The sequence below is a fragment of the Podarcis pityusensis genome (assembly GCF_964106645.2).
Source record: "Podarcis pityusensis genome assembly, chromosome: 3".
Classification (NCBI taxonomy): Eukaryota; Metazoa; Chordata; class Lepidosauria; order Squamata; family Lacertidae; genus Podarcis; species Podarcis pityusensis.
The window spans coordinates 104,242,861-104,352,526 of NC_138026.1; the positions used below are offsets into that span (position 1 = coordinate 104,242,861).

A 109,666-nucleotide genomic window follows, 5' to 3' on the forward strand; every position below is an offset into this window, starting at 1 on the left:
GCTGGAACCTCCCAGAGACCTACTCCTCAATGAGAAAGGAAAGAAATTAAGAAAGAGACCAACAAAAGACAAGGAAAAGTGCAGGTATAAACAAGAAGAAGAAGATCTGCAGAAGGGACATGGAAGAGACTTAAGAGCCTCGGACATAAGATTACCAGGTTGATGGACTAGATGGAATGGACAGTAAGGACTGACATGACCCGAGACCAGGAAGAAGAGACGTTGGATGAAGATTGGAAGAAAATTTATAAAGGAAAATTTTTATTTAGGGAATTAGCCTAAAATTAATGAATATTAGGGGAAATGTTGGAATGAAACTATATGGTTTTAGTAGAAATGATATAAGGAGTCATGTAAAATTGAGTATTAAGTTTTAAGCTCGAAGGTATTTTACGGTAAGATAAGGTTAAATAAATCAAGGCAATTTGAATAACAGAATATGGGGAAAGATGGAAAGGATTTGTTGAGTTAATTAATAGGTTAAATTGTTAAGATAAATTATTCAATAAAAATTGAGAAAGATGGAAAGAATTTGCTGAAATAACTAATTAAACTAGAATACAAAAAGGGAGGTGTGAGGAGGTCAATGAAACAAGCAAATGGAAGTTAAAGATACGTAATATGGGATTTGTGGTTGTTGTTTTTTTTGCTGTATTGTTGTATTGGTTTTTATGCTTTTTTCTTCTTCTTTTTTCTGTATTGTAGTGTTGTTTTCCATTTTTTCTTCTTTTCTGTAATTCTGAAACTTTTAATAAATATTAGTTAAAAAAAATAATAATATTATTTTATTTGCAAGCATAACATGCCACGTTTTGCTTATGCTGCCATGCTAAATTCACTTACAAGATAATATGTCCCTAATTCCCGACCAAACTATTGGCCATGCTGGCTGGGGCTGATGGGTGATTTGGAAGGCCCCCCATCCCAGATCTAAAGCCATGCAGGTCTTAAACTAGTCACTGCGTACTGAGAATCTCATATGAAGTCCTGTGAAAGCAGGACAAGTGTAATAAAAGCCTGCACTTTCGCCTTAATCCCTGTGTGTATAGTATGGCATTCTTTTCTTTTTTTAATTATAAGAATGCATTTTATAATTTAATTCTGTCTTGTTTTTAACGTATGTCATTATCATGCTTTTAAATGAATATTTTACACCATTTTAGGTAAACCCCTTAGATTTTTTTTAAAGTAAGTAATATATAAACATTGAAAAATAAAACAAGAAGCTCCATTAAACTCTGCAGGACTTCCCTTCTTCTGAATAAACTTAGGACTGCTTTGGAAGCCAGTCCTCCATTATAGCACACACACACCCTTTCCAATATTTTGTTGACAAAAATTGTATGATTACTGCAAGGCTTCCTCTGTTTGCAGAAAGGAATGAGATTCAGCAGTGGTTCCTGTTGGGGGAAAGGGGGGGTGTAGAATTTCCACCAATTCTTCCCTATTGCATCTCCTGATGTCCACACGGTTCCAGCAATCCCACCCTCTAGCCCCCCACCCATGGGACCTCAAGGACCTCAAGGATGAGTAGAAGAAATTGAAACCCTACTACGTGAGTGGAAGTTTGTTCTGCTAGCAGATGGATCCAATGGGGGGGGGGGGGCTACACCACCCTTTAAAAGCTTGCAAAGAGATCAGCACCAATTTCCGAAAGCCATTTATTCCAGAGTGGCTCCACTGAATTCAGTACCATTACTGGGGGTGGGGATGCTTCTGAGTGGTAGACAATGCTCTGACTGACTGGAAATACGTGGGGTGGGGTGGGGTGAGGACACAGAAATCTGTGGAATATAAAAAGATCAGCAACAGAGTCTTTTTTCCTTCTACCTCAGGGAAAGGCTGTGACAGCTGAGCCCCCTCAAATCGTTCAGCAATCTGTGTTCTTTTTTCTTCTTCTTTCCACTGCAGATCTTGCATTCAGCAGAGGCTGTCCTTGATCAAACGCTCTTTGTATCTAGTTCGGGTTAAGCTCTACCGAATCCAGAGAGGAGTGCAGGAGAATTGGTGCCCTCGAGCCAGCAGAGGAACCTGGCTTCAGCCCAACCAGCAGCTCACACGGACTCTGGGGTCAGGATTTATTCCCATCGCTCAGTTTCCTTGCTAACAGAAAGAAGCGTACTGAGTGGTGGAGGAACACGACTGAGCCACGTCAAACAGCAGGAACAATGAAGAATCTTAGGATGCGAGGAAAGGGCCAGGGAGGAAATGGAGGCAGGGGACCCAGTGCACAAAATCGCATCATGGTGTTGGCACTGTGGCCCACTGAAAGCCAAAGGAATAAAAGTGGGCCGATCGGTCCTGGTGAGGAATGGGATATGGATGAGGTAGAAGAAGGAGCGGTCTTTCAGAATCAGTGCCCCTGAATTTCGTGTACTGCACCACTCTTGTTTTCTAAAGCTCTGGAGTATTGCTGAAGAAGATAGTGTGCTCCCTTCCCAGACTCTCAATGGTTCTTGGTTGTTTTGGAGACTGGTTTGTAGGCCAGTAACTCCCTGGGCCAGGAACTTTCTGTATGGAAAGAGTAAGAAACAAGGCAATTATTAGATTAGACCAAGGTAAAAGGTAAAGGTAAAGGGAGCCCTGACCGTTAGGTCCAGTCGCAGACAACTCTGGGGTTGCGGCGCTCATCTCACTTTATTGTCTGAGGGAGCCGGCGTTTGTCCGCAGACAGCTTCCAGGTCGTGTGGCCAGCATGACTAAGCCAAAACAGCGCAGAGCAGCGCACAGAAACCCCATTTACCTTCCCACCGGAGTGGTACCTATTTATCTACTTGCACTTTGATGTGCTTTTGAACTGCTAGGTTTGCAGGACCAGGGACCGAACAACGGGATCTCACCCTGTCGCAGGGATTCGAACCGCCGACCTTCTGATCGGCAAGTCCTAGGCTCTCTGGTTTAGACCACAGCGCCACCCGCGTCCCTTAAACCGAGGTAGGCTTCTATAAAGTAAAACACTGGAGCCAGCATGCACAGCGTGTTAACTAAGCGATAACGTTTTTGGTTACCATTTTAAGCTTGTATTTTATTTTTAACCCATTCTCCGCTAACCTATTTTAAAATCCCATGTCTTCATAATATGTGTGCACTGTGTGTGTGTGTGTGTGTGTGTGTGTGTTTTTTCTCTCTCTCTCTCTCTCTCTCCCCCTCTCTGAGCTAGTGATAGATACCTCACATTAGGCTGAGAAGAGGACTGGGAGGAGGAACCATGCTGAAATATTCCCTCTCACGCTTTGAAAAATAGCTCAGTTTATTCTGAACCCAAGTAATCACCCAAGAGCGCAAAGGGGTCCTCTTAAGCCTTCACCCACCCTCCTCCTTAGGAGGAGCAAATTCCCTCCTTCGTCTTTATCATCTGCTCACCTGCTCACCCCCCCCCCGTCCCTCCAAAACTATCTCCTTTCCCTCCCACACAACTGCTTACAAATGTGAGGCACACTGAGGAAATTGCATTTCCCAGGGCTCCTGGCATCAGGCTAACGGTGGTAGCAACATGCCTGACGTTGGAGAGAAAGAAAGCAGAAGAAGAAGAGGAGGAGAGAAAGAGAAATACTTTCCACCCCTTCCTCCCAACACTGCTATCCCTGGAACAGCAAGAGAGGTAAGTGGACATATGGGGGGAGTGAAAATGGGTTCAGAAGCAAACGGGGTGAGAATTTGACATTCTTCTCTGGTTCAGGTGAAAATCTGAGGCAGAGAAAAACTTTTAGGGATGTAACACTTGCCTCATGGTTGAGCGAGAGCTTTATGAGTTCTCACATTTCAAATTTCTGAGCCAGGTAATACAAAATGTGGTACAACAGATCTCCCTGCCTAATAGGCACAAGCAATGGTAAACTGACTCAAAACAAGTGTTGGGGCAGCTGAGACACCTGAATCCCCACCTATCCAATCCAGATACAACTTTCATTTCTGCTCAGAGAATAGAGGTGGAATCTACACACATATAAAACCCGTTCTGAAAATGCTTTTTAAAAAATAAAATAAAAAAATGCATTGAATTTTCCATAAGGCTCACCATCGCCATCTAGTGTCACATTGTATATTGCACTTAAAACACACTTAAAACGTTTTATTTGCAGCTATATAGCTGAAAAGTCTCAAGCTGTTTCTTCTGAACTTGGCAAAGACAAATGGTTAATACAAGGCGCCAAGCTCTAACTCTTTAGATGAGCATATTTTCAACTCACAAGCCAGAACTCAAGGTTTCCTTAAGCAAAGAGAAATGTAACACCTCATTTTATTCCAAAGTTGCATAGAAGTATATACTAATTAGCGATTTAGGTTTTGACAACATGTCTATGTTCTATCCTGATATGCTTTTTAAAAGTGTAATTGTTTGTATATGACCTGTTCTGATTATTGGTTGGCAATATTATTTTTGATTTGATGATGGAGTGCAAGCATAAACACAATTGGCGCACTAATTGTAATCAAGCTGGAATATGAAAGAGGCGATAATGATTGGAAAATATAATGTACTCTGTTAAGGGAGGAGATAAAAAGGGCCAATTCATTATTTTAAGGTGGGGTTTTCTTCATGGCAAATCCTCTATTTATATCAAAACAGGTCTGGCAAGTCATTATCATTTTAGAATATATATTTTTTCTATTCACCGTAATTTCGACAAGGTAAACTATTAAAACAATCTGTGTTAAGGTGCTGTGAGATTACATGCTGAATCCATTTTGTATTCTGAAGTTTGCATTTTATAACTGAATTAATTCTTGGTCAGTAAAGAAAATCATACTCACAGAATGGGATGGCAGCAACCGTGGTACTTTGGACAGGAAGCATGACCGAATAGGCGTAGGCAAGACTTCTTTTATGTTATATGTACCCGGGCCTGGGCCTTCTTTCTACAACATAATAATGCTTATGGTTTATTTCAGAGATGTTCACATATGCATAGACGGGATCATTAATACCATTAATTGGACCACAATACCTCAAGGACCGCCTCTTCCCATATGAACTGACCTGGATCCTGAGATCAGCACCTGAGAACCTACTTCATGCGCTTTCTCTGCCAGAGGTCTGGAAAATGGCAACAGGAGAACGGGCCTTTTCTGCAGAGGCTCCCTGTTTGTGGAATGCTCTCCCCAGGGAGACTTGCCTGGTGCCTTCACTGCATATCTTTAGGTGCCAGGAGAAAATATTCACCATCTCCCAGGCTTTTGGCTAATTAAACATTATATGGCCTAAGTACAACCAAACTATCCTGTTTGAGCCCTGCTTGTGTAAATATTCATTTAAGCATTCCCATTGTTTCTGTGCTTAGACTAACCTTGTGAAGAATATAGAGAACACAAAGATTTGATGGACTATGAAAGAACTTAAGGAAAGGAAGTGACTGAAGAACAGATGTAAAGGTGAACTAGATAACTTAGAGACGTGTGGTGAATGTGGTGGAAGTCTTTTATAATATTTTAACTAGGATTTATATATTGTAATGTTTGAAGTATGAATTTGGTATTATTGATTATGAAAAGTATTTTTTCTCTTTTCTCTTTTCTCTTTTCTTTTATCTTTCGTCTTTCTTCTTTTCTAGTCTGCATTTTGGAAAATACATAGATAACTGTGTTTACAGTGTTATGTATTGATTTCTGTTTCTATTTCTTTTTTCTTTTTATTTTCTTGTAATACTTAATAAAAACTAATAAAAATTAATAAAATAAAAATAAACATTATATGACCTTTAAAACTGGCCATATTGTTTTTGTGCATTACAATGTTATGTATTTTTGTGCTTTTATATTGTAAACTGCTCTGTCATCCTCCATTTGTTTATTATTATTATTATTATTATTATTATTATTATTATTATTATTTCAACTTATATACTGCCCTTTATCAAAAGATCCCAGGGCAGTGTATAACATTAAAAACACATCACAGAACATCAGTGCTTAAACATAATAAAAAGCTTACTGACAGACAGCCTAATACTAAAATAGTCATCATAATAACTTCCACAGATTATTTAATAGCTATAGGCCTGGGTAAGGGGAATGTTTTTGCCTGGCACCTAAAGACATAATGATGGCACCAGTGAGCCTCTCTGGGGAGAGCATTTCACAATTGGGAAGCCAATACAGAAAAGGTCCTCTCTTAAGGAATAGTATAGAAATTTTGATGATGATGATGATGATGATGATGATGATGATATTGTCACATTTCAGTCTGGAAGCCAGGGGTCACCAACCTTCTTGGACTGGGGGCCCATTTTGAATTTTGAGAGTGCACAGAGGGAGCCAGTTACAAAATGGCTACCATTTGGGCAAGGCTTGGCACAAAATGGCTGCCATGGGGAGCATGACATAACATAAAATTAGAGAAAGTACTACCATTGCTTCCGGAGTAAGCCCAAAGGAGACCCCATATAGAGCATCTTTAAGCAATCCAATTTTGAGGTTAGCAACACCTGGTGAACATTTGCAATATTGGGCAAGCTGTCTTCCAAGGTCCGCCATTAGTAATTGTCTCATTGAGAATCCTTGCTAAGATCCTAGGAAAACCCCAGGGTTCACCTTCCGAACACAGTTTACGAGCCACTGGCACAGAACAAACTATTCCCGTCCTTTCATTGTGTTCTGAGAAAGCCAGAAATAACATTTCATTTTTTGCCACAGAAGATCTGAGCAACGCTGATGGTTTCTGACAGGTTCACATGCCCCTGAAGTAATTACGGGATATCAGCCTCATCTTAGAAAGAGAAACAAGCAAACCTTTTAATATATGAACAACTGACACAGATCACGGGGCTGTCTCATTGCTTCACAACAAAACCCTTTACGCCCGTCCATCTATTTTCGATCCCTCGCAGACACAAGTGGCACCAACGCGTCAAGCAACACTTTCATATTATTGTTATAAAGCCAAGAAAAATAAAATCTATTTATGTTCAGTAGATAAGTTAACGCCTGTCTATTCCCCGCCTCTCGTGTTCATGTGTTAGCATCTGTCATGTTCCTTAGAGCATAAAAATGATGCTTTTTTAACACATTTGAAATGGCAACCTCTCTTGTGTGTATTTGTTGTTTTGTTTTGTCCCCCCCCCCCAATCCTTTCTTCTGTAGCAATTTATTTTGTCCAGAGGAGAGAGAGGTTTCAGGGCTTTGTACAGATTTCTGAAAATTTCACCTGGACATAGGCATAGCTGGGGGGGGGCTGCCCCTCCCCCAACAAGTAAATCAATAAAAATACTTAACTAACTGAGGTTCTCCCCCACATTATTATTATTATTATTATTATTATTATTATTATTACCCCGCCCATCTGGCTGGGCTTCCCCGGCCACTCTGGGCGGCTTTCAACAAAATATTAAAATATTAAAATACAGTATAAAATACATGAAGCCTGCCCACCCAAAATAAATCCTGACTGCACCCATGCACCTGGACACAACATAGTAGGGACATTAAAAAAAAAAACACTTGAGAAGAACAGCCACTTTTAAGGAAATGCTTTGTGACAGCCTGTAGACCAGACTTCCCCATTCTGATGCCCTCCAACTTCATGGGAATACAATTCCCCTGAGGACAAGCTAGCATGCGTAACTTTAGAGTGTAGGATGAGAGTGTCCTACTTTACAGAGGAATTTTGCTATTTGAAGGGTTGTGTGGCTCAAGTCCACTTTAAAAGCAAGGAAGGGAGAAGAGCGGTGTTGAAGTCGCCCATAAACAGTTAGAACCTAGACAGCAAGACAGGGCAAGCCAACAGGTCACTGGCTCTTAGTCCGTCCCCCCCCCCCCCCCCCCCGTGCTGAGATGCCTTACCTCTCACCCCTGAACTTGGCAAAAAATCTGCTAGGTCTGGAGCCTAGCAAAATTTTTTGCTGCAGACACTAAAATTCCATTCCCTGGGTATTTTGCCAAGCAAAAATTTGCTTCGTGGTTTTAATGGAAAGAAATCTTAATAAACGGAAAGCGGATGACCGCTTGGAAAAAGTTAAGCATGATGATGATGAGAGATGAGTCATTCCATAGCAACTGAAACAGGTAGGTGGACAGGCCTCCTTCTGGGACTAGACGAAGGTTTCTTCTTTCCGGTTTTGATACATTTATGCTTTCCTATTCTTTATATTAAAAAACCATTAACAGTCTGGTCATAACCATGACTTGATCCTGGTTTCAGATCCTTGTTTGAGAACAATAAATCAAGGGTTGCTATATTCAGACTAAACAGTAAACAGTGGTTTGTGGCAAACCACAACTGGATTCCTTTAATGACCTCTCCACCTGAGTGGAGGAGGCAATGTGCAACCCTGATGGTTCATCATGCTCATAACAATTAAACCATAGATTGTTGTTACATCTGAACTGGCCCTTACATTGGGCAGTTTGGGCATAACATTACTGACTTAATAACAGAGATTTCCAAACTGTGGATCATGACACATTAGTGTGTTGGCTGCAGTGTGTAGGTGTGTCACACAAACGCTTCCTGCGCTCCTCCTGGGACCGGAAAGGGGTTAGTTCAACCTCTGGTTTGCTAGTAAAACTGAATTACTGTGCCGCAGAATGATGCATGTCTAAAAAGTGTGTCACCAATATGAAAAGTCTGGAAAGCTTGAACTAACAGCTAAATAAGTTGAGAGTGAGCACTGGGCTCCATACATTGACTTTCCCTCTGTGGGCAGCTTCAGCACTTAAATCCTCATCTCTTTAAACAAGGGGATGGGAAGCTGGGGTCTTCCAGACATAGTTGGCTTGTAGACAGTATGGCCAGTGGTCATTGATGATGGAAGCTGTGGTCCAGAAACATCTGAAGAGCCCCAGATCTCCATCCCTACTTTAAGCCATAGTTTCCTGTTACACCTGTAACAGGAAACTGTGGCTGTCTGTTTACTTACCAGGGTAATAAACCAGGGTGAATGTTGCACATATGGCAACAATGCACAATGAAGTGCATTGCACACATGTCCCTCAAAAGACCCTTCATGGAGGTCCTCTGCCCTGTCTTGTCCTGTCCTGTCCCAGCCCCCCAAATAATAGACAGTCCAGCCCATCACCTGCAAAGCACACATGGCGATTGCTGCTGCAAATGTTAAGATGTCGGTTACAGCTCATTTGTTGCAAAATATTGGACAGCAGCTGTATCAATAACTCATTTAAGGAGCTGTTGTTTATACAAAATGTCTCTTCTATCACGGAAGGCCACCTGGCATCAGGACATTAATGAGATCCTCAAGGATTTTCAAATAAAAGGTTAACATCTATTTAAAAGCCAAAGCACAACCTCAAGAGAATTCAAGTTGCACACAATCCTTTGCTCTGCTTTCACAAAAGAAATGCTGATCAACCCGCACAAGGATTTCCCCTTTCCCCAGGATCCTCCATTGTAGGACTTCAAAAGCGCTAATCTGATCAGGGGGACAGGAGAAGTGTGCTCTTTTAAGTCAAAATCCTGCTCTGTGTTTGATCAAGGATTTGGCATGGCTGGCATCTGAAAATTAGCCACGGTATTTGGAAGGAGCAGAGGTTCTTTAAGCCCAAAGAAAAACAGCAGAGCTGGGTCGCTTTATTTCTTCAAAAGAAAAAAAGACACGTAGGCGTAACTTTCCGAAAGACAAGAGGGCGAAAATAGACATTGAATCAGTTCTGCGGATGGCGCTGTAGAGCTGATGAAAAAAAATGCCAGGCTCATTTGGCAGGGAGAATCCTTGCCAACATCAAGACACACACACACAATGTCATGGGCTGGCTGGACGCAGAGGAATGGTGGGAGGTACCAGCTGGGGAACCCCCAAGAGATGAAGGCTCAGAGTCCAGGGATTGGTAGTGGGACAATGATGAGTGAGAAGAGGGAGAAGATTGGGAGGAGGAGGTGTCGGAAGCTGAAGAGACAACAGGGTTTAGTGAGCAGGAAGAGTCCGTGGCAGAGAGCAGTCCAGAATCAGAGGCAGAAGCGGAGGCTGGAGAGGAGGAGGGCCAAGAGGCAGAGGTGAGTCAGGCTAGTGAAGAAGCTGGGGTGTCTCCTCCTCCTGCAAAGGGCAGCTCCCCTCCCCCCATGATCTCCAAGGACCAGGAGAGCCCTTGAATTGTTATAATGCACACTGCTGGCCTGGAAGAGAGGGATGTGAGCATGTGTAGAAGCCAGCCTTCTGTATAAAGGTAAAAGTCACCTCTGTTGCTCCACCCACTTTTTCCTCTGGCCCCGCCCACCGCTGGCTCCTGTGAGGTCACCCAGAAGGAAACGCTTCCTTCGGGCTGAAAAAAATACCCCCCACAACTGCACTGTTGTCTCTGACTGAACAGGTTTTGCCATTTTTCGAAACTGTACGAACCCTTACCGATTACATTTCAACTTGGGTGAATGCCTATGCTGTGGTGTACCTGCAGCAGCACAACCAGATGCCTTCATCTGCCCCAGTTGCAACAAAACATGTCTCTCCCATGTCGGTCTCTACAGCCACAGCAGGCACTGCAAACTTCCAACACTTTGACTTCACCCCCAAGGGCTCATTCCTCCATTGCCTCCCAAGATAGACAGATGCCAACAACCTTTCTTTTTTTTAAAAAAAGCGTTTATTAATTTTCCAATAAAAACATCCAATTAACATATCAAATCAAATCCAATAAAAATAAAAAACTAAAATGAAAAAAGTCCAATTGTCTTCCAAATTGTAATAATTTTTGTTTTGGCTTCCCACGGTCTGAATTCCGAAGTGCTTTCAACATCATAGTCCTGCCTCTCATCATCATCAATGTTTTTTATAATTCCATGCCAACAACCTTTCTGACCAACATCTGCTCTCTGGATAGGGGGCGACAACCTATGGTCTGCCTCTGACCTCATTCCCAGGCAAACCTGTTGAAAGCATCAGGCTATAAAGCAATTTGGCATGAGTGGCTGTTTTGCTGGACATGGACTTCAACAGAAACTGAAGCAGGTTTGTGACTACACTGCACTTAGCACACCCGCATTCTGTGCCAACCAAAACTGAATTTTGCAACCCCTGAGCAACATGCTGGGTGGACCAGAATTGGGGAAACTTTGCTGCATCTCCTCCTGGACAACACTTCAAGGCCACATGCCAGCCACTGGGCAGCGCCCAAGGCAAAAGTGGGAGGAGAAATTCTGTACCATTGTGTGTTTGTACACTCACATACCTTCATCTCACATACCTTCCAGAGGAGGGCAACCAAAATGGTCAAAGGCCTGGAAACGATGCCTTATGAGGAACGGCTAAGGGAGCTGGGCATGTTTAGCCTGGAGAAGAGGAGGTTAAGGGGTGATATGATAGCCATGTTCAAATATATAAAAGGATGTCATATAGAGGAGGGAGAAAGGTTGTTTTCTGCTGCTCCAGAGAAGCAGACACGGAGCAATGGATCCAAACTACAAGAAAGAAGATTCCACCTAAACATTAGGAAGAACTTCCTGACAGTAAGAGCTGTTCGACAGTGGAATTTGCTGCCAAGGAGTGTGGTGGAGTCTCCTTCTTTGGAGGTCTTTAAGCAGAGGCTTGACAACCATATGTCAGGAGTGCTCTGATGGTGTTTCCTGCTTGGCAGGGGGTTGGACTCGATGGCCCTTGTGGTCTATTCCAACTCTATGATTCTATGATTCTATGATTCTATGATTCTATGATTCTATGATCTAGACAAGCAAGTGGCATTATCAGAGCTCATGGGCACATTCCAGCCAGGCAAAAACATTCATAGATAGCGTGCAGCAGAGCCAGTGGGAGGTGTTGCCAGGGAAGAGGCAGTGTGCCTAGGGAGAGTCCTGAGGATCACTAGAGAGAATTAGAGGGCCACATCTGGACCCCAGGGCTGAGGTTCCTCATTCCTGGTCAACACTAATATATCATATCAGCCTCCTTAAAAGTTTCACCTGTTACAACGGAGGAAGCCAGTAAATCTGGACCTTCTTCTGACTGCGGCCTATCTCCTTTCCGCAGCCTGTCTGGATTGCTCAACAACAGGTAGACTGTTCTCCTTTTACACTGTACAGATTTGGTGGTTAATTTGAGCACGGCACTTTTTCTCTATGTAAGTCAGGCATAAATCACAGCCACAAACTGTCACCTCTGTTCACTAAATGCGTTAGGTGTTAAGAAGCTGTAACGCTCCCCCTGCCCCCTGGCTTCATAGCACAGTGTGTTCCACCAGCTGAAACATTTCCAAAGAAAAATAGGGACTAGTGATGATCCGATGATTGTTTCTGTACCAGGAGAGGGAGTCCTCTTTGGAAGGCTGCGTAACCAGCCATTCTGCACATCAAGGGAGAAGAAACGGCTAAGGAGTAAACCCTACACAAATCCAGATGATCAGATGGCGCCTGGTGCCAAATGTATTGCTCTGCTTTCCTTTTCGACCACATCAGCAAGGCCGGGAGTGGGGCGGGTCTTGTCGTCTGGGCAGCCCAGGACCTCTATATACACTGCCCAGGCTTGCATCCAGGGGAGGTTATTTTGGTGCTGCTTGTTGCTGTTTAGTCGTTTAGTCGTGTCCGACTCTTCGTGACCCCATGGACCAGAGCACGCCAGGCATTCCTGTCTTCCACTGCCTTCCACAGTTTGGTCAAACTCATGCTGGTAGCTTCGAGAACTCTGTCCAACCATCTCAACCTCTGTTGTCCCCTTCTCCTTGTGCCCTCCATCTTTCCCAACATCAGGGTCTTTTCCAGGGAGTCTTCTCTTCTCATGAGGTGGCCAAAGTATTGGAGCCTCAGCTTCAGGATCTGTCCTTACAGTGAGCACTCAGGGCTGATTTCCTTAAGAATGGATAGGTTTGATCTACTTGCAGTCCATGGGACTCTCAAGAGTCTCCTCCAGCACCATAATTCAAAAGCATCAATTCTTCGGCAATCAGCCTGCTTTATGGTCCAGCTCTCACTTCCATACATCACCACTGGGAAAAGTGATTTGACTTCATCCCCAGACATGCACTCCATAGTGTCTTGAGACAGACCAATGCCAACAACAAAGCAGTAGATGGAGTGTGTGAAATGCCAATTTCATTGTGCCTTTCTGTTCCAATGTGTGCATTTTTATCAGGGCTGGGCAACCCATGGACCTCCTGATGTTGCTGAACTACAATTTCCGACATCCCTGACCATTGCACATGCTGGCTGGGGCAGATAGGACTGGGAGTCTAATGATCTCTGGAAGTCCACAGATTCCTCACCCCGATTTAAACAGATGTGCACAAGGAACATGATGTGTTCACCATCACTGGGGAATTATTAATAATAATAATAATAATAATAATAATAATAATAATAATAATACCCCGCGCATGTGGCTGGGTTTCCCCAGCCACTCTGGACGGCTTCCAACAGAATATTAAAATACAATAACCTATTAAACATTAAAAGCTTCCCTAAATAGGGCTGCCTTCAGATGTCTTCTAAAAGTCTGGTAGTTGTTGTTCTATTTGACATCTGGTGGGAGGGCGTTCCACAGGGCGGGTGCCACTACCGATAAGCCCTGAACCCTAAATAAACACCCCTAACATAGCATATGAGACCTTGAGAAAGCTGGAATACAGAAAGCTGCCTGTAGTAGCATGTCAAATTATTTTTCCATCTAGCCTGTGTGGTCTCCTTTGGCAGCAGCACTCTGTGGTCTTAGGCAGAGGTTTCCCATATCGTCTGGTATCTTTGGGGTGGAGGAAAGCAGAGATACCAGAGATTGTATCAAGCAACCTTCTGTGTGTAAGCTATATGCTCTGCTACTGAACTATGATTCCTATAGAACAGAGGTGTCAAGTTCCACCCAACATTGGGGGGGGGGGGAGCTCATCATGTGTGTGTGACATCACATGTGCAACACACACGTGTGACATCACGTGCATTGGGAGAAGGCCGCAAGGCCTGGCAGGGCCCTCCGGCACCCTGGCCCAGTTCCACAAGATTGGGGGTTGGGGCTCAGGCATGTCCCTACATACTTCAGGGGGACTGAGGCGTCCTCAGCCCCAAAGGGTTGGTGCCTATGTTTTAGAACATGGGTTCCCAAATTGTGCTCCATGAGCTAAGCACAATAACAAAATAACACATATCTCCTTTCATGTCTTCAATCATCCTTACAAAATAAAACAAAAAATACGTTGCAAATTCTTAAAAAAGCTAGCATTTTCCACAACCAGGCTTGTGTGAAGAAGGACAAGTGCCTAAAGATACAATTAATTTGAATGTTGAGTTTACTTTTGATTTAATATTTGCACTCCACTTTTCCAACGGTACTTTTCCAAAGCGGTTTATACAATAATATCTGCCTCACAGAACATGACATAGATGTCCCCTTGGTACAAATTCTACATTCGGGTGCAAGAATGTTTTGTGGGGGAGGCATGAAAAACACACATAGGCTCCGGCATCGGCGATGTTCAAGGTCTTCTGGATATTTCTGCCGGTGTTCAAGTGACAGCTTCGAGGACATGACTGATTCATCTTTTGGGGAGTTTCATACGGTCGACGCTACCTTTTCAACGCTTTCGGGATCAAGCCATTTATCAAGATTATGATGGGGTGACTCATACGCTCTCCAGCTGATACACTTGCTTAATATTGATGACAAGATTTTGATACTTCCTCGCAGCCTCAGCTCCTGAATTCTGGGTTTTTATTAACCGAAGGCACAGATGCATCAATAATGGACGTGCGCTTGTTCTTCCTGACTATATCTGGACAATCACAGTCAACACATCCATCAAATGGGAAAGGTGTGACCGTACAGACCTTGCAAGTGGAATGCACAAGTTCTTCTGAAGGCCAGAACTTCTAATAGGGATTCTCTTGTTGTTCCCTCTCCAGCATTCTTCCAGCATTATTTTGTGGGGATGTAACAAGTATTTGGTGTTTGCCAGCACAGGCTACCCAATATACGGACTCTGTGATGGTCTGGTTTTATTTATTTAAGCTATTTATGAACCTCTTAATTTCTGAAGCTTCTAAGCAGTGTACACACAAAAAAATTTAAACGCACACAATGGATAAGATCAATTAAAATGAATCGTAACAACAGAAAACTTCCTTAATATGCCGCCTGAAAGTTCTTTGAAAAGTTTTACATGGAGAGAGTCTGTCGAATATCAACTGGGAGCGAGTTCCACAACATTGGGCTCATGATACTGAATGCATAGCCTCTTGTGGAAACGAGCTGTGCATCTGAGCCCATAGGAAAGGAGATCTTTCCCTGAAGAAATACAGACCCTCCAAGTGTCCCTGTTTTCCAGGTACAGTCCCCAGATTTATAGAAGCTGTACAGGTTCCTGGAATGTCCCAGTTTTCTTTAGGAAGTCCCTGTTTTCATCAGAGAAATGTTGGAGGGTATGGCAATATAAGGGAACAGACAGCCCTTAGGAGAGCAGGTCCTTAAGAGAGCAATGCTTGAACTGGGATTGGGCCTGGTTTAGTAAATTAGCCTACATGAGGGACACCCTGTCCTCAAATTACTTTACAATGCAGAAGAGAATAGGAGCGTAGAACATCAGTGTTTGCTCTTGGCGGGCAGTATGAAGCCTCTGACTTCACGAGGCCTAGTATAAATACTAGGAGCCCAAACTTTTATTTCTGCATTGGCAGCAAAGCAGTAACAATATTCAGTCCAACAATGCCAGCCGTAACTCTATTTAAAGACATGCTGAGTTGTGGTCAAGCGACTGTGCGGAAAGTGTTTCTTGAACTCTAGTGCTATAAACTTTAGGTTCCTGTTAGGCATTCTTCACATGCTCATAGCTGCCCAGACATCTGGGTTAGGTTTTCAAAAGCTCGTTTCTGACCACACATCTCCCTTGAATGTTCAGGTTGTCCCATAACAGAGTCTAAAAATGAGTTGACTATAGACAACTCCTTGCCATGATTATCACAGCATGCATCTCAATGACTAGGTAAAGCTGGTCATCAGTAAAGGTAAGGTAAAGGACCCCTGGACAGTTAAGTCCAGTCAAAGGCGACTCTGGGGTTGCAGCACTCATCTCGCTTTCAGGCCGAAGGAGCCGGCATTTGTCTGCAGACAGCTTTCCGGGTCATGTGGCCAGCATGACTAAATCGCTTCTGCTGCAATGGAACACCGTGACAGAAACCAGAGTGCATGGAAATGCCATTTACCTTCCCGCCGCAGTGGTACTTATTTATCTACTTGCACTGGCGTGCTTTCAAACTGCTAGGTTGGCAGGAGCTGGGACAGAGGAACGGGAGCTCACCCGGTCATAATAATTTGAACCGCCAACCTTTTGATCAGCAAGCCCAAGAGGCTCAGTGGTTTAGACCACAGCGCCACCCACGTTATCAGTATGGTCTAGCCAAGCAGTGAGTAGAATCTCAATATTTCGCCTGGATTTTCAGACCAAGACAGGAAAGGGTAGTCCTCTTACCAAGTGGTTATGTGCTCAGCATGCGAAGTTACTACCACTTGGCAAACTTTGCTCAGGCTCAAAATTCCTAACGTGGCAGCAGCAGCAGCAGCAGCAGCAGCCTCTTTGCAACAGACCCATCCTCCATTGTGCAAGGAAGGCTGCCTGCAAGTCCCATGGGAACATCTCTTTATGGGTGCAGAGTGATAACATGGGAGCTGGCTCATTTGTGACTCAAAGGGCACCAGGAATGCATGCATGTGAATCATCATGACTCATGCTCCCAAGCTCACCACTCCCTTTCCCCCTTATGTCACACTTCATCCATGCAAGGCCCACGGTGAGATTCTGTACCCTGCTACCTTAGTGAAGAAAGCTGTTCCTGGAGCCATCAACAGATGTAAGCGGGCACCAAGTTGCCATGTTGGATAACACCCCCACCCCTTCGCACCTTATGCGATTGAAATACAATAATTAAACAACATGTGGGGTTTTTTTTCCAGTGCAGAAATTCTGCATTTCTAACCCTGTCTACTCAAAAGGAAGTTCTGTTAAATTTAATGGAACTTACTCCAAGGTAAGTGTGTACAGGATTTCAGCCTTAGGAATCATTTCAGAAAGTCTACAGTGTATGCCCTCCTCCCAAAAAGTATATTTTATAATAAAAATAATAATAAATTGGCCACACTCCCTTTTACATTTTAGCCCACTTTGGCACGAAGCCTCCAGAGGGTTGACCCTGGCTCAATAAGGCTCAAGCCCCCAAAAAGTTTAGGTAAAGGTAAAGGGACCCCTGACCATTAGGTCCAGTCGTGGATGACTCTGGGGTTGCGGCGCTCATCTCACTTTACTGGCTGAGGGAGCCGATGTACAGCTTCCGGTTCATGTGGCCAGCATGACTAAGGGGCTTCTGGTGAACCAGAGGAGCGCAAGGAAACACCATTTACCTTCCTGCTGGAGTGGTACCTATTTATCTACTTGCACTTTGATGTGCTTTCGAACTGCTAGGTTGGCAGGAGCAGGGATCGAAGAACGGGAGCTCACCACATTGCGGGGATTCGAACCGCCGACCTTCTGATTGGCAAGCCCTAGGCTCTGTGGTTTAACCCACAGCGCCATCCCAAATTTACACTATAAATTTAATCTAGTTTCAAGTCTGTTTAACCGTCACAGCTCCTAACCAAGGAAGGGTGAGAAGTGTAGCTTTCTGAGGGAGAGTTGGGATTACAACTAGAATTCCCAGCACTCACAGCCAATCACAATTTCCAGGGAATATTCAGGTCCATGATGAAATGCCTTGGCTTCCTTGCTTCATTAGCAGGTGTGAATCTTACATATTAGCATCTATTTGTAAGTGTGCATTTACTTTCTTCTTCTTTGCAAACCTAACAAGTCCTCAATCAGCAGAGTACTTACCGGACCAAAAGTGTTAAGCCGTTGAACTGCAGATCGAAACATATAATTCCTGCATTGGGGGGGGGGGGAGAGAGAATGTGTTTTAAGTTCTTTTGAGAAGTCCTCAACTTCAGAAACGGTCCCCAGTCCCATTTTCCTTTTAGCTTAGAAATGTATCTGATCAAAAGTCAGCATGCAACTTATCAGACATTATGCAAAGCTTAAAGAATGTGCAGGAAACACACCTATTTCAATTGTGTTGTTTTAATTGGACCGTGGGTTTAGGTGTTTTGCTTATTTAATTGTGCCTTTGCACCCTTCCCCAAACTACAGTTCCTAGGAATTGCAGGGGTAGGGGTTGCTTTGAATGCACGGCATGTACACAGCCTTGGTCATTTGGAGATTTTGTTTGTGTGTGTAGCAACTAACAAGCAAACTAATAAATTCAAATAAAAATAATGCACTAGTGTCTGATTCTTTGGACAAGAACTTAAGAAGATCCTAGCAGACCAGTCCAGAGGTCAATCTAGTTCATGGGTAGGCAAACTAAGGCCCGGGGGCCGGATGCAGCCCAATCGCCTTCTCAATCCGACCCGCGGATGGTCTGGGAATCAGCATGTTTTTACATGAGTAGAATGTGTCCTTTTATTTAAAATGCATCTCTGGGTTATTTGTGGGGCCTGCCTGGTGTTTTCACATGAGTAGAATGTGTCATTTTATTTAAAATGCATCTCTGGGTTATTTGTGGGGCATAGGAATTCGTTCATCCCCCCCCCCCAAAAAAATATATAATCCAGCCTCTCACAAGGTCTGAGGGACAGTGGACCGGCCCCCTGCTGAAAAGGTTTGCTGACCCCTGATGTAGTTCAGCATCCTGTTTTCACAGTGGCCAATCAGATGCCCAGAAGCAGGACCCAAGCCCTCTTCCCTCCTTTGGTTTTCAGCAACTGGTCTTCAGAAGCATACAGCCCGCCCGCCCCCACCATGCCCCATGCTCTTAGTGCAAATGGAGGTCAGCCCTCAAAGCGAGGTGCTTTCTTGAAAACAAACCATCTTTTTAATTGAAGCCTGCTTATTGAAATCAGCAGGAGTCTATCTGAGTTGGTGGCATGAATCGCCCTTTGTCCTCAGCCATGGGATTTGCCGCCGCTTGGAAATGAGGCAAAATGAAGGCTTTAAAATAAAGCAGGCAAAAATAATCTGTACAGGGTGGGGGAGGAGCGGGAGGGAGAAGCGAGATTAGCAAAGACTGTGTACTCACTTGGTTGGAAAAGTGGGCACAGGAGGAGGGAAAAGATCGTACTGCCCGGGGTCAGTGTTTATATCCTGTGGGGAATCAAGTGTACACAATACAAATGTCAGTAACCCAAGTTTTATTTTATTATATACTATTTAAAATAGTTGTTTCCCCAATTCCTCATCACAAAGATTCAGGAGGCAGCTAACAAATCTGACAGGGTAAAGCTTTCTCTACGGATTATAAAATAGTAGCAAATAAAGTTTCAGCAGCTCACAAGTCAACGTTCAAATTATAACATTATCTTTGTTCTGAAAGCTGAGAAGAGGGTTGCCTTCAGATGATTTCTGAGAGAAGGTGCCACAATCCAGAAGGCCCTGCTTCTTCTCTCCTCGCAGAGCTTGATTATTGGGCAGGTTCATGTGGTGGGGTCATGTGTTCTGCTTGCAGGGGTGCCGACTTTCTCCCCACATGACATCACACGCACGTGTGACATCACACACAATGACGTCATGCACCCTTCTGCGCACACAAATGCTCACCCGGCGGTGGCAGGCTGCGGGGGATGGCAGCCCTCTCAATATTGAGGGAGGGGACTTAGCCCCCTACACACAAATACTGAGGGGGCGGAAACTCCTTCTGGTTGGCGCCCCTGTCTGCTTGATAGGCCTTCACATAGAAGACTGTCCTCTATCAGAGAACAGTCCTCTCTTTGAGGAAGGCTTCTATCTGAAGCACTGTCCAGTCCCAGCCCAATTTACATACATACATACATACATACATACATTTTTATTTACACCCCACCCTTCCCGGTTCAGAAAACCAGGCTCAGGGTGGCTAACAACAAATTTAAAACACTTAATTGATGCAACAAAAAACAGCATAAAATACAGCATAAAACATGAATAACAATAAATTCAGAATTCAAAAATCAATTTAGGGGGGTGTGATGGGACGATGAGCTGCTTGTGTGTAAAATCCTAGTCCCTCAGAGTTTGGTCAAGTTTGCAAACCTCTGTCTGTAACGGAGCCCCTTAAACATGGCTCCGTCAGTCGCTGGCAGATTCCGACAGTGGTTGCTTTCGGAATCGCTTCCAACATAAAAGCTCCTTAACGGAAACACGTCTTCTGGACTCTCTGCGTGACAGTTTCCGGCGAGGAGTGGGTGTCCCTACAGGAGGTCCTGAAACCTCCCCACTGTTTTCGCTGGAAGTGTCTCTGAGCCATCCCTCCAGCTCCCTTTCCCTCAGCTCAGCTCCTCTCCCCCTACTGGTTCCCTCTTCAGCTGCTGAGTCTCTCCCAACCTGTGTGAGCCCTTTCACTTCCCTTCCTTCCGATGGCAGTTCCCTGACATCCACCTCCCCTCCAGGGCCCCCTTCATCCCCTCTCGCCCCCTCCTCTACGGGCGGTGAGGAGGCAAAACCCCGGAATGAACTTCCTTCATCTTCCGATGTCCCGAACACTTCTCTCCACCTGTTGCGGTTCCTGGTCTCGAAGTACTCCTCCTCCTCAGAGTCCATCTCCCCTTCCCCTTCCGATTCCGAGAATCCTTCCAACTCCTCCTCCTCATCGGTGGTCCCAAAGTATTCCCTCCGGAACCTCTCCACAGGCTGAGGTTTCCTTGGGAACCTTTGATGGAACGTTTCTATCAATACCTCGTCATTGATATCTTCTGCCATTACCCAAGTGTTTTCTGACTCCGGTTCTCCTTCCCACGCTACCAAATACTCCACCTGATCCCCCTTCCATCTGGCGTCGAGGATTTCTGCCACATGGCTGCTGCATTCCCTTTCTTCTATGACTGGTCCCCGAGTGGCCATCCCTTCTCGTCCCCCCTCATACGGTGACAGTAACGACCTGTGAAATACTGGGTGCAGTTTCATGTGGTTGGGTAACCGGAGCCTGAAAGCCACTGGGTTGACCTGTTGAATGACCTCAAAGGGACCCAATCTCCTGGGTCTTAATTTCTTACAACCTCCTTTGAACGGCAACCCTTGGGTTGACAGCCACACCCTATCTCCCACCCTTATGGTTTCACCTTCCCTTCGGTTCTTGTCTGCCTGCCTCTTGTATTCTTCCTTCGCCCTTTCTAAGTTGAGTTGGAGCTGACGATGGATTGCTTCCATTTCTTCTACAAAATGCTCGGCTGCCGGGACACCCCATCTCTCCCCTTCTCCCCCTGGGAAAGCCCTGGGATGACACCCATAATTAGCCAAGAAGGGGCTCATCCCTGTGGACACATTCTCGGCATTGTTGTAGGCAAATTCCGCCAGCGCCAACTTTTCTACCCAGTCATTCTCTCTGTCATTGACATAACACCTCAGGTATTGCTGGAGGACCCCGTTTGCTCTTTCCGCCTGCCCGTTGGTTTCAGGGTGCCGGGCAGTCGAAAAGTTGACCTCCACCTGCAGTAAGCTCATGAGCTTCCTCCAGAACCTGGAAGTAAATTGTTTTCCTCGGTCTGAGACCACCCTCAATGGCACCCCGTGCAACCTAAAAATGTGTTCTACAAATAACTTCGCTGTCTCTTCCGCCGTGACTGCATGCGAGCAGGCTACAAAGTGGCACATCTTTGTTAGTAGGTCTACCACCACCATGATGGCTGTTTTCCCCTTGGACTTCGGCAGATCAGTCATAAAATCTATCGACACTGCCTCCCAAGGTCGTTCTGGGGTTGGTAAGGGTTCTAATAGCCCCGCCGGTGCCCGCCTCTCCCCTTTGGCTCGCTGGCATTGCTCACACCCTCTTACATACTCCCGTACATCTTCCCTCACCTTAGGCCACCAAAATTCCCTGGTGACCAACCACATGGTTTTGTGTTGTCCAAAATGCCCCGCCGTGGGGCTGTCGTGCAACTGCTTGAGTACCCTCCCCCTTAAGTCTCCTTCAGGGATATACAGTGCCCCTTTGTAATACAAAGCTCCATTTCTTTCCTCGAAACCCCCTGGTTCCTCTCCCTCACCCCTAAGACCTCTGAGCTTATTCTGGGCGTATTCATCATTCTCTGTTTCCTCTACCAGTTCTCTTTGTCCCACCAATGCCCCCCCACACACCCAGCGGTCCTCTGGAATGACATGTCTCTCTTCGGGTGCTCCCTCCCCCTCCAAATATTCAGGTTTGCGTGAGAGAGCGTCCGCCCTAATGTTCTCTGGGCCTGGCACGTAACAAATCTCAAAGTTAAATTTGGAGAACTCCTGGGCCCATCTCACTTGCCGTTGGTTGAGCACTCGTGCCGTCCTCCAATACTCTAGGTTCTTGTGGTCAGTGCACACTTGCACCTTATGTTGTGCGCCAATTAGCAGGTGCCTCCATCTCCGGAACGCCTCATGAATGGCTAGTAGTTCTCGGTCATACACCGTGTAGTTCCTCTCGGATTTGTTCAGCTTTCGCGAAAAAAAGGCACACGGTCTCCACTCTGACTCCTCCTTCCCTGGCTGCAGAAGCACCGCCCCAATAGCTCTGTCTGATGCGTCAGTTTCCACTCTCATCGGTTTTTGTAAATCCACATGCAGGAGTTGTTGTTCCGAGGCGAAGGCCCTTTTTAGTTCCTCAAATGCTCGCTCCGCCTCCTCAGTCCAAACGAACTTCTTCTTACTGCTGAGACAGTCCGTAATGGGCGCCGTCAGGTGGGCAAAGTTTCGGATGAACTTACGATAGAAGTTCCCAAATCCTAGGAACCTCTGCACATCCTTCCTTGTTTTGGGTGTTTTCCATTCCAGCACCGCCTGGACCTTGCCGGGATCCATGGCCAATCCCTTGTCTGACAGGCGATACCCCAGGAATTCCACCTCCTTGGTATGAAACTGACACTTCTCCAGTTTCACCCACAGCTGGTTGGCTTGCAGCCTGCTCAACACTTCTCTGACGTCTCTCACATGCTGCTCCTCATTCTCAGAATACACCAACACGTCGTCTAAGAAGGCCACACAATTCTTGTAAAGCAAAGGCCCCAGGACGTGGTTCATAAACGATTGAAAGCACGCGGAGCCTCCTTGTAGGCCGAAGGGCATAACTAAATATTCAAATGCCCCCAAAGGGGTGAACATGGTGGTTTTCCATTCATCCCCCTTCCTTATTCGTATCAGGTTGTACGCCCCCCTTAGGTCCAGTTTAGTAAAAATCTTTCCCTTCCTGACCCTTGTCAAAATGTCGTCAATCCTGGGCATAGGGAAAGCCACTGGTTCTGACACTGCATTTAAGGCCCTGAAGTCACACACAAGCCTCGGCTTGTTCGTGTTTTTTTTATCCACAAAAAACACTGGGCTGCCCCCCACCGCCCTGGACTCTCTGATGAACCCTCTCTTCAGGTTCTTGTCAATGAACTCTCTTAGCTCCTGCATCTCTCTGTCTGACATGGCGTACAGCTTGCCTACAGGGAGCTGTGCCCCAGGGAGTAAATTGATTTGACAGTCAAAGGGTCTATGCGGGGGTAGTTGGTCAGCTTCCCTTTCGCTGAAGACGTCGCGGAGATCTGCGTATTGTCGTGGTACCTTCACGTTCTCCGTTACTTCAGTCCCTGCTAGGGTGGCTTGGGCCCCTGCCAAACCCTTTCCCTCTTTGCAGTGTTCTAAGCAATGTGCTGAACCAAAAGAAACCACTCTCTGATGCCAGCCCACCAGCGGATCATGTAACGCTAGCCAGCTCATCCCCAATATAATGGGAGCTCCTCCCAAGGTGGCCACATTAAACGCTATCAGTTCGGTGTGCCTTGCCACCTTCATTATCATTGGGACGGTCTGCAAGCTGACTTCTCCTCCCAACAGCTCCCTGCCATCGATCGTGGTCACCTGCAGGGGGTTGCTTAAAGGGATCGTCTGTATCTGGTGTTCAGCTGCAAACTCTTTGCTCATGAAATTGCAGGAGCTGCCTGAGTCCAACAGCGCCTTTATCTTTAGAGGGTGTCCGTTTGGCAGCTCTAGCGCCACTTCTATCACTAGGGCGGGTTTAGGAGGTTCTGGCGTGGGCACTTTCACTGCTCTTTGGCCTGGCTGCTGTGCCCCGACGGTGGCAGCCAGGCGTTGGCTTTTACTTGCTTCGGTATTTCTTCCTCTCTTCCCTCCACAGCTCCTACCATCCCTTGCCATTCCTTCCTCTGGGGGCAGACTCTGGCAAAGTGACCTGGCTGTTGGCAGAGATAGCATTTCCGGGCGCCTTTTCCCTCCTTCTTTCCCCCCTCACTGGGCTTTGAAACTGCGCGCGCGCGCGCTGTTCCGATTTCCATCGGCTCTGCCGGCGGGAAAGTTGGCTCTGGAATGTCTGGAATGCGGAACTCCTTCCAACGTTCCCCCTTCCCTTCCCGCCTCTCCAATGCTCTCGCCTCCTGGCGCGCTCCTATGGTCAGCGCTGATTTGGTCAGCTGGTCCATAGACTCCGCCCTGGGCGCCCGGGAAAGTTCGTCTTTCACAGCCGAAGAAAGCCCTTCTTCAAAGAGCATTTGAATGGGTTCCGCCGATAGATCCCACCCCAATTTATGGATCAACATGGTGAACTCAGTCCAGTACTCACGGACAGATCGGCTCCCCTGTTTGCAAGCCATTAACTGTCTGCGGACCACTCCCTGTTCAATATCGCTGGAAAACATCAGATCCATGGCGCGAAAGAACTTCATCGTGTCCTTTAGGACGTCACTATTCGCTGCCATCAGGGGTCTAACCCAGTCTCTCGCCCCCTTTTCAAGATGCCCAATCACGAAAGCCACTCGTGATTCCTCGTCAGGGAATTCATCAAACTGCAGATTGAGGGCATATTGCATCTCTGTCCGAAAGCCATGATAGTCTTTGGGCTCCCCCCCAAACTTCTGCACCAATCCTGGTACCTTTCTGACGAGCTGGGTGTCTTTCCCCTTTTTGTCTGCATCCTGAGCCCTCCTCTCCTCGAGCCTCGCCGTCTGCAGCGCTAGCTGGACCTCCAACACCCGGTACCTTTCTTCCAGGCTTGGACCCGCTCCAGCTCCTGCTTCTCCGGTTCCGGCTGGGTTGCTCATGATGCCTTCTCCTGCACAAGCTGCTCACGAAGACTGTCGGAATGCTGTGATGGGACGATGAGCTGCTTGTGTGTAAAATCCTAGTCCCTCAGAGTTTGGTCAAGTTTGCAAACCTCTGTCTGTAACGGAGCCCCTTAAACATGGCTCCGTCAGTCGCTGGCAGATTCCGACAGTGGTTGCTTTCGGAATCGCTTCCAACATAAAAGCTCCTTAACGGAAACACGTCTTCTGGACTCTCTGCGTGACAGTTTCCGGCGAGGAGTGGGTGTCCCTACAGGAGGTCCTGAAACCTCCCCACTGTTTTCGCTGGAAGTGTCTCTGAGCCATCCCTCCAGCTCCCTTTCCCTCAGCTCAGCTCCTCTCCCCCTACTGGTTCCCTCTTCAGCTGCTGAGTCTCTCCCAACCTGTGTGAGCCCTTTCACTTCCCTTCCTTCCGATGGCAGTTCCCTGACAGGGGGAAATCCATCCAATAAACATTAGATGATCACCTGGGCTAGCTGGCTAAATTAGTCCTATTTGGGCCAGCGAGGAGGCCAGGGGAGAATTAGCTGTGGGATCCCAGAGCGGGTAATCTTCATAAAAAGGGGAGGGAGAGGGAAGGAAGGGGAATAAAAGATCAAGCTAAGTTCAAATTGAAAGCCAGGCGGAATAGCTCTGTTTCACAGGCCCTGCGGAAGGAAGATAAATCCTGCAGGGCCCTGGTCTCATGGGACAGAGCATTACACCAGATTGGAGCCATCACTGCGAAAGCCCTGGCCCTGGTGGAGGATAATCTGACTTCTTTAATAATAATCTGACCTCTAAAACTGTGATTATTCATGGACCTTCAGGTCCTTTGCGGGGCATACCAGGAGACCCCCCTCCCCCCAAAAAAGAGAGCGAGAGAGCAGGGGTTCTGAAGTTGTCCATCAACAGCATTCGGATAACAGACTGAGCAGGCACCCAGGGAACTTGGGCACGGTGATGAAATGCAGTGTATTTCTATAGCGACATTATCTAAATTTGCAAAGCTAGACATTTAACCTTTAAAGCTGAGTAATAATAATACAGTGGAACCTCAGTTTTTGAACGTAATCTGTTCCGGAAGACCGTTCGACTTCCGAAATGTTTGAAAACCAATGAGCAATGGGCAGCTGGCAAAATCCATTGAGGAAAAAAGAAAAACACGCAGTGGAAACCGTTTGACTTCTGAGGTGCATTCGAAAATGGAAGCAATTACTTGCGGGTTTTTGGTGTTCAGCTTCCGAAACATTTGGCTTCCAAGACGCTCAAAAACTGAGATTCCACTATAATTATTATAATAATTATAATTATAATTATTATACCCCACCCATCTGGCTGGGTTTCCCCCCTCCTTAGTTATTAAAATGAATGCCCCCCCCCCAATATTTTTTTTAATGAACGGGCCCATTTCTTTACTTTTACCTTATCTCTATAGGAGGCAGTCGTGGGCGCCTCCCTCGAGACGCTCCTGAAGGAATATGTCACGCGCTTTTTCTCAGCCAGCTCCACAAACGAAGGAGGGATGTATTTGAAGCTGCTTGGTAGGGTCATGTCAGTCATCTGTTGGAAGATGGAGATCCTCTTCCGGCCTTCCCCTTTAAAATTGTACGTCCGCTTCACTGGGTTCAGCTGAGCATCCTCGAGAAAATCCCGGACTGGGTAGCAGCCTGGTATTGGGGTGGGCTGAAGGAAAGAAACTTGAAATCTGACCCACAGCTAGCAATTAACTTGAGGATTTCGGGATTTGTCGTACTTATTTGCTCTAGGTTGTAGGTTTTATCCTCCCTTTCCTCTAAGAAGCTCAATGCAGCAGACAAGGAACGGCATTCAAGTGTACATTCCTCTCTTCCCCTCTAAATGGTGTTCTTTAAAGCATAAACACATACTCTCCTTGTGGTGAAATAGCAGTTTTGTTTTATTTTGTTATTAACCGTTAAAAGATGCCAGCCAAAAACCTTTAGGGGAGTTCCAGTGTTAGAGTAAACGCATTAAAATCAGTTGGCTTCGGTTACAGTAATGTCTTGTCTGCATCTCTATTTTAATACCACACTGTCTGAACCAGGCAGGGCCAGCCTTTTTGCTGCCTGAGGTAAAAGACAAGATGGCCTCCGCTCCTTTTCCATGTGCAGAAGCCAACTGGGATGGCAGTTGACTCTTACCACAGCACTGATGAAGGGACAGCATTTTCCACTTGTTGGTGGGGCGGGGGGAGGACAGTTAGTGTAGCATACACAGCTCTTTCCTCCTTCGGAGGAAGCAATGTGCTTTAAATGTGTGGTGAGGATGTGAGAGTGTATTGCATACAGTGTTATTCCTCCTCCAGTTGAAACTGATAAAAGGGGAAATTTCAAAAATGAGGATGAGGGGAAGTAAAATCTCTCTCTTCCTCTCTTTCTTCCCACCCTTCCTACACCTTCCACCCTGGTTGTTGTAAGGCTGGCAGGATTTAAAAAGTGGTGGTTTGCTCCATCATGGACTCCCCACCCCTCACCCTACATAAAATAAGGGCTCTGGTTGTACTTTGTAGTGTAAAAAGTTGTCTATTTGATAAAATGTATTTACTGCTTGATGGGGTTTTTTTTTTTTTAATTAAAAAAAAACATTCGAAGCAGTTTACAAAACAAATAAATATCATTATTGATTAAAAAACAGTCAACAAATCAAAATATTTTAAAAATAATTTAAACTCACAAAAAGCTTAAAAAAAAATTAAGATGCATGCCAACATTCTACATGTCTGAAATACTTTCCTAAACAAAAATGCTTATTTTTATACAGGGGCTCAAAAGAAGGGAACCTGTCTAATATAAATAGGCAGGGAGTTCTGAAGAATAGGTGCCGCCACGCTAAAAGGTCAATTTCTCAGAAATGCAGAGCAAATATTACGCAGCCCCGGGAAGAGTGGCAGTTCCACAGACTGAAGTGGCCGAAGGGGTAAAAAAAAACAAGGTTGAAATTCGCTTCCAAAGTATACAAGATAATGATGCACATGAACCAAGTCAATTCGTGCGAAATATTCTTACACGGGGGGTGGTTGTTTGAAGGGGGCATACTTTATATTAGCATTGTTCCCATGTGCGTTACGCAAAGGATGGAGTGCCCTTTTCCACATCAGATTTCCACATCGGAAGGCTCACGGTAAATGACTATATTCCAGAATTCTGCTCCGGTTAAGAACTGGGGCTTGCAATTGCTGGAAAAATGCACAGCGCCTTCTAAAACTCTGCACAATCATGTCAGGTCACGCAGTGTTTCGGTTTCCACCTTGGTGACACACAGCTAAGCACAATTAAATGAACATTATACATACCCTAAGGGATTCCCTCCACCACGCATCTCTTCCAAAATCAACTTCTTTATCCTTGTCTTTGTCAGCAACCTTCAAAGAAATCCAGATTTTATGTGCAACTTTTTACATTTGTCCATTGGTCATAGATGTACGTACTGTATATATGTTGCCTACATACGAACACAGACAAAACCCTAAATCTTCATATATGCTACAAAGCACAAAAATAAAATACATACATCCTGATCCAAGGGGTCCCAACCATGTGCATAGATAGTGTTGCTTTCCAAACAAGAACCATTAATGGAAGGAAGAGAAACCAAAGCGAGGTGTACCCAAAATTATGGCACTAGTGGAGACATGGGCAGTATGTGCCTGCATGTCTCTCATGGTGTGGTTAAGCTATATGGTATATGTGACTTTCATGGATGTGTAAAAAAGCTTAAAAAAAAATTTGGATACCAATACGCACATTGATACAGAAGATTTTGAAGGTTAATATTCAACTGGAGCCAGAACTCTTCCTGCTGGGACTAATGAATATAAAAACAGAAAATGATTGTGGAATATTATTTCAATATATGAACACAGCGGCAAGATTGCCATATCCACAAAGATGGAAGGACTCACTATTATCTACTATGGAGAGTGCTTTTTTCGGGGGGGGGGGTACGTAGGGGTACACATACCCCTAAACATTTTGTGAATCTAAGTTTGGCCTCATTGAGGGGCAGTGTTTCAATATGAGCAGGAAAACATTAATTTTTTTTAGAAAAAAAGCACTATGGAAGAATGGTTATTGAAATTAATGGATTTGGCTGAGATGGAGAAGTTGACATGTTTAAGTAGAGAAAAACCATGGTTGACATTTATTAATGATTTATTAAGGATTTTTTGCACAGAAAGGAAAACAAACTTGTGATATCTGGGTTTGAAGACTGAAAAAAGGTTGGTTTATGGAAAGCAGAAGAGTTGGTAACTATTCTGGAACAAGGGTGTTGCTTAAGTCTATAAAGCTGATGAAACGAAGAATCGGAAGTATTTTCTTGTATTTTCTTCTCTTTCTTTTACTTTCTCTCTTTTAGTTTTTAATGTTAAAAAATGCTTGGTATTTGATATTGAAGTATATTGTGTATTGCTTTTCCTTTGTTTTTGTTTTTCTCCAAGCCTTACTAAAAAAAATCATTTTTAAAAATAGAAGGTGTGACTTTCACATTAAGAGAAGCAAGTTCACACACCTAGGAAGGGGTGCTTAGAAGAGCTGATAGTTCAGGTATGCATGCGAGACACATGAAAAGAAAGTAGAGGGCATGCCTTGCATGCAGAGGATCGCAGGTTAAGTTCTTGTGATCTGTGAGATCTGGCCTGAAATAGATGGCCGGGCTGGTGGGGTGGTGCACTGGGGGCTTCTGCCACCTGAAGCAGCAGCCTCATCCTGCCAAATGGCTGCACCGGCCCTGGTTAGGGGAAGAGGATATGGCCCAAAACTTTTGTGTTGTGAGAATGTGTTCGTGAATGATTTTGATCAGTGTATTATATATGGGATTTTTGTAGAGATATTCTAGCTCTATACTGCAATTCTGCCACATGCTCATCTTGAATTTTAATGGATTTTGTTGCTTTGCACATGACTTGCTTTTGCAGTTATTTATTTTGCTTACGTCCGTTGTTTCAAAATATTTGCTGTCGCTTAATTATGCAATTTTAAATGTAGGATTATTATTTCTCCTTTCTTGGAGGTATTATAGATGCTGAATAACCATCTATCATGGATGCTTTAGTTGCGGTTCTTTGCATTGCAGAGGCTTGGACTAGATGACCCATGGGTCATACAATTTGATGATTTTATGATTATTAAAAGCCAGGCTTTGGGGGAAGGCCGGGCTGTGGCATAATGGGTCAGTATGTCTGGATGTTAACTAGGTTGGTGGTTCAAGGCTGCCCAGGGGCGATTGTGGGCAGGATTGCAGAGGGCTGTACTAAACTGTCCTCAGGGTCCCTTCCAACTCTACAATTCTAAGTGCATTGTGATATTTTATTTCTGCTGTTCCAGGCTCTCTTATTTGTGATTTGTAATTAATTTTATTATATTTGATTTTTATTCTTGGGGTTATTGTGTGGCACATAGAGACCACTGAACGAGGATAGGGTACAAATACTTCAAATAAAAGAACAAACAAATAAATCCAAAGATGAGTGTATAGGATTTACCCCAAACTGTCCGCTCATTCTACTTGCGCCCCTACTGCGAGCTAGGATTTCCATCTTCTTTTGGACATAACCTGAGTACTGCTGTTGGTTTGCACCAGAGTTATAAAGGTATCTGTGACATCACAATTCAAGGGCTCTATATTAGAGTGTTCACACGCAAGAGGAGAAATGGGAAGAGATAAAACCTGGAAACAGCAAGTGGCTCAAAACAGAGAACTTAGAAAATATCGAAGAGAGTTAAAAAGCAGTAACAATTAGACTTTAAAGAAGAATGGGAACCTTTTACAAAGTACTTAAATAAACAACAAAATGAACTGGACTCCTTGGCAGGTTTTGAATAAACGGTCACAAACTTTTTCTTGGTAATATATAGATAGATAAATTAAGGTTCTTTACAATTTTATAATATGCAGAGAATAACATCTGATGAAAAACCAGAGAGAGGAGCTGAGGGAAGTCTGGGGGTGGGGTAGGAGGGGGGGTTCTTTTTGGGGGAGGGAAAAATGGGGGGGGGATGAGGATGATGTGTTTTTGATAAATTGTTATGTTGAAATTCCTAATAAAAATATTTTAAAAAGAAAAGAAAAGCAGTAATTGCCAAAAAATATTTTTTGGGGGGGGGGGGGGGAGAGGAATTTTTTACATATTTACATTTATTTAAGATAATTTATAGACTGTTTGATTGTAAACAGAGCCTCTATTACAAAGAACAAAGCAAACATGAAAATTGTCAATAAAAGACAAAGCTAAAAACAGATTAAAGTACAGTAACAGTTAAGCTAAAAACAGATTAAAACGTCTACATGCCTGAACAAAAAAACGCTTTTAGCAGCCCCCACACAGAGTGCATTACAGCAATCCAATTTTGTTTTTGTTTTTTTAATAATATTTTTTTTTTTTGCTTTTTTTTCCAAGGTCAGGATACATCGTCAATTACACAACAAAAGCGATTTTACAGAGAAAAAGAAAAAGTTAAATAAAAGAAAATTCACTTTTCCAAATCTTTTTTCATAGTCAACTGGACTTCCCCAGATCTTCCATCCCTGCATTCTTTACAATAAAAGAAAATTATACAGCAAATTAATACCTTGTTTCATATGTTTTTGTACTTTCATCCAATTATATACTCTAAATTTAAACTTTTCACAGTCATAACTTAATTTCAATCATTTTCAAATCTCAATACTGAAGCATGTTTTTCCCAAAACTTAGCAAATTCTCAACTTTCATATAACTTATAATGTTTTTGTAGATAGTCCTTAAATTTTTTCCAATCCTCTTCCACTGCCTCTTCTCCCAGGTCTCGGATTCTGCCAGTCATTTCAGCTAATTCCATGTAGTCCATCAGTTGCGTATGCCACTCTTCCAGCGTGGGTAGCTCCTGTGCCTTCCAATATTTGGCTATAAGAATTCTTGCTGCTGTAGTTGCATATAAAAAGAAAGTTCTGTCTTTCTTTGACACTCTCTGGCCTACAATGCCCAGGAGGAAGGCCTCTGGTTTCTTATGAAAGGTATACCTAAATACCTTTTTCAACTCGTTATAAATCATTTCCCAAAAGGCCTTCACCCTCGGGCATGTCCACCAGAGGTGAAAGAATGTTCCTTCAGCCTCCTTACATTTCCAACATTTATTGTCTGAATAAACAGCAATCCAATTTTGAAGTCCCTTGTGATCCCAGCGTTATCCTGATTTTAACCTTCTGGTGAACAGGCTGTGCAGGTTTTTGCATTGTTTGACTAAAAGCGACAGGGGCTGGACAAAAGTGATGTGTGCAAACAAGACATTTAAAAGAGCCATTTCAAAATCCAGTGCCAACTCCTATAAAAAAAACTCCTATAGAAAAAACTATTGTCATTTTCAATTGTTTACTGAGTAGACCCATTGAAATCAGCAGACCTAAATTAATTTCAGCCTAATCTGAGTAAAAGTAACCTGAATTCCTGCATTCCAGGGGGTTGGACTAGGTGACTCTTGGGGTCCCTTCCAACTCCTGATTCTATGAATGCAAGCCAGTCTTCCTCCAGCAAAAAAAAAAAAAAAAAAGCTGCTTATCTATATTTTGAATAAAAGGATGGCAATAAAGGAGTGTCCCAGTGAATAAACCAACGTCAAGATTTGAAGGTGGAGTACCAGGCAATCAAATTAATGAGAGTGGACATGTGTTTCTTGAACACTACAGAATATGGCAAACTGCTTTATAAACTGAATCTGAAAAGCTTTTTGCAATACGGCATGGTAGTTTACTGTTAAAATGCAAAACAAGAATTAAAATCTAATCGCTCATATCCACCAACTGCTCTGAGTGCTTCAATTAGCTCTTTGGATCCCAGACCATAGTTGCAAATTGGTTTCCCAGCCACAGAGATCAGTTCTCCTCTTGCTTTGTGTGTGCCTCTTTTTGTTTGCTTGTGGGAGTCAAGCAACATGGAAGTAGCCTTATATTGAGTAAGAACATTTGGTCCATCTAGCTAAATGTTTTCTACACTGACCAGCAGGGTTAGACAAGGGACATTCCCAAACCTTCCTGGGGAATGAACCTGGGACCTTGTGCTTGTAAAAAGCAGATGAGCTTAAGTGCTGCCTTTAGAATTTGGTACATTGGAAGGCTTTTGTCGTTTGCACGCGCGCGCACCCACCCACCCACCCACCGCCAATAATCTCCCTGTGATGCAGCTGTTCTCTTCAGCATAAATGAACCATATGAAAATTAAAGTGCATTTCCAGGAAATCAGGGCATTTCCATCTCCAGGGGATTCCAAGGGTTTATTCTGATGATCTCTCAGAGCACAAGCAAGTACACTTCATCATTTGAAGGGCTGCCATGCCCCATGAAAATGCAACCAGATGACCAGTCCACATGCAGCATGGTTACAGGATGAATCATATGAAGTTGCCATGACTACTGCATCCTACAGGTCCTACAGACCCTTGCCTGTGTTCTGAGAACATGAAAGGTTGCTACCCCAGTTCCCATCAGTTTTACCAGAACTGTGTGAAAAGATCTGAAATGTCTTTGTGTAATAGGCAGAACACACTTAAAATGGGAACTCCGGATGATCATTGCACAAAACCAACTAAGCAACAGAATGTGGGAAGAGTCTCACTTCAGGTCTTCTCAACATGCAACGGTGGGGTGATGGAATCATGTGTGACCTCTTTTATAGAATCATAGAATCATAGAGTTGGAAGAGACCACAAGGGCCATCGAGTCCAACCCCCTGCCAAGCAGGAAACACCATCAGAGCACTCCTGACATATGGTTGTCAAGCCTCTGCTTAAAGACCTCCAAAGAAGACTCCACCACACTCCTTGGCAGCAAATTCCACTGTCGAACAGCTCTTACTGTCAGGAAGTTCTTCCTAATGTTTAGGTGGAATCTTCTTTCTTGTAGTTTGGATCCATTTACACGGAGCCAAGCACCTGAACTGGGCTTGCATGCTGTAAAAAGATCTAACAAATGCTAAGAAACTACAGACTCCCAACAGAAACTCTAGGGACCTGACAACAAATGCAAACTGAGGATTTGCCATTCTAGATTTGGCTGGATAACCTTGAAGTGTATAAGCACTGATTGATACTTCCCCACCAAGGCAAATATTAACAGTATTTTAAGGTGGGGAATCCGTTTGTTGCTATGACCAATATCCTTTTACCCAATCTAAGGGCTTTTATAATACAAAGTTGATCCCACACGTCCACTTTCCCATGGAGGCAGGGCTTGAGGTCTCTCTTCAGAATGCAGAATTCCTATTGCTGCATGGTGGGTTACAGGGGGCGAGAGAAGACATAAAAAATCTCTTACTCTCCCTCCCTCAAGCACCAAATTTCAGCTGCCAGAGAAATTTCCTAGTTATGACGCATATGACTTGAGGCCCACACTGATCAATCACCATAGAACATTGTCAAAGGCTTAATGGAAACCAAAAGGAGTAACAAACCGTGTCTTCAGACGCTTGCGCAAAAGTACTGCGACGGCCACCAAGCATTTTGACTTTTAGGTTTCGTTATGGTTGGTAGTGAGTGGAACTTCTGTACATCATGGAAAACTGCCTTGTAAAGATGTGGCCATGCTTTGCCTCACTGACCATCCCCAGATGCTATCCCACACCTGTATCAAAACGAGAGGACTCATAATGAGTCACTACAGAGGCAAGGGCCAGACCTTTCCTATGTACCTCCTTTCACTCACTAGCAGTTATAATGAAGTGTCACTATGGACATTATGATACAATGTACAAACTCTCAATCAGGAGGGAGCTTTTGATTTTGAAACACATGCAATCTGTCCATCCAGGAATGGGGGGGAAACCCTTGTTTTTGGGCTTGTACCCATTTACTAGTGGAATGAGGAAGACTGAACTAAAAATATTTTAGACCACTTTAGCATTCAAGCTTCAAGGTAGCTTTACCAAGTTCGGACTGTACGAATGAAAAACACACAGAAAATAAATAGTATACATAAGACACCGCCAAGCATGGCAAAACAGGAACCAAAGGAAACAAGGTTTTTATTTGTCTGCAGAAGTAGTAGTTCATAGCATTGGGGATGCTACAGAAAGCCATGCTTCTGATAAAGGCTAATCTGGTGTCCCTGTGATATAATTTGAAGCAGAACCTCATTGGAAGATAATAAATGCTGAGGAGGAAGGCCTCAAATGAAAGGAAACATTCACTCATATAGTTATACTCAGACATTTGTGCCAGCACTTTGAATTGAGCCCAAAAACAGACCAGCAGTCAGTGCTTATGCTTTGAGAAATGATGCAAGTATCTGTCCAAACCTCTTAGCAGATGAGCTGCTAGGCTGAAGCTTCCAATCCATTCTTCAATCAAACATTGTGTACAATGCTTTTCAGGTTTTTACAGTAATGCAGTCAGAGGTCATCAAATTAATGTAGTGGGTATAATTGAAAACACCACCATGGCCACAGCTCCCAACTTAGAACCAGCTCCAGCAACACCCCAAAACCAGTCCCTTACAGTTGAGTGTGTCTGTACAGAATAGATCAATGATGTCATGTGTCAATAGAGGCATTACAGATAACAAATATCTAACATAGAAGCTCCAATGGGCCATCTCCCCGACATTCTTAAGTCTGTACCTGCTGTTCCTATTGAAGTATCAAGAATTAACATGACAAGGGATATACAAAATGTTTAAAGAGACAGAGGAACAATATGGGTTAATTGTAATTTTTTATTGGAAAACAAATATACAACTTGGAATGGATTTGAGGCAAGTTGTGCCATAAGCAGATTCTTTTGAAAATAAGTGGCTGAACAAAAGTTTTAAAAGCATAGTAACCATAGAATAAAAGGTCTTCTGGTACAGGACCAGCAGTACAAAAAATAGTGTACGAGTACCTGGATAATACACCCGTTTTGCAATAGTGCAAACTTTTTAAGTTCCATATTGTTGACTGTCCATAGTCCACACAGAGTTAAGACTACATTTCAACAACATGCTAAGTTTCCTAAAAGAACTAATTTTAAAACAGGCATAACCTAGATGTTCCCTCATTTGACCAACACATCATCTAGCTTTAGAAGTGTGGAAGGGCTTAAATATCCAGAGTAAGCCACATGCAAACATTTGTTACTTTGATCATTTTCCCAAAATATCAGGATGACAGATAAAGGGAAAAACATGGAGGAATGAGTTTGTTACTATACATGCATATTCTCTTGACAGTAGGGGGAAACCTTTTACAGATAAGTTACAAACAGAGAAAAAGGCAAATAAACAATTTGTACAAGAAATTTAACACATTCTGTACAGTGTCTTCACTTTGCTGTCATCATTTGTACAAACTCTGTAGAGGAAAAGAGACAGTCATGTTTATTCAAGTATTTCTGCAACATGTTCGTATTAAGAATCAACTTGCTACATTAAGTGCTTCTACTTATTAGAAATACTCTTAATGGTAGCTCTCTACAACTTAGGCAGATATATTTCAGATATATATTAAATGATAATAAGGATTTTTAAAAAATGATTTATATCCTGCCTTTTCCCAAGCAGGGATTCAAGGCAGCTTCCAACATTAATAAAAACTAGCTAGTTAAAAATAATCAAAATACATTGGAAGACATTTAAAAGCAACAATTAAAATAACAGCTTATGACTACTAGTAGCTCCCCTCCTTGCATCAATAAACAGTACTCAGTTTTCTTTCAAAACTTCTTTTAAACTTCTTATCTACCTAACTGAAAAGCTATCCATTTAGGGATCTACATGAAGATTTCAAATATTAGACACACCATATTAGTTTCCTAGGTCACCTGGCTCCCAGTATGTCTATCTTCTAGGGACTAGGTTAAGGCATTTTTTTTATCCTTGCAGGTATTTTAATGGCTAGTATTTTAAATATTAGAAGAATGCTGTATTTCAAACATCAGAAGTTCATGATATTTTAATTATTTTGTTTTGCTTTTATAACGCAAATGAAACTGCCCTGAAATACAGTGGTGCCTCGCAAGACGAAAAGAATCCGTTCTGTGAGTCTCTTCGTCTAGCGGTTTTTTCGTCTTGCGAAGCAAGCCCATTGACGGATTAGCGGATTAGCGCTATTAGCGGCTTATCAGCTTATCGGATAAGCAGATAAGCGGCTTAACGGCTTAGAAAAGGAGGGGGGAAAGGGAAAAAAAACCGCAGGAACTCGCAAGACATTTTCGTCTTGCGAAGCAAGCCCATAGGAGCTTCGTTTTGCGAAGCACCTCCAAAACGGAAAACTCTTTCGTCTAGCGAGTTTTCCGTCTTGCGAGGCATTCGTCTTGCGGGGCACCACTGTAAGTACTTTGAAGGGTGGCATATAAATGCCTTAAATAAAATAGCCCAACTGCATGTTCTAAGCCCAGGGCAATATCTGTTTGGTGAGTTTATTCTTACATAAGTGATCAACTTAAACTACAATGGCACTTCTGAACAAACCTAACAGCTATGTACTATGATAAAAAGTCACTGTCTGCATTACACTGAGAACAGACCACTTTCCTACTGTACAGAAATATGCAAAGTTTATTATTCATTATTTATTAATTAAGCATATTTAAGTTTGTGGCAGAATGGTAGTTAGACCATATTGAACTACACTAGCTTTGCTGCAAATGCTGAAGCAGCAGCAGCAAAGAATGCAAGTATGGAATATCCCAACATGTGCATGGAAACAAACCTTATTTGTATTCTGGCCAGTAAGTTCAGGCAGCTATATTAGTCAATGAGGGCTATATTAGTCAATGAGAAAATCAGTTATCAATTTTACCTTCATAGTTTACTTGACCATCACCATCAATATCTGCTTCTCTAATCATCTCATCAACTTCTTCATCTGTTAATTTCTCTCCAAGATTTGTCATCACATGGCGAAGCTCTGCAGCACTAATATAACCATTACCATCCTGTAAAACATTTACAAGTAGTTTGTTGAGGTTTGCTATATTCAGGTGTGTGCAAGTTAGTACTTATGCAATAGGAAATAAATGCCAGAAACTGCCTTGATCAGGCATAACTTCCATTTTTTAATCCACTATCCCCTTCAAATCCCACCCTTGCCTAGAGGTGCACAACATGGCCAGAAATTTTAAGCTACTTAAAATTTATAGCACCATCTGTATTTTGGACTGCCTTGGGTATAAAATCAACATGCAGGTCACTTACGTTATGAATGGTGTTGCCAATACGTAAATTCTCCCTGGAATTGTTTATACCTTTATTGTTTTGTAAGAAACATATCATTTAAATTTCAGAAACCAGTCATATTATGTAGTTGCTGACTAGCTAGATTGTTGCTTGGTTTGCATCACTAGACTTCCACAACGGAGTATCTGAAGATACTCAATGGTATCTGAAGAAGTGTGCATGCACACGAAAGCTCATACCAGTAACAAACTTAGTTGGTCTCTAAGGCGCTTCTGGAAGGAATTTTTTAATTTTGTTTGGAGTAAAGAGTGTTATTATGAACTAGTTCCCAACATAGCCAAGCCTAGGTTTTGCAGGGCAGTAGCGATATGAATGAATTCCTACTCTTTATGAGTTGTCACAATATCTGAGGGCTTCCTTTTCCTGCCTCAGCAAGAACTACTTAATAGGAAATGGGAATATCTCAAAATTGTTCTGTGAACATACACCAATTTATTAATGGGTTAAGAACATAAGAATAGCTGACTAGATCAGGCCAAGGGCCTGTTCTCATAGGGAACATATATGACAGGTTCATGAGCTCATATGAGAGCTTTAGTTTCAAATTCCAACTGTGGCTTGATCTTTTTCAGAAATGTCACAAAGTAACAAATTCTCAAAATGCTCATGAAATGGGTTAAGCAATAAAATGTATCAACAGCAGACTTATCAGAACCAGCAGGAACCAACCTCCTAAAAGAATTTATAGGAGGGTATGAAGAAGTGTTTTAAAGAACTGACACTTTGATATATATTTTTTTACTATCAAGCAGAATATAAATGTTATGAAATAAATCACCTGAACAGCCCCCACAGTTCTGAGGCTACCACCCCAAAGTCCTGCTTTTTGTAGACACCAATTTGTTAACCAAATAAGATGATACTTTAAGCAGGGCCTCACCAGCACACCTCAAGTTGCATCTCAATTCATATGAAATATCAGGGCTTCGAGAGATTAAGAATCTGACCTGTTTCTCAGCACTAAGTATAACTGAGTTAAACAACCCAGCCAAATGGAGAGCGGATGCTAACTTAGCTGAAACTAGAAATCTGGTGCTGAATATGAAAATTATCTGAATTTGCAGTTTCAAATATTCCTTCTCCCAAGTGTATTAATTGAATACCTTATCAAATACACGGAATGCTTCTCTAATTTCCTCCTCGCTGTCTGTATCCTTCATTTTTCTTGCCATCATTGTCAAAAATTCAGGGAAGTCAATTGTGCCATTGCCTGTAAGATAATTTGGTTGTTAAATGAAAGCCATTGGTGTTGGAGCAACTTAACTATTTTAGAACAAGCTTACCATCAGCATCTACTTCGTTGATCATGTCCTGTAACTCTGCTTCTGTTGGATTCTGCCCAAGTGACCTCATCACTGTCCCCAGTTCTTTTGTCGTTATAGTACCATCTCCATCCTTATCAAATAGCGAAAAGGCTTCCTTGAATTCTATAGGGTATAAAGATTAGACAGCTTAAAATTAAATATATGCTTGTACAACTTTATATTTCTACAAACTCTTTTAAACTGCACAGGAATTGAGAAGCATTAAGCACAATGAATGAATCCAAAGAAACTAAAGCACATCCAGGTCCAAACTAATATGGTTTCAGCAAGATCTGAGGTATCTAACATTTTCTGAACACTCTCTTACGTAACCTGCCTTGAGCAGAAACCAGGGTTGTTTTTCAAGCTGACCTGCATTGTGTACAAGTGGCAAAGTCTTGCCAAGAATGTAATTGTAGAGTAGCCCTGCTAGATCAGACCAAAGGGCCCATGATTTTCACAAGTGATCAGCCAATTTTTCAACCAGTTTACAGCGTGTCAAGTCAACTGTTTGAATTCTTTTGTACTTGAAAAGCCATAACCATTATTTCCTCATAGAAAAGGTTCTCTAGTACCTTATCCATCATTTGTTCCTTTCTGTATCTTTCCCTGTGGTTTATTTGCATGGAGTGACCAGATACAGTATATTCCAAACATGGTAGCATCATAGTTGCATATACTAACATAATGATAAGCTGTTTATTTTCAATCCATTTCTTAGTAATTCTGAGTACCATTTTCTTTCTTCCACTGTCACAGCATAGGAAGTTGTCCACAATCGCATAATACTTCCTGAATGGTTACCACCAATTCAACTACAGCTATCCACTGAGTGCCATTTCCCACTTGGAGGGGTGTGTGAACTAGTCTACAAACACCAGCATCCAAATGAGAAAATTCTCTTCACATCAATTTGAACCAAGGCAGACATTCAATGCTCAGGGAGCAAGCATTCTTAATTGTGGAAATAAATGCAAATAGCCTCATTTCCACTACTTTTGATACCAGAACTCCTAGCTCTTATCCCATCATGGGCTCCACTAAAACCACCCACTGCCTCCACTTTCTCCCCAGGCAAGGAATTGGTGAGCATACCTATGCTTATCAGTAGTTCTTGAGATACCCTCCCTGAAGAAAATTATTAAGAGGGTCTTTTTCACTGAAATGGATGCAAAGTATGCATTAGCTTCTCTGAAGTATCTCTACTCAATTACTATAACTTTCATCTGTGTTTATCGAAGACACACCTCCTTTCTTCATTTCCTATTATCAGTATAATCCTTACCTTTTACGACATTCTTTAGAGACTATTTACTCAGCTACACTGGTACTGTATTCATATCCTTTCCATCCTGCAGTATGCATTTTATCCAACCCATTTTATAACAGTTTTAAACATTCGTGCTTCCAAAATGAATTTACTAATTCTGTCCTTCAACTTCATTTTAAGAAGTGCTTTTATTTTTCAGAATTCTAATGAACCAACATTACATTTACAATCCGAGTACCTTTATTCCTCCATAATTGTCCTCAGGTACTTTTGGGAACAATAATATGACCCTAGTCGCAGGTTCCCAGGCCAAAAAGCTTCCAAAGTTGACTGTTATTTCATTTATGAATTGTTACCTATGAAGCACATTGAAGCTATTTGTCCTGCTGAAGGTTTTCAGTGAACTATATATAGCATGCTAGCTACTTTACACATGCATAGAACCAGAAGAATCTATTATTTTACCAATTATCACTTTACTACCAGGTTTCTCACATTCCCTACTAATATTCATGTCCTTCTCTAGTAATGAACAATGGTCTATATATTTTTGAGTCTTTCATTACATTGGATTTGTGCTACTTTATTTTTTATTATTTATTTATACCCCACCTTTTCTCCTGACAGGACTGAAGAATACTTTTGAAAGGCTCTCCATTATCTCTGCATGTTCATAGACTTTATTCTACCCTTAATTTTAAGAGCACAGACTGTTCAATCCCCTATTGAAGGCGACCATGTAAGGTTAGATGCTCAGCTGCAGAGACAAACAGGATAACTAGCCTCTTTGATAGTTAAAGCACAGAGCTGGATAGATGCTGATAATCTTGTTGAGATAAGAGCAGAAGTTTTGATAGGAAAAGACTATCAGTATTACGTAATTTGCCCAAAGGGGAGATATATGGAAAAATGGATATATAGAATGAGATACAGTCGTACCTTGGATCTCAAACACCTTGGCTCCCAAACAAATTGGCTCCTGAACGATCAAAACCTGAAAGTGAGTGTTCCTGTTTTCGAAAGCCAAATGTCCGGCACAGCTTCTGATTGGCTGCAGGAGCTTCCTGCAGCCATGCTTTGGTTTCCAAACATTTTGGAAGTCGAACCGACTTCCGGAACAGATTCCGTTCGACTTTCAAGGTATGACTGTATAGGGTTGTGGAATGGAACTCTGAAGTGGATGCTCCTATGGATGGAAGAATTTCACTAATTCTCTCCTTCCATGTGCAACAGCTTCCTATCCTTCTGCCCCTAGGAAAATCCTGGATTGGCTCACCTCTGTGTTGACAGTAGTTTATCACAAACTGCTATGACCATGGCATAGCACACCTGTTAAACAGTTTGAAATTTATGGAACTAACTGATCAATCTTGGAAATTTGACTAAGAAAATGAAGTTTTTTGCGTTGATAGATGCCCCATTGCTAAACTGTACTGTAGGTTCTGGCAACCAAGAATGAAAAATCTTCCTGCATTCAGATTAGTGTGGTAAGATCAGTAAATGGTTTGAACTTTTTTTAAAAGTAGGAACAGTGAAGAGGAGTATGTGGCCCTCCAGATGTTTCAAGAATTCCCAACTCACATCAGCCCTAGCAGTCATGTTCCATGGTCATAGATGGCGGGAACTGCAGTCCAACAACATCTGGAGGGCCAAAAGCTTCCCTTCCCTGCTTTAAATTGACTCCAATTACAGCGAGACTCCAAATACTGCAGTATCATCCCGTTTCTCAGTTTTTCCATGACCTTCAGACAGCACTTAAGCAGGTTTCAAGCTTGAACTGAAAGATCAGTTCAGACTACTACACTCATTACTGTTTTATTTGTTTCAACAGTTTATCCAAAGCTTTATGGCAAAAAAACCCTCCTCTCAGTAGTTAAAGTATCTTTTTAGTTTTACATTAGGGATATTTGTTTCTTTCAGTTAACCAGGAAAAAGCCAAATATGTTAAGGTTAAGACCAGTTTACACATTCAGCAGAATCAAGTAGCATTTCCCCCCTGTATTAAACAACTTTGGGAGATGCATGTATAAATGTCATTTCATGAACCCTGTAAACACACACAGATAAAGATTTAAACAAAATGTTAAACTTGAATCCCTGTTATGGATTTCTACATTAGGGAGGTCCCCTCCCCCGCCATAGGAAAATATAAATCCCTCTACCTCCCACACCATGATGTCGTAAGAATCCAGGAAAATATTTCACTGGTTTCTGCCTTGGTTTAGTTCAGGACTTGGAGAAATGTAGCAAAGAAGGAATATGTCACATACAATTCATACTTCTGAGTGGTGACCAATTAAGAGTCGATAGTTAGGATAACATAGGTTTGCACTGCCATAGCCTCTGTCCTAAGGCTGTTGTAAAAAGCAAATCTAATGCATGCCTCCTGTTACTTCCTGGAATTTGGAAGCTATGTTTAAACCTAGCCTGTAGCCAAAAGATTCACTTTTAACCTCAATCTTTTTTTAAGTTTAAGGTTCTTGCAAAACAAAAAAAATTCACGTGGCACCTCAAAAGACTGTTGTTTTTGCTGTACGAGACCAACACAGCTACACTGCTAGAAACTTATTATATGCATAGTGGCTGTTGATGTGCTTCTGGACACAATTCAAATTGCTGATTATGATTTCTTAAAGTATGACTTCTTAGGGCCCGGTTTATCTGAAGGACCACCTTCTACATGAGACTGCCCAAGTTTTAACACCTTTAAGGATCTCTATGTCCAGCCAATAATTAAGGCATGTTCAGCACAGACATGAGAAAGGGCCTTTATGGTAGCAGCGTCCAGGCTCTGGACTTGTATAGTCCACACTGTAGTCCACCTAACCCTACAGACCTTGTCAATAAATGAAGACCTTTTTGTTTATACAGGCTTTTGACCTGCTAATATTTGTTTTTCCAATGCGTAAACCACTCTGGTTTTTTTATTTGTATTTTTAATATGGATTTTTATATTTTACTACTGCTGGCTACCTTGGGCACCTAGGTGTGAAAAGATGAGGATACTCCACTTGCTTTCCCTCTGCCACTTATGCACCTCTTTAATCTCGTGTTCACAAACACCACTGTTATTCACTGAAGCACAAGTTAAGTATCAGAAATGTGGAATATAATATGAATCCATCAGAACTTTCCCTATACCACACTATTCTATTCTTTAATAAGAAACTTTATTTTATTTACTACATTTATATACCACCTTTATCTTTCAAGGATCAAGGTTCACCTCCTCCCCATTTCATCCTCACAACAACCTTGTGAGATAGGTTAGGCTAAGAGATGGTGACTGGCCCAAGGTCACCTAGGGAGCTTCACAGCTGAGTGGGGATTCGAACCTGATCTCCCAGTCCTGGCCCAGTGCTCTAATCATTATGCCACACTGGCTCTATTTTATTTTCCTTTATGATAATGTATACCTTCTCTCAATATGCTGACAGTGGACACATTTATCCCATGTTTTATGCAAAAACGTGTTCTACTGGCTTAGTATCCTGACACATCTTGATTTGGTTTCCACTAGGGTTCAGTTGTGTAACTTCTGACAAAATATACCAACACTTGCATGGTGCTCTTTAACTTCTGAACACTTACCACTTCTTAAGGCTCAATATGAGTATGGCTTAGCCTAGAACATGTGAAAAAAATGTATATTTTCTATGTGCAGAATGGGTGGCAAACCGCATGAATAAGTGCTGTCCATTCAACCCAATACAGCAAGCTGTGTCTACAACTGTCAGCATACTTTTTAAATGTAAGGATGGGAAAGGAAGGATAAAAACTTGCCCATTACAAAGGCACTTACTATTCATAACTAGCCCTTATTCCCATCTTGCAGAATCACACCATACACCATTTATAATCAATGCTCTACACATCAGGAATCAAAGAAATGGCAAAGAAATTTTAAAGGGCAGGTTAACTCAGTGTTTTAGTTCTATCCAGTGGCTGGCCTAGTAGATTCCTCAGGGAAGATGAGGAAATACCTTTCGAGTATGGAGTACCTAGTACATGCCCTGGATTAAGCTTTCTGCCTACTGTATTAAAACTACTTAGGGAAAATACTAAAATCACAATAAATGAAAAATGTCTTCCTAAGATTTTAAGATTACATCAGCAACTTGCTCTATATTCATTAGCCACAGAACATTTTTTTAAATTGCCGCTTTTTTTTTTATTGCTACTTTTTATTGTTGATCACTTTAGAACAAAGTAGACAACTGAGTTTTATACACTTGGTAATATTCAAATATTCAGAGGGCAGCTTTAAATAAAGGGCATCTCATTCCCAAAACTTAAATGCCCAATTTCCCCCTTTGTATACAGGAATCTATACAACAATAACACTACTTTCATACACACCTTAACAATAGTAGCATACAATGTTCACCCCTTCTATTATCAGTGCAAAGTATCACAACATTTGCCATTAGACACTTTTCTAGAGACCTGACATGCATTGGACCATGGAAAGCAGCTTACCCATCTTGTCCCACATAAACGCAGGCCCTGAATTTTGGGAATATCCTTCCACCAGCATAGTGTTAGCTATGCTTTAAAAGTATTAATGAATATAAATTATACCTGATTTGAGAACTTTTAAAATAAGCTATTTGATAAACATGAAATCACCACATCACTCAACACTATCAATCGAAGACTACAAATGGTGTAGCAGTTGATTTGATTCACTAACCAGCAGATGTTAGCTACACCAATATTATTTAAGTGCTTGTGTTCAACTGAAACTGTAAAAATCAATGTTTATTTTGACCAGCTACAAAGAAGTGTTTTTTCTACACGTGCACGCAATTTCTCTTGATGCTACCATGCAACTGTTTGCTGACTTCCACAGTTTGGTGTGGTCACAAACTATTAAACAACTGGCATCATACATGTTAAGAGACTATTAAACCTAACTGCACTGGATACACGTGAATAACTACATTATTCAACTTACTGGGTTGTGGCAGCATCTTTAAAAAATTTAAAAGTGAAATTGATCATTAAACTTGGGCTTGAATTAAGCAAAGTTTTACCACTCAACAAATATTAATGATCTGAGGTACAAAAATCTAAATAATCACATACACAGAATCAATCCCCCAAACCGAAAATACTAGTATCTTAATTTTTTATCTTATTTGATTAATAGCAACAAAGGAGGGAGGAGTCAGTATGAATCCAGATTGTGTAACTTGCTGCACAAGCTTGTAAATGTGTACGCTACTTGTAGTACAGAAATGCACACATGCCAATTTGTTACAGCAAGAAAAGCAAGTATTATAGGCAATGCAACAGTTCCATCCTATGAGTTATGAATGTCAGGAAGTCATGTGTAGTTAGTTCTTAGTTATATAATAAAATTAGGGGTACTGATAAAAATAAGGCTGTGTGACACAAGAAATGTTTATCTTCTAATTATTAGTTCTACAATACTACTTATAGCATCACAGCTACTTATAACTACAAAGTTGCGCATCAACTGAAAACTACGAAAGTTTTATATCACCATGATCACAAGTAGTGTATATTTAGAATCTCACCTGCAATCTGCTCTTCTGTCAGTTGATCAGCCTATAAAGATAAAGGGAAATTAAATTAGTACCTTGAAAATTGACATCCTACTTACAGATTTGCCTGTTCCTAAAAACACCGCTATTTCCACATAAAGCTTGGCAAGGAATCATTTTGGGAATGCCAGAATCAGAAAAAAATTCTGAATGGACATTAAGTCTACTTGGGTTCAATCTGGGCACTGCCTTTCAATAAGGAATGGGTCTAATATCCCAGTAGCCCTTGGTCCGCTGTAAACTGATGGGGGTGGGGGTGGTCCTGCATGCCCTTCTCATACAGCTGCCGTTTTTATGAAGGGAAGAGGAGTTATCTGCATCAGATGATTTTCTGGCTGACAGCTGGGACAGGTTGAGCTCTCATCCCTTGCCCTTACGTAGCAGCCAACTGCTTGGGTGCAACAGGGAAACTAAGCCAGATGGCAGTTTGCTCAAGCGATATTCTACCTCAAATTAAATAATGCAAAACAAACAGACAGCACAGTGCTGAAGCGGCTTTGTGTTGGGCATGATCAAAGTGAATTGTAACAATGGAAAACTAAAGATTGATATCCAATATTGTACCCAGTAAATTTCACAAATGTGATGACATGTCACTTAACCAGAAAACTATTTAAACTAAATTGTGCATCAAGGATTCATTTGATATGACTGGAACTAGAGGCTTAGCCAATTACTTGTCATAACACTATAGAGACTGTACATCAACAGTACTATGTGTTCCCTGGCACTAAGAGCAGTTTTCAATTGCCCTGAAGCTCTGGAACAATATTCATCTGAGGCATAGAATAATCCTTTTCAGCTATTACGAAGAACCTGCCATATATTCAGCTTGAGCAAGCTCATGACTTTGAGTAGGGCACATATGCCAATTTCTATGGAGAGCCTCACCTTAGCTTGCAATCCTGTTGACCAAATTTAAACTGAATGGGAATTTATGTTCTTTGGACTGGGAAGCAAACTGGTTGTGCAACACTTATTGTAGGGAATAATGCACAATAGGTATCATGCTTTAAAATATACACTTCTTGGGGAAAAGTAATGTTACTGGGTTATGTCAAGAACCCCAATGGGGCTTCCTGCAGCATAAACCGAGCTATACTTGTATGTTACAGGTTGCATCAAAAGTTCCCATGTGGTTCAAGTCCAATATGTTCACAGAAACCACAGCAAAATGCGAGCAGGATTTTAAACATCTTAACCACATCCTGCTTCTTTCAGGTGCAAATATAGATTTTCCTCAATGCAAACTTAATTTTCAACATTAAGAGTAATAATGGTTTTATAGAAAAAACACATCTTAGATGTGCATCATGGAAAGTTACTATAAATGAGAAATGTTTGTTGTTGTCAAAAGTGAACTGTAATTCTTCCAAGAAACAGATATATGAAAAATGTTTTAAATTCTACTAAGTCTCTTAGCATTCATAAGTTTCATAAACATCAAAAAATCTCAAGTTGCACTCAGCAGTATCTTACAATTGTATTTCAGATTTTAAATATAGCATTAATTTATATTATGTAAGATGACAAGGCTATTCTCCACAATACAAAATCCCCTATACGTACAAATCAGTCTTCAATTTTAAAAAAGCCTAGTGAAAACTGCATGCAAATATAAAGTGTTAAGTAGCATATTCACCCAATAATAATAATATTAATATTACTTATTAATAGTATCATACAATGAAATGTAAGAATCTTGAAATCAATAAAATCAAGCTAACATTTTCAAAAGTATGATTTCATTACTTATTTTCCAAAGGATCCCAAAATTTAGGAGAGGTTACCAATGCCACACCTCCCTTGGAAAAAACTATCTATAACCTCTTTATTGGAACCAAAATGAGAGGTTGGTTATATTGTCTTATTTTAAATCCCCCACCTGAAGCCAAGTTATATTACATCAAATTAGTCATAATATGAAAGCATTTCAGTCTGCATCATGTAGCACAGTGCCCTTCAATCTCGGGTCACCAAATGGTGTTGGATTACAACCCTCATTATCCCCAGTCAGTTTAGCCAATATTAGGAATGATGGTAGCCCAATGTAGCACCTGGAAACCCAAAGGTCCAGAACACTAATTTTTAGCCCAGTCTGCCACAGAACCATAGTCCAATCTACCGCAGAACCATTCAACCAATTTTAACTGACCATATTAAGCCGAGCAGTAGCAACCTCCTTCACCAGCAGGCCACCTGAACTGTTCTCTCGATACAACAGAAATTAATGTTCAAATCTGTCACATTTTCAAGTAATCTTCACTTTAATAGTCCCAGATTCAATTATTTTCAGGTTAAGTTGCAAGCCTCCCAATCTCCAACTAGATATACAATAAATTTCCAATTACAGGCAGTGACCATTTTGTGCATGTTTAATTGACGGACACATAGGTCATTTTCGACTTGAAAAAGGATGGGGAGATGCGTGCTCCGCTGACACATGCAAATGCCTAGGACGCAACCACCGTGCAAATAGGGAGTTCCTTGTACATACATATGAACCAAAGTGGAATGACATGAACTGCCTTCCCCATACTCAAGCTTCCTACAGCTTAGTTACTAAAGAGAAAGGTGACAAGATACGGAAGGATGGGACTTAATTGTTCTGGCACAAATATATTTGAAGCCTTGGTGCATCATTCTATGTTGCTGGTAAGCTTTCTTCTAGATGGCTTTCAAATCACAAGCTACACAGGCCTGCACTTCATAACCCTGTAGTGGACTGCATTCCATTTGAAGATACCAGAACTAAGGTGCACCTCAGTATGTACCGTATTTTTCGCTCTATAACACGAACCTGACCATAATATGGACGTAGTTTTTAGAGGAGGAAAACAGGAAAAAAAATATTCTAAACGAAACAGTGGATGTATGATTTTTGTGGTTCATGCTGTGGCCACAGACATGTGATCTGACGGTGAGTTTGGGGTAGCCCAATGCAAAAATCCTGAGGATCCATGTGGATCCATGCTTTGTAACCACGTTTTTGCGCCATTGCGGCCCCATGAAACAGTGGGTGCGTGTGTTTTTTGGTGCAGGCTGTAGCCATGGACATGCTATGTGACCTGATGGTGAATTTGGAGTGACCCAGTGCAAAAATCCTGAGGATCCATGCTTTGTAACCACGTTTTAAGTGGGGAGGGAAGGAAAAGCACTCAAGGGACAAGGAGCACGCGTGGGGGGTGTGGAGAAGGATGCTGCTAATAATGCAGGAGAGGCTCCTCTCCGGCTTTGCTCCTTTAAAACAAGCAGGCTCTGCTTCTCTCCCTCCTCCCTGGCAAGGAAACCATGATAGTAACCACTCTGAGACAAATCAAGAAAAATTGCGACCAACACTCTCCCCCAACAAGCGCAGTGAGGTCAAAACACACACAGAGAGAGAGAGAGAGAGAGAGAGAGAGAGAGAGAACTGGCCCTAAAGTCGCAGGGGCGCAGGGAGAGTGAACGGGAAGCAAGAGAAGGAGAAGGAGCCCACACACACACACACACAGTGTCGATTCTAAAGTCGCAGGGGTGCTGGGAGAGTGAAGGGGAAGCAGGAGGAGGAGAACGATAGCTCAAGCACACACACACACACACACACACACACACACACACACAGCCCCTACAGTGGCTAATCCAAAATCGGACAGCAAAAAACTGCAGGCAGGGACAGAGAGCAGGGGTTGTTTTAAAGCAGCCAACTCCCGCTCTGCTTCTCTCCCTCCTCCCCGGCTCCGCTAGCTGACAGGAGCCGCTTACACCCGCTTTGCTGTTTCAAAGCGAGCCACGGACTGCTCACGACTGCAGCAGATTCCCCCGCCATCTGTAGGCATTTGCTCCATAACACGCACAGACATTTCCCCTTACTTTCTAGGAGGAAAAAACTGCGTGTTATGGAGTGAAATTTACGGTATTTCAACATAGTCTTTAGTTTTATAAACCAAGATCCTAACTCTCCCTGTGCCCTCAAGTTAGGTAAGAGTGTGTGTGGTGGAAGAGGCAAAAGAAATATACAAAGAAAGGGCTTTCTCAGTTTGCTTCACACCCGTCACTTCTACTTTATGAGTTTGAGCATAACACCATCTATTTTTATATACTGTCTAAATGACCATACACATATAGCTAAACTTACTGAATGGAAGTAGAGGATGCTGGGGTAGCTATGCATGAAGTGAAGCCTGCAAAAAGCACCACTCTTGGTTAACATTAATACTATGGCTAAAAAAAACATTTAGCAGGAGTCTTGTGAACTTGCTGCTCACTTCCCCTCAGGAAACTGATTCACTGAGACAGTGAAAACAGCAAGACTGAGTAGCCCAGAATCAAAGGCAAGCTCCTGTTTTGGCTATTTTCCCCACCCTCAAATTGATTTGTTAACTCACTTATTGGATCTTGATTACAAATGGAGTGTGTTCATCTGGTTCACAGGAATCAAGTGTATTTCTGAATAAATGTATGTCAGGTGGGGTGGAGAGAGGTGGATCAGGTATTTCATCCTTACCCACAATCTTACATGAGCAGGGCTTGCAGGACGAGAGGTATTTCAGTCATATACTATATCCCTTATTTGCCAAAGAGCTGCATTGTGCAACATTTGAAGTGTATGGCAACTTTGTATGGCAAGAAGATTTGCTTCAGTAAGTTGAATAGACTGCAGTGAGTCACTGGTACAAGCTGTACATTCTGCATATGATCAAGGACCCTGTTCACCTGTTTCAGAGCTAGACCTGCTCCATGAAGCAAGGTGGATTGATTTAAATTACTGGAGTGGGAGGAAGAACCGGTATAAACTGACTTTGAGGTGAAATTTCTAGTTTTGCAATTCATATATTTCCTGGAAAGAGTGCATGCCAATTGCACACATAGCTCATATGTGTTGCATTTATAGAATACTTCCAAACATCTGGTCAGAGTCTAGGTATATACTTGTGGCAAAGAGGAAACATTTCTTACAAGATGAAGTAATCCAAGACTAAAAAGCATGGTATTATGGGGAAGTTGTGTGAGAAATTCAGATTACGACAGAGAAACTAATGGAAGGTATCATGATGTGCTGGTGTAAACTAGCACTCTATCGTGCCAAGGTAAAGTGAGCAAGTTCAAATATGAGGTAGGTCTATGCAAGATGAAAGTGGATCCCTTTATGCAAGCTAGGATTAATGAGGGGCCCACATCCAAGAGGTCATCACCACAGAAGAGTACTACTAATACACTGAACTGACCATGTACTTTCATTAAAAATTACCAGTTATAATATTCTGTAGTAGCTCTATCAAGAGAAACAACAATCTGACCTAAACATAGCATGAATGGAATTTTGAGGTGTCGCTACTACCTGCCATTCACATCTACAAGCATCTTAACTTATGCTGCAAGGAAACATACTAATGAGCTTCAGTGCAGGCTCAGCTACAATGGAATCTACACAGACCCTGGAACCATCCTGAGCCTCCTCAATGAGAGGTTAGGAGGGTGGCAACACAAGAATGGGCCTTTTCTGCAGTGACTCTGTATGTGGGATTCTCTCTGCAGGGAAGCCTTTCATTATATACTTTTAGGCACCTGGTGCAAATGTTCCTCTTCAACCAGGCTTTTGACTGACTAACATCCTATACCCTTTTAAATGTGTTCGTGGGAGAGGGATTGTTTTGTTCTACTGATGAAGGGCAGTATACAAATTTAATAAATAATGATAGCTTCTAGCTCTCCTGGTGAAACCCATCTCTCTCCATGACATCCCTAATTTCACCCCAAAAAAACAAAAGACTTTTAAAGTGTAGAAGGTCGTGAGCAACAGGCTACAGACAAGCTTTGAAAAAAGGAACCAAGGGCTATTTCTGTGTAGATGGGGGGGAAATGCTTTAAGGCAAACTCCATTGAGGACAGAGGGTGAAATAGTGACCAGTAATCCTTATGTGAAGGGGGTTCCAGGTTGGAATACTGTGGAAGAAAATATTTGTCAATAGAGAAGGGGCTCTATTGTTGGGAGGCTTTGAACCCAACACCTATACTAACAGCATGGCTATCAACAGATATATGCAATAGGAGCTCCAAAAAGGAGGACACCAGGAAGAAAGCCTGAGTTTTGGATAAGATCCTCAAAGTGTTTCATTTTCTCCATTAATTTTTTACTCTAGTTTGACCATTTACTCACAATACATTGCTTGAGAAACAAACAGTACCTGGGAAAACAAGGTATCATAGGTAGGCACTAAAACATTTCCAATGCCTCAAAACAGAAGCCTTTAAAGAATGCAAAGGGTCTGTGGAATTAGGCCAGTGTTCCATCTAGGCCAGTATCTGGTTCTCAAGCGGCCAGCCAATGGTAAGTTTATATTCCTAGGTGTCAACATTTTAATTTTTTTGGAGTGTTTGTGATCTGGCATCTTGGATTTTTCCAGCCTTCAGTATATTCATATTCCAGGCACAGCTTCATAATAGTCCAGGGTTGGCTGCTTAAGAGACAGCTGCTGAGGCTGACATACCCAAATTAAACATGTTGCAGAACGCTTACAAAATGGTTTACATCTACTCTCCAAATCTAAAGCAATGCACAATTTCTCTCAGGTAGGTCACTATGTTTGCGAGACACAGCACCCAATATATTTAAGGAATGGAAAAGTATTTAGAAGATGGTCAATATTAAGTCTCTCACAGGGTAACAGAAAACAACTTTCATATATTATGCTCATCTTGTAGATGAGGTTCCCAGAATACTAGCACTAACTGGAATCTTGATAGCTTTGAATATCTAAAATTATCCCTTGGTATATGAACCTCTACTTTTATGGCCACTGAAAAGCTAGTTTCCCTTGACGAATACATCTGCATACAGCCTTAGTGTCAAAACAAATCATTCAACTTCACTTGAGTGAAAAGGTCTTAACTGAGCTCATCTAAGCAATTCCTTCAATAGGAAGTGAAAAACCCATGACTGCCAAGCCAGAGGTCTGCAGCCATCTCCTTCACACAGCACACCCTTGCTTTGCAAAAGACTAGGAGTATCAAATCATGCCCAGCTTTCTAATGACTAAGATCTTACTGTAAAATTAGCATGGAAATATTTTTTCCTTTTACATATCCTTGCTGCGCTCCCAGCGGGAGTCACAGTTGCCATTAGATAAGGAAGCTGCTCTCTCTTCACAAGGGTTTACGCCTAGAGGGAAAACTGCAGCAACAGCCTCTGCATTATGCTGCTGGACAGTTCAAGCAGACCCTCAGATTGATTGCCTCAAGTCTTCCAAATAAGTGCCTTTATTCCAGTGCATGACAACTCGGTATAACCCTGCCAAGTTTTACTTAATAACGTGACAGCTCGACAGTAGCCATCAACAGAAAAAAAAACCCTTTACTTTTTAAAAGGATACACAAGAACAGCGAACGGTTTATATTATCTCAGGGGTTACCGGGACCGCACTCTTTAGCTAACAGCACAGGGGTGGGGGAGCCCAGGCACCGTCTGCCTCATTCTACCCTCCCCGCCCCGCTCCTTGCACAAACATCACAAAACTCCAAGCCTCTGGGCTTTTGCAGATTGCATTTTCTCATGCGAAGGTCGATCTGCTCTTACAGCTCTCCCTTTCCCCCCTTACCCTTGAGGACGAACAAAGCCGGCGACCTGGCGCAGCCGTTTTGGATACCCTCTGCATCCCCCATCCCTCCAGGTGCGATCTTGCAATGCATCACCCCGCAACTTCTCCCTCTCGCAGCCGCCCCCTCCCCGACAACACGGCGTTCCGCATGCACCGAATTTCTCCCCAAATACGCCTTCAAGCCTTAATTTTTTTTAGGTAGTGGGGGAGAGAGATATCAGCGATCGCGGTTCTGGATTCCAGCAGCTGCCTCCCCACCCCCAAGCCGAGGGCTGCCAAGGAAGGGGCGGCGGTGACATCTCGGTTGCTATAACGACGCTGTTGCACCCACCCCGCCCCACATAAACGCGCGCCCCTGCAGCCAACTGCCGCCTGCGCCTGCCTTCTCAGCCGCTCTTCCCCTAAACAAAAATCCCTCGACTAGGCAGAAAACTGCCGCCGACTATGTAGGTTGTGCATATGCGTATATCTCTCTCGTCCAAAACGCGAGGGAGAGGAAAGCAGCATGGCGCCGAAAACAACTGTCGCCGGTGGTTTGAATTTTGAATCCAGCCGAGGAACGTTGAGATACACACAAGCGGGGGGGGGGGGGACGAACCACCTCCCCCCGCGCCTCCCCACAGCCCCCCGAGAGGCGGATGTCCTCTCCCCCCCCCCACCTCACAGCAGCCTCAGGTTAAAAAGGCGCCGATTGCGCGCGGCCCAACCGCCGATCCGAGTTAAAACGCAAACCGCCTCTCCCCGCTCGTCCGTTTGCTAACCATGGTGGCTTGGCCCGGGCTTGGCAGCAGCTAACGCTGAAGACGAAGGCAGCCTCGCTAAGCGCGGTAGGCGGGAGTGGCGCGCTGTCAGTCGTCTCCTCCGCTCCTGCTACCTTAACCGTTCGGCAGCTCTCCTCAGACTGGGCACAGCGCGCCTGCCGGCAGCGCCTCATAAACCAACTCACCACTCTCCCGGATCCCTCCGCGCTCCTAACCCGCCCCATCTCCCTTCCCCTCCCCCCCGTTTCCAAATCACCATAGAGAAGCCGCGGCGCGGGGCGAAACGAGATCCGGCCCCACGCCCTCAAGCAGCCGTTACCAACCGTCGCTGCGGCTGTCTATCCCTTTTCCTTCCCCACACCGCCACGATGCTGTCCGTCGTCCCCACTCGACGAGAAACAAACAAGGATCGACAAGAAACGAGAAGTCGTAGTTTTTTTTAAAAAAAGAATATAAATAAATTTGGAAAGGAGGGACTTTTTCGTAGCGCGGAGGAAGACAAAACGTGCGAGTGAGGGAACGACCGAGGGGCTCCGCTGATTGGTGGCTTCGTACCTGCAATGCGTCACTCGGGCATGCACAGTCTGAGCTGTGGAGCGAGGCGCCCCCTGCGAAGGAGTCAGACTGTGGGAACTGGGGTTATGGGCGGGAAAGGGCGGGCGCGTCCCTAGGAAGAGGCTGGAGCCGCTCAGAGTCTTGAGGGAAGCCGGTGCTGGCGCTGCTGAGCGCCGGGATGCGTGTATATGTGCGCCTCCTGTATATGGAAAGTTCTTGGGCTGAGAGGGAAAAGCTGGATAAGCCTTCTTGGAGAGAGAGAGATGTCAGCAGGGCTGTGTGGAAAGAGCCATGGCTGCGAGGGGGGTGCAAACAACCTCCTCGGGATAATACTAATAATAAAGAATGAGAAAGCAAAAGGCGTTTCCGAGCCGGATCAACTTCTGCAGGGGCGCAAAAGGAGTCGCCTGCTGCAAACCTACAACCCGCCCAGCTCCCTTAAGCACGCTTGCAAGCTCGGTGACCTCCCTGCACCGTGGGGCTTAACATGCATGGGCAATGGGGGCTATAAAAGTGGCAGGGGGACTGGTGCAAGAAAGAACGCAGGGTGGAGACCACCGTGGATAGGAAAGCAAACTTTTAACTTGGGACTGGGGAGGAAACCCGGACAAATCGCTGAGGACTAGAATGCTGGAGCGAGTTTTTAATTTGCCTTGGTTCTTGGAAACGACAGAAAAGGCGCTGATGGGGGGGGGGAGTTTGCGGGGCGATTCGCCCCCTATGCTACTGCAGATCAGCTTTCCTTCAGAGCGGGGAAGCGCCTTCCTGACACCGGCTGATTCCCAGGATATCGGCTAGATTCCTAGGATATCGGCTGTTTTCCAAGGAGACTCATGTATTCTTTGCATTGCTATTTGAAGCTCGGGGTATGTTGCTGCTGCTGCTGCTGCTGCTGCAATTGCAGTGTGTAGCGGACGTGTGCGATGTGGCGGCTCACGTGCTTTTGAGCAATGCGAAGGGACAGAGGGAGCCAGTTTGATGCAACGGGGGTAGGAAACTAAGCATGACCGCCCAGCGTACAGGGGTGTGTGTAAAGTGGGTGGCAACGCAGCTCTTGGCAGAATCGCGAGGGTTAATATACAGGGACATGGGCTGGGTGGGTGACTCGGCTCTAGACCATCAGGTGCCTTCCCCTAATCGAGAGGTGGCGAGGGGTGTTGTGCAGCAGGGAAGGGAACCAGAGTAATATTCCGTTTCTCCTTGCCCTTTCTGCTAGAGGCAATTCAGTGCACAGTTTCCCAGCCTAACATGATGAAGAAGAAGAGTTTGGATTTGATATCCCGCCTTTCACTCCCTTTAAGGAGTCTCAAAGCGGCTCACATTCTCCTTTCCCTTCCTCCCCCACAACAAACACTCTGTGAGGTGAGTGGGGCTGAGAGACTTCAGAGAAGTGTGACTAGCCCAAGGTCACCCAGCAGCTGCATGTGGAGGAGCGGAGACGCGAACCCGGTTCTCCAGATTACGAGACTACCGCTCTTAACCACTACACCACACTGGCTCTCTATGATGGTGAAAAGCAGCTGGAAAATCGGTATCGGTGATCCATCTCTTCGGTTTGGGTTTATGGAACCCCAGGAAAGTCACGGGTGTAGCAACGAAGGGGTCTTGACTTTTTGTAGGAATGCGCAGAGTTTAATGGCGCATGGGCAAGAGTTGAGGCATATTTATGGGACGAAGGTTAAACCTGATGTTATCTGCATTCAGGGAAAAATGGCTTTGAAAAGCTGCCTTTTAAAATACCAAGATTCCTTGTGTGTAAGACAGGAGAGGTGTTGGCATGTTTTATTCGAGACACATCAAATTATATTGCTGTCAGGACCCAGGGTGATATATCTGAGTATTATAACCTGGCAGCCTTTAAGGAAACACTAGTGTGTTTTCTAATGTTTATAATTCTTGTAATTCTGCGGCTCTTTAGGCATTATTCTTAGAAATGTGAAGCAAGTAAAAAGAACTAGCCCACAAAAGTTTGTCACGATAAATTGGTCAGTCATTAAGCTGCCATGGGACACTGCTATTCCTCTGGAAACTGAATAAAAACATTTTTTTTAATGGCAAAAACTTTCCTCTTTGCGCAGGTCATCGGCCATTAAATTATCTGTGGCTTGTTAAAGGTGTGGGGCAGTATGTATATAAAAGAAATTAATAATAATAATAATAATAATTAATAATAATAAATATAGTGTCCCTTTGGCTGAAAAACTTTGTTTAAGGTATCTGAACGTACTACAAAACCTATTAAAGTCTATTCCAGGGATGGGGAACCCCAGACCTAAAGGTCTGAATGTGGCCCCCAAAGCTTTCTGTCTGGCCCTTGGGACTCTGCCCAAGCCACACCCCTCACTGACCTTGCTCTAGGCCCTCTAGTGATTTCACTTGCCTAGAATGTAACAGCGACAGTCTATTTTGCTTGCCAGGATGGAGAGTGATATGTATCTTGCCACATCCACCAATGATATGTCACCCTTGGAAAGGTTGCCCATGAAGGGATTGTGGGCCTGGGCTGGAAAAAGTTCCCTCACCCCTGGCTTCCCCTATAAAAACTGAATCCATGGCTCTGAATGCAGTACAAATTATGGGTCTAACTGTACACTGTGGACCACAATTAAAGTTGCCCCCTATTCTTAAGGACCAAAATATGAATTTAACTTACAAAGGCATGCTCTAACTTTTTTATGGGAGCAGCCAGGCAGACCATTGGGCTTTAGTGGAAACATGGTGAAGATATCTCGCTGATTAGATGCCATGGATACATTTGGCAAACATCTATAGCAGGTAAACGTGCAAAATAAATAAGAGGGGCTAAAGGTGTAGAGCAGTGCTTCTCAAACTATCTGATGTGTGGGACCAGCAGTTCCACACACCCTCCCCGCAATGTGTCAGGGACCACATCTGAACATCACTCACAATCTGGGCTATGGTGTAGTCTCCAGGGACTGGCAGCCACTGGTCTGCGGGCCACTGCTTTGAATAGCACTGGTGTCGATAGTGATATTGTGGAAACATGGTATTATTTCATTTCCCACATGAACAATAACTCACAACATCTGTCACCACCATCAATGCACGGCCCCTTATTGGAAGCAGCCGTTGGGCAGATAAAGGGAAATTATGGATGTGGACTGAATCTGAATTGCACCATATTGTTTGATACTTTTTTTCTTTGGTCTAGCAAAGAAAAAGGGGGGGGGGGAACCCACCATTTCTTACATATATATCAAACACCTGAATCCATGACCTATCAAGCAAAGTAAAAAGTATGCTTTTCTACAGAAACAAACACACGTAAGGGGTAAAAAATGTGATGGCGTCAAGCATTATCAATACAGCATGAAAGTTATTAATGTATCATTAATGTATCATGCAAATAAGGAATTAATACTTGTATTGTCAACTAAGTGCCATGGGTGCTTGGTTTTTCTTTAGCACAGGTAAATTATTCTGCCAGTAATTATTAACCTTCCATTCTGGAAAGTTATGGATACTTGACCCTTCAAACAAGCGATCTTGCTTAGTGTCCTTACAACTGTAACTTCACAATCCTCTAAAACTATAAATTCTGTAATCCAAAAGGCAGATAAGCTGAACAGCAGAATAACCTGAAGCATTCCAGTGCTTTGTGCAGTCCACTTGAAAAGCGACAGATAGCATGTCAAAGAAACAATATCAATTGTTATAGTAGCCAATTAGTATTCAGGCTTGGTTAGTAAGTACGAATCGGAAAACTGGAGACTCAATTTAGATCAGACCACCTTTGTATAGGGGTCTTTTCATTGTGCTGGGATTTTATGCATTGATAAGAATATTTATAAACCAACTTTGCCATGTTCAGTAATTGCAATAGGTCTGCTCTGAGTCAAAAATAGTAAACTACCACCCATAATGACACTGCACCCTAAATCTTCTAATAAGTGCTCCTAGCACCTTCGTATAAACCTTCCTTAAGGGGCACTGAACAACTCAACTGCCAAGGGATGAGCACATAATCCCTTAAAGTCATTCTCTGAACTCAACTCCTTCAGTAGGAGTGGAACCACTGTAAAATAGTGCCACCAACTCGCAGCCCACGAAGACAGTTCGCAGATGATACCACGGACAACAGCCTTGAAAACTGCTGTGAGTTGAAGCAAGAACAATAGGATCACACTTCCCTGCCCCGCTCCCGAAGAAGGGAATCAAGGCTACCTCTTGGTTCCCATATTGCGCTGAGCCCAGACTAAATCGGGGCAAGTTTCTTCCATCATGTCAGGATCCACCTGCCTCATTTGAAGATGCATTAATCCCCCCCCCCCCGGACCCACCTGGGCACCACATTGATTCCACTTTTAGCATTTGATTTTCTGCAAAAAATTAATAAATCTGGATGTGGCGATGGACCTTTTGATACCAACGACATTATATAGAAGCATGCATGAACAGCACCAGCAGCACAATGAATGCATGTTTGGAAGCAAAGATGTCTCCCAGTTTGGTGTTTCGTTTTTCAGATCTGACTGTTTCCCCTATGCATAATTAATTGCACAGACTACGGAGGTAGTATTATGGGATGTCGGATTATAGATTGTCAACACGCTGCCCTGCTGTTGAAAGAATTGCACTGGCTGCCAGTTAGCTACTGGGCTAAGTTAAAGGTGCTGGTTTTGGGACCAGGATACCTGAAATATTATACCCAGTTGATCACCCTGCAGTGAGGGCCTCTGTAAATGCCATCTTATCAGGAAGTGCATTCTGTACAATGTAGGAAACAGGCCTTTCTAATGTTGTGACACCTACACTTTGGAACCCCTTCCCTTTCAATATTAGGCAGGCACCATCTCTGTAGTCTCTTTGGCACCTGCTGAAAACCTTCCTCTTTCAGGAAAGGTTTTAAGCTGAGATCTTTCCCAGTCTGTTTCTGTACTGGAATTTTTTTAAAAAAATGTTTTATCACTTGCTGTTGGCTGCCCTGGGTTCCTTGGGGAGAAACGTTGGGTTATAAATATAAATAATTTAGTAAATGGTTATCTGGTCCACACCAGCGATCATTTCGGTTACAGAATGTTGGAAGTTGGCCAATGCGTATTAAATAATCTTCAACAAGGTCTCCAAATTAACAAGGTGAAGAACTGAAAGAACTGGTTTCTTGTGTGCTAAACACAGCCTGAACCACATACGTGGTAAGAGGATTGCCCATAATCCTTTTTTAGACCCCAAGAAATGCAGTCAGGTTTGCTAATGGAATTCCACTTGTTTAAGGGCTAGGATCCAGAACTTTCCCATTGCAGAGTCTCCTTTGAAAGGACTGCACCTTTATCTGGCAAATTTCATTTGCTTTGATGCATCGTGGACTTTGTGAACTTTCAGAATCAATCTGTTGAACAGTACTGACCAGACAAACAAAAAGGGGATTCCTTGATTTTGATCTGGGAACCAGAAGACCGGCCTCCTATTATCAGTTGTCACATTGTGCTTTAGAAGAGGTTTTTGCCCTATTAGAGTTCTGAAGTTAGTTGTAGCCCATGTCTCATGTCACAAACACAATGGATTGTTTTGGCTGGGCTGAGAAAAAAATATAGACAATTTTCAGATGACAGGTGAATCTTGATGGGTGGAAATTCAGGCAATAACATTCTACACAAATGATGCAATAGTGGAAAGTTCATCACCTCAAAAAACTCACTTAAAGGCTTTTTGAAAATCCAGTATAGGTCATTTAACTTTAAAAAGGTAAAGGGACCCCTGACCATTAGGTCCAGTCGTGACCGACTCTGGGGTTGCGGCGCTCATCTCGCTTTATTGGCCGAGGGAGCCGGCATACAGCTTCCGGGTCATGTGGCCAGCATGACTAAGCCGCTTCTGGCAAACCAGAGCAGCGCATGGAAACACCATTTACCTTCCCTCCGGAGTGGTACCTATTTATCTACTTGCACTTTGACGTGCTTTTGAACTGCTAGGTTGGCAGGAGCAGGGACCGAGCAATGGGAGCTCACCCCGTTGCGGGGATTCGAACTGCTGACCTTCTGATCAGCAAGTCCTAGGCTCTGTGGTTTAACCCACAGCGCCACCCGCATCCCTTTAACTTTAGTTGTATGTATTTACTGTCAGTGTTTCCAGAATTCCGTTTTCTCTTACTCTATTTGAACTGGATGCTTATTTTATCATACTGGACCTAAAAGAGCGCTTAAAGAGATTCAGGACCAATTCTGCTCATGCAGAGAGTTGGGGCGGGGGCGTAGTCTAGGATGCTTACGCTTCCTCTGTAGTTGCAGAGTCCCCATGTAATTTTTTTCTCCAACTTGTAGACTGCCTTTGCAACACATCAATGTGATTTCAGGGCTGTTTCCAGCAATGCACAAAATACAGTAACCAAAGGGCCACATCCGTCTCTGATCAACCCTCCAAGGGCCACATGCTGGCGGAGGGCAGGGTCGGAGGCAGAAGCAGGCAGAGCGATGCATGCAAATTTCATGGACTGCAAGAAGATCAAACCTATCCATTCTGAAGGAAATCAGCCCTGAGTGCTCACTGGAAGGACAGATCCTGAAGCTGAGGTTCCAGTACTTTGGCCACCTCATGAGAAGAGTCAGACACGACTAAACGACTAAGCAACAACAACAACAACAGTAGCCTAGTTTCTCCATTCATCCAGACAAGCAAGAGGCATTGACCAGAGGCCAAGGACTCATTCCAGCAAGGCAAAATCACTCAGGGTGCAAAGATGGGCTAGTGAGAGTGGTGTGGCCTAGGCAGTGTTCCAAGGGTCAGATAGAGAGGGCCATATTTGCCCCCCAAGCCTGAGGTTCCCCACTCCTAGCATAACAGTTATTAAGAACAACCCAGTTAAGAAAAACAAGTGCTAGTGCAACAGCATGGGAACACTAACACCCAAGAGTGGCTGCTAACATTCTCAAACAAAAGTATCCTGTATGTTTGACAAAGTTCTCCACTTCAGCATCATTCTAAACCAGCCTTCCTCAATCTGGTGTCTTTCAGTTGTTTTGGACTCCAGTTCCCATCAGCCCCAGCCGGCATGGGTATTGATCAGGCATGATGGAAGTCGTAGTCTAGAAGCATTAAGGGAGGCACCACTGCCCTAAACCTGCGCTGACATCATGCTGAATCACGCCAGAGCCCTCTCTGAGTCTAGAGGTCATGTCAGCTCTTAATATCAAATGCAATACGAGTAAACGACAGAGGGATATAAATTCAGATCCATACTCACAGCCCCATTATCTCTGTGACAAGTGTACGGCCATGCACAGTGCTTCCTGAAGCAGCAGACAGCAGTGGACATTCTCTTCTATCATTCTTACCCATGCTTCAAGAGTTTCGTTATTATTGTGGTTTTGTGACAAATCCGTTCCTTAAAGCCCCAGTGGTTACGGAAAATGAAACAGAATATAGATCTGCAGCGTTTCCTAAATGCCCAAATCAGCATGCAGATAAACACAGACCTTTGATCAATCTTATTTTCCCTTGACATGTTTTGGACTAGCAGGTATTCCGTAGCCACCTGACAATCTTAAACTGGCAAGGGAGACCCCTTTTTTTTGCCTGGGCGGCAGATCTTTATTTCCCCGTATCCCTGTGGGCCAACAGGGGCATGGGATCACCCACTTGTCAATCATCTGACTTCACATAATAACACCTGGTGACTGACAGGTGAGCGGTTCCCAATTGCCTGTCAAAGTTGCCCCACAGGGATGAAGTGCAGATGATTGCAGAGCAGGATTCAACCCACCATGCATCGGTTGAAAGGTGGGCTGTTAAATCTTGATTTCTGCAGGGTGGAACTGTGCCCCAGAGAGCCAAACCAGCAGATTCTAAGCTCATTTTCACCGTGCAGTCAGTGTCCTGCAGGCTAATACTCTCACAACCATGTTGCATATGCCAAAATGGTCACACTTCTTCTTTGGCGATCACTCATAGCCGAGTAAGATTCTCTTCCATAAACACTTTTTTAACAATAAGTCCGTAACTGACTGTGGAGGCCAATTCTGGATCCACACGTCCTTCCACAGTGGGGACATTGGTTTCCGGGTGGGAGTTGATCACGGTGTGGATTTGCCAAGCGTGCCTTCCTCTTAGCACGTTTCTCCCTTGCGTCCTGAGTTCGAGTGTCTTCAAAGCCCATGACACCTTTGGTAAAGGCTGTTCTCCAACTGGAGCGCTCGCAGGCCAGTGTTTCCCAGTTGTCAGTGTTTATACTACATTTTTTAAGATTTGCCTTGAGACAGTCTTAAAACTCTTTTGTTGACCACCAGCATTACGCTTTCGATTTTTAAGTTCGGAATAGAGTAGTTGCTTTGGAAGACAATCAGGCATCCGCACAACATGACCATCCAACAAAGTTGATGTTGAAGAATCATTGCTTCAACACTGGTGATCTTTGCTTCTTCCAGAACACTGATAATAGTTTGCCTTTCTTCCCAAGTGATGTGTAAAATTTTTCAGAGACACCATTGATGGAATCTTTCGAGGAGTTGGAGATGGCATTTATAAGTGGTCCATTTTTCACAAGCATATAGTAAGGCTGGTAGTACAATAGCTTTGTAAACAAGCTTCAACTAGTATAAAAGCCATTGCATGTGGTTCTGAAAGTGCCAACCTATCGGATAGTGTCCCTAGGTGCTAAGGGGAAGCAACATTTTTCCAGCAATAAAATGGCACAGTTTTGAATGTTGGAAACAGCCCATCTCACCACAATAAGCCTACTGCTTTGGGGTTAGGAATCTGAATGTCTATCCAATGGGTAAAGGTGCTTCCAGACAGAGGGCTCATTGTATTCTCTAATAGTTGCTTTTCTGTTTTCTGTCGTGTCTTGAAAGTGCAATGGAACATCTGTCTTGGTGGGCATTTTCCCATGCATGTTCATGCCTTTGTAGCAGAGTCAAGATGAATTCATATCTCATTGTCCCTTCTGCATATGAGGCCATGGCTTGTAATAATCAATGTCATTTAGAGAGCCAGTGTGGTATAGTGGTTAAGAGCGGTGGACTCGTAATCTGGTGAACTGGGTTCGCATCTCCGCTCCTCCACATGCAGCTGCTGGGTGACCTTGGGCTTGTCACACTTCTCTGAAGTCTCTCAGCCTCACTCACTTCACAGAGTATTTGTTGTGAGGGAGGAAGGGAAAGGAAATTGTTAGCCACTTTGAGACTCCTTAGGGTAGTGATAAAGCGGGATATCAAATCCAAACTCCTCCTCTTCTTCTTCTTCTTCTAGATGCCTGTTTGGATATACAGATACAGTGGCACCTCGGGTTAAGTACTTAATTCGTTCCGGGGGTCCGTTCTTAACCTGAAACTGTTCTTAACCTGAAGCACCACTTTAGCTAATGGGGCCTCCTGCTGCTGCCGCGCCACTGGAGCACGATTTCTGTTCTCATCCTGAAGCAAAGTTCTTAACTCGAGGTAATATTTCTGGGTTAGCGGAGTCTGTAACCTGAAGTGTATGTAAGCGGAAGCGAATGTAACCCAAGGTACCACTGTAATTTATATGCTTAAATTAGGATAGATATACTGTTCTTAATGTAAGTTGGCAATGATCCTATCCTCCCCTCCAATTTGCTTTCCTTCTGCTATATGTGCCAAATTAAAAAAAAAAAAATCAGACGAATTCAGATTCCATTTATGTGATTTAATTGCTAGACATTTGGGGAGAGGAATTTAACCTAGAGAACATTTATTTATTGAAAACAATGCCCTTTAATTCAACATTTCCAGAGCAGTGTACAACCACACTAGCAAGATATGCGTGAGCAGAATGGAGCCACAGCGACCCTCAGATTCATGCACCCCAACTTCTCCTTCCCCTGGGCTCTGAGCTTTCTTCTCTTGGGGTTTCCCCATCTAAGTGCCTCCCAGCACTCCTCTGCATCCAGCTAGTTCAGGATATCCTTCTAGGTATTGCCAGGCAGTTACATAGGAAGCTAGGAAGTGCCTTTTCCCAATGGTCCATCTAGTTCATTATTGTCTCTACACTGACTGATGGGCTCTGCAGGGTTTCCGGAAAGATTCTCTTCCTAGGCCTATTTGCAGATCCAGAAACCAAACCTGGGACCTTCTGAATGCAAGGCTCTACCACTCAGCCAGCCTGTAGAGAACGTTTCTAATGGGCCGAAGAACCCTAATTTTGTGCCTTTCAGCAGAACCCTGCAGAAATGAGAAAAATAACAGAGCTTAAGGTAGGTTTCTAAAGGGCCAGCCAACCTTGAAGACAGGGCGAAAAGGAAGGCAAAATATTTATCTAGTAGTGCTATACACGCAAACGAGCCGAACAATGTGAAAGAACCCCTCATTTAAAGCGGTATGCATGAACAGCCACTTAATACTTCATTCCAGTTCAGAGCATATGCAAATGAACGTCCCGCAAGGTGGGAGGGATTGCTGCCATCATTATCTATGCATGAAAGCTGGGGGTTGAGGGCCTTCAGCTTCAGCTTTTAAAATAAATGAGTTGCACGCCTAAAAATGACAAGAGTGCTCTAGAATGACCATCCTCCCAAAAGAGAAAAACGCTGTGTTAATCACTTGCAATTAGCATCTGCAGATGACACATGTCCGTCAGTGAAAGTCCAATGGTCAGAGACTGCTGTGGAGGTCCAATGCCATCTGGCAGTTTTATCAGTAGTAACGATACAAACCTTTTAATAATAATAATAATAATAATAATAATAATAATAATAATAATTTATTTATATCCCGCCCTCCCCAGCCAAAGTTGGGCTCAGAGCGGCTAACAACAGTAAAAATAACACAATTTACATAAAATCACAATCAATTAATTGAAATACATTCTAAAATCAATTCATTCTAAAATCAATTCAAAATCAATTCATTCTAAAATCAATTCAAAATCAAATTAATGGCAACCATTCGGCTAGAGTGCTATGAGGATTACAGAAGGAGGGGGTCAGACTGCACCTTGGCCAAAGGCCTGGTGGAACAGCTCTGTCTTGCAGGCCCTGCAGAAAGATGTCAAGTCCCACAGGGCCCTAGTCTCTTGTGACAGAGCGTTCCACCAGATTGGTGCCACGGCCGAAAAAGCCCTGGCTCTGGTTGAGGCCAGCCTAACCTCTCTGTGATGTTTTTATTTGAAGACCGTAAGGTCCTCCGTGGGACATACCAGGAGAGGTGGTCCCGTAGGTACAAGAGTCCTAGGCCATATAGGGCTTTAAAGGTATGTATGGTATGTGGTCTGTTGGACTCTTTCCTACTCTGGTGTGACCACAGAATGGATATGAGAAGTTGTATTTCTTGCTACTTCCTGCAGCATAAAGAATGCCGACACCCATGTCATGCCCCTCCAACCTTTCTCTGATGAAAATCGGGACGTCCTATTCAATAACAGCAACAACAAATTTTATATTTCTACCCCACCCATCTGACCGGGTTACCCCACCTACTCTGGGCCGTTTCCAACATATATAAAAACATAATAATCATTAGGCATTAAAAAGCTTCAATATACAGGGCTGCCTTCAGATGTCTTCTAAAGGTTGTATAGTTACTTATCTCCTTGGCTCGGGGATCGCATAACTCTATGCCCTCCAACATTTATCCGATGAAAATATGGAGGTCCAAATAAAAAAAACAGGGCATTCCAGGATCAAATCAGAAACCGGGACGGCTTTTGTAAATCTAGGACTGTCCCCGGAAAATAAGCCCACTTGGAGGGTCTGCCATGGGCTCCTTTTGGGGAGTCCACGTCCCTCCCCTACCATTGTAACCCAGGAACTTCAGCTAGATATCTAGTTGCGCCAACTTTACCATTTTCTTCATTACCATTAGATCATTCTTCACCAACCTGTTGCCCTCCAGCTTTTTCCAGACTACAATTCCCATCAGCCTCAGCCAGCCAGATGGGAGTTGTAGTCCGAAGCAGTTAGAGGGCACCAGGTTGATGTAGATAATGCAGGATGTGGCTGCTACTCTGGTGAGTGGAGCAGCGTAATGGGGCTTTGGGCCACTGGTGCTGTACTGTACTGGCTGACTGAACTTCTGGGCCCAATTCATGATGGCTTGGGAACCAAGTAGCAGAAAGAGTCTCTTCCCCAATACCAGCTACCTTGGCCCCTAAGATTGGCAAGGGAGGTTCTGTTGGTGGTGCTACCTGGCTGGTGCTGACCCCCTGACAGTGCCTTCTTAGGGGCAGCTCCCCATTCATAGAATGCCTTCCCTTACGAATATGTCTCGCTCATTTATTAACACTTTAAAAGGGCTTTGAAAACACCCCTGCTTACCCTGGCAATTGACGGCTGAAAGATAACTGTTCTTGACAACCTTGAGATCATTAGCTGTGACGGGCTGTGAATGTTTTTTGACGTTCTTTATGTTTTTAACTGCTTTTAGATGTTTTAAATCTGTTTTTAGTGTATTGTTTTACTACTTTGTTGTTGGCTGCCCTGGGCTCTATTGAGAGGAAAGGGTAGGGTGGAAAATTAATAAATGAAAATGAACTACTAACGCACTGAAAGCAGTGATGCTCCAAAAATTGGCTGAATCTTGCATTGCCTAGGAATCAAATGGTGTGGTCAGGATATACATAATTCTGAGATAATAGGCATTTTGGATGTATAAAACATAATTTATTTATTTTTTAAGAAAATGCACGTCAGATCCCTTCTCCAGACATCTGCTACGTTGTCCCTCTTGAGGTCTACTATGAGGAGCCTGCTGATCTAGAAATACACCTGAGACGTATTACAGCAATGCCATCTGGCAGTTCTGTGTGTTTGCATCAACTGCTATTTCCCAGTACCAAACCAACATTGCATACAGTGCTTGCTTTACATGGAAAGGGCCACATCTTAGAGAGTAGAGCATCTTCGGATGCAGAAGGTCCCAGGTACAGTCCCTGGCATCTCCAGGTGAGGCTGGGAGAGAACCCTGCCTGAAATCCTGGATGCTCGCTGCCAGTCAATGTAAACAATACTAAACTAGATGGTTGACAGCTTCCTACGTTTCTGCCTATGCTGCATCGTCAAATCCTCATACCCATCCCTTTTTTTATTATTTACATATTCAGTTTATTTCTTCACCATTCAGCTGCATCACAGACAGACAGACAGTTGGAAAGGGACCACAGCGGTCATCTAGCTCAACCCCCTGCAGTGCAGGAATCTTCCACCCAACTTGGGACTTGAACCCGTGACCTTGAGATTGAGAGTCTCATCCTCTACCAACTGAACACCTGATTCATCTAAGGAGATGAGCCCGAATACACAAGGCTTCCACATGTCTGTGGAAGTGCTGGATCATAAATATACTGCATACATAAAGCATAGAAAGGAGGCTATTTCATGCCAGGTCATACTTGTAGACCAGCAGTGTCTACTATGACTAGCAGGATCTCTCTAGAGTCTAGGCAGCGAGTCCGTCACATCATACGCTGCATAATCTTTTTAATTGGAGTTGACGAGGGCCCAGCCTAGGTCTTCCATGCATGTTCTGCTTGCCCTTGATTTATGTGAACATCCAAATGTGTACTTTCATGGTGCTAGTGATCAAGGTGTGCATCCACATTCTGGTGCTACTGGTTCCATGACTGGCCCTACCATGAAAGGGAGTGAAGGGTTTTCTTGTGTGTGTGTGTGTTTCTTTGTGGCTGATTGGCTGCTCTCCCTGTGCAAAGGTCAGAGGGGGCAGGGTTTCTGTTGAGGCAGGTGATTAGCTGTGGGAGGAGCTTATCAGAGCTTGCAGGGCAGCAGTTGAAGAAGGAGCAAAAAGGGTTTTCTTGTGTGTGTGTGTGTGTGTGTGTGTGTGTTTCTTTGTGGCTGATTGGCTGCTCTCCCTGTGCAAAGGTCAGAGGGGGCAGGGTTTCTGTTGAGGCAGGTGATTAGCTGTGGGAGGAGCTTATCAGAGCTTGCAGGGCAGCGGCGCGGACAGTTTGATCCATCTTTTAGATTTAGGGGAGCTAGTCTCAAACGTTTGTTGGGGGAGACCTAGGGTTTTTTTTGTGGGGGGAGTTATTTTTCCTGTCTTCACGCTTTTTATGATGGAGGACCGCTGTAGCCACCCCCAATGACACGTTCTCAAGATGGAGGGGGAGGGAACAGCTGCAGTCGCCTGCGGTTCCTGCGCAATGTTTGCCATCTTGCCAAAGGTTGCAGGCAGCTTTACCTGCAGCAATTGCATGTTGATTGCCCTCTTAAAAGACAAAGTCCAGCAACTGGAGGAACGTGTAGCTACGCTCCAAAGAATTAGAGAGCTGGAGCTCTTCTTGGAAGCAACAGAGCACACCGTCTCCACCAAGGAGGAGACAGGGGACTCCCCTGAGAAGGACGCTAGTTCACCAACACAGGAGCCAGATATATGGAGAAACGTGACTCAAAGAAGTAGGAGGCCCAGGGTTCGCTCTGATTGTTTAGAAATACACAATCGCTTTGAGGTCCTCTCCCCTAGCATGGAAGACGAAGAGCAGACTCCATTTGAGGATCTCTCCCTCATTACAGTCGATCAGGTATATGAAGACGAGCAGCAAAGTCAGTCCTCAGGGAATGTGCAGGCGACCTTGGAGCGGACAGCTCACGGAAGAACCCCGACCAAACCTAAGAGGAGGCGTGTAGTGGTGATAGGGGATTCCCTACTGAGGGGAACAGAAGCAGTGATCTGTGGGCCTGACAAGATGTCTCGGGAAGTGTGCTGTCTCCCCGGGGCTAAGATCCAAGATGTAACTGAACGACTGCAAGGAATCATAAAACCCACTGACAAATACCCCTTCCTCTTGGTTCATGTGGGAACCAATGACACTGCAAGCAATAGCCTCCAGAAGATCAAAAGAGACTACGAGGCTCTGGGCAGGAAATTGAAGCAATTAAATGCACAAATTGTGATCTCATCTGTCCTCCCAGTTGAACGACGTGGCCCAGGGAGAGAGGGGAAAATAGTGGAAGTGAACAGCTGGCTTCGCAAATGGTGTAAACAGGAACGGTTTGGATTCTTAGATCACGGACTGCAGTTTCTTGAAGATGGACTTCTGGCAAGCGATGGGCTGCACCTCACAACGGTTGGGAGAAATGTTTTTGCCAAAAATCTCAGAAACCTCATCAGGAGGGCTTTAAACTGACTAATGTGGGGGAGGGAGACAGTGCTCCTGAAGGTAGGAGTCTATCAATTGATGAAGATGATCATCCAAATGTCATAGACCAAATGGAGCAAACAGCACACAGACCTAGTGGTGGGAGGAAAAAATCCTTAAATAAGAGTCACGGGGGAATGATTAATGGACTTCAATGTCTGTACACTAATGCGCAAAGCATGGGAAATAAACAAGATGAGCTTGAGCTCTTGGTACAGCAAACTAAATATGACATAATAGGCATCACGGAAACCTGTTGGGATAAGTCCCACGGTTGGAATGTAATAATGGGGGGATACAATCTATTTCAGAGAAACAGACCAGACAAGAAAGGAGGAGGAGTGGCGTTATATGTCAGGGATGTGTATACCTGTGAAGAGATCCAAGATTTAGAACCTCAAAGCCAAAGTGAGAGCATTTGGGTCAAAATTAAGGGAGAGAAGAATAACAGTGACCTCATTGTGGGAGTTTACTATAGATCCCCAAGCCAAACAGAGGACATAGATGATGCCTTCCTGGAACAGATGGCCAAGCATGCAAAAGGAAGGGAGATAGTAGTAATGGGGGACTTCAATTACCCGGATATTTGTTGGATGTCAAACTCAGCCAAGAGCATAAGGTCAAACAGATTCCTCACTGGCCTTGCAGACAACTTCATTGTCCAGAAAGTGGGAGAAGCAACAAGAGGAACAGCCATTTTAGATCTGGTCCTAACCAATGTTGATGACCTGGTTAGTGGGGTAGAAGTGGAAGGATCATTAGGCGCGAGTGATCATGCTCTTCTGAAGTTTACTATACAGCAGAAAGGAGCAGCCAAGCATACTAGGACTCGATTTCTTGACTTTAAGAAAGCTGACTTCATAAAACTTAGGGAAGTGCTGGGTGAGATCCCATGGACAGTAATACTAAAAGGAAAGGGAGTTCATGATGGCTGGGAGTTTGTTAAGAGGGAGATACTAAAAGCACAACGACAGGCAATACCAATGAGACGGAAACATGGAAGGTGCCTAATTCTTGTTGTCTGATCTTGTGGTGTTTAGTGTCACTGGCTTTGGCCGCAATAAACTTGAAAGGAAAGGAAGGTGCCTAAAGAAGCCAGGGTGGCTATCTAAAGAACTTTTAACTGAGTTAAGATTAAAAAAGGATGTGTACAAAAAATGGAAAAGGGGGGAAACCACCAAAGAGGAATTCAAACAAATAGCCAGCACGTGTAGACACAAAGTCAGAAAAGCTAAAGCACAGAATGAACTCAGGCTTGCTAGAGAGGTTAAAAGCAACAAAAAAGGCTTTTATGGGTATGTCTGTAGCAAAAGGAAGAACAAAGAAACAGTGGGGACACTGTTGAAGATGGTGAAATGCAAACAGGGGACACAGAAAGAGCTGAACTCCTCAATGCCTTCTTTGCCTCAGTCTTCTCCGATAAAGAAAACAATGCCCGACCTGAAAAATTTGGAGCAAATGATTCAGCAAAGGAAACACAGCCCAGAATAACTAAGGAGATAGTACAAGAATACTTGGCTAGTTTAGATGTATTCAAGTCTCCAGGGCCAGATGAACTGCATCCAAGAGTATTAAAAGAACTGGCAGATGTGATCTCAGAACCACTGGCAGTCATCTTTGAGAATTCCTGGAGAACAGGCGAAGTCCCGGCAGACTGGAGGAGGGCAAATGTTGTCCCTATTTTCAAAAAGGGGAAAAGAGAGGACCCAAATAATTACCGCCCAGTCAGTCTGACATCAATACCAGGGAAGATTCTGGAGCAGATCATTAAGCAAACAGTCTGTGAGCACCTAGAAAGGAATGCTGTGATCACCAATAGTCAGCATGGATTTCTGAAAAATAAGTCATGTCAGACTAACCTGATCTCGTTTTTTGACAGAATTACAAGCCTGGTAGATGAAGGGAACGCAGTGGATGTAGCCTACCTTGATTTCAGCAAGGCATTTGACAAGGTGCCTCATGATATTCTTGTAAAGAAGCTGGTAAAATGTGGTCTTGACTATGCTACCACTCAGTGGATTTGTAACTGGCTGACTGACCGAACCCAAAGGGTGCTCATCAATGGTTCCTCTTCATCCTGGAGAAGAGTGACTAGTGGGGTGCCACAGGGTTCTGTCTTGGGCCCGGTCTTATTCAACATCTTTATCAACGACTTGGATGATGGACTCAAGGGCATCCTGATCAAATTTGCAGATGACACCAAACTGGGAGGGGTGGCTAACACCCCAGAGGACAGGATCACACTTCAAAACGACCTTGACAGATTAGAGAACTGGGCCAAAACAAACAAGATGAATTTTAACAGGGAGAAATGTAAAGTATTGCACTTGGGCAAAAAAAATGAGAGGCACAAATACAAGATGGCTGACACCTGGCTTGAGAGCAGTACATGTGAAAAGGATCTAGGAGTCTTGGTTGACCACAAACTTGACATGAGCCAACAGTGTGACGCGGCAGCTAAAAAAGCCAATGCAATTCTGGGCTGCATCAATAGGAGTATAGCATCTAGATCAAGGGAAGTAATAGTGCCACTGTATTCTGCTCTGGTCAGACCTCACCTGGAGTACTGTGTCCAGTTCTGGGCACCACAGTTCAAGAAGGACATTGACAAACTGGAACGTGTCCAGAGGAGGGCAACCAAAATGGTCAAAGGCCTGGAAACGATGCCTTATGAGGAACGGCTAAGAGAGCTGGGCATGTTTAGCCTGGAGAAGAGGAGGTTAAGGGGTGATATGATAGCCATGTTCAAATATATAAAAGGATGTCACATAGAGGAGGGAGAAAGGTTGTTTTCTACTGCTCCAGAGAAGCGGACACGGAGCAATGGATCCAAACTACAAGAAAGAAGCTTCCACCTAAACATTAGGAAGAACTTCCTGACAGTAAGAGCTGTTCGACAGTGGAATTTGCTGCCAAGGAGTGTGGTGGTCTCCTTCTTTGGAGGTCTTTAAGCAGAGGCTTGACAACCATATGTCAGGAGTGCTCTGATGGTGTTTCCTGCTTGGCAGGGGGTTGGACTCGATGGCCCTTGTGGTCTCTTCCAACTCTATGATTCTATGATTCTATTCTATGATTCTAAGTGGTGCTGTGGTCTAAACCACTGAGTTTCTTGGGCTTGATGATCGGAAGGTTGGTGGTTCGAATCCCCACGACGGGGTCAGCTGGCACCAAAAATCCAACAGGCCACCCTTCCTCCAAGGATAATACATGCTTCAGGTTACGTGGAGGGACAGTGCTTGGCTCAAAGTCACCCAGGGAGGTTTGTGGCTGTGAGGGGAATTGGATCTGTGTCTCCTCAGTCCTGGTCTGACTCTCTAAACAACTATACTACACAGGAGGGGCACTATATAAGCATGTTTGCCTAGTGTGTTCTATAAGCTGGGTGCCACAGCAGAGGAGGCTGTGCCTCTGTGTGGTGGGGGCACCTGCAGAAAACCTCAGCTAATGATCTCATTACTCAGGCAGCTTTCCTTGCTGGTCTAAACCACTGAGCCTCTTGGGTTTGCCGATCAGAGGATCAGAGGTTCGAATCCCCTCGACAGGGTGAGCTCCGGTTGCTTGGTCCCTGCTTCTGCCAACCTAGCAGTTTGAAAGCACGCCAGTGCAAGTAGATAAACAGTTACCACTGCGACGGGAAGGTAAACAGTGTTTCCGTGCACTCTGGTTTCCGTCACGGTGTCCCGTTGCTCCAGAAGCAGTTTAGTCCTGCTGGCCACATGACCCGGAAAGCTGTCTGTGGATAAACACCGGCTCCCTCAGCTTGAAAGCGAGATGAGCGCCGCAACCCCATAGTCGCCTTTGACTGGACTTAACCGCCCAGGGGTCCTTTACCTTTAACTTTTTACCATTAAAGCGAGTGAGGCAGCCGCCTCAAGCGGCTGATTTTGGATGTCACAAAAGGGTAGCAAGTTGTTGCTTCCCCCCACCCCAACCCACTTACTGCCATTGTGATTTTCCTGCTAAGGTGTGGGATTTTCTGCCTTAGGTGCCAACATAATTTGGCCTCTTGTGGGTGTCTTCCCAATACAATCATACCTTGGGTTACAAACGCTGCAGGTTGCACGTTTTCGGGTTGCGGACCGCGCCAAACCCAGAAGTACCGGAACGGGTTACTTCTGGGTTTCGGCGCTCGCACATGCGCAGAACCACAAAATGATGTCACACACATGCGCAGAAGCACCGAATCGCATCACGCGCATGCGCAGACGCGGCGCTTCGGGCTGAGAACGCTGCGGGTTGTGAACATGCCTCCCACACGGATCACGTTCGCAACCCGAGGTATGACTGTAAACACTTTTAAAAATTGCAGCTAGTATTGGATTGCAGCAATGCCTTTGCTTGAACTTTACGTACCAGTAAGTGCATATTTTGAGCCTGAAACCTGAAGGTCCTTCTTTTAAACATCTTCACACAAAAGCATTTCTCCCTCAGCCCCCAAAGCCTGGCTCCTAGTGCAGTACAGCACTCACAGCCAGATGTCATTATGCATTGCCTCATTTGACCCAACTTACGCTGCATCCCAATCCTGCATTTTTACTTGCTCGCATCTTTCCTGCAAAAATCCAGGCCAAGTTTTCTTTCCCCCACCGCCAGTGGCAGTACTCCCTTTTTAGCTCAGAGGCTCTTGTCCAATTAATTACAGAGTTCCTTTCATCATGGGGAATGTGTGCCTTTAGTCCTATGCATGCATCTTCGGCAGTCATACCACCCCTCCCTGCTCTTGCATGATTTGTACAGAACCGACAAAGGTTTTGTTTTGTTTTTTTATTTTTATTTTTAAAATGGAGTCACCTCCAACATCCTTCAAATATCTGAAGCCCAGAGGGCCAGTGGGATTTTCATTTAGATAGGAAACAACAGATAAAGCTTCTCTTCCAGAGGACAGAGATCATGCATTTTTAAAATGGCATTGCAAATTTGCCAACCGCCTTCCTCTCACTTTGAAATGGGTTCTGAATTTGCCCTTCCTTCAGCTCAGTTTCCTTAAAGGTTCCTCAAGAATGTTGTGCCACAACGGAATTAGAAAGCCTTTGTGAGGCAATGTATTCTAAAGCAGCATAAAAGGGTAAAGGTAAAGGACCCCTGACAGTGGGGTTGCGGCATTCATCTCGCTTTACTGGCCAAGGGAGCCGACGTTTGTCCACAGACAGTTTTTCCGGGTCATGTGGCCAGCATGACTAAGGTGCTTCTGGCGAAATCAGAGCAGCGCACGGAAACACTGTTTACCTTCCCGCTGGAGCGGTATCTATTTATCTACTTGCACTGGTGTGCTTTCGAACTGCTAGGTTGGCAGGAACTGGGACAGAGCAACAGGAGCTCACCCCGTCGCGGGGATTCGAACCACGAACCTTCCGATCAGCAAGCCCAAGGCTCAGTGGTTTACACCACAGCGCCACCCGCGTCCCGAAAAGCAGCATACCACCCAATTTAAAAAAAGCCTGACAGCTGACCAAATCAAGAGATTCTGAACACAGGGATCAAAACACACCTAAAAATTATAAACAAATAAAAGCCGTTGCCAGTTTCTGGAAACTTGCTAGCAAGCTTGTATGACAGGTCTCCCTTGGCAGGCAGTTCCAATAAGGAGGTTTAGAACAGACATGGTGTAAATGTGCCTTTATTTTCCTGTTTCAAGGAAGGATGCTTGCTGGTAAATATCACCCCGCACTATTCAACACAATTTTGTTTAGACCTGCATTGTGTTTGTGCTCTATCTGATTTGCTTCTTTGCTCAGTTTTGCTGCTGTTTATTACATTGCTTCTGTTCAGTAGTATTTCATAATTTTATGGTTTTCTGCTACTTTTCCTTGCCTTCCCTGGGAGTCCCGTTTGAGATGTGAGATGGAAGGATAGGGTTGTCTCCAACTAAGTTATCCTCTGAGTCAATGCTTTTTTTTCTAAAAAAAAATTAAATGTTTAGGGGTACTCTTATTTTCCTACTCATATTGAAATACTGCCCCTCAATGAGGCCAACTTAGAGTCACAAAATGTTTAGAGATATCCTTACCCCTGCGTTCATCCCCCCTGCCAGAAAAAAGCCCTGCTCAGAGTAAATCCATAGAATTTAATGGGCCTAAGTTACCAAAAGCCATTAACTTCAGTGGGACTACTTTGAGTAGTAGTAATAATAATAATAATAATAATAATAATAATAATAATAATAATTTATTATTTATACCCCACCCATCTGGCTGGGCTTCCCCAGCCACTCTGGGCAGCTTCCAACCAAATATTAAAATACAGTATTACATCAAACATTAAAAGCTTCCCTAAACAGGGCTGCCTTCAGATGTCTTCTAATAGTTTGGTAGTTGTTTTTCTCTTTGACATCTGGTGGGAGGGCGTTCCACAGGGTGGGTGCCACTACTGAGAAGGCCCTGTGCCTGGTTCCCTGTAACTTGGCTTCTCGCAGCGAGGGAACCGCCAGAAGGCCCTCAGCGCTGGACCTCAGTGTCCGGGCAGAACGATGGGGGTGGAGACGCTCCTTCAGATATACTGGACCGAGGCCACTTAGGGCTTTAAGGGTCAGCACCAACACTTTGAATTGTGCTCAGAAACGTACTGGGACTAATATTGGATGCAGCCCATGTGTGGCGTGCCTCAAAAACTCCAAAAAGCACTTTAAAGTAATCGGCATACAGTAATAATGCTGTTTCCAGAATTTTGACCTCTGATGGCTTTTCAAAGGTAAAGAATTGGGTGAAAACAAATGTCATTTCTTGCTCATGGGTTTTCCTAGATGTGAAAGCAAGGAGGGCCTCTGGAATCACTTATGCAAAAAATGACACGGGGGGGGGGGAGACGTAATCTCTTATTAATTATGCATGGCTGCACATTCTCTTGATTGTAGAAATTATCAGCAGAATATCTAATGCAATGTAAGATTTATCCGCAGAAGAGTTGATTAAATGTGAAATTGATTAAAAATTCAGACATATATATATATATATATATATATATATATATATATATATATATAAACTTGTGCACATTTGTACTTCACAGGGTAAGGGGAAAGTCAGTTGTACCAGTTCTGGGTTCTGAATTATGTGGTTGCAAAATGTTAGGGGTTCAGCTGTGTTAGATTTTAAGGCTCCAATCCAGGTATGTACACTTACCTGGGACTAAGTCCCATTGAACTTGATGGGAATTACTTCTGAGATGACTTGTAGAGCCCCGTGCTTTAGTGATTGGTCCAGGACCAGACCTGGGTGACCAGGGTTCAAAATCTAACTCAGTTATCAAGCTCAGTGGGCCAGCCACTGCCACTCAGCTTAACCTACCTCCCTGGGGTGTCATAAGAATAAATGGGCAGTTGAAGAGTCATATATACCACCTTGAAATCCTTAGATGAAAGGTGGGATATAAATGTAATACTGACATACGAAATGCACTGTAGGGGTATTTTCGGGGGTGGGGGCTAAGCTGGTTCTATTGCACTCTTTGATTTTATACCTTTTTTGTATATAATTTTTATTAAACTTTCTGTTTTACAATTTAAAATACTCCCTTTTACATCCTTAAAAACACTGTTGAATTTATCTTAATGCTGCCAACATTTTCAGCTATACACAATTATTTCCCATATATTCAATAAACGTTTTCCAGTCTTCTCTATGCTCTTCTTGTTCTCTTATTCTATATGTTAAATCTGCAAGCTGAGCATATTCTATCAGCTTAAGTTGCCATTCTTGTTTTGTTAGGACCTCGCTCGTTTTCCATTTTTGGGCTAACAAAACACGGTGCACAGTAGTAGCATACATAAATAACCTTTTTGACACCTGGGAACTTCAGTCTGAATTATCCCCAATAAAAAGGACTCTGTGTTTTTTGGGGAAAGTACTTTTAAACTTTTTTTTTTTTCAATTCATTATGAATCATTTCCCAATACTCTCTTACCCTTTCACATGTCCATACTCTTTGATTTTATACTTAAAATGGTTTCCTGTATTTATGTGTTGATGAGTCCAGTCTGGGAAAGCATAAGGCTGAAGATGTGGGGGTTGAATCTCCATTTCCCTCTGCCAAATAGCTGGTCTCCAAAATGGTCATCTTTTGAAAGGACTCCTGGCTTTGTTTCCATCCTCTGCCAGGCAACTACTGCCTCCAATCAGTGTGAGCTATTTCCATCAAGGAGATGCTCTGACCTAGAGGGGTGGAATAACTGGCCCTGAACTTTGCAGAAAGATATTTCTCAGGCTTCCTTTTTGGCCACAAGCAAGAAGAAGAATGACAGAGATGTGGCAAGGAGCCTCCTGTGCAGCAGACCCACAGATTACAGCAGCCCACACCTTCAAGTTGCAAAGTCCAGCTGCCATAGGGAAATTATGCCATAGGTGACATTATGAAACTCTGCCATCACTGATGAACATCAATTCTGCAATGGCAACGATGGCTTGCCCCAAGACAGAACGGGCTGAGTTCAAGGAGGACCATTTAAAAGGACCAATTTCAACAACGCGTTTAAGATTCCTGATATTAAAGATTTTGTTTAGATACTCCCATGTGGCTAGCAATTATTTTCTTTAATAAAGCATGTTGTAATTTTTATTCTTTCCCCAACAAACTACATCACTGGTAGGCTAGATATGAAAGGTTGGACATGGCACCATGGATAGAACGAGGTTCTGGTGAAACTGTAGGTCACATAGTCCCATCCGAGATCCTAAACCCTGCTTAAGAAAGTCAGGGTGGGGGAGAACTTTGGTTCTGTTTGCATTTAAAGGCAGACTCACTTGGTTTGCTCTTTCCGAACCAAAAAGCAACCATCCTTTGAAAGAAGAAGAAGAGAAGAGTTTGGATTTGATATCCCACCTTTCACTCCCTTTAAGGAGTCTCAAAGCGGCTAATATTCTCCTTTCCCTTCCTCCCCCACAACAAACACTCTGTGAGGAGAGTGGGGCTGAGAGACTTCAAAGAAGTGTGACTGGCCCAAGGTCACCCAGCAGCTGCATGTGGAGGAGCGGAGACGCGAACCCGGTTCCCCAGATTACAAGACTACCTCTCTTAACCACTACACCACGCAGGCATTCTTCCCTGAATTTTGTCATGCAGTTCTCCAGCCAAGCAATGGGTTTTTTAAAAAATGCATATGGTACCATAAAGAGTGCATATAAATTCATATATTCACGAAACCAACATTCAAAAACGCATTATATTAGGGAAAAGTTCCTTTGTAAAAATGTGCACATCATGCAAAGATATGCAGAAAGCCTCCAAAGTGTTTTCTTGCAAAAGGAAGGAAGTGTAAAGAGGATTCACTGAACTAGGAATGGCCAAATCTGTCAATTGCTGTTTCCTGGGCCCCAGCTCAGAGTGTTGTTAGCATATTCAGTAATCCAGTCTGGTCAAAGTTGCCTCAATCTCCATTATCAAAATAATAATAATCAAGTGTGGAGTTGGGTTAAGTACTTGATTGTTCAATACCTTCCAAGATTTCTCCGATGAAAACAAGGATGTCTATTATTATTATTATTATTATTATTATTATTATTATTATTATACCCCGCCCATCTGACTGGATTGCCCCAGCCACTCTGGGCAGCTTCCAACATATATACACATAATAAAACATTAAGCATTTAAAAACTTCCCTATACAGGGCTGCCTTCAGGTGCCTTCTAAAGGTTGTATATTGACTTATCTCCTTGGCTCGGGGGTCGCATAACTCCATACCCTCCAACATTTCTCCGATGAAAATCGGGATAAAGTGGGACATTCCAGGATCAAATCAAAAACCAGGACGGCTTCTGTAAATCCAGGCCTGTCCCTGGAAAACAGGGACACTTGGAGGGTCTGTTGTTCTGCAGCCTTCCCCCCAGATCCTTCAAACACACCTTGTGGACCACAGCCTGAGATTTTCTGCCGTTGCAGGAGATCATTAGCCAAAGCCTCAAGAGTGGTTTTGGTGTAGTTCCAGTGCTGAAAGCAAGGGGAACACTATAACCAGGATAAAGTGGGTTAATAATCTGGGTATGTGTGTTAATGTACAACATGAATATGGAGTAATGTTTGCAGCGTTGCTTCTTATTAAGCTGGGCCAAGAGCTTTTCAGGAACTCTGTGATTCTGTAACGCAGCCTTTGCGAATCTGGGGTGCTCTAGCTGTTTTGGACAACAACTCAGTGCTCTGGAGGGGGGAAGCTGATGCGACTTGCATTACTGGGGGCTCCAAGTTGGCAAAGGCTGCTGCCCTGACCACCTCTGCTCTTCCCTGCTTAACAACACAGAGGCAGACCACTCGAGCTCTTCTCAACCAGGCAGGATTTGCTGCGTAATTTCAGCTCGCAAACACTTTCACCCAGGCTTTAATTAAGGACGGCGGTGCCATTCAAGCCCACGGACGCCGTTTCTGCTCTGAGAGATTTGGAGCACCCAAACGACAGCTGAGAGTGTGGGTGTGGGTGTGTGCTTGCAGTTGACAGTGGTGCTGCCAGTTCAGAGGAGATCCCTAAAAATAATGGCCTGACCACCTTCTGAAAGATTGATCTGTAGGATCACACACACACACACACACACACACACACACACACACAGTGGTACCTCGGGTTAAGTACGTAATTCGTTCCGGAGGTCCGTTCTTAACCCGAAACTGTTCTTAACCTGAAGCACCACTTTAGCTAATGGGGCCTCCCACTGCTGCCGTGCCACCAGAGCACGATTTCTGTTCTCATTCTGAAGCAAAGTTCTTAACCTGAAGCACTATTTCTGGGTTAGCGGAGTCTGTAACCTGAAGCGTATGTAACCTGAAGCGTATGTAACCTGAAGCGTATGTAACCTGAGGTACCACTGTATACACACACACACACACACACACACACACAAACATTAATATACTTGTGTGTTTGTGCATGTGTGTAAGAGATTTGTTGCTCCAAAGACTAAGATCTCAGAGTTGGCAGAGGGCAGTGAGGGGGGAGCAGACGGCTGCTGCTGGGGCTGCTGCTTCTGCAGTGTATTTAAGCCTAATTGCTGGACAGGAAAGACAAGCAGATCTGAGAGGTGGATTAGGAGAGCATTCTGATGAGGGTGATGTCTTCACTAACTCGGTGGTGCAATGCAGTAAGCTGGGTGGGAAAAGACACTCTTTCTGGATTTAAGCTGCAAAGAACGAGGGCTGTCAGAAATAGCTGCGTGCCAATGCCGAGAGACCGGTTGGCAAAGGAAACTTTGCCGGGTAGAAATTGCATTTTTTACCCCCCCCCCAACCCCCTCCACCCGCAGGGTAATGCTTGCTATTGCGGTTTGATGGATCATTGCTGTTCGTTGTGACGACGTTTCAGTTTCCTTTTCCTTCCCATGAAAAGCAGGCTTTTCAAATCAAACGGACATGGGGGGTGAGAGCCCACCAGGTTTATTTTCTCTTCACCATACCACTGCAGAGAATAATATTCCCTTTGACTGAGATCTTCTTCTTCCTCTTCTTCTTCCTCTTCTTCTTCTTCTTCTTCTTCTATGACTGTCAGCACCGTGGCAGATCCCATTTCAAGCCTTCGGGAAGCGAGGTGTTGTTGTTTTGCTTAATGCAATATATATCCCAAAGGTGTGGATTATTCAATGGCTCTGGAGCTTCACTTCTGACTGCATGACATCATTCCGAATACTAATGAGAAACGGTGGTTCCTCCCCAAACAAAGCATTCTTTGTCCGTGCCCTAATTCTTTGCTTGCTTATAAATGCCTTTCTCCACACACCCCCTCCACCACCACCACCACCCCAGTGGAGAAAACAACTATTTCCTTTTTCATTTAGTAGAATTCCCCTCCCCCTCTGCATCAGAAGGAAGGGAGGGCGAATGCCCAGTAATAGTACACTTTTTTTTAATGTTCCGTGTTCTGCATAAACATTCACTCACTTTCACTGGCGCACTACAGAGCTGTGGCTCTGTCAAAGGTGCCTTGCAGAGAAACCGAGGTGAGAAGCACGAAGGTCATGCTTCGGACTCGGTGGCAGAGCCAAAAAGTAGAAGTCGGGTTTTCAACCTTTTCGTCATTTGCCTGGTTGCAGAGTAGAGAACATAGGAGACAACTCCTAGGGGCCATGGAGGCTTCACGCCCCCACACCCCCACAATAATATATGTGAGGGAGCTCCCCCCCCCAAAAAAAGTGGATTGGCATTGCCATTCAAATGTTATGCATGAACCGCATCGGGCGATTGATTATTCACGGAGGGGTTTACCTGCCCCCCTCCAATATTTTATTCAAGTTGGCACCCCCATTGGTGGGCAGGTGGCTGAGCCCCCCCCCCCAGTACTGAGGGGGCTGACATCCCCCACCGCCTCCAGCCACCCTCCACACACCTCAGTAGCTGGACAGGGGCTGGGACGAGCAAGGGCGAAGATCGCCCTCCATGTGTCCCGCTGCTGCCCTCAATGTGGGGGACAAGATGGCGCCCCTGACTAGGACAGCTCAGCCCTTCAGACAGAGGAAAGATTGCCTGTTTAATAAGCGCCCTGCCCTCTGTAAGCACCCTACCTGTACCCACTGAGAGCCAGTGTGGTGTAGTGGTTAAGAGTGGTGGACTCGTAATCTGGTGAACCGGGTTCGAGTCTCCGCTCCTCCACATGCAGCTGCTGGGTGACCTTGGGCTAGTCACACTTCTCTGAAGTCTCTCGGCCCCACTCACCTCACAGAGTGTTTGTTGTGGGGGAGGAAGGGAAAGGGGATTGTTAGCCGCTTTGAGACTCCTTCAGGTAGTGATAAAGCGGAATATCAAATCCAAACTCTTCTACTGGACATGGGGGGCATGTGGTGACATTTCGTTTGGGGAAGTCCAAATGTTGAGCCAACTCAGCCGACCCGAATTCTACCAGCATGGACTGGTGATGCTGAAAAATCGGGCTGCGACTGATTGAAGGTCATCCTGACAAGGAAGAGCACAGCTGTTCATAGAGCACATCATTAATATCGCTCATAGGCTTTTTGGAACGCTGCCCTGCTTAGGGAAACCGGAGAGACCTGCATAAGGATCAAGGGCAAAACCTAGAGGACAAACAAGTGTTGCAGAAGAAGCCTCTGCCTCTTGGAACTTGGCCCTCGGTTTTGAGCATTGTTCTGTTAACACGGGCTGTCCTTTAACCACAGGGAAAGCACATCTTGCTCAGGTACACTGCAGCCCTCTTTCTTTGTCAGAAATGGTAAAGATAACTGCATTAAGAGAGAGACTGTGTGTGTGTGTGTTGAATCCACAAGTAGCTCCTTAGGATGGAGCAAAAGGTTTGTTGCGCAATGGCAACGCACCACATCTCCTGACTGGGAGTTTTAGTCCAAAAGGCATCTGGAGGGCACAAGGTTGGCGAAGCCTGTCTGACTAGGTTCCTGCGAGGATCACAATTATATAACGCAAGGGAGGTACGTTGAACACTCGAAGGCACAATGCTAATGCTAAGAATTGCTATACTTCTTTTAAGAAATCTTGTCAGGCGTAAAGGTAAAGGGACCCCTGACCATTAGGTCCAGTCGTGGCCGACACTGGGGTTGCGATGCTCATCTTGCTTTACTGGCCGAGGGAGCCGGCATACAGCTTCCGGGTCATGTGGCCAGCATGACTAAGCTGCTTCTGGCGAACCAGAGCAGTGCACGGAAATGCCATTTACCTTCCTGCTGGAGCGGTACCTATTTATCTACTTGCACTTTGTCGTGCTTTCGGACTGCTAGGTTGGCAGGAGTAGGGACCGAGCAACGGAAGCTCACCCCGTCACGGGGATTCGAACCGCCGACCGGCAAGTCTGATCGGCTTCTGATCAGCAAGTCCTAGGCTCTGTGGTTGAAGCCACAGCGCCACTCAGGTCCCCTTGTCAGGTGTAGGTCAGCAATAAAGCAGTAAATCAACTGAGGCCAGTGAAGTTAACTATTTACTTAAGGAAACAAACCACAGCTCAGGCCTAGTGGTCTCAGCAATTCTTTCCAGGAGATCTTGCCCCAATGAAGCTTTCCTTCACTCTGTAAGGCTCCTCCCTGGTTCCTTCATCTGCCTGCCTCTTGTTGCTCCACGCTCCTCATTCCTCTTTGTGTTCTGGGAGAAGCAGGAGGGAGAAGAGCAGGAGGGGGAGATTCCCTGTCTTCTTCGGCAGTCTGCCTACAAACATCCTCTTGACTCCCCTCCTCTCCATCCTCTTCCCGCTCACTAAACCCTGTTGCCTTTTCAGCTTCTGACACTTCCTCTAACCAGTCTGCTCCCTCTTTGCCCTCTGACCAATCGTCAATGTCCCACCACCCACTTCCTGGCTCTGAGCCTTCTTCCCTGGGGGTTCCCCCCCAGCTCTCACCTCCCACCGCTCTTCTGCATCCAGCCAGTCGGTGACACCACGTTGCAATAAAAGTCTCGCCATTTGGTACATAATGAGGACAAATCATCATAGGTGTGCAATAAAAAGGACATCTGGGAGAGAGCTCAGCAGGCCTATATTTAATTCCAGAGCAGATGGATTCAGAATGGCTCCTCATCACAGTGCAGAACCTCGTATCCCTTTCAACGTGCTGCAGAAAGCACTGCGTGCCTTCGTGTTTGTGTCAATTTTATATTTGAAAACTCGCCCTTAAAGTGAGTGAAGAAATATGGAATATGCAGAAATGGCGAAACTTACCGGGAAGAATAAGAAATCTAAATAACAAACTTTTTATATATATACAAAAGAACGGAAATGGTTTATTGAATATTTATAGATAAATTATAAAGAGATAAGAACATTGGCAGGATTTATTGTAATAACCTGCAGTTTCATAAGAGTATATGTTTAAAGAAGATGAATAAATGAGCAAATTAAGTTAATTTGGATATGCAGAAGATATTAAAAAACAAATTTAAGGAACCGCAGAGAGAGGGGGAAGGAAGTCATTCCTTGAAATGTCAAAATGATTGTAAAATTAGTGAAATGTATAAACTTGAAAATTATATTTTAAAAAAATTAAAGTGAGTGAAGAAAAAATAAAAATGTCGAGCTTTACCAAGAGGAGTAAATAATAATAATAATAATAATAATATAATTTAAACCCCAGCCATCGGGCTGGGTTGCCCCAAATACTCTAGGCTGCTTCCAATGTATATAACAACATAATAAAACATCAAACATTAAAAACCTCCCGATACAGGGCTGCCTTTAGATGTCTTCTAAAAGTTGCATAGTTGTTTATTTCCTTGACATCTGATGGGGAGGGTGTTCCACAGGGCCGGTGCCACTACCGAGAAGGCCCTCTGCCTGGTTCCCTGTAACCTCACTTTTTGCAGGGAGTGAACTGGGACCTGGACTCCAGTGTCCGGGCGGGACGATGGGGGTGGAGACGCTCCTTCAGGTATACAGGGCTGAGGCAAGAGCTCAAGGATAACTTAGGAAAAGCAGGGTGACTTTGAAGAATGAGGGGATAAAAAAACGCTTGCTGCCATCAGCCTGCCTCCAAAGGAGCTGTAACTTGGAGGCAGATCACATATATTCGGGGAAACAGATGGCCCGCAGTTCGATCCCTGACATTTTAGCAGGGCTGAGAAGTCTGCCTGTGAGACCCTGGGGAGTCCCTGTCAGTCGCAGCAGACAATGCTGGCTGAGGTGAGTGGACCAACTAGGTAAATGGCAGCCTTGCATGTTCAACTAGCTGGCCTTAATGAATATTGATGATGACTATGCAATTATTTATTCCTTCAGTAAATTACAAGGAAAGAGGAGGAAAACAATGAAAGCTCATCCAGGCAAGTATCACAGAAGCAAGGGATGTATTCAGCAAAAGAAAGGAGAAAATTAGCCAGCAAAACAAAATGCAGAAAGGGCGCACTGAACAATAATTATAAGCATAATTATTGAACGGTAAGATCCATTATGGAAGGACAATGGTTAAAATGTGCACCTATGCGTACTTATGTCAAGAGGAGACTGAGAGGAGATAGGATAATTATCTTCAAATATCGCAAGGGCTCTCACATGGAAGATGGAGCAAGCTTGTTTTCTCCTGATCTGGAGGGTAGGACTCGAACCAATGGAGTCAAGTTACAAGAAAAGGAGATTCTGACTAAATATCAGAAATTTGTTTTGGTTTGGTTTTTTGATTAGTGGTCTTTTTTGTCTTGAACCCCGCTGGAATCTTGTACATATGCCAATAAAGGTTTGAGAATCTGATCTGATTTCATGGTCAATCATTTATCGCCAAGGTGTTGCATAGTTAAACTATGTTATTCGCTACCACAAAATCTGGAAAAGGCCACCAACTTAGGTTTAAAAACGGAGGATGAGGTTATGGAAGCCAGTCACGGTAGCTAAATACTACCCCCAAATGCCTGTTGTCTTTGTCCATGGAGTTTTCTTGGCAGGGATACTGGAGTGGCTTGCCTGTTCCTGCTCCAGGTGGACCATAAAGAAGGCTGACTGCTGAAGAATTGATGCTTTTGAATTATGTTGCTGGAGGAGACTCTTGAGAGTCCCACGGACTGCAAGAAGATCAAACCTATCCATTCTTAAGGAAATCAGCCCTGAGTGCTCACTGAAAGGACAGATCGTGAAGCTGAGGCTCCAATACTTTGGCCACCTCATGAGAAGACTCCCTAGAAAAGACCCTGATGTTGGGAAAGATGGAGGGCACAAGGAGAAGGGGACGACAGAGGACGAGATGGTTGGACAGTGTTCTCGAAGCTACCAGCAGGAGTTTGACCAAACTGCGGGAGGCAGTGGAAGACAGGAGTGCCTGGCGTGCTCTGGTCCATGGGGTCACGAAGAGTCAGACATGACTAAACGACTAAACAACAACACCCCCAGATGAAGATTCAGCATCTCTTTGAATGCCAGTCACACACAGCATGAGTAGAGCTTAAGGGATGGCCTTGAAGCTCTGAGCAGACCTTGCTGGGAAATCTAAAAGTATCTGGACCTGGTCAGGAGATTCTGGCACTTACTGGAGACAAGACAAAGTATGCAAGCTGCATTTAAACACATGCACACAACCTCTGCTAATGATCACAGCATAACATTATCCTGCGGTAATAAACAAGAGGCCAGCCACCTATTACAGATGTGCAAGAATCCTGTACAAATTGTCACGTGCCGAAAAGCTGTCACTCAGAAAACGAAAGGTATTGTAATGACAAAACAAGTAGGCGTGATTTGTACTTGACGCAAATTTCACATCCGATTTATTCAGTAGCGTTTTATCGTTGTTGTTGGCACCTGTCAGTCTTGGGAGGAGTGTGCCTTGGGGAAGGAAGTCAAACCATGGGAGAGTTACAGACTTAGAAACTCATTAGGAAGGGGGATGTTCTGTGGTTTCTTAATAGCTGCGTTGATTAAGCTCGCAGGTCACCTGGTCACATTCTTTCCCACTATGGTGACATGTGCTGTGTTTCTGAGAGAGCTCATAAGACTCTTATGGTAGAGCATAAGGCTCTTCCTCTCATAGTCATGGGTCCAAGCCTTACATTGGCAAAATGTTTCCTGCATTGCAGGAAGTTGGGCTAGATGACCCTTGCACTCCCTTATGACGCTTCAGTTCTATGGCTCTGTTTAAATTGTAACCATTTGCAAATGTGCATCTATGCATATGCAATGACAAACCTAGACAGCATCTTAAAAAGCAGAGACATCACCTTGCCAACAAAGGCCTGTATAGTTAAAGCTATAGTTTTCCCAGTAGTGATGTATGGAAGTGAGAGCTGGACCATAAAGAAGGCTGATCGCCGAAGAATTGATGCTTTTGAATTACAGTGGTACCTCGGGTTACATATGCTTCAGGTTACAGACTCCACTAACCCAGAAATAGTACCTCGGGTTAAGAACTTTGCTTCAGGATGAGAACAGAAATCGTGCTCCTGTGGCTAAAGTGGTGCTTCAGGTTAAGAACAGTTTCAGGTTAAGAACGGACCTCCGAAATGACTTAAGTGCTTAACCCGAGGTACTACTGTATAGTGCTGGAGGAGACTCTTGAGAGTCCCATGGACTGCAAGAAGATCAAACCTCTCCATTCTGAAGGAAATCAGCCCTGAGTGCTCACTGGAAGGACAGATCCTGAAGCTGAGGCTCCAATACTCTGGCCACCTCATGAGAAGAGAAGACTCCCTGGAAAAGACCCTGATGTTGGGAAAGATTGAGGGCACAAGGAGAAGGGGACGACAGAGGACGAGATGGTTGGACAGTGTTCTCAAAGCTACCAGCATGAGTTTGACCAAACTGCGGGAGGTAGTAGAAGACAGAAGTGCCTGGCGTGCTCTGGTCCATGGGGTCACGAAGAGTCAGACATGACTAAACGACTAAACAACAACAACAATCTATGCATATATAAGCTGGCATATGTAAAGTATGCAGATCATTTACCCTATTTTTTTGATGATGCTTCAAATGATGATGCTATGTGCATCAAAGTCCCTGCCAGCATCCAGCAGCTGCACACCATCCATTCTTCACACTGCGAAGAAGCCTCCTGTGAATTCTTCAAGCAGTTTCCGTTTGTTTGTTTGTTTGTTTGTTTGTTTGTTTGTTTGTTTGTTTGTTTTCCAGCCATCACCCTAAGTCTAAAACAACTTGCAATAACAAAAGCAAGGTGGGTCCTAGAAATATGTATATGTATATGTATATGTATATGTATATGTATATGTATATGTATATGTCAAGGGTCAAATGCCAGGCCACAGAGGTGTGTCTGATGCATTCTCTGCAAGCTTTTCAATGATGGTGCCAGCTTCACCTCTGTGGAGAGGGAGTGTCACAGCTTAGGGGCCACCACAGAGAAGGCCCTTTGCTCAGCCAGGACCCCTTTGTGAGGGCTCCCTCTGCCAATCCCAGCATCCAGAGGGTCGGTAGGGATGGAGATAGAATCATAGAATTGCAGACTTGGAAGGAACCACGAGGGTCGCGTAGTCCAACCCCTTGCGATGTAGGAATCTTTTGCCCAATGTGGTACTTGAACCCTTGACCCTGAGATTAAGAGTCTCATGCTCTACCAAGTGCATTTTTGTATATTATTTTCACCGATGGATGCATTTTATTTATTTTAACCTAGCATAACCATTGTTGTATACTTTGCTTATCATTATTAAATTTGGAGAAGTGAACATTTCATAGGATGTCTGTGTTTCGTGTGTTGTTTTGGAAGGTGTAAAATTGGAGGGGGGGAGGTTGCCTTTAAGTGAGAACTGAATCAAATTCCACCCCACCCCCCATCCTTAGTGCAGAGTTTCTTGGACTCCCAGGGCATTTTTCTTTGTGTTTTGCCTCCTAGAGAGAAAGCAGCCATTCTCTATGCTGGACTGTGGCACATTGTAAAAGAATAGAGAGCACCCTCCTCTGGCTATATTCTTACAAACAATATTTCCTCAATTGTGAATTGTGAAATCCTTGCATATTGCAAGGATGTGGTTCCCGCTTTGTATCCTGGGCACGACACTTGTATCTCCAAATCTCTCCCCAATTTGTTAATTATAAGGCTGCCACAATTTCCTTCACCTTCACTTACCAGCAAATTGGGGGGGTTGAATCCAGACTTAGTCATGCTTGGAGCAGATCTGGGGGAGTGAGTCCCATCGATTTCAGTGGGCCTTCTCCAAGTATGGATCAAATCTGGATCAAAGCCCCTGATTCCACAGTGGGGACATAGGTTTCCGGGCGGGAGTTGATCATGGTGTGGATTTGCCAAGCGTGCCTTCCTCTTGGCACGTTTCTCCCTTGCGTCCTGAGTTCGAGTGTCTTCAAAGTCCATGACACCTTTGGTAAAGGCTGTTCTCCAACTGGAGCGCTCGCAGGCCAGTGTTTCCCAGTTGTCAATGTTTATACTACATTTTTAAAAGATTTGCCTTGAGAGAGTCTTTAAACCTCTTTTGTTGACCACCAGCATTACACTTTCCATTTTTAAGTTTGGAATACAGTAGTTGCTTTGGAAGACGATAATCAGGCATACACACAACATGACTAGCATGTAGCCTGTAATTTCACAAAGTGGCTGGGGCAACTGAGCCAGATGGGTAGGGTATAAATATTATTATTATTATTATTCACTTTGTGAAGAGGTACCTCATTTTGCCCGTTCCGAATCTTCCAACATTCAGCAGAACTGAATGATGCTTGGTTCTAGGATTATGAGAGAGCCTGAAAAATGTCTGCCTATCTACTTTCTCCAACCGATGCCTAAACCTAATTCGACCCTAAACGTTACCCATTCTGCTGAAGTTTAATCTAGTGCCTTGGGTGTTATTTCCTCCCTTTCTTGTCACATGTATGTGGCCCTAGGATGCTTGAGGGCAAGAAGAGGGCAAGGAGATGAAGGAAAAGCACAGCAGCATATCATTGACGGAAGGCCATGCGTTTCATGTGACAGACCGTGCCAAAATAAATTTGGAGAGGAAGGAAGGCAAGGAGGAGTGTGGCATTATGTCTATGCACGCTCTCTAAATTAATGGGCATTAGGGCAAATGAAAGACCCACTTTATCATCTTGAACAACAGCCAGCATTGGCTATTCTACAAAGATTCTTTGTGCTAATCATCTATCTATTTTGGAAAGTGTTGTGTATGGTCACTAGGCATTTGGAGACCTCTGAAGATAACAAAACAAAATCAGCTGTACTTGGATATACTTCAATGCCATTTTGATTCAAGATGGTGGACTGAATCTTTCACAACTGCACTCATTGTTAGCCAATGATTTCAAAATTGCACTGATTTTTTTTTGGATTCACTGAAATGCCAGTGAAATTACAAACATTGGCATCAATCCCAAGATAAGTGAACCTTAGGAATTTCACAAAAGCGAAGTTTCATCCTATTTTCCTAACTCTAGATGTCCTCTACATTCCCCACAAAACTTCTCTGGAGGGTAAAGGTAAAGGGACCCCTGACCGTTAGGTCCAGTCGTGGCTGACTCTGGGGTTGCGGTGCTCATCTCGCTTTATTGGCTGAGGGAGCTGGCATACAGCTTCTGGGTCATGTGGCCAGCATGACTAAGCCGCTTCCGGCGAACCAGAGCAGCGCACGGAAACGCCGTTTACCTTCCCGTCGGAGCAGTACCTATTTATCTACTTGTACTTTGAGGTGCTTTCGAACTGCTAGGTTGGCAGGAGCGGGGACCGAACAATGGGAGCTCACCCCATCGCAGGGATTCGAACCGCTGACCTGATCGGCAAGTCCTAGGCTCTGTGGGTTAACCCACAGCGCCACCAGGTAGTCAAATGTCAGTTTCTCTCAGTTTCTCATCTGAAATTCAATTCTCCACATTTCTTCATCAGTTTGTAAATTTTTTAAGTTCTCAGGAAAACTCATTAGCATTATATTTCACATTTCTCTAACGTACACATTCTGGAGCACAATATTTGGCTGGAGAACTGCATCACAAATTTCAGAGAAGTGTGAAATTCAAAGGACAGCTGACCTGAGTGCAATAGGACTCAAAGAATCATAGGAGAGGAGAGTTGGAAGGGGACGCCCACGGTCATCTAGTCCAACCCCCTGCAATGAATGAATCTCAACTATAGCATCCATGACAAGTGGCCATCTAGCCTCTCCTTAAAAACCTCCAAGGAAGGAGCATCTACAGTGGTACCTCAGGTTAAGAACTTAATTCATTCTGGAGGTCCATTCTTAACCTGAAAACTATTCTTAACCTGAGGTACCACTTTAGCTAATGGGGCCTCCCACGCCGCTGCTGCACAATTTCTGTTCTCATCCTGAGGTAAAGTTCTTAACCCGAGGTACTATTTCTGGGTTAGCGGAGTCTGTAACCTGAAGCGTCTGTAACCTGAAGCGTCTGTAACCCAAGGTACCACTGTACCACCTTCCAAGGGAGTCCATTCCACTATCGAACAGCTCTCCCCAGTTGTGAGGCTTAGCAGTTCAGAGGTGAACTGACTCCAACAGTGCTGGACACCACCATCATCAACAAAGAGTTCTTTCTATGCAGAAATGAAAGATGGCCTTTTCGTCCTTCTCTGAATAAGCACACGGGCAAAGGAACGATCTCTCTCCTGGTGTAATTATCTGTGCTGCCATTGAAAGCTGGTTGTGGGATGTTGCTAAACTGTAGTGAAGGGGTCTGCTGCTCAAGCTTCATCTGTGGACGCTTCTGTGCGCCATTTGTCCTTGGGATTGCTAGGGTTTTCTGTCACCCAGGAGAGACCTTGAAACCACTGGGCCCAGTGAATCATTCCTCCACACCCAACAGAAGTTAAAGAAGAATGACATCGAGGGATGTCTTGTCCTTCCGAGTGCCTCTTTAGGCTCCTACTTTTGTCTGAATTTGCGGAACAGCAAATTAGCTGTCACCAAGTTGCTAAATTTAAAGTGTTTGCTTCAGCTCCGAGGGTTGTTCTCTGCCCCTGCGTTCGTTTCGCTTTGTAATCCAGCCTTTTTAATCACATTGTGTGATAAGATGAAAATTACAGGCAGCCACTCAGGACCCGCTGAGAGCTCTGACTCACCCTAAAATTATTACAGCTTTAGGACCTGCCTTTGCTGCTGGCCTTAATCCTCCTTCTTAATTTTCTTATTGTTGCTTATATGGGTAATAATAATAAAATGGGCATCATTATAGCAGTAAGGACTCTGCCACTATAGTTAAGGCTGAGTAGTCCATTTTTTAGTTTAACTAGTCTTGTGTGTATTTTTTTTTTTAAGTGACATGATTTCAGGACTTTTGTGATGATTAGGCAGGAAATGCAATGACTGGTTATGCGTCCCCATTGAGTAAGTCCCATTGTGTTCAATGGGGCCACTCTAGATAAATGTGTACAGACTGAGACTGCAGCCCTGGAAACTAGGGGTGAGGGCCTGTGGCCCTCCCTATGTTCCTGGACTACAGCTCCCATCATTCCTGACCATTGGTCATGTTGGCTGGGAATTATGGAAGTTGGAGTCTAGCAACATCTGGAGCTTCACACATGTTACCAACTCCTGCTGAACACACTTATTGGAGATAAGTCTCATTGCACACAGTGGAACTGTGTGTTGTGCAAAAGAAGAGAAACCCTAAAGCCCCCTTATCTAAACCCCCAACTCTGCATTACAAAGATGTTTGCAGATGTGTCATGAAGGCTGGCGACATCAACCCCATCAAGTCCTGTATCCACAGCAGTTACCAGAGGAGAAATGATTTCTGGGAGGAGTGCAGAGAGAAGAAATGACATGGTGCATCCGCAGCAGCAGAACCAGACACCTTCATCTGCCCCAGCTGCAACAAAACATGTCTCTCCCATGTTGGGGTAAAGCTGCCCTGTGGTACAGGGCCTAAAACAACAGCAGAGGTTCCCCAATTAAAGGGAACAAAGTGACAGAAAAATCTCAGAATCTCAGAAGCCAGAACAGCAAAAATACAAGCTGAGGCCAGTGAGTAAAGGTAAAGGGACCCCTGACCGTTAGGTCCAGTCGTGGCCGACTCTGGGGTTGCGGCGCTCATCTTGCTTTATTGGCCGAGGGAGCCAGCGTACAGCTTCCAGGTCATGTGGCCAGCATGACTAAGCCGCTTCTGGCGAACCAGAGCAGCGCACGGCAATGCTGTTTACCTTCCCGCCAGAGCGGTACCTACTTGCACTTTGACGTGCTTTCGAACTGCTAGGTTGGCAGGAGCAGGGACCGAGCAATGGGAGCTCACCCCGTTGCGGGGATTCGAACCGGCGACCTTCTGATCAGCAAGTCCTAGGCTCTGTGGTTTAACCCACAGTGCCACCCATGCAAATGCCATCGTGTAAACAACGATCCAGTTCCCCAAACACTACAGCACATGTAGGCAATGAAGCAACTCTTCAAGCAATACAGGATGAGATCTCCTGTACTGAACCTCATTCCATACTCCTTCAGACATCAATTGGCAAATATGAATGGATGGCAGCTATTAACCCCTTATTGCCGTGTGTGTGTGTGTGTGTGTGTGTGTGTGTGTGTGTGTTTCCTTTCTAAATTATTTGTATTGTCTGGAGAATTGCTTTAGTATCTAAATGTGCTGCATTCTTTGGTGAGCGAGGCTGTTGTTTACACAGCGGGCTTTGCTTTTAATGACTCCTTGGCCTCAGCTGTCCTTTTTTCCTTTTTGTATATGTTTAGATCAATGTCACTTTTAATTAGGTTCCCGTGGTTTGCTTGCTCTGTGGTACAGAACATGCTTTGCACGCACAACGTCTCAGGCTCAAACTCTGGTATCCAAAGGTAGGGCTGAGATCCCCAAGAGCTGCTGCCAGCCAGGGATGGACTAAATGGACAGGTAAGCCCTCCATCTGGAACTAATGCACAGCAAGGGCTCAGGGCCACTCCCAATGTCGCAAAGACCCTCCTCTTCCACTGAGCCTTTGAGACCTTTCTCTCTTTGCATTGGAGTTGTTTTTAGAAGCTTTTAGGTGCACTATTTTTTTTGTCATTTCTGTGTTTTGCACCCTGCATTCCTTTGGGAGGAAGAGCAGGCTACAAATGTACATACAGTCGTGCCTTGGAAGTTGAACGGAATCTGTTCCGGAAGTCCATTCGACTTCCAAAACATTCAAAAACCAAAACACAGCTCCTGCAGCCAATCAGAAGCCCCTTCGGACGTTCGGGTTCCAAAAATAGTTCACAAACCGGAACAGTCACTTCTGGGTTTGTGACGTTTGGGAGCCAAAACGTTTGACTCACAAGGCGTTCGAAAACCAAGGTACGACTGCAATAGATGAAAAATGACAAACTGGACCTAATAAAAACAAGTGGCTTATCATCCACATGGAAAACGGTCTGCTCAAATGAAAGCCTCACCTCATCCTTTCTGTGTAGTTCACTCCTCCCATTGCTGAGGGTCTTGAGCAAAGATGTACACACATATTGTTTTTTGTGTCTTTCAGCCCATTTCAAGAATCTGGCCCTCTCCATCCAGCCCCTTAAGATACCCTTTGGGTGAACGAGAGAGTAAGTAAACGCGGGGAAAGCAGCTAATTTTATTATTATTTTTTATTAGTCTCCATTTCTTCCAAATACATAGATGGACTCATTTGCAGGGCCTCAGCTGCCAGCCATGATCTATCCATCTCTGTAGATGACTAGCCAGCCAGATAATGAGATCCTCTCTGCTGAAATGAACTCTCGGCTATTCAATTTGTCCGGCTTTTGACTCATGAATTCTGTGCTGCTAGTTTCAGAGACAGCAACAAAGCACCACCGGGGCTGATTTGCTAATGAGCAAAATTATTTTATTACTATATATAGGTGGGGGTGGGAGGGGAGGGAGGAGAGAGAAATGGAAAAAAAGAAAAAGAGAGAGATTTCTGCATCATTATGCTTGTTTCGTTCATATAAAAATATTGAGGGAAGTTTCGATGAAATTTTTTCTCTGGAGTTGTTTGGGGTTGATACCTTTCTCCCTTTAGACACCCCTCATTTCCCAGGGATGAGGAATCTGCATACCTTCCAAGTACCCTGGAAAAAAGGGACACCCCGTTTTTCTGCACAAGATATCGGCGGCCATTTTGAGTCTCGTGCTCTCGCACAATCTCACTGTGCTCTCATGGGGGGGGAGCGAGGCATGGGTCACATGACTCACCCAGGAGTCACTCATCCTGATTTTGCGGGGGGGGGGGTTTGAATTGGACGGTATGAATCCATATCCCTTCCAATGTCCTGGTCCATCTGGTTCAGTACAGTAGTACCTCAGGTTACATATGCTTCAGGTTACATACGCTTCAGGTTACAGACTCCGCTAACCCAGAAATAGTACCTCAGGTTAAGAACTTTGCTTCAGGATGAGAACAGAGATTGAGCGGCAGCGGGAGGCCCCATTAGCTAATGTGGTACCTCAGGTTAAGAACAGTTTCAAGTTAAGAATGGACCTTCAGAACGAATTAAGCTCTTAACCCGAGGTACCACTGTATAGCATACCCTCCAAGTGTCCTGATTTTCCAGGGATAGTCCCGGAATCAAAAAAGCCATCCTGGGCCTCTGATTTGATCCCGGAATGCCCCTATTTCCTCTGCCGGTGCCGCCACTACCACGTTTGGGGAGGAGAATGAGCCGGCGCTTATCCCAGGCAATGGCGGCTGCAGCTGTAGCAGCTCTGAGGAAGCATCCTATTGCCTCTCCATAGCCTCTCCATGGCTGCCGCTGCTGACCTCCTCCCTTGGGCCATAGCTGTCAACAGTCCCTTATTTGGCGGGAAAGTCCCTTATCCCAGCGCTGTGTCCCGCTGCTGTCCCTTATTGATGATGTCCCTTAAATTTCCCGGGTTTCAAAGGAAACAGCTCCTCTCCCTCCCTCCCTGCCAGCCAGGAAGGAGGGAGGCTCCAACTGTGTTGCTTGGCTGTGTTGCTCACCCAATAAGGAGTCTAAGAATGACTGGAGGGTGGAGCTTGCATGCCTTGTGCCGATCAAATCGGCCGTGTTGCCTGGGGACTCGCCTTTGCTCAGCGCTTCCCAGCAGAGAGGTCACAGTGGTTTTCCTTGCTGCATCCCCTTTGCCAGGTTGCTGCGCTGTGGGAACCACCGCTTGAGACTTCGTTTGGCTGCTGGCTGGGCTTTCTGCCTTTGGCTTGGAGGGGCTCAGAAGTTGAACATACCTGTGCTGGGAAAAACCCTTATTTTGGCTGCTGATCCCTTATTTTCGAGGCTGCTGGTCCCTTATTTTCAAATCTGTAAGTTGACAGCTATGCCTTGGGCAGGCTGTTAGAGAGCCAGCGAGGAGGAGGAGAGACTGTGGTTTCTAAGGCCCAGTCCTGTGTTTTGCGCTAGCTCTGAGGGGCAGGCAGAAGGCAGGACCGCCTTGGGCAGCAAGAAAAGGGAGCAAGGAGCCATGTTTTGATTTTTAAAAAATGCTTTGTGCACCCGCATCTAATATTCCCCTTTCTAAAATTTATTTACGGGTGTGTGTTTTTCTTTTTGCAAACCCACCGAAGAAGAAGAAGAAGAAGAAGATATATCAGGATGAATGGGTTTTCTCAGGACGGTGGAGGGCGTGTGTGCTGTGTCCCATTGGTGTTGTGGGGGTGGCACTCGCCCTTCTTCTGACAGGAAATGTTCTGTGGCGGGGGACCAAAAATGGGGGTGTTATGTATTGAAGTTTTCACCCTAGCCACCAGGGGTATTGTGTATATAGTTTTCACTCAGGTCAAAGTAAGTTAATTTAGGCGGGAAAACCCGGGGTGTTGTTGTTACAATGTTGACAGCCGGCTGCCTATAAAAGCAGGCAGGCTGAGCTGTTCAGTTCAGTTCAGTTCAGTTCAGTTCCAGCTTACTTGTAAAGAACTACTTGGAGAAATCTCTGTGTCGTCTGCTATGTCCACCCACTACTTAATGGGGGGGGGTTTGAGGAAGGTCAGTTGCGGGGAATGAAAAATGTCCCTATTTTCATCTGAGGGATGTTGGAGGGTATGGTACAGTTACCCTGGCTGGCAGAGGCCCTCCACAATTTCAGACAGGGTCTCCTGCCAACCTAGCAGTTCGAAAGCACGTCAAAGTGCAAGTAGATAAATAGGTACCGCTCTGGCGGGAAGGTAAACGGCGATTCCGTGCGCTGCTCTGGTTCGCCAGAAGCGGCTTAGTCATGCTGGCCACATGACTCGGAAGCTGTACGCCGGCTCTCTCGGCCAATAAAGCGAGATGAGTGCCGCAACCCCAGAGTCGGCCACGACTGGACGTAACGGTCAAGGGTCCCTTTACCTTTACCTTATTTCATCTGCACAAGTGAAGCAGATGCTGTCCCATTGACCTACGACCCTTCCCCTAAGTTCTGTCCCCCTTCTGCTTTTTGCTTACAGCAACACACCTGGCCTTTCTCTGTCTCCTTCTTGTGGAAAACTTCCCTTCCCTTCCATTTCTCCTTCACGGAACACCCTTCTCTGGTTCCATTTCCAGGTAATTTATCTACATCAGCAGCCCTTGCAAGCAGAAACTTCTGCTCAACGGGTCTCCCTTGGTGGATTGGGGCGCACATTATTAGCTACAAAGTTTGCCGGCTAATTCCCTCCAGCATCCTCAAAAAGAAAACAAACACTGTGCAACTCCTAATTAAGATGCTTGCCAGCAAATTGGGTGTTTTGAGCTGAGCGCATAAAAAGAAAACAGGCCTGGAACTGTGCAAGCTGCTCCTTCACTGTGCGTAGCCATTTGCAGCCTGCCTTCAGGCTTCCTTTTGAGGTATTGCCGTGTTAAAAATATTCTCCCTGAAGGTATCATCCTCGCCACAGTGCCGCAGATGTCACTGACTTAGCACTTTCCGGAGTATCTATTAAAAGTAATGCCATTAATTACTCAACGTCGTCGCGGCAATGCTTTCCAGAGGTTGCAAATGGCTTCTTATTTGCAGCTCAGTGTTCACACCGCCTGCTGGGCAAAAAAGGATGGGGACTCACTGAGACTTTTCAGCAGCTGTGTAGTGAAACTTTGCAGTAGAAAGCAGCCTGAAATTTGGCAGTCCTGAGCACGGGAGGTGTGTGTGTGAATTGCAGGGCAAGTCCTCTACTGACACGTGGACCTGCCTCCATCTTTAAGGCAGATTTTTAGACCCGTTCCAACTCTACAATTCTATGATTCTAAGTAGGACATGAATGCAAATTTTACATTTAAAGGGCTATTACAGTGGTACCTTGGTTCTCAAACTTAATACGTTCCAGAACTCCATTCCAAAACCAAAGCGTTCCAAAACCAAGGCGCGCTTTCCCATAGAAAGGAATGCAAAACAAATTAATCCGTTCCAGACTTTTAAAAACAACCCCTAAAACAGCAATTTAACATGAATTTTACTATCTGGCCCACCTTACCACCCGCTAGCTACAGCCCTGGAAGCTTTCCCCCCTGAACCCAGAGAAATTGGGATCTTTTGCTGTTTTCAACGGCAAAAGAAAACAGCAAAAGATCCCAATTTCTCTGGGTTCAGGGGAGAAAGCTTCCAGGTGGGTCCTATTTTGTGCACTTTGGAACATCCGCTTAAGAAAAAGAAGAATCACATTTCTACACCGGTAAGGAAGTTGGCTCAATTTGCATAATATATGCAAGTCACAGATTCTTCTTTCTATTGCTGGAATAGACAGTGGAATCTGTGACTTGCATCTAGTGTGCAAATCGAGCCAATTCCCACTATACACCTTATTTTGCATAATTTGTTCTGTGCTTTGAATTCTGCAGCCAAGGACACAGTGGCGTAGTGTGGGGGTGCAGGGGGGGCCGGCCGCACCGGGCGCAACATCGGGGGGGGGCGCTCGCGCTCGCACTCGCAGCTCTCTGCCCCTACTAAAATCCACGGGTTAGGGGGCGCAAATTACTTGCCTTGCTCCAGGTGCTGACTACCCACGCTACGCCACTGCAAGGACATATCCCATGGCTGTTCAACACTCCCGCTGAAATGCAGCACAAGCACAAAACAATTGGTCTCCGTTTCAAATTGTTTATATTTGTATTCTTTGTCATTTTCAGGACATCATACCAAGCAGCTCCGAAAAGGTGAGTCATCGTCACCGGCGTTAAAAATAAAGTTTTCCATTTTTCAAAAGATCTGCAAGAAGGACATTTGCATCAGCCGTGGAAATAAGGCAAGAGAGGTATACATTTATTATTAGCAAGGTTATGGCGACTGTGTGTCATTTTTGATTTCTGCAATATTTAATCAATCCAGCTTTCTGTTTAATCAATTGAAAATATTTGGAGCGACTGAAAAAACTACTGCAATTTATCAGGTGACTGATATTTTTTAAAAAAAAACAACAAACAAAGGCCGGAAGCGTGTCTATTAGGTTTAATAGGAATGGAAATCAAAATGGGAGACCAAAATCTGTTCATGTATGCTATGGCCACTGCAAGAACCCTCCTGGCCCAAAGATGGAAAACACAAGACATACCAACCATTCAGGAGTGGCAGGTGAAATTGACAGAATACGCAGAACTTGCCAAATTGTCAGGGAGGATCCAGGACCAGGAAGACCAAAGATACAAAAATAATTGGAGTAAATTTATTGAATACTTAAAGGAGAATTGTAAAGAAGTCAAGACACTAGCAGGATTGACATAATACCTTCAATGTATAATAGTACTATTGTGAGAATGAAGTGCGCGATAGAAAGGGGTTAAATATACCAATTGCAGGGAGGGAGGGGAGTCGCGACTCGGCAGAGTCAAAGGGAATGTATGGCATTAATATGGTTTGTTGGAAGAGAATATGTAAGGAAAACAATAAAAATTTACTTGAGAAAACAACAACAATAACAACAACCTGAAGATGGTGCCATCTTTACTCTCCCATCTCTCTTGTATAAGTGAGAAACAGATACAACAAAATGGTGCCATTCAGAACATTCCTGTTCAGGAAACCAGCCAGCAATGCCCCAGCCCAATTCTTTTATCTGCTCCATTCCTCCTGCAACTGCCAGCAGAGATGGATTTAGCACAACAGGCTCACCTGCACTGGGCACCAAACAGAGAGGGCCCTGCAGGGGGCGCCACAGCAATGACTTAGAATGGAAGGTGAGAGTCAGAGAGGGTGCCAAATTCTGGCGTCGCACAGGGCACTGCTGAAATTTGAAAGCCCAAAGTCCACCACTGTTGCTGGACAGCATTGCATACTGACAATGCTTAGTCCTCACCAACCTGTTTTAGTACAGTGGTACCTCAGGTTAAAAGGGACACGGGTGGCGCTGTGGGTTAAACCACAGAGCCTAGGACTTGCCAATCAGAAGGTCGGTGGTTCGAATCCCCGTGATGGGGTGAGTTCCCGTTGCTCGGTCCCTGCTCCTGCCAACCTAGCAGTTCGAAAGCACACAGTGCAAGTAGATAAATAGGTACCGCTCCGGTGGGAAGGTAAACGGCATTTCCGTGCACTGCTCTGGTTCGCCAGAAGCGGCTTAGTCATGCTGGCCACATGACCCAGAAGCTGTACGCCGGCTCCCTCGGCCAATAAAGCGAGATGAGCGCTGCAACCCCAGAGTCGGTCACGACTGGACCTAATGGTCAGGGGTCCTTTTACCTTTACCTACCTCAGGTTAAGTACTTAATTCATTCTGGAGGTTTGTTCTTAACCTGAAACTGTTCTTAACCTGAAGCACAACTTTAGCTAATGGGGCCTCCTGCTGCTGCCGCGCTGCCAGAGCACAATTTATGTTCTCATCCTGAAGCAAAGTTCTTAACCCGAGGTACTATTTCTAGGTTAGCGGAGTCTGTAACCTGAAGCGTCTGTAACCCGAGGTACCACTGTACTTGCCTTTCCTTCAGGGCTTTCCTCCTATGGTTTTTGTTTGAAGTCGGGCAGAGTCTTTCTGCAAACCTTGGGTCTCCCACTCCCTCTTGCCCACAGATGTGCAGTTTGTCACGGCTAAAAATTGGCCGCTGTTTCTTTAATGCTAAAAAAACTAAGTCAGCATTAGTCAGCGGTCTACAATGACTCATGCAACCTTTCACCAAATTGTACCTGTATATATAGAGTGGTCAATGTTAGTGTTGGGTGTGGGTTGGGTGGATGGTAGAAAGCTGGTTGCGTTTGGTGTGTGTAACAGCTGTCGGTCGTGGTTGGAGAAGATGACTTTTAAGAATAAAAGCAGCATTCTGCAAAGTACTCTTTCTTCAGGATTCTTTGTGCCAACTAGTTTTGGCTAAGCATGGATCACCGCCGAGAACGAGTTTGTTCTTAATATACAGGATGTCTCTTCCAAGATGCTGCTGTCTGATATCCCTCTGAGCACAGATTGTTGGCATCTGTCTGTCTCAGGAGACAACAGAGGAGTGAGCCTTTGGGGGTGAAGTCAAATCGTTGGAGAGTTATCCAGTGAAGTTAGCAAAAATGTACAAAACTAAGGAAAGCAAGTGTTGGAAATGCAAAATAACAGAAGGGACATTTTTCCATATGTGGTGGGATTGTAAAATTGTAAAGAAATATTGGGAAACGATCTATAATGAAATGAAGAAGGTGTTCAAAATAACTTGTTAAAAAAACCAGAAGCTTTTCTACTAGGCATTACAGGAGTGGACTGACCAAAATCACAAAATAATTTATTTATGTATGCAACTATGGCCGCACGGACGTTACTAGCACAACATTGGAAAGAAGAAGGTGTCCCAATTAAATAAGATTGGCAAGTTAAGTTAATGGAATATGCAGAAATGGCAAAACTGACAATGAAATTAAGAGGCAGAGACGACAGTGAACTTAAGGAAGAATGGAAGATGGTTATTTCATATATACAGAAGCATTGTACAGAGGTTGATACATTGGCAGGGTTTTAAAAGTACTTGTAATTTTACAATGAATGGATAATAGGTGATTTAAATATGTTACAAATTTAACAATGGACATGCAGTATGTTGATAAATAATGGAACCAGGGAAGGGATTAGAGGGAAGTCAGTTTGTTTTGTTTTTGTATTGTTGTGGTTTTGTATTTTTTTATTTTTGGAAAATCAAAAAAATGTTATTAAAAAACAAACAAACCATTGGAGAGTTACAGCGCCTGCTGTGGCAGTAGAGGCTAGTACAGGAGAGACATGTTTTGTTGCACTTGGGGCAGATGAAGGCGTCCGGTTTTGCTGCTGCAGATGCACCATAGCATTTCTTCTCTCTGCTCTGCTCCCAGTGGTCATTCCTCCTCTGGTCACTACTATGGATGCACGACCTGATTGTCTGTCTCCAGGCCCTGCGGCCATCTGCAAGGAGTTGTCCCCCCCTCCCCGGCAGGGTTGATGTTGCCAGCCTTCGTGTCACGTTTGCAGACATCTTTGTAATGCAGAGTTGGTCTGCCAACGGGCCTGGTGCCTGAAGCCAGCACATCCAAAGCACACACATGCCTCAAACATGGGCGGGGGGGGGATTCTTGCAGCTTCAGAGCAACTGCTTTCACTTGTATGCAAATGTAAATCAGACTTACCTGGAGGTACGTCCTAGAGAATACAACAGGTCTTGATTTTGAGCAAACATTTGTAGGACTTCACTGTAAAATTTCCTATGCATGGCAAAGCAGCAGCAGAAGACAGAGGAACAGACAGAAGGAGGGGACCCCTGGATCTTGGTAAACCACTGAGCCTTGGGCTTGCCGATCAGAAGGTCAGCGGTTCGAATCCCTGCAACGGGGTGAGCTCCCATTGTTCAGTCCCTGCTCCTGCCAACCTAGCAGTTCGGAAGCACGTCAAAGTGCAAGTAGATAAATAGGTACTGCTCCAGCGGGAAGGTAAACGGTGTTTCCATGCACTGCTCTGGTTTCACCAAAAGTGGCTTAGTCATGCTGGCCACATGTCCCGGAAAAACTGTGGACAAATGCCGGCTCCATCAGCCTTTAAAGCGAGATGAGCACTGCAACCCCAGAATCGTTCACAACTGGACTTAACTCCCAGGGGTCCTTTACCTTTACCTTTACCTTTATATGTCTCGCTACCCCTCTTTGATTCTTTGAGCGCTACTTTATACAACTCCTGTTTAAAACAAATCTGCAGCTATCCAAGTGCATTTCAGATCCTCCAGGCTAGTCAAGCAAATAACAATTCAGATTTATTTGTTTTTTTAAAAGGAACAATCCAAGTCATTTATTAATCTAAAGAATCATCTGAGTTGGAGGTTTTTAGATTTGTTTTCCAGATTTGGCTCTGATGGTGTTTGCTTGGCACACAGACCACAATCCTTGCCATTTGCTGACGGTCCTCATTATTATTTACTGTTTGTTATTACTGCAGCATCTAAAGGCTATGAACAGCCATTTATCTGTAATATAACCAGGTGTCACCTTAAATGTGAGCGTGTATCTGGAGGAGCAGAAACATTTATTGTTGCCTATAAATAAAATTTACTGCATGATTCTCACTGTAGATGAGGACACAATCTTCTTCTTCTTCTGAATATAGCAGGCCAACATACTTCACTAACTTTCATGCATCATAATAATAATAATAATAGGAACCAGGATGAAGCCCACCTGCCCCTTAATATGATACATGATGCATGAAACTACCTACTATCAAATCAGACAATTGGTCACACCCACACAATACATTTAAGGCACATAACTCCCCACCAAAGGATCCTGGGAATTGTAGTTTGTTAAGGGTGCTGGGGGTTGCAGCCATGTCAGAGGGTAAACTACATATCCCAGGATCCTTTGGGGGAAACTCGTATGAGCTTCAAATATGACTTGTATCCAAGTGGTTCATTATTGTCTACTGGGGACACTTATAATTCAGAGACACTTCCTTCCTTGGCTCTCTGGGAACTGCATGTGTTGGAAGGATGGTGAATATGAGTGATAGGGAAGAACCAGAGGTCCAGCCCATGACATTTTGCTGCTGAAGCAGAGCAACAAAGGACATCTCCTTCCAAGCCAAGGTACACAGTGGTCAAGGACACACAAGGAAACCCCATTAGCACCTCCCTCCTTGCCTGGCACCAGAGGGACAATTACTGTAAGTTAAATCATGGCAAATAAGACAACCCTTTCTTGAGAGCTGCTTCTCTACCTAACGGTAGGGCCGGTCTGAAAAGAATAAAAGAGATTGTTTTAGATCAATCTGGAGAACTTCAGGCCCAATGCACCACTCCAGGCCTCTGTGTGTGGTCTTCAGTAATCTCCCCAGGGCTCACCCCTCACTGGTCCTGCTTTGAACCCCGAATGTTCTTGCTTGGCTGACCTTGAACTTATATTTTATTCTGTGAACTGCCCTGAGATAGAACCCAGGTTCCCTGAGGGTCATCTAGCCCAACCCCCTGTGGTGAAAAATATAAATTTAAATAAATAACCCTCGTAGTGTGCCTTGTTTACCTGGAAGGAAGATAGAAAAGGGTGTGTTGTGTGTGTAGAAACCAGCCTACTGTAAAAACAAAAAAGAAAAAAAGGTAAAATTTGCATTTGTTGCCATGCCCATTTTTGCCTCTGGCTCCACCCATTCCTGGCATGTGGCCCTCAGAAACGTTGCCCGGAAGGAAATGTGGCCCCTAGGCTGGAAAAAAGTTCCCTGCTCCTGTTTCAGATGGTATCCCGATAGACACTTAGGCAAATAGGCAAATACAGTGGTACCTCAGGTTAAGTACTTAATTCGTTCCGGAGGTCCATACTTAACCTGAAACTGTTCTTAACCTGAAGCACCACTTTAGCTAATGGGGCCTGCTGCTGCTGCCACGCCGCCGGAGCCTGATTTCTGTTCTCATCCTGAAGCAAAGTTCTTAACCTGAAGCACTATTTCTGGGTTAGCAGAGTCTAACCTGAAGCGTATGTAACTTGAAGCGTATGTAACCTGAGGTACCACTGTATGTACCATAATCTGGGACGTTGCAGTCCCTGTTTGTACCATTGATGCTGCTGGTCTCTGATGGACAAAGGAAAGACCAGCCTGGTCCCTGAGCGCCCTGGGACGCTGCCCCGGTGTTATGTACTAAGCTTGGATCCTAGAACAGTAGGCAGGTAGGACCCTAGAATGCAACAACCTGATTGGCCTGCAGGAGCAGCCCAATCAGGCCTCAGGAGGCAGTGAATCAGCCTATTAGGCCGGTAGGATCCTAGAATGCAACCGCCGATTGGCCTACAGGAGCAGCCCAATCAGGCTCCAGGAGGGAAGCAGAATCAGCCAATCACACAAGACCCATTGTGTAAATAATGTATATAAAGCCAGAGGTTTTGGGGGGAAATGGATTCACTGTTTTTAGGAGCTTCAATAAAGAGCATGAAATCACTACATGACTCAAGAGTATATTTCAACCGAAATCTCAACTGCAAAGCAGGTGGAAGGGGAAAGCTCCAAAACGACGTGGTCGTCTTACGTCTACGGAACAGTAACTTGAGCTGATGAAAACACAAGGGCGACAGAAACCAATTCCGTTGCACTCACTTTGCATTAAGCCTGGAGCTGGAGATTCCCAAGAGGAGGAGAAGGAAGAGGCAGATGGGAGGAGATGGAGGAGAAGCACAAGGCAGCCATCCTTGGCATCCGCTGCAGGAAGGCGCTGTGTGCATTTGAAGGCTCCCGGCTTTTTTTCCCTTCTTGTTTTCGGAAAAAGTGCCTTCATGTTCTATGCCTGGAGTGCATGGATAATCAGTTAATGGATATTGCACTGGGGAAATCTCCCTGTATTAAAGGATTATGAGGCTGGTGTGTGACTACTGCAACCTTATCCTGTGGGGGGGGGGGGGGCTCCAACAGCATCTCCCTCCTGCTTAATGGCATTCATACTTCACAGATGGACTTCATTTTTCATAAAATATATCATGCTCTCCAACTTTAATAGATACAACTCCAGTTTTTTCTCTCTGTCTCCCAGTTGCTCTTTTTTGGGGGGAGGGGGGCTTAATACCGGATCTAAGCTATTACAAAGTATGTATAATTAGACACGGCTTGTCTGCTGAGACAGGATCAAGAGGTGCTACGATGGGGAAGGTAAGGAGATGCACCTTCAGTGCTGCACAGAGTTCGCTTCAAAAATAAATGAATGAATGAAATGGTTCGTTCAAATGTAGGTGGCTGCTTCCCTCTGCTGTACGGTGTCGGTAAAGCTCAGAATCAAAACAGGATCTGCACAATTGCAAGGTTTGCTTTGCACTTCCAAGCAAATGCATAGCCACAGGGCTGTGCTTTCCACATAGATCAGCCAGATTTAGGGAGGTGTGGGCAGTTCCCCCACACAGGGCATCGAGCTGAGAGGGCGCAAGATGATGATGATGATGATGATAACTATATTTATATGAATGCCTACTGAGAAGATCTAGAGGACGCGGGTGGCGCTGTGGATTAAACCACAGAGCCTAGGACTTGCCGATCAGAAGGTTGGCGGTTCGAATCCCCGCGATGGGGTGAGCTCCCGTTGCTCAGTCCCTGCTCCTGCCCACCTAGCAGTTCGAAAGCACATCAAAGTGCAAGAAGATAAATAGGTACTGCTCCGGCGGGAAGGTAAACGGCATTTCTGTGTGCTGCTCTGGTTCGCCAGAAGTGGCTTGGTCAAGCTGGCCACGTGACCCAGAAGCTGTAAAACCAGTAAAGCGAGATGAGCGCCGCAACTCCAGTCAGACACGACTGGACCTAATGGTCAGGGGCCCCTTTACCCTTTATCTTTTTACTGAGAAGACCTATCAAAATACAACTATACCAAAAGGAATTACTGTGAAAATAAGATTGGGGTGTGTGTGTAGATTTTGTCCTGTCTCGGGGCGCCATATTGCCAAAGTCCTCCCCTGCGTACATGCATAGATAATTGCCACCAGCTTAATATTACCAGGTATGACAGATGCATTGTGAAAGCACACAAACTAAAATGTTCAATTCATGGAAAGCCACAGTATTGTAGCGGACTATCGACAGACAGCTCTCCAGGATGCATCTTTATGGTCCAGTGCGGCAAGAGCCAATTAACTCAAATTTTATAGCTCCTAAGTGCCTTTATTTGCAAGGACGTCACTACACATCACCTCTGCTCCTCCAGTATACTTGCCTGTGTGTGTGTGTGGCCTCGTCTTTAGAGAGGAACGATATTTTGGGGAAGGCATACGGATGTTTCCATATGCCCATCCATATTCTTTGGTTCCACACAGACCACGCTTTCTTCCTTCATATTCAAGGAGGTGTGTGCAGTTTTGCTAGTAATGGAACAGATTTCCTGAGAATTAATCCCACTGGTATCAGTGAGACAGACGTATCTCCAAGCATGCTTAAGATGTATCGTTGGTTAATCCTCCCCACATTGCACGCACTTATCTTCTCTTAAAGTGCCACACGGTATCATACCACAAGCGATCAAAGTGATAACATCTCCTATGCTTTATGCTGGTTGTCAGGGAAGTGGAGTCAGGAGCAGGTCAGCAATAAAACACCCAGTGTCAGTGAAGCTGACACTGTTTTGGTTTCTTTATTCAAAGAAACCAAAACGGTACAGGCCTAGCGAGCACAGCAACTCTTCCCAGTTGCTCTAAGGAGGCAGTTGTGAGGACTGAAGGTCCCCGCCTTCCCCCTGCTCTCTAAGATTCCTTCCCAAGCAACCTGAGGTTTCTTCATCTTGTCCGTCTTTGGTCTGCCCTCTTCATTCCTCTTTGTGTTCTGGAAGACCAGTGGGAAGGGGATCTGATCACAGCAGGAGAGGAAGATACCAGCTTCTTCACTGACCTGCCCTGCTCCTCCAGCCTCTCCGCACCAGCCTCTGAGTCTGGGCTGCTCTCTGCCTCTGCCTCTGCCTCTTCCTGCTCACTAAAGCCAGTTGCCTCTTCAGCTTCTGACATCTCCTCCCAGTCTGTTCCCTCTACTCCCTCTGGCCACTCATTGTCATCCAACCCCCTGGCTCTGAGCCTTCTTTCCGTAAGGGTTCCCTTGGGGGGTTCCCCTGCTGGGGCTTTCCACCACTCCTCTGCGTCCAGCAGTATTATTATTACTTTCATATCCCACTTTTCCTTCAAGGACCTCAAGGTAAGGCACACAAGTCTCCCTCTCTGCATTTTATCCTCACAACATTCCTGTGAGGTAGGTTAGGTTCAATTTCAGAGGCAGGGCTAAAACACACATTCCCATAGCACAGATATTTCTGAGTTGCCTATCACTTTCTGAAATAGTACACAAACCAAAAAACAGCCACACCTTTCTGAATTTTTGCAATGCAATTCTCCAGGCAAGTATACAAAATGCATATACATATATACACACACTAGGATGGTGTGCATAAATATACACATGTTGTTGAAAATAGTGTACCAAGTGCATTGTGTCAGAGGAGGGGGGGGTTTGTTTTGCAAAAGTGCATATATTGGACAAAACTGCATCCGAAAATATGCTAAAATGCTGATGCACTTTCATGAATTTTCATGTTCCACAAACTGATGTGGAAATGTGGAGAGCTGAACTTAAAATCAGAAAAAATGAGAACATGTTCACCCACTGCTACTCCAAAGTAAATGTGTAAAAAGGTTGCAGCCCAAGTCCCCACGTTTGGGACACTCAAGGCAAATGCTCTGTTGCCCGTCATTTTATTCCCCCCTCCTCCAAAATACTACTTTCTGCAAAGCATTTGGACATTCTATGAAGAAGCATTTCCCCTTCTGATGAAAGAGGAAGAAATGGTCTGGGATGCACCACCTTTCCTCCCACATTAGAAAAAGGTTGGTTTTCTAATAATCGCCCCTTGGCATTCATTCTCAGTTTAATTTAAAGGAAAGGAGATGGAAATGGAACTCAGGGGCGGGTAGAAACTCCTGGATGAATGGCTTCCCTTAAGTAATCTGTGCTATTACATTAACTTTTCATTGAATGATCTATGGTTCAAGGCTAATTGTATTAATTCACAGCAAGGCATTGCAGCAGAACGAAGGCCCTCTGTGCTGCATAAACAGAGCAGAGAGGGCCTAATATAATCCTAAAATATTGATTTGCTCTCCTTTTCTCAGAGCAGTGTCCTTGAGTGGAGGTAGGGGAGGTCAAGGCACTTTTTGCAAGGTCATCTCCCTTTAAAGGAGAGAGGGAAATGAGAACACAGGGCAAACTCTGAATATTTCAGTTTGTGGCTTCAGGATAATTTAATTTTAAAAAATTCAAGACTGGAAAGAAACTCAAAAATCGTGCTGTACAGATGATTTTTTAAAAAAACAACCCTACTAAATCATAACAATGTTCCAG

At 44.3% G+C, this 109,666-nt stretch overlaps 2 protein-coding genes across 4 annotated transcripts; both read right to left on the minus strand.

The window, feature by feature from the left end:
- Nucleotides 1–1,647: 1,647 nt before the first annotated feature.
- On the minus strand, nucleotides 1,648–34,602 carry STPG4 (sperm-tail PG-rich repeat containing 4). Of its 3 annotated transcripts, none has more exons than XM_080998202.1 (7): nucleotides 34,363–34,602; nucleotides 28,234–28,302; nucleotides 26,346–26,606; nucleotides 18,962–19,026; nucleotides 17,722–17,770; nucleotides 4,756–4,860; nucleotides 1,648–2,511 (listed from the first exon to the last, which is right to left on the minus strand). In XM_080998202.1, exons 1-7 carry the CDS (start codon nucleotides 34,408–34,410, stop codon nucleotides 2,395–2,397), a joined length of 714 nt encoding a protein of 237 aa, XP_080854328.1. In that variant the 5' UTR covers nucleotides 34,411–34,602; the 3' UTR covers nucleotides 1,648–2,394. The 3 variants fall into 3 exon arrangements, with proteins under 3 accessions (XP_080854328.1, XP_080854327.1, XP_080854329.1); XM_080998201.1 differs by lacking the exon at nucleotides 34,363–34,602 and adding an exon at nucleotides 30,424–30,549; XM_080998203.1 differs by lacking the exons at nucleotides 4,756–4,860; nucleotides 34,363–34,602 and adding an exon at nucleotides 30,424–30,549.
- A 1,001-nt stretch (nucleotides 34,603–35,603) lies between these two features.
- CALM2 (calmodulin 2) lies at nucleotides 35,604–54,776 on the minus strand. The gene is made up of 6 exons (XM_080998223.1): nucleotides 54,606–54,776; nucleotides 46,241–46,271; nucleotides 39,407–39,550; nucleotides 39,227–39,333; nucleotides 37,687–37,822; nucleotides 35,604–36,237 (listed from the first exon to the last, which is right to left on the minus strand). Exons 1-6 carry the CDS (start codon nucleotides 54,606–54,608, stop codon nucleotides 36,209–36,211), a joined length of 450 nt encoding a protein of 149 aa, XP_080854349.1. The 5' UTR covers nucleotides 54,609–54,776; the 3' UTR covers nucleotides 35,604–36,208.
- Between the last annotated feature and the right edge of the window lie 54,890 nt (nucleotides 54,777–109,666).

What these genes read in the sequence shown, in the direction of transcription:
- STPG4 (XM_080998201.1), bottom strand. Translation starts at nt 30,477, where the DNA reads ATGGAAATCCTAGCTCGCAGTAGGGGCGCAAGTAGAATGAGCGGACAG. An exon ending in CTGCCTCCTATAGAGATAAG is followed by an intron (nt 19,027 to 26,345) that starts GTAAAAGTAAAG and finishes GATTCCCCACAG; the next exon opens with GATATAAACACTGACCCCGG. An exon ending in GGCTTAACACTTTTGGTCCG is followed by an intron (nt 4,861 to 17,721) that starts GTAAGTACTCTG and finishes ATTATGTTGTAG; the next exon opens with AAAGAAGGCCCAGGCCCGGG.
- CALM2 (XM_080998223.1), bottom strand. An exon ending in CATTCCGTGTATTTGATAAG is followed by an intron (nt 37,823 to 39,226) that starts GTATTCAATTAA and finishes AATGTTTTACAG; the next exon opens with GATGGTAATGGTTATATTAG. An exon ending in TGGTCAAGTAAACTATGAAG is followed by an intron (nt 36,238 to 37,686) that starts GTAAAATTGATA and finishes TTTCCTCTACAG; the next exon opens with AGTTTGTACAAATGATGACA.